The following is a 143,012-nucleotide window of genomic DNA, read 5'->3' as shown; positions in this document are numbered from 1 at the left end:
TGTTAGTGATGCCCACATCTCTGCCCAGCAGTACCCACACCAGGTTCTGATGAGGATTTAAGCCATTACCCCAAACTATGCTGCTTTAACTCTATTTGTCCCCTTCTGCTTTGAGTGAGCAACTCTGGGGTGCTGTGGGCAGCTCTGGGTGCTTATTGCGGGAAAACAACTCTCAAATGTAGTGGTTGTTGGGAAAGCATGGAGTATCTAGCTGAGGTGGAGGAGATGGCATGGGGCAGCACAGACTCAGCGGAGCTGCAGCCAGCTTGGCTGAAAGCACAGCCGTCATTAGACGGTGCTTCCCTCAGTCCTTATTATCCGCAGGGGCACGGCTGGTGCTGGGAGCGGTCACACAGAGATTAGGTCCTTAAAGAGCCCTGCCACAACCAGGCAAAGTTTGAAAACCAGCCCTCAGCTTGTAATCCCAACTATGATGGGCGATCCCACTGACCAGTGCTGCTTCCTTTTGCTGTCAGCTCCTGAAGGATCAGAGCGTGAGTAAAGCATGCTTTCTCGCCATGAAGTGATGCTTGATCCTACTTGATTGGTTTGTGCAGCATTGTGCTGTGTGCAGTGCTTGGGCTCTGCTCCCAGGGTCCCTTCCACGTGGTGCTGCAGATACCAGGCACTGAATAAGTTTGGCAGGAGGAAGTGAGAGCCTCACAGGGTTGGGACATTTTAGTCTATGCAGTAGCACTTGAGTAGCCAGGGCAGCGGGGAGTTGAAAGCTGGACATGTAGATGAGCCTTCAAGGAGGGCTTGGAAGGTCATCCGGATATGACAGAGGTGATGGTGATCGAGGTCAGCTGTAGGAAGGAAAGTGCTTTCCTCCCCACGAGGGAGTCTTGTTTCATAAAGCAGTGGATTTCCAAGACAGTGAGTTGACCTTGGAGGGGATGTCGCTCCTTCCCGAATGCTGTAGGGGAAAGCATTAAAGATGCACGTGGTGCTTTCTGCAGGAGCCCTCCCAAATCTTGCTCCCATGGCACAAGACTTGCAGCCTTATGCCCTGTTTCTCCTTTCTACTCTATTTCCTCCTCCCCTCCAGGCTTATTTGTCCCCAAGCCCTCCTGCAGCTCCCCTGTCCTCTCCGTTCCTGACCAGGCAACCTGGGAAGTCTCTTGCCCTTCTCCTCTCCTGTTGCTTCAGCAGTCATTTTTGTTTCTCGGTGCATCTGGTGCACTTGCAGACAAAGAAGTAATCATCATGGTTACGTCCCCTCAGACTTTGGCTCCCCACAGTGTCAGGCGTATGTCCTGTAAAGTCTCTGTGGTGTGCTGATGGCAGCTCCATCAAGGCAAGCAGGCTGAGTGGTGCAGAGATGCTTGGAGCAGGAGAGCCGTCAGGGTTGATAAAAGCAGGACAGGGATGTCTGAAACTGAGCTGTGAGGGAAGGAGGTGGGAGTGACTCTGAGGAGGAGCAGAGTGGCACCACAGGGCACTCTCCCGTGGATTGGGACAGCTCAGGGATGTGGCAAAGACCCCTGCCACCCATCACCGTCGGCTTTATCAGCACCGTCGGCTTTATCAGAATCTGCTGGCTGGTGCAGTGCAGCGGGGCGCGTATTACCCAGCACAGCCTTCCTGCCAGCTCCGCATCATGCTTCTGTCACCAGAGCCCACTCAAACTGCTCCTGTGCCACGGTTGGGAGAGTTGAGTGGGGGGAAAATGTCCATTGGGGGCTGAGCGGCAAATGGGTAAGATTGCTTTTACCTGGCGATGCAGAGATGGGAAACGCAGGCTGCCTGCTGCTGGGAAGCAGGAGCTCAGAAAGCATCAAGGGCATCACAGCCGCAGCTCTGCAGCTGCAGCAATCCAGCGCCGAGTGGCTGGCATGCAGTCTCTGTGTTGCTGAGGCTTCCCCTAGCCACCTGGGGTTCTTCCACTGAGTCTGATGTATTTAGACTAAAAACTCTTCAGGCTGCAACAGTCTAATTCTATGTTTGGGTAGTAATCAGAGCAGGACCCTGAGCTGTAGCATCGATGAGTAGTTGTATTCCCCCAGCCACAAATCCCCTGCTGTGGCCTTGTGCGATAAAGCACAGATTGAATTAAGAGGATTTTCATTGTTGTTGTTTTGTGTTTCTCTGTGTGGGTTTTTTTAAGAGTTCACGGTAATGTAAAATCTTTAGAAGTCTGTACTCACAATAGAGCCCACATTAGCTACGACAGAAACACCATGAAATTTCTGTTGTTGTTGTTTTGATGGTACTGATGATTTTAAGCATTCTTTCAGAGCTTAGCCCAGCCAGAGAAAAAGTGTTGGCACTTTCCTTAATATTCCTTCTTCTTTGTATCAGAGATACTTGCACAAAAGTTTGTGCAGGGATTTCTGCTGGGGCCCTATCAGAAGTCCATCTATCTCAGTTTAAGCAAGTGAGGGCATTTTTTCCAGCTGGGGTGTGCTGGTGTTCACTGATGGGTGTTTGGTGTTTGCTGACATGGGCACCAGTCCTGCTGCATTCCAAACTCGCTAATGACACCGGAACTTCTTTGCAGCTACTCCTCTGACGTGGCTGGAGAGGCTGAAGACGTCCTCAGGAAAGGTCACTCTTCCTTACAGAAAAAAAAAAAAAATCTATCCTAGCCCGATCCAGCATGGGCCCATCTTGCCTAAAAGCAAATGAGCGTTTGCATCGCAGCTGACTCATCTTGGCTGTACCTGGTCAGGGTAGTTGAAAGGTCTTTTTCTTGTTGCCCTTTTAGCGTTGTGCTGCGTCTGAAGGTATCTCTTGTCAGTGGCAGAAGCAGATGTTTGCCTGCCTGCTAAAGAAGTCGTGTTGTCAAGATTGCTTTCAAATAGAAAACAGCCTTTAAAAGCTATCCTTGCATTCCTCCTCGTCTGCAAAGGGTTGAGCATCAGGTGGTCTGTACTGCGCCAGTGACCGGGACAAGGATAAGCAGCTCAGAGTAGAAGTTGAAGGCAGGAGTTTGGAAAGCAGAGCAGTAATACGGAAAGGGCAGAAAAAGCCCACAGTAATAATCAGTTTGCTTTTTGTGACTGAAGCCTGAATAAGCAAGCGTGTCCACATGAATATGGTTTAGAAGCTTCTAACTCCCCCAGCTTTTCTCTTGTACTCTCAAACCTAAATAGGTGAATCTGGCAGTTATTAAAAACACAAACTCCAAAAACCAAAGCAAATTAAACGAAAGCCCTGATCGGTTCCATTCCCAGTGGTGTGCTGCAGCGAACGGGCGGGCACACATGCGTGCACACACATGACACATTCCTTTCTTAGCTGTTCTGGCACTTAAACCAGTGCCACTCAGAGGAGAATTTAGGTCAGGATTTCTGGCAGTGCAAAAGTTGCAACCCACAGAAGAAAGTGGATACATCCACCCAATAAGGCAGTACAACCTTTCAGGTGTCCCATCCTACACCTCTTGTTACAGGAGAGGGAGCAGATCTAATCAGCAGCTACGTGGAATTAACCTTTCAGTGTCTGAAATCATGGTTTCTACAAAATGCATTATCAGTTAATCCCCCTCCTGGCACTGCGCGGAGAAAATAGACCACTTTTACTAGATTTTGGGGCCTTCAGTCACCATACTGACTCTGAATTCTGGGTCTGTATGTCAGTGTGGAGTATGGGGTGAGAAGAAAGCCTCCTTGAGCAGGCTGTCTTGCTGCCTCCATGTCAGCTTACTGTGTCCTGGGAAGGGTCTGTTACTTGACTGTGCTCTGATAGGGACAAGAGCAGGGATCTGCTTTGGCTGAGCAAGGTGGGGCATGTGGATCTGCACAGACCCTCACGAGACTGGATAACAGACTGAGCAAACAGGGATCTGTGAAGAGTGTTGGAGTTAGGACAGGTAGAAGTTTTGCTCTGGCTGAGGCTATTTCAATAAATCTATCATAAATTAACAGGTTTTCAGATCTTGTCACAGAATTTGGCATCCTGTCCCTTAGGGCTGGCTGCCTGCGTGGTACTTGTGACTAGTGTATGTGAACTGCAGTTAAATAAGTCTCACTGTTTGTAGTTTTACCTCAGAACCACGTTATTGACAAATTCTACTTTTGCTCATAGAGATGGCAGTGCATTACCGTTTGAATTGTGAGCCCATCGTGTTTACCTCCATGGAAAAAGACCTGTCCTGTTGACACCACAGCAACTTTGTGGGCTCAAGTCCTAACAAACATTTATACAGCCTTAACCTCCCTTTCACTTGAGATGGTAGCAAAGATCGGTCACATATCTGCTTTCTAGTGCCAGGCACTTCTTAAAGAGCATTTCTGAAGCTGCCAGACATTTCTTAAAGAGCACTTCTGAAGGTGTTTTCTTAAAAGAAAAACCCCTCAGTGACTTAAATGTGCATATGTTACTGGCTGTAATAAACAATGGGAAATAGATCAGTCTGCAAAGCTAACCAAGGTGGAATATTTGCCTAGGGCAAGGCAGGCTTTTTCTATTTGTTTGTTTGGGTTTTTCCCCCCCTTTATTTTTCTTTCTTCCTTTCTCTTCAAGCCTTGCTGCCTCCTAGATGGAGGGCTGTGATTCAATGTCCCTTAGCCTGAATGCCCTCTTTGGAAGCCAGGGCACGTGTGAGATGTGTGGTCCCAGCCTGCTGTGCTTAGCAGGCTGCAAGAACTCTCTTGAAGGTGCTTTTTGTATCTACACCTTTAATCCTCTGACTATTAGCAAGTTCATTGTACCATGGGCATGAAATCTGAGGCCTGGGCACCAATTGGAAAGATTTGGGGTCCTTGCTCAGAGATGAGTGAGAGCATACGGAGTTGGTGGCACATGGTTAGCCCTTCTGGTGGCCTGGTTGCTTCTCTGCTAAGCTAGAGCGAAGAGGAGGTGGGGTGCTGTGCACAAACCTGTCTGGCTGAAGCAGGAGCATGAGGACCAAGCTTGGTTGTTGGTAAACCTAACTGTAGCCAGAGAGGCACCGCTATGGGAGAAAGTAGCTGGAGGGGCGGGCTTTGCTGTGCAGCAGGGAAGAGATGAATGGGAACAGTGAAGGGAGCCAAGCAATGAGACAGAGAGCAGTGAGAGTAGGAGAGGAGCCGGGGACATCAGTGTGCAGCCATCAGGGTGAGGGGCAGGGGGCTTTGCTTTCTGACTCTCTGCTGTTGGGTATATCTCAGCCAAGAGCAGAAAGGTGTCCTCTGCCTTGAAGCATCAGACCCCTGGGCTCTGATGGACATCTGGGAGCAAATCTGGGCTTGCAGTGGCAACTGAGGGCATCACCTTCTGCTGTATCTGCCTGCTCCCCAGCAGTCACCTCCTTCAGTGGCTTAAGCTAATGCACAGAGGGACTATCATGTCCTGTTCTGACATCTCTTGGTGTTTCAAGCCAAAGGGTGGAATGCCAAGTGGCGGTACCACTCCCAACAGGAGTGATCAGCATGCTTAGCAGAGCCCAGCCAGCATCCTTCCCTGCTCAGGGTGCTGCTGCGTTACCCCTTGGCCGCCCCTCGGTAGCTGAGGCTGAAGCACATACTGCAGAGTTATTTTTTCCGGACTGAAGATTCTCCCTGGGAATTGTCAGCCCAGATGGAAATTTTTTTTTAAGCTTTTTCATTATTTTTTTGAAAACCAGGAATCTGTTTGCCTATTAAGCTGTTGCTTTCTGAGCAAAGCAACAACACAAACAAAAATTGGGCTAATCCCCAGTTGGTAAATTGTTATATTCTGACAACTTCTAAAAAACAAACAAACAAAAAAACCCAAACAAAACAGAAACCAAAACCACCAAACCCAACCACCCACAAATCTTTTATTTGCAGTTTCATTTTGCTGTCTAAAACGCCATGAGAATGAGGTTTTCTGAGCATGGCTTTGCCCTCTGCAGGACAGGAGGGAGAGTTTGGGTCAGTTATCAATCTCTGTGCTTCCGTGTTTGCCTTCTCCCTTGTGTAAACTCAAGGAGCAAAGCTGCCAGAGGTGGTCATGCATCCAATATTTGTATTCATGAACACAGTGCTTTAATATTTATTCTTCTGCGCTTTAATGTACTTTGCTTGGTTCTGTCTGCGTGTGGTTTGCCTGCTGCAATTGTAATATTCAAGAGACAACCGTAGGTAGAGGAAGGTCAGAAGCATCAACTTTCCATATGACCTTGACAGATTCAAATAGCTGGTGAAAGTTGTAGAATTGGATTATGGGATTTGCAATGAAAAAATGGTTAAAGGGCCAAGAGAAATTACACTTGGTATTTCCAAAAGCTGGCCTGGTGTAATAGCATTGGGAGGGACAGAACTGAGAGAGGCAAAAGGTGGAAGCCATATTAGAAGTTTTATTTTGTTTGGTTTTCTGTGGGGCTTTATGGTGGGTTTTTTTAATACAGTACTTGTGCAATATTGTTCCAGAGACTGGCATGGGGTTTTTTTTGTAATTTATTACAGAAGAAAAATCAATGACATGTCAGTGTTTCTATCTTCCAGGTAGAATTGATTTCTTTACTTACAAATAGTCCCACATTGAAACATTCACCCACAGGAATATTAACATTGCAGGATGTCACCTGCTTCGTGTCCTACTCTAAATGCAGTGATCCCAGGGCTAAACGTGCTCCTAAATGCGCTCTCTTTACCAGGCGCTAAATGCCTTCCTTTGTAATTGTTATCGATCAGTTGCTTGAGCCTCTCTGGCCAAGGATGTCTGTAAAAGCTTATTTTGCTTGGAGAGCGCCCATATTTGATACCACATTAAAATAACCTGGAAGTAGTGGAATAATTCTTGGAAGACATTAAAAAATATCTGTTCAGAACTCTAAATTAGTGATACTTCTATTCAATTTTAACCTCATCTCAAATATATGGTGGTGACAGGCTGATACAGTTCACAAAATGTAGCCTAATCAAAATGTATCGGTAGGTACAAAAGAAAAGAGCTCAATGAAGTCCATTCCTCTCTTTTGTGGAATGAGATTGCTGTTCATTGCAAGTAGTAATCTCTCAGATAAACATGTTTTTCTGTTCTATGGCTCTACAGCTCATAAAAGATATACTTTGACAGTGCCGTACTCTTTTTAATATATATTTCTTGGACTTGGTAAACACCGCCCATTGCTTGGAACAAGCAAAAATGTTCCACAAACCAAAAATGTTAAAATCAATACACGTTTTTCATTGAGCATAACAGAGCATACCATTGACCTGAATGAAGAGAGCTTGGCAGGAGAACAGAGCTGGAAAGAGTTGTCAAGATGTAAAAATATAATGAAGGAGCTACAGGGCTTTTCCCCAACAAAATAACTGCTCTGAGTTTGTAAGAACCTTCAAGTATAACAAACAGCTTGGAATTAAAATCCTGCGTGAAAGCAGGAGGACAGCCACGACCTCTTTGTGCTGTCCTGGGGAAATTCAGCAGAACATTGCTGTATTCAGCAATGTGCAGAAGTAAAACTTCACTCACAGCAGCAGCTCTCAGCTTCCCTAATTGCCAAGGTGAATGAGGATTTAGGAGTTTAGGCTGGTGCCTGTGGCTGCTTAGAGTCTCCTGGAATACAGTAGTTTCGCGCGCGTGTGTGTGTCCCCTGTTTCTAATTAAAATTTTAAAAAATGGTGGGGTGATGGCACTTGTTTAAATACTTGAGCTCCATGCTAATGAGCCATCCTTTCTGTTTGGGGCAGGATTTGCCTGCTGAGTTCAGTGGTTTGAAGTTCTTGGCAATAGCTGTGAATTACTGTCACTGGTTAAGGTGATATCAAAAAGGGATATGATGTAGAAATGCTGCTCTGTCTGCTTTGTTTTTCTATCCTGCTCTGGTTTGAGCTGTGTAACAAAACAAGCTTGACAAACATTTTGAGTCTGCAGACTTTGTAAGCAAGTCCTACATAAGCATGTTTGAATCCTAGCAGAGAGCATCTGATCTTGGGAACCCCCCCGTCCAACTGCTTTGCTGTTTTATACACACTGTTTGAAAGGACTGGCATCTGCAGGAGGATTTGTCCATGCTGTGCATCTATTTGTTCCCAGCATTTTGCATCTGATGACTCTCTTACCCTGATGCGAGTGATGCAATGTTATATGCTCAGTCTACTTCTGGGGTTTTTTTTTATATACCGGTGAAATCATCTGCAAAACCATTTGTGCCACACAGTGGGAAGTATGTCCCCTGCTTGGACAAAGTACTGCTGTTCGTCACATTAATGCCTGTTGATGGAGACCTGTCCGGTTGTACGATAGGTAGGTGACCAAAGCCCTGTCAGCTTGGCCACATGCCACAGTGGGTGTGCATCTGGTGGCAACGGGCAGCTTGCTTTCCAGTCCTGCGATGGAGGAGAGCACTTCAGCACAGTGTATTCTGAACCAGTGGCATGCAGGGGCACAGCCTCTTCAGCCCTGGTTTGTGTCTGTGATAGAGGTTGGCTTTCAGACAAAGGCCGGAATGACAGAGAGATGGAGGTGCTACAGGTCTCTAGCAGTGTTTGTTCAGCAGTCCCCTCAGCTGGCTGTTGGCAGCTTCTGTCTGGACCCGAATACGTTTGCAAAAATGATGCTGACATCTTTCTTCCTCCTGTCCTTCCTTCCATCTCCCTGCAAAGCAAAAATATCCCAGCAGAGCAGTCACACAGGTGAGATGGGGAGGCCAAAAATCAGCACCAATGTCCTAGAGCCAGGGATTTTTGTCTCTGCTTCTCATTCCTTCTGCATTTTTCTAACTCGCTGGACATGGAGTTAGACCCTACCTGGACTGAAGTGGCTGTGTTTGTCTGACCTGCTTTTTTTTAAGTTGCAGAGGAATATAACTTTTTTTTTTTTTTAAGCCCAAACAGTTACTTGTTTACCTATTGATTGGCCTCCCAGGGCTCTGCCGTACAGCTGTAGGGGAAGGTGAACTCGTCAGACTGGGACTGTGCAAAATGCACCAGCCTCCCTTCAGCAAGCTGAACACAGCATATCTGCTTGGTTTGCTCCAAGGGCTTTCTAGCTGCCTTACACTTGCACATGCACATGCCACCGAGCTTTGCTTTGAGCTCTCAGTTCAAAAGGACCCAAAACTCTTGTCGTAGCTGCCAAATGTCACCTGCTTTCATTTGAAATCATGCAAAACATCAAGCTTCACTCATTTCAGTCAAAATCAAGTCTAGGCTTGCTCAGAAAGGGCTTGACCTGACATTCATTGAAGCCATGAAATTTAGTTGCTGTTTCAGCAACAAGCTGGGGCTGCCTCAAGAGTGCTGGGAGCGTTGGTAGTCCTGGGAGCTTGCGTTAGATACTCCGGTTTTTCCATTGACACTGTGCGGAAAGGCAGGTCTGACTCTTGTACTCTGTACCCTGACAAAAAACATGTCCCCGTTTGCCTGAGCAGCCCTGGATCAGAGCTGACATGTTGCTGCTGTAGCTCAGAGCATCATTCAGAACAGCATAAAATCTGAAGGGGTTTCTTGAGTGACTGCAGGGGAGCTGAGTTGGGCCAAGGTAACACCTGGGGTGTTTTTAGCCGTTTGCTTCTCAGGCTCAGGTAGCTGGCTCTTTGGACACAGAGGTGGGAAGTTCAAAGAAGTTAGGCAAAGCTCATCCTAGAGACATTGCAAAACCATGGTGTGTGCTTTTTATGGGCTGTTTGAATCCTATTTCCAGCAAATTATGTATTCATGAACCACACTTGTTCTTAGCTAGAATGTGCGTTTCACAGGGTCTGTATCATCTGTCCCTGGAAGCTACCAGATTAACTTCAACTCTAGCATTTTTATCCACATACATTGAAATTGAAAGTTCTGTGTGTTAGGAAGTCTACATTGCTTTGCTTCCCTTCGAGGCTGATTGCCATCTGGTAATGCTAACTGGAAGAGACATATTGCTTTTTCTGTTCAGCTATGATCTGTTCACAGCAGGTTCCACATCATAACAGCAATCTTTGGGCTCTCTGTAAATGGGTGTTACACCTGCATTTGAAAAATGTCAGCAACTAGCCGTGTTGTATTTTTTTTAATTGCTGTTACAAGTAACTTCAGACCACCAGCTTCTTTGTAGCCAACGTTGTGGGCATACTGGGTGGCAAGTAAGAGTGCTGACACAGGAGGGATGTAGAGCACTAACTCTCCAGCATCCCTACAGGTGTCCAGAGAGGAGCAGAAAAAGCAGCAGAACGGGAAAGCATTTGAGATGAGCTGTTTCAGAGAGATAGGGAGGATGGAGTGCTGGCATTAAATTTAGGAGTCTTTATGTGGCACAAATTGGTTTCCAGACAAGACGGGGAACAAAGCATAGGAGGAACTTTTATGTGACAACCCGCAACAGCTTGGAAAATAGTTCAATGGCAGTCTGGAAGGATACGCTTGGGAAGACCATTCACTTTTGTTTTTTTCTGATGACTTGATGGAATAGAGTATGCTTGTTAAATTGGTAGGGTGCTCTGAGCTGGGAGGAACTACAGACACTTTAAGAGAACCAGATGTGGAGTTGCAGATAATCTTGACAGGTTGGAAAAATAGTCCATAGAAAAGGGGTGTGAGTTTAATAAAGGAGTAGAAAATATTGCATTTAAGCAAATCAGCTGCGTGATACAGGATGCAGCATGGCTGGCTAGGCAGTAGTTCTGGAAAAGGCTTGTTGAGAGTGAATCAAAAATGTTGCACTGTTAGAAGGAAAGAAAATATCATGCAGGGATATATAAGCAGCAGTGTCATCTGCAGGACATATGAAAAAAAATTTTTGTAGCTGCACAGCACTGCTAAGGGGTTACCTGGACCACAGTGCCCTGTGCATGCACACACGTCAGCAGGGGTGCAGGCTGACTGGGGGAGCAGCCTAATGAAAGGCTTGGAGATCATGCTTACAAAGTTGAAAGAGCATGCTTTGCATAGTATAGAGAGGTTTGAGGAAGGTAGATTGATGTGACTGTAGCCTTTAAGTATGGGCCCTTCCTCAAAGAGGGAGGGAATAATTCCTGTTCTGGCCCTCTGGGCTAAGACAAGTTTTAGGCTTCGGTTGCAGGAGGAACAAAATTGCAGTTGAGAATCAGGAAGAGCTTTACAGCTGCAGGGAGAATGATGTGTTGGGGTACCTTGTCTGGGAAATATGCAAGTAATAGGTACAAACAAAATAGGTGAAGTTGATCTGTGTAGGCCTAGGGGTGATAAGTCACTTTGCTACATCCTTCTAGACCTGCTTTTTAGGTGGGCTAACAGCCTTCCATGAGAACACATTTGAGGAGTGCTTTGTACACAATTACACTTTAAAACCTTTCTGTAAAAGTGAGCTGCTCCAACATTGTGAGAAGAGCATTGCTATTAAGCAGAAGTTATCTGATGTGCTGTGCCAGGGTCAATGTTCAAGGGAGGTTGCAAGGTTGTACTTCTCACTGACTCAGTTCACAGCATAACTTTTAACATTTCATTAGCCTGTAGAAAGGAATGGTAGATAAGGTATGTACAGAGCTAGGCTTTGAACTGCAGCGAGTGACAGCTTGGCTGCATGAACACCTATCTGTGAGATGTAACACTCGCTAATGATCAGGCTGACATGTGGGCTCCAGCCTCCTTTGTTTTCCAGTTGAAAACATGCTATTTCCATGCTGTTTGATGTCAGCCCAGCAGAAGGTGTTGCTCCAGCAGTGAGATGGACAGCCATCTCCCTCCCTCCCTCCCTCCAGCACAGCTCGCTGCCTGCATGGAGAGAGGAGTGTGATGCAGCATTGGAGGTGGCAGGATGAGCCACGCAATCTAGCCAGCATACCAGTTGCTCAGCCCTAGGGCAGGTTGCTTAGGGAGAAACCATAGCGAGCACGAAGCACTTGAGTTGAGGTGGCGGATCGACAGTGTTCCCAACACACTGGTGGTTTGCTTTCCTGGGAGGGTGACTTTGAAGCTGCAAGTCCCCATAGGGTGAGTGAAGGATTTGGAGCTTGGGCTTTACCAGATACTAAGTCTGTCTCCCAGTGTCTCTCTTTTCTTAGAGAGCAGATGGCAGTAGGGGTAGACCTGGAGCATTGTATGCTGCTCAGAGCTCCCCCCTTTCTGCCTTCCACTGTTGTTTGACAATTCACACTTTGCGGGCAGTTCCACAGCCTGGATTACTGCCTGCCCTCCAGATGCAGGGGCAGACATCATGGTGGTTGAGGTTGTGTTGCATATGTGAAAGCCATGCAAGGCTCTGGCGGGAGTGAGGATCCCTGGCCAGGAGAAGGCCTCTGTGCATGTGCTGAGTATGATGGAAAGCAGAGAGCATTTCATGCCTCAGTGCTGGAGCGACGGGCACTGAGTAAGCTGGGCCAGCGCATCTCTGAGTGTGCTTCCCCACTGAGTTCCTCTTGGGGGTGTGGAAATCTGCTGCTTCATGCAGGGAAAAGTTATGCAGACAAGCTGTGTTTTGGTGCCTGGTTTTGTGCAAAACATGGAAATCCTTTCCCGCCTGGTCTCTTTTCATTCTCTTTGCTGTCAGTCATTGCACATGTCATCAGTGTCTGTGGAAAAGACAGAACAGTCAGGGCACAAGCCTACTGCAGCCTCCCGTGTGTGAAAAGCAACATTAGCTTGAAGATTTTCACATGAGAATGCTGGTGATTGATGGGACATACAGTGCAGTCATTAAAACCAGAAATGTGCGTCTGCTCTGGAACCCCTCACTGGCATCCAGGATTAGAGAGACTGTAACAAACTGCATTACTGGTGCAAACATGAGCAAGCCTTGGGTTTGTGCTGGAAGACTTGTCTCTGCAGCACAGTTTGGCTCACTTCAGTGGCCAGCAAGAAGAGAATTTGTGCAGCATACTTAGGGTAGGTTCATCCAGCCTGGTGCCATACCCAGTGTGGTCTTACTTGCATCCCTGCGAGCTAGGTTGCAGATGATAAGGTGCAGCCCAGTGGACTCCAAACAGCCAGGTGTAATGCAGGTTTTTCTACTGGATTTAAGTGTGCTGCCATCTGTACTGCACTCGAAACAGCTGGCTTTGTTGCACTGCAAGCTGCTGTCATGTTAGCTAGTGTCAGATGCCAGCCATTTGTATGCGCCATCACAGCATGACTTAAGTTGGCAACACAGAGTCAATCACATGCCAGCAGCCTACTGTAAGGGTGGGGGAGTGTGTGGGAAGAAAGGGGGAGAAGATACTCTTATAAAATCTTTTAATGATTTATTTTTAATACCCATTTTTCAAGACTTGGAAAGTGCTGTCCATATGCTTTTCCCTCCTGGCTGTAGTTGGCAAGGAAGCTGACGAATATGGTCCTTCAGACTCCTTCCATTTTGTGAGGAGCCAGAAAATACAGCTATATTTAGCATGTTACCAAGGCCAGCAGCAGAGTCTGTTGCTGGGTGGTGATTCCCTGGCTTGCAGGCTCGAGTGCCACCGGGGACAGGGTGGGAATGCACCTTCCCTGGAGTCAATACTCATGTTAAATTAACAGCAATAAACTCGTCCAGTTAGAACAGGATGGCTGCACTGGTCCCAGCAGGCTCAGCATGCTGCTCACTGACACAGGTCACTCTGAGCACTGTGCCCCTTCCTGACATATGCAGTGACCCACTCCAGGTGCTAGGATGGTGCTTCTTGGTGCAATGCTCATCTTGGAGAGTGTCTCAGCAGGTCTCTGCTGGGCACTGGGACTGTCCTGTGGCCTGTGCTGAACATTTGATGTGCTGGAGCCACAGCAAGTCACTGCAGCAAAACTGCACTTTTTAATAAAGATGCTTACCTGAAACTTAGGGGCCTGACTCCTGTTGTATTTTCTCATATTCCATTCCTAGGCCACTCAGGTATAAAATGGAGTGTCCTTATCTGTCCCCAGCCCAGTATCCATACAGCAGATCTTCTACCAGTTCCCTGTTGTTTTCCCTACTGTGTTGCAGCTGGTACTGAGAGTGAATAATGGCAGTGTCTTTGTCCTTCTGCTGGCTTTTGTAGAGCTGAAATTGGTCTTGAAAGAGTGTATGTGTTGCTGAGAAGTACTGAGAACTGTGGGCATTGTGATGGAAGTGTAGAAGAAGGGATCACCCCTACTAGTGTTGGAGTTCAGAGGATACTAGAGGTGCTTATCACTTTAGAGCGAGACATCTTGGAAGCTGTTTCATAGCTGGATATCTAAACTTGGAACATTTTGTGTCGCTCAGTCACATCACCAGTTTCTAAGATTCATTGTCTGAGAGATGAAGAACCTGCTGTGATGTTGGAGAAGGCAACCCAACTCAACTGTGGCTTCTAACCCGTCCTGGTGAAACACAGTGGTTGATGATGCTCAGGATCAAAATAATGGTGGGGAGGAGCTAGACTAAAGGTGTGGTTTTGAATCTTAGTATAGTGGTGATTCATTTAGTCTTTGTGGAGCCTTAGAAGGCTTGACTGACAGCTGTGCTGCACTTCAGTCTTCGCTCTGCAGCAGCATCTGCACAGATCTCAGTTCCTTGCAAATACACGTCGTCGTTGAAACCAGTAGCACTCTGCGTGGGCACTGGTTTCTGCTCACAGCTCTGTGTGCAGGATCAAGGCCTCTTGCTGTATGGGTTTTTTTTGTTGTTGGTAATAAAAACATTCTGTTTGTAGAACCTCCTGTTGGAATTAAACAAATTATGTTTTGAGAAAAAAGTAGAACAAAGCTTCACACCAAGCTGGGGTGGCTGGTATCAATGACATGCAAAATTTCAGTTGGAATAGCAAAGTCCTTTTCAAGTTGAAGAAGGCCCTATAAGTATTGTTTACAAAAAATAGCAGCTCTTTTTTCATCTTCTCCATTCCTGCAGTGTAGAAACATGTACACAGATTTATTCCAAATTTGTTAGAAATTAGTGTTTTCCCAACCCAAAGCACTTGTGCCAGATTTCAACCAGGAGGAATTTCTAAGGCTGATGTGTAAGCCCTTCAAGGGTGGAGCTTAGAATAGAGTGGATGCTTGGCCATTGACAAGCTGCTGCTCTTCAGGGTCTGTTTCTGGTTTGTAGTGACCTGAGCAGTCCCACAGAAGTTGTGGAGGTGGGGTGCTGCAGACATGCTCTGAGCCTGAATGCTGGACTCTTGTTGGGTCCCAGGTGATGGAAAGGGCTGTGGAGGGACTTGGTCCCTGCAGCTGTAAAGATGCCATGAGAAGAATGACCCAAACCAACCTAGTGCTGATGAGTCTCCTTCTCCTTCCAGATTAATGCAGTTATTTACATTATAGTAGTGCTGGGTTGTCTAAGCACCAGCCAGCTGTGTGGTGCCATTTTACTCACTTTACATAGATCTAAGAAAGTGTCTGGTGATGAAAATTCATATCCTTGGGGCCTGTGAGCAATTAGCTCTCTGCTGGGGATCTGGGGCTGTTGGATGGCTGAGAAGCCAAAACAATAGCATTAAAAAGCCTCTTTCTTTTTGAGTTGGGTTGTTGGGAGCCACTGGGCTCTTCTAGGAGCAGAGCAGAGAGTTTCATTCTGCAAAGGCAAGCTGCTGAAATTTGGGAGTGGGCCTTTTTCCTGTCCCAGCGGGTTTAGTCTATCACTTCTTGGATTTAATTATTTGCTTCTAAATAACAATGGGGAGCCAGGAGTTTTGTTTAACTCTGATCTCCTACTCCATCATACAGCCCCTTTCACACTGCAGTCATGCTCTTCAGCCCTCTCCATAGTGAAGCTGTTCTCCTCACCAGGAAGGGGGGCAGAGGAAAGCACACCTAAATCTGCAAGTCTCAGGCTGCTCTACAGTGACCTGCCCCTCTCCTGGCATGCCGAGGAACCTGACTGGGGGTTCAAGAACAGCCCCTGCAGTGGGTCACAGTGTTGGCTTTGTGCAGTGGTACTTGTACAGTGACTCCACCTGTGTGTTTGTACAAGTCTTAACCATCCCCAGGGTAGCATCCTGGATGCAGGCAGGGGCCCATCCCAGGGGATTTCCACCAGTCTGAGCCCTGGGTGCAGTGGTGTGTAATGAGCATACCCCTGTGGACCTGGTTATGGAGTTACAGCTCTGCTCCAGGCGATCCTGCTAACGGGAGCAGGTATGTGGGGATGTGCCCCATGTTGAAAGCAAACTTAATTATATTGAGGATGAGAACTCAGTGTCCAGCCCTTGATGGGAGTGCCTGGGACAGGCTGAGTAATGGATGGTCCTCCTCCTTTGGTCACTGCAGGAATGATTATTAGTTATCTGTCATATAACAGCTCTGTGGCCTCCGGGTCTGGCCTTATTTAAACAGGCTCTGAATAGCTCCAAAGAATTGCTTCCTCAAAAAAAAATCACTATTTTTGTATAAAAGTTAGTTATAAAACTTAAGCATAAATTTGCATAAAATGTTTCTTGTATTCTGTATGCCTCTCTTTCTTGAGGAGGGACTACACAGAGAAAGAGGGGGGAAAAAAACCCTATTTTTCCAAGAATTATGTCATCTTGGTGACAAAATTTATTAGTAGTTTTCTGTGTTCAGTGGACTATTGTTTTTTATCTTCCTATGTTTACTGCAAACACCATTAAAGCAAGGCACAGTTTATAGATGTTTTTTTAAAAGTGATGGTCTCGGTTGATTTGAGGTGATCTGTAACAGTGATCCTTTGCTTTTTAGGAGCCACTGGCTTCCCCAGTGCTTACATTTATTTGGGGGTGGTGGGGATTAGTCAAGTGCAGCAACATACTGTGGCTTTTGACAAGTGAAAGCATGAAGGGGTAAATTGTTTCAGTTCTTCCTCCTGTGCCTACCAGTTCTCAGCAGCTCAGGGTACATGCATGTTGAAGATCAGAGATGCTGCTTTACAGAGCTGTCATCTTAATGTTTTACCCAGCGCAACTGGGGAAGTGGTGGAGACAGTTTTGTTTCTTGCTGTCTGGTTGTCAGGGCCAATTAAGTGGTCTGGTCTTGGGAGGGAGGGGAAAAACAACCCACACAAGAAAATAGCGAATTTTTGTTGTTGTTTCTAGAACTGTTGCTACTAGCTTCTGAAAATATTGGTATTTCTTAGATTTTTTTTTTTTTTTTTTTTTTTACAACAATCATTTTAACATCAGGAAGCCTAACTTTTGGGTTTAGCTCAATAGTATTTGATTTGTGTTAATGCAGGAGAAGTCATGTTGCTCTTCACCTAAGTATTGCACTGCCATAGAAAAATCACAAAAGAGGCACAGTAGCTATCAAACTGTCTCCGCCTAGATGATTGTGTTGTTACAGTAACCCAAACAATCCTTAATTAAATTTTCTCTGGCTGCCCTGAGTGTTACATTCACTGAAATGCTGTTTCATTATGTTTTTTAGGGCCGGTGTACCCGAGAGAACTGCAAATATCTCCACCCTCCCCCACACTTAAAAACACAACTTGAAATAAATGGACGCAACAACCTGATCCAGCAGAAGACAGCCGCAGCCATGTTTGCTCAGCAAATGCAGTTCATGCTACCAGGCGCGCAACTACAGCCAATTGTAAGTTACAGCAATGAATCGGGTTCACATCGCTCCGCATTTCTTTCCCGTTTGCTCATGGAGGCCCCAGCCCTGTGCTTGAGCTTGGGCAGTTGTCTGCGCTGCATGGAGCTGGGCAGCCTCTTCCAGAGGGATGTCTGATGCTGCCTCTGCATCTTCTTGAAAGCCGTGACTCTCCTTTCCTCTGATGACTAAGGAGCTGCAAGACTCAGGGTATCAAGTGCAAGGGTCTTACCACCAGGTGGATGTTTGACCAGTTAATTCACGTACATCCCAAAAGTTCCGAGTGGCTCGGTTCCAATGGATCCTGTTTTGGATAGCTGTTTTACACTAGGATGAGAATGCTGGAGTCTTTCCATGCTGTGGCAAGAACCAGCTGACTGCCTTGGACTAGATGCATTGTACTGGTAGGCTAAAATTGGGGAAGGTGAATCCTACCCAGGCCTTAATACTTTTTTATGTCTCAGAGCGAGACCCATTGCCCCAGCAGAGAGTTGTGCTAATGTCACAGCCCTGTCACTTGTTTTTCTTAGTAATGCTGTTTTATACTAACAGCAGGAAAGATTTGCTTCTCTTCAGATAGGGAGGGAAGCCTGTGGGAGATGGGTATTTGCAGAGTCGGTAGTTCAGAGGAACCTTCACTGCTTGTCCCTGTTTTTGCCTGTTGATTAAAACGGGTTTTCAGGCTGGAGAACCCTGTTATGCCAGGGAGAGGATGGCTTGTGTCTGCTAGTTGGTGTATCTAGAAGGGGGTGACATTTGTCAACTAAGTTTGAGTCTGTTGCTATGTGTATTTTAAGAAATGTCAGAGGTCTTGAAGCAGCTCTTCAGTGCTGACATAAATAAGCTGCACATTTTTAACTGAGAACTTAATTAGGAGTTCTCCATTTAAAATTGGTGCTGGATATCTTTCCTGGGGCAATATGCACTTGATGTGCAGTTGTTGGGTGATGTTCCTTGTGCTGTGCCACATGGGAGGTCTGGCTGGATCCCTAGCGCAAAATCTTCTACCTTGAAGGTGTACAAGTCTGTGAATCAGCCTGCACATTGTCTCCTGGGCTCTAATCTACAGCACCTGGCTTCTCTGCTCAAATGGGGCTTCAGACTCAGCATCTATCACCCTGGCTTTGAAAAGCTCATGTGTCTCTGGATTATTCTCACAAGAGACTGATGAAGGGTTCTTCCCTGTTGGAGGCTGTTGTGCTGTTTGGCGGGAAAAAAAAAAAAAAAGCAGCTTGTGCTGGAGCTGTATTTCAACAGGGAAGGATAGCCAGTGTCCCATCATGGTGATGCTCTGCTGCCATATGAGGGCATTTTCCCAGTCTGGTGTGTTTCTCTTGTCTTGTGAATGCTCTTCCACATTCACCCTCGCTCTTGTCATACTGTGTGTGTTAGCAGCTTTATCTTCACCTTGCCGTGTAAGCTAGGAAAATGCTGTTTATTCTTCCCATTTTGAAGATGGAAAAGTGAGGCAGAAGAGAAAAAGGGCCACAGAAAAAGCCGTTAGTTGCTCTGCACCTTAAGATCTAATCTTTATAGTCTATGCACCTCTTTTTGTGGAGTTCGAAAGTATGTGCACCTCAGAAGGAAATCCTGAATTCCCACAAAATTGTAGCACTAGTTTCCTAGCCCTGTACCAAAAGCAAACCTTTCCTGTTTGGGGTTTTCCTCTGTGGGGAATTCATAGTGGACACTTTGGCTGGCTATTCAAAACATCTTTGGGATTTCCTCTTTGGAAAGTTCCCATCTTCCCATTTTGCAATCTTGCAGGTCCAGTTCACTCCTGCAATTACACTCCTGCCTTTTAAATTGCCTCTGAGACTGAATCTGTTGGTTTGTCTGGTTAGTGCTCTAATTTTGGAGGTAACCTTATCTGATGACAAAGGTCCCTGATTTCTAAATTGTACCATGAGGGAGACATGGATGAAGGAGAAAAATAAAAATTTGTTCTGCAATGGCTGCTCCCTTCCTGCTTTCCCACACTTTGTTCAGAGTAAACGAGCTCTTGGTCTAATTCCTGCTGCCCGACTTGCTCCACATCAATTTCAGGACAAACAAGAGATTGCTTTTTCAACTGCCTTTGATTTCCCAAAGATGCTGCCAGTGGAAGCAGGCTTTGAGATACTTTTTTTTTTTTCTCTCTAAATGAGAAGGGTGGGGCCTCCTGGCTACACGTGAAATTCTTCAAAGCAGAAAGTATTAGATCAGATGCAGCAGCAGAACAAATCCCATGTGATCAGAAAGCTGATCAACGGGATGCCTGCTTAATTGGGATGACTGCCAGAGATGAGATTTCGAACAGCCTGCTTAATAGCACCAAACAATAGCTGAATGCTTAGACATTTTAAAGTGCATGTAAAAAAAAAAAACAAACCACCAAAAAACAAAAAACCACAAAAACCCAACAAACTACAAAAAACGCACAATCTAATAAAAACCACCACATGAAAAACATAACAGCACTTGACATATAGCAGATTCTTTTCACCATGCTTCCTGAAACAGCATTGAATGTGTCTGTCTATGAGCTTGCATCTAAACGTTCACTGCCAGATCTTCTTGCACCACCACTGACATCCAGCAAGAGCTAATCTTCCCGTTGAGCCAAGAGCCAGGGTCCTGATGATGGTTGTTTAATGAAAGCACTGCTCAGAGAAGAACCTTGTCCCAGGTGGGCTGCCTGCTGCACACTGCTCATGGAAGCCTACTAGGTGTGAATTAATGGCTGCTAGCATGAGCTTATTTCTCTGAAGTCTCTGGTTGCTCTCTGATGTTGCTGCTAACTGTTTGTGCAAAGCTGAGAATCACATGAATGTTTGGTGCTCGTGATGCAGTTTTAAACAGACTGCTTTTTACAGCACTTTAAAACAAGTCAGGCAGGGACACGGAGTCGGGTGTTTGCTCAGCATCATGTATTTGTCTGAGAGGGACCTTGGAGGGACTGTGTAGGTGCCAAGTAGGAGGACTCTAGTAAAGTTTTGACTCTTGGAAGTTCAAATTCACCTTGACTGCTGGTGTTGGTTGAGCTGTGCTGGCAGTTCTGTGGGCTGGATTTGCCTGCCTCTGTTAGATTCTGTAAAAGTCAGGTTGAAGGTGAATAGAGCTGGGTTCTGGCATCGATACAGAGATCCATTTTGGTCAATGCTGTGTCTGGTGTCTCAGACATGGTCACTTTGAGCTGTGTGTGCACCAAAGCAAGACCACCCGAAAAGTGCTGCACTCTGGGCCGGATCCCCACCCTCTCCATTCTGCTTTATTCCTTTGCAGCAGTGTGAGACAAACTTTAGAGCTGGCCATCGAGGTGCTTCAGCACAGACTCTGAATTGACCTGGTGGAGCAGGGCAGTGGGTTGCATGGTGCTGCCCTGCTAGCTGTGTCTGAACAGGCAGTTGGATAGAGCAGAGCATGGCAGTGTTGACACACCTGCCTCCACTCCTGCCCTGCAGCTGCCTCTGCTGCTGCCCTAGGATGTTGTTTCCCCTCTCTTTGTTTTGAAGCTCTTCACCTCTTCTTCCTGTCTTTGTAGCCAGGATTGTCTTGACAGCTCTGAGTCACCCATGCCCCTGAAGAAAACTCAGATTTTAACCCAGCCCTGCATCCCCTGCTGGGGCAGCAGGACCCTGCTGCCACCTCTTGGTGCAGATGAAGGGGTTAAAGCACAGGGTGAGCAACTCACTTTGCCAGCGATGCTTGGAACAAGTGTGGGAGCAGATTTCAACAGGTGTTTCAGGCGTGCATTTGTTCCATGAAGCAAAAACCTGATCTATATCTCAGCATCTAGTCAAAGGCACAGTAGGAATGAATAAACACACATACCCTGGCCCACCCAGGAGCTGGTGTCTGCTAAGAAACAGTGCTGTGAGGCGCTAGCACCTGACTTTTGCACTACAGCAGCCCACAAATGAGATATCCTTTGAGCTAGGAGTGTGTCTTTGTGGTCTGATTGGGGAAATGAGTGTCTGTGGTGGTAGCTGGATGCTTTGGCTGATTGGATTCACTCCAGTGTGCTCAGTCTTCATGTTAGAAAGTTGGTTTTACAATCAGCCCCATGCAGTTGCATTGGAGGGGAACACAGGTTTTTGCTTCTTCTGAACAGCATCGACTATGTTTTCAGTGTTGTGGTCTTCAGCCTTGTCAGTACAAGACCTTTATATTCGAAGTTTCTATCACCGGACTGTAATAAAAGCTGGGTTTTGTGTGCTTTCCATGTGTAGCTGCTTAGCAGCGACCTGTCTCCCCTTCTTCAGGCCATCAACACCTCTGTATTTATACTCGGTCTCTCATTTTCAGGCTTTCCCTTTTTAGGGTCTGAGGTAACTCAGAATCAACACTTACCGGCTGAGATAGTGCTTGTGTTCGACAAAACACCAGCCACTCATTTGCCTTCCTCTTCACACCCACTCTGTATTTCTTCTCTAGCTTTAGCACAATTTCTGCTAGGCAAATTGAATGCAACTTCTAGTTTGTTAAGAAAATCAGCTGTTCCAGGTTCTGTCACCACCAGTGGTGACAAATGCCACTCCCTGGGATGGTCCCTTCCCTCTGCTTACACCTTCAACCCAACAGCTCCCATGCTCGGAGTCTATGAGGTGCTCAGAGCTGTTGAAGTCCTTACTCCTTGGCAGCCTTCTCCCTGAGATGTGTTCTCACAACAGCCTTTTTAGCTGCTTTTTTAAATTTTTTTTTTTTTTTTTTTTTTTTAATTCTTACAAGCATTTTAATACCAGTAAACCAGCCTTGTGAGCTGCTACCAGTCTGAACCCCTCTGCTACTGCACTGTAACCTGTTTCCCTCTGCTCAGGAGTTACTGATACTGTCTGCATATCTACAGTTAATGAAAGTTAGTTTGCCAGGAAAACTGCCCCTGCATTTCTGGAATTTGCAAGTGCTTTAAGGAGGGCAGCAAGGGTAAGTGGTGATACTTTCAATCCCTCTGTTTTGCCCTAGAGCACACCAGCAACTAAGTTGAGACTTCTTTTTTTTTAGTCTACAGTCATAATATTGATCTGTGAGGTCTCCTGGCTGGGTGCAATCACAAGAGGTGGATGGGAGGCATGTTGAGGAGAGCAGTGCTGTTTGGAGTAAAAATTACAGTTGGGTTCTGGCTGCAAGGAAGAAACTCGTTCAAATTCCCTCAGGACAGGCCTGGCACGGGGGACCTGCACAGATGTAAAGGGAGGAGAGATTTGGCTGGCAGCATCTTTATTACTGGTACTGATGCATGGAGCCAGACTGGATTTCCCAATCCAAGACAGGCAGTCAGGGCTGGCAATGAGTACAGCCCATCTTTTCCCCTCATCAGCCACAATAAATACAGAGCTCCCTGCTGCCAGCTTACAAAGGAACAGTTTTCAGTGCACTTACCTCACTTCAGACTTAAAATCCCAGCATGTCTATGTTTAATGTGTTGAGTGAGTTGTGCTCGTTCTCTGGCTGTGCATCTGCTGAAACACCTGTGTGGCTGCCAAATGTCAGTCCCCTGGGCCCGCAGGCAGGGTGTGGAGCAGAGCTGTCACTTTCAATCAGTGGCACCGGGCACATGGTTCAGGAGGGCAGAAGTAAGCGGTTTTGAAACCTTGGGAATGCAGCAGCAGGTGCCAGGGCGTGGAAATGGGTGAACAACCAGCGGCAGTGATAAAAACTCACCCTGCTCCTTCACGCACTCCTCTGCAGGTCTCCAGGGTTGCAAGTAGATCGTGCTCCTCAGTTGTTCCTCATGGATGTCTTTCTTCCCCTTGCTTCAGGTTGGGTTCAGATCTGTTAGCCCTTGCCTATTGCTCCCAGTGAGGAGATGGGCTGCTTTTGAGGAATGGCCTTGGAGATGGAGATTGTGCTTTGGCGAGCAGGACCTGCCTCCCAGTTCGTAGTGGCTTTGGTATATCATCTCTTCATGAATGTTTTGTACCCTTTCCCACCAGTTTCTGGTGAATTCACTCAGTGTGAGGTGTTGCAAGCCCCCAGCCTTCCTCCCTGGCTGCACAAATGCCCTGGCATGCTCTGTTTGAGCAGTGGGAGAAACATCTCCCCTTGGTCTCAGAAACCAGCTAGGTCCTTGGGCTGACTCCTGGTTATGTTCAAGCCCAGGCAGGGGAAGCCTACCTTAAAGGATCTCCTGAAATTTTGGAGCTATGTCTGTGCCACACCTGCTCTGCCAGTGTACCCAGGATTCCTGCTGTATTTGGTGCTTGAAAAACAGGGTAGATTTGCACACACATTTGTGCAAGCCACATGTGCTGCAAGGTTTAGGCTGCTACAGGTACGTAAAACAAGTGCTGACATGTCAGGCCCCAGCATAACCCTGTGCAGACTGGCCAGGCTGGAGAAGCTCCTTAAAATAGCATTTATAGTGCAAATGGTGACAAGTTCATCAGATGCCACTGTAATTACTGGTGCTTGCACAAAAGAGAACAGTCTAATGGATGCTGCCTTCTCACTAAAGTGTTCAGGGAGTCACAGCGTTTGAAGATCCTTAAAGAGCTTTTCTAGCAGCAAAAGGTGTAAAATGTCTGGGAGTCACAGAGAATTGAAAGAGAGAAGAAAATGATTTAATAAAGCGTCACAGACTGAAGGATCTCTGGGTTTAATGGTTAAAGTCTCCCATCACCTGAAGTGGGGCTTGATTTAGGCTCAAAAGAAGGAAAATTGGAAATCCCTTACAGAGGGAGGATTATTTGGTTCTGCTACACTTAAAACACCCAGTACTGCTGATTCAGGAGGCTGTGTCTCTTCGTTGAGGAGAAAGTGGGATGTATGCTGGCAGTGACCTGTCATCCCCTTTCCCATCAGCTCAGGAGCTGCTTGCTGTCACCCTGACCTTAGGAAGAGGGCATCATTAAGCTAAAGATGGGTTAGGACAGCTTGGCTGATGTTACTGTGGGCTAGCTTCTTCTAGATTGCAACAAGCAAAGTGTTCCCTAGTGTATGAAAGTACTGGGATGAGGATGCTGTTGAGAAATGCACTGTCCACGTGTGGTTTCTTTTAGAAGCCCACAGGACTCGAAGTACCAAATTAAAGCAAGGAGGGGATGATGTGTGTGGCCAAAAAAATGTCCCAGGCCATTTTGTGAGCATGCTTGCATTATTGCCAAATAGAGGCTGTAGCTACTCTGGATGGCATCACGTATGCCTGCAAACCTGAGCAGCTTTAGCTATAACCCAGAGTTCACAGTGGAGCAGATGACAGAATGGAAAATAAAAATGGTTGCAAGTCTCAGGCTGCTTCCCCTGGGGGCTGCTCGAGCCCCTGCTACAGAAGCAGGAGTGCTGCCTTGCAGGCTCTGGTCTGCACGGTGGGCAGGGGGGATTTTTCATCAGCTGGAATTGATCTAATTCCAAAGGCACCTCGAATCTGGTGCTTTAAAGTCTTACAAACTCCCTGGCTATAGGGTCTGTTCACAGACTTTAAACTGAGCACCTGCTTAGGAGCTTTGTGTGATCTCGCCTGCCTGGCAGAGCGGCAGCTCCTTTCCCAGACCAGTGCTGCCAGAGCACTTCAAGCTGGGGAGGTGGCTCTGGCCACTGGTGCTGAAGCTCTGCTGCACTTGGAGGGCCTGCCTAACGCAGTTTAGGGATCTGAAGCAATCAAGATCTTATGGCCTGTGTTCTTTCTACTCGTGGGAACATCGCTCCTTACAGCGCAGGTGGGGTCCTGGACCTTGTACTGGCCCACACGAGCCATCTCATCCCATACTCTCTGTCCATGGCTCTTCTGAGCCCATGACCCACCTACTCTTGCCAAAACCATGAGGTCTGGCATGTTGTGACACTAGTGAGTTTGGTGTCCTCTTACTGCCATTCATGTGGAGTGTAGGCTTGGGATACTCCTGCAAAACAGCTTTTGCCCAGAGGCTGTTGGCAGTCTGAAACAAACCCCAGATGTGCAGAATGCTAGACCTTCAAGGCTACTGCAGCAGAGATGCCTTGCCTGACTCTAAATGATCCCTTTTGTCTACCTGAGCCACACTAGCCGTGATAACATGGAGCTCAGTGCAGGTTGATAGTAAATTCAACCACATAGCTAATTGGGTTGCCTGCTTCCAGGTCCTGAAGCTGTAGTTTGCCTGGGGTCTCTGTACAGCATTGCAGTGTAGACATTTAGAAGCCGAGACACTTATTTAGGAATGAGAAGTCTAATTTGGGCCTGCCCTAATTGCTGGCATGAAATCCTTAGTTGTGTCATTAAACTATAAAGATCATCAATATGTTTTAATCTGACAAATAAAGATGCCTTGTGTTCAGGATGAGTCACAAATCTTTGAGTCAGGAGAAGCGAATGGATTGCAAGTAAATGGTGATAAATGAATAGATTGGAAAGCACAGCATTTTGATGTTGCTAATCAAATTGTCTAAAAGGATTGAAGTGATGCAAGGCTTTGATGGGTAATCCAAGACAGAGCTTTTTAACTAATGTTTTTCCTCTTTCTATACACAGACAACATTTCCTGTGACTCCATCGCTTGCAACAAGCCCCACGATGGCTTTTAGTCCCTACCTGAGTCATGTTTCTCCTGGGATGGGCTTGGTTCCTGCAGAGCTTTTACCAAATACTCCTGTCCTGGTTTCCGGAAATCCTACTGTTACAGTACCAGGAGGCTCTGCTGGGCAGAAACTGATGCGTACAGATAAACTGGAGGTATTTGGACGTCTGATACGATACTGCTGATGGGAATGAACAGGACATATGGTCCCAGCTGTTGCTCTCTGCTAGAATGACCTGGTGCAGCACAGTGCAGAGTTTAACTTGCAGCTTTCCTAACACAGGGGTGCTGCTGTCTGCTTGAGCAGACTCTCATGTGGGGCCTGATCCCAAATCCTTGGAAGTCACTGGAAATTTGGGAGCACTCTTCTGATTTCAGTGGGCGTTAGAGCAGGGCTGGGATTGTTGTTTTCTGTGTGTGATCTGCCACACTTAAAAAAAAAAAATGCAAGTCTGCCCTTTCACTGAATTGAATGGGAGACATTTTGGAAGTAACAGACGCTTTCCTTGTCTGGAGATGGACTTACTGAGCTTTTACAGAAAGCTTTAAGCATTACACTATTGGGAGTGGTGAGTATGGGGCATTGAAAAGACATCTTCTCCCCTCCCCCCCCCAGTTGGTTGGGCATGCTGGGACTTAGGGTTGGAGGAGCTGTAAATGTCTTTCAAGCCCTCAGCAGAGACTCTGCAGGAGTTAAGAGCTGAGAACATGAATTCAGAGGCCCCTGCAGGTGTAAATTATAACATAGGAAGGTAGTGGAGAAAGGTGTAATTTCAAAACACGTTGTTTTGGGTTATGTACTTTATATTGCCTTGCTGACATCTCACCTTTCCCCACACTCAGTCTGATAGTGCACTGGTACATGATCTATACCATCAGCTATAGTCCTCAACGATTTCTCTCTGAAACCTTGCAGATCTATTTTTGTGGAACCTTTTTCTCTGCCTTTGATGCTTCAGTGCTCATAACTTGCAAGGATCTGCAAGATCTTTGTAAAGCTAGCAATTTTGGCAAGACCTTATAAGCACATTGTGGTATAACAAATGCACTGTCTTGTAATACCAGGGTCAGAGTTTTATTGTGGAGGGGAGTGAGACTATGTGAAAGAGGCTCCTCATATTTAAGAAAAGGTACTTGTTGCAAATAACAACAGCATGCAACATTTAGAATTAAACATCCTACCCAAGAGTGTGCTCTGTAACAAATACATAATCCAGGTGAGACATAAATGGCAGATTTATGAACATTTAAGCTTTAGAGGCAGGGGAAGAATCCCGAGCTCCAAAAGTTTTGGCAAAACAACATTGGCTTCCTAGGGTCGCTTTCCATTCTGCACAAATTCTGTACTTCACTTGCATTTGGTAATTGGTCTTGGTAACATTGTGGGTTTTTTCATACCCTGAACCAGTTGCGAGTTGCCCTTGTGACTGTTGGTGTATGTGCTACCTAAGATGAGCATGGATTCAGAATACACATATGGCTTAATGTGGCCAACTGAACTGATATTCTATGTTGAAAATACTGAATGAAGAGTAACTTAATGTTCTGCTCAATAATGTGACTTTCTTTTAAGGTTTGTCGAGAGTTTCAGCGTGGAAATTGCACACGTGGTGAGAATGATTGCCGCTATGCTCACCCTATAGATATTGCAATGATAGACACAAATGAAAATACTGTTACAGTTTGCATGGATTACATCAAAGGTCGATGCTCTAGGGAGAAATGCAAGTACTTTCATCCCCCTGCACACCTGCAAGCCAAAATCAAGGCAGCTCAACACCAGGTGAACCAGACAGCTGCAGCTGCAATGGTAAGTAGAGCTCTTCTCAAGCTGTATTTCCATTGCAAAGAGATTTCATTTGTATCTTATGTGTTGTTTGTGGGAAAGTAGACTGCTTTGTAAATGGCTGACTAGAGAGCTGAGAGCATGTGCAATACGAATCCTATCTCTTCATCCTTTCTATGTGCTCACCATAGCATGAAGCCCTGAGTAGCACAGTACGTCTTGCCGGTTAGGGACATGGTGGCGAACCCTGTGATTTTCTGACGTGACATCGTGATGTGACTTGAACACAAGTACAGGAGCACTTGGAACCAACACCTTCCCTGGCCAAGTCATAGGTGTCAGTTTAGCTTCCTCAGTACACAATGAAAGCAAAGACCACCCATCCCATAATACATCCTTTGCAGGGAGAACTGGCCTGTTGGAAGTTGGTAGCAAAATTTTCACTGACTTAAAAGCAGACCAGGTATCAGTTGTTTGAGCTTAGCAAAGTCATGCCTGATACCTTTGCCAAGGCTTAGTGAAATGATGAGACTCAAACCAAGGGTAACTTCCTGACGCGTGTGATACTTTGGACTTGGTAAAGATGGTCCCACCTGCTTTTTAATTTGAATTGTGATTTCTAATACCTACAATTCTAAACGAGTCAAGGAAGACTTACCAGATGAAATTCCTAGCTGGAGTAATGTTTGCTGTTCTGTTGAACTCGGTTTAACAGCACCTATTTATTCCAGAGATGAGAGAGCTGGGATGTTCAGCCTGAGGAGGGAAGAAGAGGCCCAGGGGGATCTTAACTGTGTCTATAAATTCCTGATGGGAGAAGTAAAGAAGACAGAGGCAGACTCTTCGCTGTGGTGCCCAGTGAAAGAACAAGAGGCAGTGGGGACAAATTGAATTCAGGAAATTCCATTTAAGCATAAGAAAAAGCTTATTTACCATGAAGGTGATCAGACACTGCAACAGGTTGCTCCATCCTTGGAGATACTCACAACCTACCTGGATGCAGCCCTGAGCAAGCTGCTGTAGTTGAGCCTGCTTTGAGCAGGTCTAGACAATCTCCAGAGGTCACTTCCAAGCTCATCTGTTCTAATATTTTTATAATTTTTTTTTATAACTAATATTAAAAAGGTTTTTGCCTCCTTTTTGGTGTAGAAGTAAGCCTACTACATTTTTTCTAAATACCTTTTTTTTTTTTTTTTTTTTGCAAAAGAGGTTGTTTTTCATTCATAGTGAAATATAATGCAAAACCAGGACAATTCTAGATCCTTGTGGCATCAGTATTACCTGGAATGTAATCTGAAGAACCAGTTTACACTGCAGTATTTATTTGTCCTGCAGAGTTTATTTATTAGATTTCTTACTATTTTTGTTATTCTTGAAACAAGGGCCCAGGTCTGTTGAAAAAGACCCTCCTGAAATGAAAGTCTTGTGGCTTTTACAATTGAATCTTTACTTTTTCACTAATTATCTAGGACACTGCTGCTTAACCAATGCCAATGCATGTTTTATTCATGCTGCTGGCTTCTCTTAAAAATGTAATTAACCTTATTTGTGTGCTGTTAACTAGAACCTTTAAAATATTTATTGATTGCTTGTTGCATCACCCCTGCTACCAAAACAGCTTACATTATTCGTTGACTTTTCAGGGTTTGATGCATTTACTGTACCTGTTGAGGAATGAGACTTTAGTAAAGGAAAGAATGGTGCCCAGTTTTCTTGGATCAAAAAACATATGCCAGACAAATGGGTGCGCCTTCTAAAATAGAGTTGGAATGACTTCAAATCTAAATTCAGAAGATATTTCTGAGGGACCCAATCCTGCAGTTACTTGATATGCACAAGTAGTAGGTTTATTCACTCCTGCTTGGCTGAAGTCGGTGCAGCACAGTCAGATGGACTGCATCAGGCTCGGTCCCCAGTTCAGGATGGCACTGCACGTGCTTGAACCTCCCTTCACCAGTGGTCCTTCCCTTGGCACAGACAATCCTGCTGACCTCTGCATGGCATGTAGCTGCAGAATTAGGGCTGAAGCCCAGTGCAAGTCCACTTGTAGGTGCTAAATCCCCGAGTGCTTCTGACCCGCTGTGCCAGCCACCATGAAGATGCTCTAAAGCATGTGTCCCTTGATGACATTTCTTTTGCTTTTAAAACTCACTGAGGCAAAACAGCTGACTAGCTGCTAGGCCAGGTAATTACTCAGCCACCCCACGTTGTGCATGCCTCGTCTTTTTAATATATTGTATAATGCATTCACTTTTTTTTTCTTCACCTCCCCAAAATGTTGCTCTCTCTTGACACACCTCTGCTTGCTGTTTTTGTTACTGTGCTTGACCCCCCCTCCCTGGCCCATTGCCATCATGTGCTCGCTGCCTGCTAATTAAGACTCAGCCAGCTGTCAGATCACTGAAGCGACCGCTCGAGGCAACCTTTGACCTGGTACTTGGACCTTTCACCTTCTCGCTTTGCACGTAACCATCTTAGTCTGCATGAAAGCCTTCTGCGCTTGGTCTGTTGTGTTAGTGCCTGGGGAGACTGCCCATCTCAGCCAGAAATGTTGCAGTGTGCGTTCAGACATGCCAATCCTGCGCCCGACACAGCATCCATTAACCCAATGAGCTTTGCCTCCTGAAGCCTGAATGTGTTTTGGAGGCAGTGAATAATCTTGGGGGGAGGCAGCTCAGGGTTTTGAAGTGTTTTTCCAAGCAGCATCAACTTTGGAATCACGAAACACGATGTTTCGGTGAGAATTTAACTCATTAGGTCTGCAGTGTGCTGGATATGCCAGAGGACTGGGTGTGGTGCAGGACAGATCCAGCAACTTTTTGTGGTATGCCCAACAGCACAGCCTTGCCTGGCAGTGTCGTGCTGGTACTGCCCTGCAGAAGGGTGTTCTGTGCAATGTGCTCAACTCAGATTTAGGAGGGAGAGAGCTAAGCAACACCTGTAGAGATCTGTGCTGGGAACTGAAGCAGGTGCAGTGCAGGACTTTGGCTGCATGTTCAGGAAGCTGGGGAGGTGGCTGCCACTACAGCTGGCTCTGTCTCTGATTCCTCCCCCCCATACCTCAGTGGAACAGTGTCAGCAAAGGCACCTCGCTCTGGTGGGTGCCTTTTGCTTCAGTCTCAGGCACAGGATCTGCTCCCCAGGCTTCTGTCTGCAAGCTGCCTTCATATAAGCTACCTTTATTTCCTGAGTCTCAAATATGTTTTACCTGTTTTCGTGCACTCATAGCAAGACAAAGGCTATCCTCCCAGTCTGCTGGCAGTCCTGGCTCCATAGAAGACAACTCCTTTGTGTTCACTCCAAATAATGAGGGATCTATTACATCCTAAAAAAAAAAAAGGGCCCTTGTCACCCACCTATAGAGGGGAATGGAAAGAGTGGACACATAGGAGCCCAGAAACCTTCAAGCTGGTGTTGCTCCTTGTTCTCAGAGCTAAGAAGCAGAGGCTGATCTCTCTTTCCTCTGAAGATTTGTTTCTGGGTTTTTCTTTAAGTAGTCGAGAGGCTTCCTCGTCAGAGTTTTATGCAGCAGCAGTAGGGAACCTTGCTAGGAACCACCTTCCACCAGTAGTTGTGGAATTAGGCTGTAAATGGCATAACAGTCTCTCACTGCTCATGGCTGGCACATACACAGCCCCAAAGCCAGCGCAGGCAGTGACCTGCATGGTGCCTCGCTGCCCTCTCCAAGAGCCACCTCTCTGAGGAGGTGTGGTCTGGCAGAGAATGGGAAAGCCCTTTAACTTCCCTACCCTCCTGACCTCCACCACTGAACAAAACCCCATTAGATAGTTACTTCTAATAGTCTTCCTGCTCTGGACCACCTGAAGGTTTGCAACTGCATGTCACCTCCTCTGAACCCTTCGGGAAGGCTGCACCAGAGAAGGATTCACAGTGGTGATAAGAGCATGTATAAGCTTCAGAGGAAACTGCTCAGGTTGCTTTTGTTGCTTGCCAGGGAATGAGCACTGCCTCTGCTCCCTCTCAAATAATTTTGTGTTTGTCGTGCCTTGGACTGAAGCAGCAAGCCAGATGCAGACCCAGCCCCTCTTTGCTGAGTGCAAAGGGGTGAAAGTGTAATTTGCTCGCAGGAGACAGTGGTTTGAGGGGAACTTTGAGGTGCAATTACATTGTTGCAAAGATTTAATCCAGTTCTTGTCTTGCAAAAAATAACAAGAGAGGGTTGTTAACCAGCACGTGGGAAACTTTGACTGTGGCATGCACGGTTTTTATCTGTTAGTCATGCTGAAAGATTGCTTTCCATGCCATGGAGAAGTGGCACAAACCTCTTTGTTCCAGTAGGAATGTGGATTTCCCAGCCCAAAAATGGGAGGCTGCCTGGCATTTTTGTAGTGGGAATTGTTCATAGGGATCAATGGAGGCTATCACGTGGATGCTGAACTGAATTAACCCCTTCACCAGTGCAGACGGCCTGATCATGTTACTTGGGTTGCATACCCATGTATGCACACAAGCACACGGAGGAAAAAAAACAAAGTCTGAAAAAGTTACTATCAAAGGCTGCTGCTATTTCTGTGACAGTCAGAGCTTGTCCAGAGGGAAATCACAAGCAGCAGGATGAGGTAAACTCACCAAATAAGTTCTTTGCTATAAGGGTTTAGTCTAGCTCCTGTCCTGCAGTAGGGAGGCACTTGCTACAGAATGTGTTGAGGAGTCTCCCGTTGCGTTTTGTACGTGCTGCAGGACACGCTTGGGGGATTCTTTCAGAACCAGGGCATGGTACAAGACAGAAATGTTGTATCGCCACAAGCTGTTGTAATTCCTGCAGGTCCCGAGACAGATAAAAAAATTCTAGCCTATTTCAAATAAGACACGCTTTGTTTGCTCCTGTGTCCCTGCCAGATCCGTGTGCAGGAGCTGTATTGGCCCAACTTCTTCACATGCAGTTTTAGACACCTCTCTCAGTCATTTGTGGGTAGATTTTTCAGTGAGTGTGCTCCAGGCTTGGGGTTCTTACCCTCAACACAAAGGCTGGAAAGTGGTGAAGCCTGATCCTTCTGTCCCGCTGGGCTCTCCTGCACCTTAATATCTAAAATAAGATAGGTTGGCAACAGGAGGACCGCATCTTCAGGGCACGTTCCTTTACGAACGCTTCTCCAGCTGCTGGGGTGGGAGCGGTGACCCAGAAGGCTGTGTCAAACCAGAAGCAGACCGAGACAGAGCTCCTGGCTCCTGTGCCTACAGAGCCCATGTGGCTGAGCCAGCCTTCAGGCTGCACAGCAGCTGCTGCAGTGTGCTTGTTTCTTTGGAAGACTCTGGAAATGTTGTATTTATTTGGGCTTCAGCCACCTGCTGTCTAGGCATTTCCCAAGGCTTCTGTCCAGGGAGGGGCTGCTGTAGCTTCTTTCTCTCCCTTGCTTCCAAGGGCCTGTAGTAGGGTAGGAGGAAGGGTGATGTTAGAGAGATGATGCCTGTTGTGCCTTGACATCCCTGCAGCCTGTTGGTGTTTGTATGCTCCCTCTGACTGCAATGCTGGACTCAGGAATTGTCCTGTAAAGAGCCAGGACATCACAGCACATCTCAAAGCTTTCAGTTGTTCTGCTTTTGGCACTGCCGTTATGGGATAATGGGGTTTTTGGGGTGGTGGCAGCCTTTGGCCGAGAAGCAAGGAGTCAAAAGTCCATTATGTGCCTGGCACAGTTGCTTTGCTATAATTAGTATTTTTTTTCTGAGGCAGATTTTGGAAGCATCTGAAAAAGAATGTTTAGCAATCAGGCACAGTAAGGAGCATGAATTTAAGCAGCAAGTTCTTCAGTCACTGTGAATCTGTAAAACACCTCTGATGTACATGGAGCTACTCTAGTCTCTGCAAGCTGCAGATCTATCCTGTGCCTGGAGGAACATTCATGTAGCTGTCATTAAATAAGCAAGATATAGATACAGTCAGATTTAACATAAATATCAGCGGGGGGTTACCTTGAAATGGAAACTCTTTAGATCTTTACCTAAAAGACCTTATCCTAAAATACAGATCTTAAGCAAAAGATTTTGGTGTCTGTGTCTGAGAACATTGTCCCATTTGACTGCTGTCTTTTGATACTAGTCAGAAGAAATCTGGAAATATTAAGTCCTAATGCTGGCACTGTTAATGTCTGCTAGCATTAGAAGAGGATGCATGCATGTCTGAGGGCAGTTTTGCAAATGCAATTTCTTCTACTTTTCTTTTTTTTTTTTTTTTTAAATATTAAAACCACCCAAAAGCCACCATGTGAATCAAGATAGGATGAAGTAATGTTTTGCCTGGAAGTATCTTGCTTAACATTTCTCAGATGAGCAGTCTCCTGTAGCAAATTAAAGTGAAACCTGTTTCTAGATGCTGACAAGCTGTTGCAAGCTTTCACTTATATTCTGTTGTGTGTTGATCTTCATAATGCTTTAAAATCTCTTTACTTGTGTCCTTTCTTCTGAGCACTGTGTGTTTGTAGCCTTAACCCTTCATTAGCTAAACCTCCTCCATTACCTACCCTTCACTGTCACCTATTCAAAAAAAAAAATAGGAGTGATAACCCTATTTTTCAGTCATTGCTTTGCTACATGATATAGACTAACAGCTAGGCAGAAATGACCTGATTCTGCATGACTTCCACGTGCGTAAATCTCATTGACGTCAATGGGAGTGTTACGTGCAAAAGGACTGCAGGGCATAATTAAAAAGGGCCCTTTTCTATCACAAAGTGGAGAAAAAAAAGTGATTTCTACTTGGGTACAATGAAAAGCTGTAAATCATTAGAAACATTCCTGTCTCCTAAGAACCTGCCATACTACTTTGCTGTTGAGACATGCTTTGGTGACTGATGAGTAACTTGCTGAGAAAAGTTCCTGAGTTGGGTTAATGCTTTTTACCAAGTCTGATCATGAAACAGGTTTGGCTGGCTGGAAGAAGCTCAGTGGTGTGATAAAACAAAAAGAGGGGATTTGCCTGATAGAAAGGCCCACCCAAATCTTGTTCGAACACCAGGTTTGTCAATGGCTTTTTCCACTGTTAATAACGAGCAAGCGGTATTTAACTGTTGGAGGCCACCTCCTAGAAATTGGGAGCAGGTCCAAATCTGCTGGTGGTAGGCTGTGCTGCCGGTGCAAGCAGTGGAGAATCAAATCAGGCCTGTTCTTGACCATGTTGCTCAGCCTCTCCACTAGGAAGTGGAAATGCATTTTACTATGAATGTAACGTTACGCGTGTAATTGGCAACAGCTACCACTTTACCACCTGGACACATGGGTCGACTGCAAACAAGTGTGCACACTTCCACACGTGCACACGTATATGTAGGCAGGTATATGGAACAGACAGAAGCAAGCATCCCTTTTTTTCCATGGCATTTGTTGATTATGCTAATCTTCTTGTTTTTAAATAGTCACCTACTGTAGTTTTATTCCCTGGTATTTTTTTTTTAAAATGCTTCTTGCCTGCAACTGCTCTTCATAGTATCCTGTCCAGGTGATCGCCTCTCCCCTGCCTTCTCCTCATGCTTTTTTTTTCCTGTGTGCCCAAGTCAGTCCTACTGAAAATCTCCCTTAGCATCCCTCCTCCTTCTGGACTCTGCCCATTATCCTGGTGCATTTACTAACTGCTTATCTAGTGAACTTGTGGTTTTGCCTACTACTTCTGCTGTGATTTAGCTGCTCTTCTCTTTCCTGTCTCGCTAAGTTGATAACAGTTGCAGGTGATTTGCAGACAAGACCCCGTATTATTTGTTGCATGCTTGATCTACATCTGGGCCCCTTGTTTTACTCCACTTGTCTTTAATGACTCCCTTATCCACAGGCCCTGCCGCCTGGTGCACTTCAACCTTTACCAAAGAGGCCAGCACTTGAAAAAAACAATGGTGCCACCACAGTCTTTAACCCAAGCGTTTTCCACTACCAACAGGCTCTAGCCAACATGCAGTTGCAACAGCCTACATTCATCCCTACAGGTAAGTGTCTCCTTGCTTTCCCCAGCATCGTAGTTGTCTTTTTTATGACCTAGGCATTGAGCTAATGAGCAGATTTGTAAGAGTCCTTAGCAAAAAAGTATCAGTGTGTAGTTTCATGTTAAAAATGGATGGAAAGTTAATGTGTGTCGTTTGACTTTTTTTTTCCTTCACCTACTACAATTCAGAGCTTTCACTTGTAAAGGTCCCTTCTTAGCCTTTTTTGTTTGGTTTGGGGGTTTTTTAAGTGGTCGAACTAAGAAAAATGTCTGCAAGTTTCTTGATTCATACTTTGTTTCTCCTCTTTATGGTTCAACCAGTTAATCCCAAATTAATTCTTTGACTCTTGTGTAGCACTCTTAACGGACTCATGTTAAAATATCTTGAGGACCTCTATTCCTGCTCACTTGAAGCTGCGGGTATCTTTCTGGGCTTCTGTCTCAATGACCTACATATTCCAGCAGCCATGATGTTTATAGAGGGAACGGTTTGTCTTTAGTAAATACAAATTACATAATCCTCTTTAAAGGCATATATTTCTCCCTTGCTTGTTTTGATCAGTACGATAGCCTAAGCTTTTTAAAAGCAATTTAACTCCCAGCTTTTATTGTACCTTTAAGGTCTCAGAGTAAAATTGAAAGATGCAGTTCAGTAATTCATATAGAACTCGAAATATTGACATGGCAGATGTGACTGCTGACTAGCCAATTAACCTCTATTCACTGCAACCAAATGAAAAACAAAACCTGCTTAGAGTAGTAAGTATTATAAGTGGCTGAATTAGGAATATTCCAGAGCTGATAGCTTGTTTTTTAGTATCATTATTATCATTGTAGAGCATAGTAAGAAAATGAATGCCCAGTGTTTTTAATGTTTAATGCCGTATTCACTTGCCACGTGATATTTGCTAAAACATACAAAGTGTTTCTCTGGGCTGGCTCCTCGAAGTGAACACACAGTGGACTTGGACCTTGGCCTTTCTGTTCCTTGCGGTCAGGGGAGAAGCTTTAGAGAGTCTTACACTGAGACCAAACTGTCTCAAACTGAGCATAGGTCCAGAGAGCTGGGACATAAACCCACTGTTGTGTGGTCTTTCTGATATGAGGGCACTTGGAGACACTCAGAACTCAGCAGCTGCCAAGATGTTCTTCCAGGGAAGTGGAGTCTTGTACGGAGAGACAGAGGGAGGGACTCAAGTAGTAGCCTCCCCCCGTGTGCTCTGCGAAGTGCTCTTGGAGGGGATGGGCTGAACTGACCTTACCGCGACTCTGTCAGGTGCCAAGCAAAATACTTCAGGAGACATTGATATCTTTTTGAGAATGCCGAGTCCCCCAGCTGGCTACACGCTCCTCTTCCTCGAGGTCACAGTTGCCATAGCTGACATAAGGACATGCATTTCTGATGCAAGCGCCATAAATTAGCTTTTACCCAGCGCACTCTCACTGTGCTGTTGTGCCCTGTCTCATGGCAATGAAATTACATGCAGGGCTGATGCATAACAGGTCTATTTGCTGGCACCTGCTCTCATCTGAGGACATTAATGCTGGGCAGAGCAGCAAATTTCCAGTCAGAGGATGGATCTCTGACGAGTTTATGTTGCATATCCCCGTTTTCCCTTATGCATCAGACTGCAGATCTGGTCTCAGCCTTTGCGGTCCTTTGGAAAGCGAAACAAAGAAGTGGCACGTAGCAGCTCACACCGTGGGGAGGGGAAGTGAGCTGTTGCTTTTCTTAATTTCTCCTTTTCAGTTATTGAGAGATCAGCATTGTGTGTTGCCATGGGGGAGAAAGTCAGGATGTCAGTTGAAAATGGCATCATCACTGCAATTGTTTCAAGTCCAGAAAAAAACTGCCTCTTTCAGCTTAAACTAGAGACTTTGAATCCTTGCTTGCAGGATTAAATTGCTTTTGGAAAGTCAGTTTTAACATGAGTGTGATGTTCCTCTAAGGGCAATTTGTTTTCTGCTGACATGGTCAGAAAGAATTCCACATACCTGATTCCAAAACAAAACAAAACACAAAACCAAAAAACCCAAACAACCCTGATTTCTAGGATAGAGCATGTAATTTAATACCAAGGTGGGAGAAGAAACATATTCTTTGCTACCCAAGAATTCAAGAATTAATTTGGTTTGCTATGATCTCTTAAAACTGAGTTTAAACTATTTATGTACCATTATGCAGAATCTGTTTGCATGTGCTTAAATACTGAATGCTGCAAAGAGAATACCTGCTTTTTAGTTAAGGTGATTTCTAACACTGAAGCTTCACTAATGAAATATCCCTTTTGTTCATCTTTCCACGCTTCAATGCATGGTGTGCAGGGTCAGTTCTGTGCATGACACCCACTGCAAGCGTTGGTAGGTTTTTCTACACAAACTTCTCAACTTTTCCTAATCTGAAAAAGACAGCAAGTTAGTATGCATCAGTGAGAACTTGGGTGGCTGAGTGGTGTGACTGTCTATCCACTGTCTTCTTTGAGGCTTAAATGGTTGTATCCCTTTTAATTTCTGTGCAGTGCAGTGTTTTGTGTGACTAATCAGAGAATCCAAGGTGATGTGTTCCCACCCCTATTCCGCTGCAGAGACAAAAATTAGTCACTTGAATGTCTTTACAACCCGTTTAAGTCATCCAACAAAAGGAAATAGCAATGGGAGGATCCTGTTGGTTTATTTTTTTGTATCAGGCATCATGTGGATTAGTGTTTGGATTTTCGGTTGTCCTTCTGAGGACATTTTAGGAGACTGGTTTAATAAAGGTGCTAGGGAGGAACATATCTGGGGTCAGCCCCTCTGCCAGAGCAGGGCACTGATTGTAGAGCGAGAGAAGCAGGGCTTAGACCATGGACTGGCTGAAGATTCATCTCTTTAGTGCAGTGTCAGCTGTGCAGGTACAGGGGACCATAGGGAGGTACCACTGCTGTTGCATGTGGGTTGCAGTGAGGTGGCAAGGCTGAGTACATGCTCATTGCTGCTGCAGGGATCCAGTATGTTCAGGCTCAGCATCTGGGTCTTGCTGGGAACCTGTGCAGGTCTTTGAGGGACATTCCCCTCTGTATACAGCTGCTGGACACAGAAGTTGAGCTTTCATCCTCCAACCAAGGTTATACAAGACTGTCAGCATCCAGGTGTGTGCCTGCTTCAGCCAGAGGGAGAGAGGCGGGAGCAGGAGCCCTGGGGAGGGTGCAAGGCTTTTGGGGAGCAGGTCTGGAAGCTTTAGCAGGAATGGCTAAGCACTCTGCTCTTGAACTTCCCCGTCCCCATAGCGCAGGGAGAACACACATTGCATGACAGGGAGCTGAGCTGTTCAAACACACCTCCCTGTAGGAAACCCCAACCCACACGCTCCAACGTCCAGTGGCTGGAGTGTACCCAGCTCACAGGCACCCACGCTCCCCGCCAGGGCTGTCTGTGTCTGCTGCGGTGGAGGGGAAGGCAAATCTGCTTCCCCAATGCATGTTTGCAGGGACAGCCAGGCCTTCCCGTGGGCTCCCTGGCCCCACAAACCCCCCCGGGTTTGGGGGATGCCCATGTGCACCCTACAGCATCCTCTCCAGCACCATGCTCTGTGGGACATGCAGCTTCAGGAGGCTGCCAAGCTCCCTGCTGCTGTGTTGTCCTTTCGGATGCTCTTTCTGCATTGTAGCTGTTTGGATGCATTCGTGTATTTTTCCCTCTTGGGCCCCTCCCCTCTCCACCCCCCCCCACCCCCCCCCACACCCTTCAAGAGGGGAGTTTTGCCAAATCCTCTAGAATTAGGGTGGAAAGGAAGCATGCTGAACTTGTAGTGAGAGAGCTCGGGCTGCCAGCCGCTCATTTGCTGTGCCTCCAACTCTGTCCTGTGCCGAAACATCAACCCCGCTAGAGAGAGTCAAGAGCACCTGGTGAAAGGGCTGCGGCAGCCACTGCAAAGTGCATCATGTACCTCTGGTTGCTGGCGGGGACGGGGTGGGGAGGGAAGGGGACAAGCTTTCCCAGGTGGGTGGGAGGGTGCGCTTGCCAAAATGTCCCCACCCAAAGGAACGTGCACTGGCTGTGTCTAACTCCCCATGGGTGCAAGCTGACGTGGGCTTTTGCTAGCACACCCGCCCTCTCCCCCCTTTGGAAATTTGGCCCTCAGATGTCTAATACATCATTGTTCTGCTTATAAATGTACTAAGTGTTGAGAATGTTTTGGTTTTTTCCTTAATTATAATTGTAATTGGCTTTTCCCCTTCTCTCTTGTTTATTTTTTTTCCCAACGCTGTCTTGCTTTGCACTGTGATTGCATGCTGCGCCCCGATGTGTCCTTCATGACGATGTCACATGGCTTGTTGCTGTGATTCCTGCCACGCCCCCAAATCCACCACATGTTGCCATGGTTACATTAAAAAAATATATATATATACGCTCCACCCTCCCGTATGTCGCTTCCATGGTTCCCTTCCGAAAGTGCCCATGATGCACGGTGCTACGCCCACCACTGTGTCTGCAGCAACAACTCCTGCCACCAGCGTCCCCTTCGCTGCAACAGCTACCGCCAATCAGGTTTGGCCCTTTCAATGGCTTTCTTTCACGTGTTCAGATCTCGAGGACCGGGCAAGGGCCGGATCCTGCGTGGGGCCGAGCACCTTCCCGACCCGCTCGGCTCAGCGCAGGCTCAGGCATGCAGAGGCAGTGTGTGTGTGTGTGTGTGTGTGTGTGTGTCTGGGGATTGGTGAGGGGGCACCGGCTGGTCCTGCCATGTGCGGGATGGGCGGCAAGCCCGGCTGGAGCGTAGGGATGGGCGATTGGCAGGGTTGCAGGCGCTTCTCCAAAAACAATACCCTCCCCGGGTCCTGAAAAACCAGGCTGTAAAGCTCCCGATGATACTGTCACACAAGACCTGTAGCACTTCTGCTTTCAGTCTCAAGCAGAAATACCACCCTGAACATCCTTCCCTGTGGTATTTTGGCATGTTCTCTCCTGGCTGGAAAGTGGAAGTGAAAGAACAAAGTGACCTCCCCCCACTGCAAGATTGGACTCTAAAAACAACCAAAAAAGCCCAAAAGAAACCCACCACAAAACAATCCCAACCCAAAAGATCGGGGGTGAGCCTATGAAGTCTGAAGCTTATTTACACCAGTCGTGTCACCCATCCCTACAGAAGTTACTCTGGATGTGCAGTACGTGCTGTTGTAGCACTGCCATAAGTGTACAGGATTTCATGCATGTCTGCCGAGCCATAATTCTCTCCAAAACTTTCCTCTGAAGATACTGAGTTGTGATGGCTGCTTCCGCACCAGTCCTGAACTGTATATGCACAACCTGTCCTAGTGATGCTTCCTGATAATTTGGTGTGCCACAACTTTTACCAGTTAGACCAGAGACATTTCAAACTTTTTTTTATTTTTCCCCCAATACTAATTTAGCATTTTTATTTGTCGTGCTCTCAGGTTTAGAGCTATTGCAAAGAAAATGGGGTGTCACTTGTTCTGTAGGAGGCTGTTAGCCATGCTCAATGTCAGTAATATCTCAGGGGTCATCCTCTAGTCTTTTGCTAGTGCAAGGTCACGAGGTTTTCAGTAGAAGTTTTGCCTGCATAAGACCTAGGCAGTGTTTTACTGCTCACAGTAGGAATTGCTAGTCTTTTTGTGTGCTTTGTTGTTGTTTTCAGGTAGAGCAGGTCTTACTCATAGTTGTCATGAGAAAAAAGCAGAAATTCCTGTGCAGCGTTGTTCTGTGGCTGTATGAGTCCTGTTTCAGCCAGATAGTTTCAGGACATTCCTGTCTTACTTGTAGTCTATGGAGTTAAAATCCCAGTACAATCACTGTGTACTCCACGAGGCATCAGTAGTGATGCAGCTATGTAGTACTTAATGGGTGGCAAAATAAAGACATCTTTGGAATGGATCCTGTTTTATAAAACACTGATGTACTTACTAAGCTGATACTGAAGACAAAATGAGCAGCCTGATCTTGAGACAATGTTTTAATCTGTTGTGTTCTTTGTGTTTTTCGCTGTAGATATCCCAGTTATCAGTAGATGAATTGAGTAGCAGCATGTTTGTTTCACAGATGTAGAAGTTTCCGATAGAACAGTAAGTTCCTTTTTGGTATTTCACTTTATGGTGGATTTCTTTGTACAAGGGCACTGCATCCCCCAAAAGGGTGACTGGCTTGGGCAGAGGGACTGAGCCTGTGGGACCCCAGTGGCTTCACCCTCTGCCAACTCAACAGAAACTCAGCAGCTGCAGCACAGATACAGACCAGCCCTATGGTTTATGACAAGCAATGTTTCCTTGTGTCTAAAATACCTGTTTTATGGTGTTGGCAGCCTCCCTTCTTGCATCCCCCTGAGTCTGACGGCTGTGTTTACAGGTTACTCTTGCTCTGCATGGCTCCCAGCTGCCTGCAGGTGCCTCAGGGATTTGCACTATTGATGGCAAAGACTGCTCTGGCAATGAGTCAGCTGAAAAGGTGTAACTTCTCTTTAGCTGTTAGTGGCATGTTTCCTTTCCTGGGGTAAGCAGGATTGGGTCATTGTCAGCTGCTGTGCATCTACAAGGCTGGCTTGGCCCGAGCAGAGATCTGCTGTTCAGCTGCAATGGGGCCCTGGCTCATGGTGGGTTTCTTCAGAGGTGTTGTGTTTATGACCTTGTATGTGTTTAAGACCAAGATAAATGCCACAAGCGACATATCCTTCACCCTACCTGCAGGTCCTGGGCTTTCCTAAGCTGCAAGGTTTCTCTGAGTGGGAATGGTGGAGGAGTTTGTCCTTTTCTTTGACTCACAGAGTATTACTTCACAGCTGTAACAGCAGTGTCATTTTTCCATTGCTTTTCTTTCTGAGTGTTAGCTGATGTTCATGAGAGAAAAATCCTTTGAGGGTTTCTGTTCATCACTGTATTTTTTTACCCCAAGAGAGTAAAGAGCAGTTCAGCCAATTAAACAAGAGGTCACCAGATTTTCCCAGTGCAGGCCCTTTAGTATACACAGATACACAACCTGTTTTATCGTTAGGTCACGTATTACAGGCAAAGAAATTAATTGGGCAAGCAATTCTCTAATGATACCTTTAGCAGAAGTTACTCATCTTGTTGGTGGCCCTTATCTCTGCTGACCTTAATAAAGTAGTACCATATGTATAATTGACCTGCTAACTGTGGCTATGGACCCCTGTTCATGTAGGGGTGAACACCAAGCTATCCCCGTTAGTGAAAATGTTCTGCGTTAACACAGCATACTGCTCTCCCAAACAACCTGACATGTTAACCCATTTCTGTTACACATGCAAAACAGCCTGTTCCACCTGATAAGGAGATGATTTGCATTGTTCTTGAACTCTCTGAATTTGTTTTCAGCATTTATTTCAGGAAACTTCTTTTTCCTAAATTCTTTTCACTTTTACATGTGTGTGCTTAAACTTTCACTGTCAATAGTTAGTGATTTCAGACTAGGCAAAGAACTTCCATGGGTTATATTTCTTTATAAGTAGGGAGCACGACACAGTCTGTCAAACAAAGCATTGGCTGTGCTGTTAAGGACCATGAAAAACCTTTACTTGAAGGAAGTAGGGTCAACATATTGAATTTGATGGGAGTTCTTGGGGATAAGGCTACTGGGCACGGAGAGGGTCTTGGTCAGACAAGGAGCCTGTTCTTCACAAGGGTAGTGTGAGCACGTGTGAGCCACTGCTCTGCTAGAAGCGCTTGTCCTCTTAACACCTTGCAGCTGCAGGACGTAAACGATCTTCAGAGGCTGGTATAAAAGGGCTATGTTCCCCAGCATGCCCAGTGCTCACAGACCCACCAGTGACTGTTTTCATGCAGCAGCAGCAGCGTGCGTGCTTTAATCCCATTCCTGGGTTGTTACCCTCCGTGTCTGTGCATAAACTAAGAGCGAGCACATCTCTCGACACATCGTTTTGTGCTACCACCCAAGCAGGTGAAATTGTGCACGTGCTCAAGTGTTTTGCGAGACAAGAGCCTTGGTTGGCGCCCTGTGGTGCTGAGGGGCACTTCCCAAAGCTGCCCTGAGTGGGAGTTCAGTAATTAAAACACTTGCTGCTCTGGCAGATGTTTTTCTTTTCCTCCATGGTTGACAAGGTCCTGGTAGCCAGGCTGGCTAGCCTGGGTCTGCAGGAGACACGCATTGGGTCCTTGAGGGGAGGATTTTCATGAGTACATCCCAAGAGAGGTACTTTGATACCATGAGCATGGGGTTTCTCTGTCTGTATTTTGTCTCTGGCCTGATTCACCTTTCGCTTGTGGCTCCTTAGGATCGGATTTTAATGTGACCATCTGTGGCACTCTGAAGAAAACAGGAGTTAACAGGGGTCAGGGATTCTTTTGGCCCTCTCCGTAGTCACTCTCTACCTGCCATCCTGTCCCAAAAATAAGACTGTTATTCACCCACCTCCCTCTTTCACTAATTGTCTTGTCAGGTGTGTGAAGCACACTGGAAGTGGAAAACCCTAAGTGCAGGTTAAAGAGGATGCCAGGTGTGCTACTAGCAATTTCATCCAACATCAGAAAATTAAGGGAATAAAATGTTTTCTTTCTGCAAAATACTAATGGCAACCTCCTGAGCAAAACACTGAGGATGTAAATGTATCTAATTAGAATGACTTCTGTTAAAATGTGGATGTATCTCTCTCTAACTTCTCACTCCTTCTTTGTTGTTGTTTTTTCTTTCTCCTGCAGCAGACCATGTTGAAATTCTGAACAGTAAAATTATGGAGCACCAGGACTTCTTGGTGGGAAGCTGCGCATGGCCTTTCTGTATATATCCCCTCTTCCCTCTATTGTTCTCTACCACTTCTACAGTAAGCCTGTTGCAGCCTACATGTTAACCAAAAACTGATCAATGGGAATGTCAAAAAAAAAAAAAAAAAGCACTATAGAAACAATTAACAAACAGCGCTCTGTTATATGAAATATACAAGTAGAAAATTATAATAGACTTTTATAACACATTACTTTAACACACTTAATCATTTTATGACTACCATCCTGGTAAGTGCATCTGCACAGCGGACTGTTGGTTTACTGTATACTATCGATGGATAAATGTTTGTCTTGTTTTTAAAGTGTTATCTTACTGTTTTGTTTACATCATAGTCTATTGATTTGTTTTAAAGTGTACATCATTATCAAGTATACTCAATACCATTTTTTCATTATTGTTATGTCTTAAGTTTTCATATACTGTAGGTTTTATGGGGTTTTGTTTGTTTTTTACTAAAAATGTTATTGTGGGAAACAGGAATTATGTGCTTGAAAAACACGACACAGGAATGTTCTGCCCTTTGCTGGATTTTGCTGTTTAATGTCAGCTAAAGTTGCTTGTGTTAAATGCTCTTTTTATCATTTAAAATTTGCCTTCAGATAGAGTTTCCAAATTTTTCGTACAAGTGATATGAAAGGACAGCTGTCATTTTAGTCCAGTTCAGGGTATTTCTTTCAATACAATGAGCTGATTCTGGAAACTTTGGGGAAAAAAAAAAAAACAAACACAAAAGCCCAGGCTCAGTAAGGAGTCAGGAGTGATTTGCTCAGATGGTGGTAAGCATTAAGGGATTTCTGCAGTTCTGTTGTCCATTGAAGTGCATTCTCAGCTGCAAACAGCGCACAATCTCTCTTGCTGTTCTCATGGTGCAGTCAAAACAACAAAAAAAATAGGTGGTGAAGTGAGGCAGCTTCAGTTGGGCAAAGACTCATTGCGTTGGAGAGGAGCAAATGCCAGCCGTTAGCTGGAGTGGGCCCAGAGCCATGACTTAGCCCAGGCTAGGTAATACCATGCCAGGGGGCTTGTCTCCGCTAAGCATGCCGAAATGTTTCGGCCTAAAATCTTATGTGGATCTTCTTGAAATTTTGTCATCATGCACTGGTTATTTAATCCCCGTTTTCTGTAAGTGGGTGATTTATTTTTTCCCAGTGATCTCTGGCCCCTTCAAGCAAACACAGTAGTAACAAACCAGGAAAAAGCTTAGCATAAACTTTCTACCATAGATAAACATTCATCTTAATGGAGCTTCTGTAGGTCAGTGGATTTATTTTGGCACCTTCTACTTGATCAAGAGCAATGTTTGCCGCACAACAAGGGCTAGTTCTCAATACCTCCGTTTCATATGCACGAATAAAACTATTTCCAGCCCCACCCTGGACAGCCCAGCCTGTTGTTACACTGCGTTGTTGAACAACCTGGCTGCAGAATGCATTTGGTTGAGGATACAGCCAAATTCATCCCTGTCATAGCTCTACAGTATCATTGGCATTATCGAAGAGATGGAGTTGCTGCTGTAGATCCAGAACTCCATAAAAGAAGAAAGAGAATTGTTATTGAAACCAATCATGAGGCCAGCCCCCAGTGTCCAGAGGGCCGGTCACCCAGAGCTCACAGTGGTGCTGTAGGGTGACAGATTCTGACAACCAGGTTTTCTTTCTTTTCCAAGTTCCTTGGCCTTGGTTAGAGGGTTTTCTTGCCCCCTCTCCTCCAGTGTGAGCACAGATAGCTTGCTAGATATGTACCTCCATGGACCACAAGTGATGGAGGGGCATCTAGGGCACAGCTGATGTATCCCAGAGCAGGCTCTGACTATCTGTCCTTGGAGACTCATTCACAGCAAGAATCTTCAGAGAGCCCAGCTCAAAAAGGCCTTGAGCCAGAAGGAATCTCTCCATTCATTTCAACAGACTGAACCAAACCCTGAGACGGGGGGGGGAAAAAAATCCCCTCCCAGGACCCTCCTTTATGAGCCCTGTGTTTTGACAGTTGCTTGTGTCCATAGATGTTCCCCAGCCATCAGTGTTCACAAGCAGCAGTGTTGCCTGAAATCAGTGACTCTCGTTTATATTGGCAACCGCATACCTGTTCTTTTCACCACTGAGTTTCTGTTTCCCAAAACCATAACATTGTTAGTGGAAAAAGTGGATTTGAGTACTTCCTGTTTGAAATTATTTGTGTATCAAAAATGGGTTTTGCACAACCTGTGCCAGTGCCTCAACAAAGAACAGAGCTGATCTTCTTAAGCCAGAAAGGATGCATTCAAGCTTGTATGGCTTTTTGAGTTCAAGGAGGTTGGAATTTTTTCAGTGCTAAATGGATTTTTGTATATCTTGACACTTTGATGTAACCTCCTATTTTATTTATCAACTTAAACATCTGGCATAGATGTGCATAGAATGTAAACCTAGAATACAGCTGTTTTCATGTCACATTTAAAGCACTGAAAAAAAAAAAGCATTTAAGGATTATTTTTTATTAAAAAGGTCCAATGAGGGATGTTCAGGGTAGTTATATTAGGTGCCACAACAGTTTTTATATTGCTGGCAAATTTAGAGTTAATTTGTAAATGAGTTTAAGGAAAGAAAAGCTTGAAGCACTAAACTTCACCAAAATTCAAAACAATCTTGGCAAAAATGCCATTTTGAGGTAGCACTATTTAAACTAGTTGTGCAATGACTTGCTCTAATTTTCTTTGTTCAAGAAAGAAAAGAAAAAAAAAAACAGTCGCCAGACTATAAATTTCCTAAATAGACTATTACAAAGTCACCGAGTTAGTTAGTGACTCTAAACAAATGTCATAAAAGCATGAATATCATCCTTTATTTGACAAGAGATGTATGTAAGTTTGTTTAAATTGATATAATTTTAGTGACATTTTTATAAGCTTCCCACTTTCCATGAACCTATATTTTTTATTTATCCAAAGTTATTTCTCTGTGTCCATTTCTCTCAGCCTTATGCAAACAATATGCAAGAAATGCTGAAACTTGGATAAAACGGGTCATGCAGAGGGAAAATGAAAGCTGAGATTGATCATTTTCACAAAAGAAGGTTGTTAGTAGTTTCAATAAAAAGTACTACTACTAAACTGTAACATAAGCAGACAATAAAAGAGGGATTTAAAATAAAATGGATTCATAAAACTATTAAGATTATTTTTGTTAAATACAGTGGTTTTAGTAATTTGGAACATGATTTCACAATCAGCCGTGTTTTTTAGTTGGAAATTTCTAGCTGATGATTTTTGACTGTATTTTTGCGTCGCGATGTTCTAGAAACCATTGCCTCCCTGGCCAGCCTGTGCCGACCCCCTTCCCGAGCACTCCGAAGCGCTTTTCCTCTCTGCCATCCAGCCTTGCTGTCTCACACCGCGCTCGCAGTGTTCCCGAACGGCGGCGCCACCAGGCTGGCCACCGCCCACAGGCACACCGGAGCTCCAGGTTCCCATGGTGGGGACCTCCCGGCGTGCCGGTGGTGGCGGATGACCTGCTGGAGCTGGGCCGCCACCGTCGAGACGGCGATGGAGATGGGTGTGTGTCGCGGGTGCAGCTGGCCAGAGAAGGAGATGCGTGTGCCTGGCGGGATGTCTTCTCCTTCACCTCGTGGGCTGCTGGCTGGCACGGTAGAGTAGCTCTAGGACACGTGGGTACACAGTGATTGAGAAACTGGAGTCCTCGTTTTGTTTATCCCTTGTACATTTCACAGACATGAAAATTGAAAAAGGTGAAATTTATGAGGAAAATCTAATTTCCCATTCCTGTTGAATGGATTTAGTTTGATATTGACCTGATTTTACCATGTGCCTGTTGAAGGCCTTAGAGTATATACTGTATGTTAAAGACTGTAATAACTTTAAAAAAAAAAAAATAGTTGATAGCCTAATCCAAATGTAAATAGAGCTACAACACATTGTTACTAGGCTACAACGCATTAATTCATGTCATATATTTTCATTTCTCTACCATTAGTTTTTAAGGTTTTCATTATTGCTTTTTTTGATATCTTTAGTAACTAATGAATTTAATTTTGAAGGAGAGTTAGAGAAAGTTTAAAATTTTTAATACATGTATTCAGCCCATTTAGTTATATTCTAAACCAACACTGAAGCATGGTAAGGTATAGAATACAGTCCATAACTAGTTTGTATAGTTTACAGTTTAAGAACAAAATTAACTTTGTATGTAACTCCTACAATGATAGATTCATTGTTAACTAATTATATTAAGTTGTTGTTGCTATGGCAACAAAACTACAACATGGCTACCTTTGTATACATTATTTGTGAAATTTTCACATGTAAATTAAAAGTGATGTGTAACAGTATGAGCTTGTTAAAGGTACAGTTCGATACTGTCAGATAAAGATATGATTGAATATTTTTAAAATCCCAAAGTCCCATGTGAACGCTGAATTTGTGTCTTTAAGGTCACTTTTTCAGTCAAGAAGTTTACAACACATGGATTTAGAGTCAGGTTTTATAGCTTGTAGAAATTGTTGTGTGGCAAGGGTTATTCCACAGTATTTTCACTTCGAAAACATGACAGCCTGTATTTACGACGTAGTGACCGGTCTTGCTTTCATTTCACGTTCATTCACACGGTGGGAATTCAGAATTAATCCGTTTCAGTACTGTAGCTCTGCCTGCAATTTTCTTTTCTCCAGAAATTGAGCACTCACGTGATTACGTTACGATCAGGGCTAAATACTTAAGCATATATAACTATTTTAATACTAATTTATATTAGCAAAAACTGTACATAAGAAAAAAAAATATTGTGGAATGACCCCGTAACAGTGTTGAAGATACAAATATGCTGCAGTTAAACTGATTCAGTTAGTGTACGAATGTGTGAGACACACCTTTTTTGCACTTATGTACATAGTCCACGAAAGAAATCCTTGGAACTTATTTTGAATATAAAAAGTCTGTAATAATACAGGAAAAGTTTGTAAAAGAGATAGGTATTACTAAGGCTTTGAAAAGGAGGAGTTTTTTGCTATAAAACTTATCTGAAAGCATGATGTTGCTTTGCTGTTGTAAAAGCTTTGTAGTTTGCCATAGCTTATTATACAGCAGACTGATACCAGGTCAGCTCCAACCTGCAGCACAGAGAAATGGGAAACAGTGCTTAATTAATTAGTAAGGTCACTAGCAAAGATTTGAATTACTTTTTTTCTTTTTTAATCAGCCTACATTTTCAAACACACCCTGGGTCGTGTTTCTGATCGGCTGTGTTCTCAGTGAATCCTATTAGGACCGATAGGTCCGTGGCGGCATACACACACACGTTTTTCGTAACACCTAATCCTATTTCTAGCTGGAAGTGTTTATCTGTTAGAGGTGACTGTCATTGCAGCGAGTGCTTTAAACCCCAGAGGGAATTTGAAGTGTTGCAACTTAGTGATTTTTTTTTTAAATTATTTTTTTTAACCCTTTTGGGACAAGGTAACAAAATGGAAGGGACTGATGAGCAGTGGATGGACGGGGTGGTTTTGGATTGTCTTGGGCCAGTTTCCTGTGCTGAGAGCGCCCTGTGGCAGTGCTGCCTGCTCAGATGGCACTGCTGAAAGGGTGTTGGGGCGAGGAGGTGGAGGCTGATGGTGACAGCGTGGCCAGCTTGGTGCTTCTGGCTGGGGTTCACAGCCGCCACGGAGCTGCCACCAGAGGAGAGCACAGCTGTTGTCCTCCAGCCTGCTGAGCAGCCTCTTGGTTCCCTTTCCACTGTGTTCGTGGTACTGCCAGGGCTCTGCAGTACCGAGGAGATTTTGGAGAAGCTGAAGCACCTGTGTTTTCCTGTTTATTTTTGATTGGAGCTTTTTTTGGGGTTTTTTCGCAAAACCCAAGCCCCTACTTTGCTTCAGGAAGGTTGTTGGTTTTGCCGCGAGGCTGGTCTCTATTCAAGTGATGAGTTGAGTGCCCCAGAGCAGAACCAGTGGGTGGTGGCACCCAACATCACCATCTCCCTTTCCTGTCCATGCCAGGGTTGGAGCCTGAGGTGTCGCTGCCAAGCACAAGACCTGCTCTTCAGCCACCGCTGCTGGCACCTCAGCGCTTTCCAACTCCTCGCATTGCCAGCAAGTGCCCAGCCAGCCTGCGTTGCACCATGGGGTTTGTTTAGATGGGTGGTTTGCTGAATCGCAGCCATAGCATGGTGTTATTCCAGTGTCTTTAAAACAGGGATGCTGCCTCTCTTCATGGGTGTTACAGTAACCTAGATTTTAATAGGAAATAATCAGCTAACTCTAGCCACCATGCTACTAAGGCTTCCCTTTGCCGTAATCAATTTCTATAATCAAGCTCTTTCTCATTTCTAGGATTATCAAAGAAAAACATTTTGCACTATGAAATGAATCGTAGCTGGTCAGGCTTCTTTTTGTTGGGGTATGAGCATGATCATGACAACACTGCTAAAATCTTTGCTAGTGATCTTTACTGACATCCTCTATCATCAAAAATAACTCTATATGCCTCTCAAATGAGATATTTAAACATGCAAAAATAACACAACTATTAAATAAAATGAAGTTATTTTTCCAAACACACAACAGAGAGAATTACCTGACACCGAATTACAAGGTTCCAGTTCTTTATTACTGTACACAGATGCTATTTGATAGTGGTGGAAGCCAAATGATTTTGTTGCCATGGCTTTTGTATCCTAGCAGATGAGGGGATGATAAGACCATTGTTAGATTGGATTATGGGATATTTTTTTTTTCTTTCTGATTAGCTTTGTTTTAATTCTGTTTTTATTGTAAATCGTTAAAATGAACCAAGACTCCCCACACTCTTTATTATATCACCTGAAAACAGATCACTTTTTTTTTTTTAAGAGAATTGTATTTTAGGCAATCGCTAAAATCAAAGAGAGAATGTTCTCCTAAATTGTCAATTTTTAATTTAAATATATAAAAACATTTATACTGTACTGTGTAAAGTAGATCTTTGAAGCACATTCTTCTTTTCATAGGCATTTCTGGTAAAACAAAGTAAGGGAAACATTAGATATCAATTTAATGGCATAGTTTAGAAAATATATACAAACGATTACAGTTAGCCCTGTGGAATTGTAAGAAATTAAAATATCATTGGATCCAGACAGGCGTAGGCTAATGCAGTATTTCAGTTCCGTAATATGATAGTTCATTCCCTCAACTGCTACCAACAGGGTGTACGCTTTGAATTTTATTTTTTTTTTTGCCATGTTATATTGCTGTAGTGCTTGTACGTGCTTTAGAAATGTGCATAATGCTACTCATTTTAGTATGTTACTTCTATATTGTTATTGTTTATTTTTTGATCTTTTAATAAAGTGTATAAAATTCTTGGTTATGTTTTTTATGGATCCATATCTACACATTAATAGGAGTTTACTTTAAAAACTTTTCAAGTTCCAGTTTATTAGTCCCAGACTTCAAAGGTTCTGATGTAAAAATATTAACTAATGAATTTGATTCAATGTTATATCTAAAGCATAGAACAACAGAATAAATTTCTTTCCAGAAAACACCTTCAGTATTTTGAATTCTGTAGCCAGTGCCTCCTTTTTCTCGGATGCATTCGGCCCATCATATTAAAGTTACTAACACAAGAAAGACATTTGTATTTTAGAAAAATAAAAAGTAAAACTTTCCAGATGCTGCCTTTTGGTTTCTCTTGTGCCTTAGACCTTCTGAGACACATATGATGTGGTATGCTTGGTTTGTATTTTTCCATGCTTCCTTTCTAACCCTACCTGTGATGTGATGAGGGAGGAGATCAGAGCTGTGCATTTGAAGATAACCATGAAGAATAAATTGACTATCATTCAAAGGCCTGCAGCTTTTGTAGCACAGTGATGTGTGTATTCATTTTTCTCTTTCAGCACTTGTGTCAGATACCGTTTTGAACGTCCCAGTGCAATCATACAACAGTAAGCTCCCTTTGGCAGTGGCCTGGATGCCCCAGCTCTCCTCCAAGTGCCCAGCTCATCCCCAGGCTGCACTGCCAGGCTTACGCCTCTGCCCAGCGCAGGCTGGGGATGCCTCTCGCCGCAGCCCGGAGCAACCACGGCTAAGCTTGGTCTAGACCTCTGCAAGAGAAAATGGCTTCTTGCCAAGGTTGTTTGTCCCTTCTGTAACGTTGCATAGATTTAGAGGTAAGAAAACTGCTCAGCAGCATTGCCACCTTGGTCGCCACCTGCATGCCAACAGCATTGCCATAAAAGTGAGCTTTTACCCTTAGACAGGCTTGAGGTCACCACTCACTCCCTAAAAGCTTTAGCTTTTACTGGCCAGTCTCAACATGTGTTGGGTCCAGCTGGAGGCACCAGGTAGGGGAGCATGGCCATGCTGGGCTGCAGCATCACTCATCTCATAGGCGGCAGAAAATGACCATCAGGAAGCCCCTGAAGATGTGAGTAACTATGCTGACCTCTGAGTGGTGGTCTGCCCTCGGCACCCAGGCTGCTGTGACATGGGGGACACCGAGGTGATTGGTGAGCCCAGATGGTGCAACAAGAGGGTTTTGATGCCAACGGGAGGGAGGGGGGCGCAGCGTGGGAGGGATCGTTGGCCATTTTCCCAATGAAGTTCAAGAACCTGACTCAGGGGAAAATGAGAGTTTGAAAATAAGTATTTTGGGGATGCAGGTCTACCAGGGCTGCTTAAGGGGCAGAAGCAGTGCAGCGAGGAGGCACACGGCAGGAGGAGGCTGTGCAGACACCACTCTTCCCCATCACCCTTAGTAGGACAAGCTGTTGACTTTGAGAAAAGACAGACTGTGCCCAAGACAAATTATATAACTTTTTCATCAGCCTGTTCCCCTGACTTCTCCTTGCAGGTTAATTGACTCTTATTTGTGTGTCAAGGCCACTTACAGGTTTTTTCTATAAATGACTCCTGCCTTATCTGATGGCATAATTGAATGTCTGAATTGTTTCTAAAGCCAAAAAATACCAGTGGGAACTGGAACTTTTCTAAGCAGTGGATGTTGTGGAATGATAGGATCCTTCCTGATGTTTTTGCTCATGAGTTTTTATTGCCAGCTTTCCTCTGGTTCACTTTTTCTGCAGGAAGGGGACAGGGGCTTGCAAGGGATGCTTTCCTCGGAGCTGTGGAAAGGGCTGAGCCTTGGCTGCTTGGAGACACCAGCTCCACTCGGGAGAAGCATCCCCGGCAGGGAGGGTTGGGGGTGGGAGTCCCACACTAGCACTGAAATTCAAGGGTAGCACATTAACAAGAGCCTTTAAACTATGTTTCAAGGCCAAACAGCATCCTTGGGCCAAGGATGTAGGATTTTACCTGGGGCCCGTTTGCAGAAGTCACGGGAGGAGCCACCGCAAACTGCTTTATAGGTGAAGTTGGATTAAAGGATCTGAGCAAACTATACCTGATACTGTATTTACAGCATGTGTCTTTCGGAAATATTACAGCACCTAGCCTATCTATCTTCCTCTCCACTGGGGCATGTTTGTGTAGGAAACCCAAGCTTAATGAAAACAACTCTTTGGCTGTTGAAACTTTGGGGGGAAACATGGGGGGGGGGGGAATCTATTTCTCAGGGCTTGCTCCATATTCAGATGGGCCTCTGTGGTCCAAAGCCAGTTTTATTCAACCTGGACTTAGCACTGGATAAATAGATCACTTTGGTCTATTTATTAAGAGAAAAATGGAGACTGGAGAAAGAAACATTTTGCTAATCCCTGATGAGTTGTGGATCTAAAATATCCTCTTCCAACGCAAGCAGCTGGTTAACTCTTCCCAGGAGGGGTTGCATCAGAGCACAGGGCAGCACAACGAACAGCCCGTACCTTCTGCTCTTGCTCCGAGCTGTTATTGCAGATGATGGACCAATGTGCCCCTTCCAGCCCGGGTGGGACCTTGTCTTAAGCACATCTCCAAAATGGCAGCACATCCCAAGAAACGATCCCTGTGAATGGCCTGGGAGGCCTCTGAGGTGACAGTGGGCAGAGGCACCTGCACAGAGATGGAACAAGCCATGGGGATGGGCTTGGAGGGGCAGGTGCCCAGCAAGCCAGCTCTGATGGTGTCACAGCCAGGCTTGCCTCAGCTGGAAGGTATTTGCTGCAAATGCCTTTGCCCTTTCCTCCTCGTTTTGCCTTTTTCAGGGTGGCTCTGCCAGTCTATTTAGCAGCCCTGTGCTCCGTCCTCTCACCAGCTATTCCCACTGCCCTTGCCCTGGATCTGAGGGTGCAAATCCAGCCCCAAGAGGATGGCACTGCGACACCCACTCTGGCTGCCACAGCGAGGATCACCGCAGCTAGGCAGGAGGCCATGGTATGATGCTGCTGCTGCTCTGTTTATCTCCTCGCAGCTGCAGCTGGGTTTCGCAGAGGTATTTCTGCTTTGCTTCACGGTGCATGTAAATTATTTGCTTGTAAATGTTATCTGCGCCTTCCCAAGGGAGCTGCTGCCTTCCTCCCCTCTGCAGCCATCGCGTGCTCGAAGCCTGTGTTTATAATCGATGCAGCTTCCGCTTTAATGCTTTACGCCACCATAATTCAGCTGATCTTCATGGCGGCCTTTCTGCTGCAGCTTCTGTGTGTCCTGCACGCACCGTGGCAGCCAGCGGAGGGCTTTGTGGCCATGTACCCACTCACCCCGCAGCTCCACCAGCCCTCTGTTTTGCCCCGACACCTGCAGTGCCGTGACACCCAGATGCCTAGAAGGGCTCCCACTGGTGAGTAGCTCCTAGTAATCACACTGGGGTGCCAAGGGGCACTGGGTGGTGTTTTGGGATGCACGTGTCTGTACCAAAGCAAAGGTACTTGTGGGTGCTTTGCAAAGCTTTTGGGAAACTGTTGAAGAAAAACATTCTTTGCTTCCCCCTGCAGAAACATAAGCTTGAATCAAAGCTATTGGCCATCTTGCCCTGCAGGGTGAGCCTGCCTGAGGGTGACACTGCCGTGCTGGTAAGGAGAAGCAGAACGTTGCCCCATGAAACCACTGCTGTTCTCAGAGCCAGCATGCAGCAGCGCCAGGGTGGGGGTAACGCAAAGGTAAGTCCGTGTGTTTGCTGGGGTGCTGGTGGCCACCCTAGTCCTGTGACGACGGGGTGTGCGGGATGAGCAGGTGCGGGCTCAGCAGCCGCCCTGCTCTGAGCATCCCTTGGGCTTTGGGAGCTGGGTGTGCCCCGTCCTGCTCCCCTGGCCCCATTGTGCCCCGCAGCAGGGGCTCAGGGTGGGCAGGGGCAGGCAGGACCTCTGCAGCAAGAGGATAGGGGGTGACACAGGGAGAAAGAAATTCATGCGTGGTGATGCTACTTGTGCTACTGCATAAATCGAGGGGATTTTGGAGAGGGTAACGAGGCCAGCTTGGGGCTCTGGGCTGGGCAGGATGAGGCCTTGGAAGACTTTTTAATTCCCCATGTCATGCAGTCCAAGGGTGAGGGCTATGCCAGATTTGGACCAGCAGGGTTGGGCAGAGGGTGGCCTGTACTGGGGAGGGAGGTGGGCTGCAGTTCCCCCCACCAGGCTCTCACCCCTCTGCCAGCTTTGCTCAATTATGGGAAATCCTTTAAGCTTTTGCATTAGTGCTGTATTTAGGTCTGCGCTGTATTAGGGCTTGGCATGGGAAGCAGAGTCAGATTTCTAACTTAATAAAGAATGTTGTAAAGGCATTTCTCATCATGGGCCCGGCACCGTGAGCCAGGACACTGGGGCGAGCAGAGTGGGTGCTGTGGGAGGTGAGGGTGCTGTGCTGGCTCCACGCCCTGCCCCACCTGGCCCCGGCCAGCTCCCATCTCTGCCTGCCTGTCCCCTGCCATGCACTGCCTGCACAGCTCCCACACCCGCAGCCAGCCCTGCACAACCACCCTGAGTTTTGGGGCACTTGCTGCCAGGACAGAGGGACCTGCTCTGCCCCGATTACCCACCCAGCTGGGGGGACACATGGGGTTGCAGGCCCCAGGGCTGCAGCCATTGACTTGCCAGCCCGTCTGCATCGGCACAGCCGCTGGCAGAGCCCAGATGCCCTCTCACGAGGCTCTGGGGCTGCCATGCTGGCAGGAGGCCCATCCTGCTGGCAGTAAATGTGTCATCAGATGGTGATCAGGGATAATGAGTCATGAACGCCCACCACCAGCCAGCCAGCCAGCCCGGCCGGCCCTGGTGCAGGGCTGCAGCACTCAGGCAGGAGCGGGCAGAGATCTGCTCCAGCCCGAGCTGCCCTGCTTCTCCTCTGCCTCTCCCCACCTCCAGCCTCATCGACCTGCATCTTCCACGCGACACCAAATGATGGAGCGTCCCTCCAGCAGTGCTCACCTGGGGCTGGGGTGACAGCTCTGCTCCTCTGGTCCAGTGTGGGGATGTAGTGCTTCCCCCATTCCCCTGCTCACTGGTGCCCAGCACTGCCGCAGCTCTGCCCACTGCTGTCAGACAACTTGCCAAGGATGGGGCTGGGGGTCTGCCTGCCAAAACGTATGTCCACTGGACTGCACACAGCTGAAGCTGGGGCTGGGCCAGCTCAGGGTATGCTGCCAGGAGCAGGATGAGCCTTCAGACTCCACCTTTTGGTGTGGGTTTTTCCTTTAATCTGGGAATCACTGAGTGTTAGATCCAGATTTCGACCTGCCAGTGGTGGTGTCTCTGGCAAACATCCCATGCTTTTGTGGAGGGCAAAGCTCAGCCCTTGGTTTGCATTAGCGGGCAGGCAAGGAGACCTCGAGTGCCTTCTCTCTCTGCTCTGCCCCACAAGCAGCACTTCAGCACTTCGCTCCTCGTCTCCTAACTCTGACCCATGCAGCTGCATGAGGGCCCCGCCTTGGAGAATGCCAGGCTTTGTACCAGGCCGTGGCTGTTGCAAGGACAGGAGAGAAGTTGTGTTGTGGCGCAGGTGACGTCCCCTGGACAAGCCCAGTGCAAGTGCACATGGCAGCCCCAAGGCCAGGGGCTCAGCCAGGAGCCCAGGCAGCCACCCTCCCTCTTCCCCACCCTCTTCCCCCTCCAGACCTGCCAAGTGAACGGGAAAAGCAAAATTTTGTGAGATCCTCATGGATTTGTTGCTGAACCGGCCCCAGGAGCAAAAGCAGCCCCAGGACATCCTCTCCCAAAACCACTGCTGGGATCCCCAGGGAGGGCCCCAACCCCAGGCACAAATCATCCTGACGGGGAAAGCTTTTATTTTTTCTCTGTCTTTGTCTTCTCCAGGGCTGGGCTTGATTATTCCTTTCAGCAACACGAAGTGCTAGAGAGGCTCAGCAGCCAGAGATCAATTTTCTCTGCTCTCAGCACAATGTCTCCGTGCACAGGGAAGCATCTTTTTTCTCCCCCTTCCCATCGTGCTGAGATTTCGTGGGTGACAACAGGGATGGTGGTGGCTGCCTTGCTAGCAGGAGGGTGATGGGGGACCCAGCAGAGCCACGCAGCTCGGCCATGTGCCAGCCCTTGCCTGGTGCAGTGCTGATGGAGGATGTCAAAGCCTTTTGTTCAGAGCCATTGAAGAGCAACTAGATAGTGCTGGGAAAGAAAGCCCAGCTCGGATATCAGTGTTGCTTGGAGCACAGCACAGGGTGGAGACCCTCAGCTGCTGCCTCTGCTCCTGCTGTGTGCTGCCTTCTCATTCACAGCAAAGCACTGGCTAATGGAGGATGATTTTCTTTCTATGGAACATGCAAAAATTTGTGTCAGCAGGCATAATACGCAAAGACCTCACATTTTAAGTGGTTGGAACATAGTGGTGGGACAAGGTATGAAGACTAAACACAGAGGGATTCAAGACACTTTGCAATTACACAGCCAGGCTGAAAAAAAAAATAAATAAGAGACTTGCAGAATTTTAAGAGGATGGGGAAGAATTTGGCAGGGGATTAAATATTGGGGAAAAGATTAGAAAACCAAAAAGCAGGAGATGAGAAAAACCTGAGGGATAAGGCAGATGCAACAGATCAAGGAGAACTGCCAGCCCATGAACAAGGACTAGCCCAGGGATGAGCCTCAGCACTCCCCCCACAGCCTCCAAAGTCCACATCCCCACACTGGAGCTGCCTCCAGGTCTGCCGTGGCATAGGCAAAAGTGAGAGCATCCTCTTCCTGGCACCAGCATAGCGGGGATCACCCAGGGGCTGCTGCACCAAGATGCCCGTGGCTGTGGGTGAATGAGGCAGTGGGCCCTTGGCATGAGTGGCAGCTCCGTTTGTGCCGGCTCATTTGTTTGTCCAGCTGAGCAAGGACAGCAAAGCAGCTGGCTGCCTCGGGGGCCGGGAGGGAGCACCAGCCCTGTCAGAGCCACGCTTGCTTTCACCAGCCACGGATTTGATCCTCTCCAGACTGCGCAAATTCGGAAATTCTTTGAAACGCCAAAGGGCCACTCTGCAATACCGAACCAGCCAAGTGGCCCCTCTCTGCTGAAGGCAGAGATACAGCTAAGCTTTGGATCACCATCTTTTATCCACAAAATGAACTTGAGTAAGTTCATAAACTGGAGAACAAAATGCTGAAGTCTGCAGGCAATTATAGCAGAAACCTCTAGAGTCCTCCCCAGCACAGGGAGCCCCAGCGAGGCTGTCGACGGCCCCCACTGCTTCTGATCCTGGCTGGCAAATATTAATTCTGTTTTTTTCAAGTTGAGAAATTAACTACTTTGCAACCCCATCCAATTTGAATGCTCTAATTAAGCAGTTTCAGTGCTTTTCTTATCCAAACACCTTCCCTGGCCAAGCACTTTAACCCCTCGGCTCCTGTGCCCGGCTCCTGCAGCAGCCGGCCTCTGAGGTATGCTGGTTGGGCTCCCTTGGATGATGATGACGGATGCGGCACATTATCCAGGCTGCAGCTTTCCGGGGTGTTGCGAAGACCCTCACTGGTGCCTGGATTGCCTCCAAGCGGCCAGGTGGTGTTTCCAGGGGAGCTGACAGGCTCTGGCACGGAGGACACACAGCTTTGCAGGGTCGGCCTCCCTTGCCAGGAAGGCTGATAAAGTGTCTTGTAATGAGCTGGCCGTGTTCGCGCTTCGCAGACAGTTTTGTTACTTTTTTGCAAATGCAGTCTGGGAAGAAGCTCGACCGGCTGGCTGCTGCTTGCAGGTCTGCCAGTGCAGCTCCCTGGAAAGCCTTTTCCTCTGGCCTCAGGTTGATCTCCTCCAGAAGCACCTCAGCCCATGACCTGCCTCCACCCTCATGAAAGCCATGTGCAGTGCAGGAGTCTGGGGACACACGCCTGACACATGGACTTGCCAGTGACTTTGCCACGTATGTGTGTCCTCAGCTGCGGTTGGGGAAAAGCGACAGGTGGGAAAGTGAGTGCCGGCAGCAGGCGAGTGAGGCCGTGCCATGTGGATGTGCCATCTCACAGCAGTTGGTGATGGTGGCACTGCCCACCTGGGAAACATAGTCCCCACGTGCCATGAGTGCTGCTAGGACCCGGTTAGTGTGTGTGTGTGTGCATCCAGCCAGGGGGGATGCTCCGCGTCGCCCGGGAAAAGAGGCACCAGTATTTCAGCAGAAACATCCCCACGTCACCGAACTGAGGCACCCAGGTCCTGCCGAGGTGCTCAGCCGTCCCAGCCACACCGCCTGCCCCAGGGCTGGGGGTGAGGCTGTGCAGTGGTTGTAAAGGTCTCAGGTCATCGCACAGCCTGGCGGCTCCTGCACAGGGATTCAGCACGCTTTAATGAGCTCAATGCTGGAGTCTGCATGCAGGAATTAATGATTCAGGATAATACTTGTCACTTTGCTACGAGGAAATTGTCAAGTGAAAAGTAGTTTATCAAAAAGAAGAAAGAAATGCTTTTGCGTATTAAGATCAACATCATATTAAACTATTTTCTCAATACCCTCTTTGGGTTGAGTTTTATGTTTTTCTCTCTTTCTCCCCAAGGGGAGTAAAGCCGAGGGTTTCACTCTAATTAATTGTTGGCTGCGTCATTTTGCTAGTGCATTTCATGCGCAAGTTTGTACATTTCTGTAGCATTTAAATTGCAAATGTTGTGGGAATATGATAAAAAATGGAAAACCCATGGAATTTTAAAAGTGAATGGAACTCTTCTGTTAGATGTCAGCTTAAAATTGCTTTATTTTCACAAATCTTAAAAATATATCTTGACAGCATATTTACCTTTCCCCTTCCTTTCTTTTCATTTGGTGTTTAAAGCAACAGGTTTGGTTTATGCATTCACAGTTGCCTTCTGGCTTTTGAGCCTTAAAGAGCTGTATTTTCAGTTTTACTCTACTACAATGTTGGCTAAAAACTTTAAAACATGTATATGTACGTACAGTTCTAGGGAGAGGCTGTCACATATGTTGGTGATTTGACAAGGTCAAGCCTGAGGACAGCCGTGTCCCCTCAGCTTTGCAGAAATTTGGGGAAGCTGGTACCCAAGGAGAATGTGCCATGCTGGCATCGTGGCGTGCGCGTGGAGGACCAGCCACTTTTTTGGGAGCCATGGAGCTGCGGCTTGGCACAAGCCTTACTCAGATACAGTGAGCGATAGCTGGAGGTGCTTCCCCGGCACTGTGGTATGGATTGTATTAACTCCAACTGTGAAGGGCAACAAGGAGATAGCTCAACGCCTGAAGAAAACTGGAAGAGGAGCAACCTGTGAAACCAGCTTTCTGGCTGCACCACCAGCGTCCTCACATGGAATGGTGACTTGTCGCCACCTGGAGACCCACCTGCCAGCCCCGGTATGGGATGCTGACCTTGCAGGCAGAAGACACAGCATCAGAGGTGATAACCAGGACAGAGGCGAGGGGCTGCAGGCTCTGAGCATGGCAGGGTGTAGCAACAGAATCTTCCCTTGCAGTGCTGCTCATCAGCGACAACCAGCTCTTGGGTTGAGCTTTTCAAATGGCTAGTGATCTGGAACCATGCTTGGGGACCAAAGAGACATGGTTTTCCTCCCAGAAATCCCAGTAACCTCCTTGTGGTATCAATTATAATTCAGTGCAGCCTCACTTCTGCCCCAGAATCAGTAACTGCTTTGGAAAACGTCTTTTACCTTTTTTTAAGTGCCAGCATGCCTTCTGGCACTCGAAGTAATGGCTAAAAGCTGACGGATGGCAGAAAATAAGAAATTTCTGAGAAAGGGCCTCAAAATTTGCCTGTGAGTCATCTCTATGTTGGCAGGAAAAGCTGGCGAAGAAGAAAAGTATCTCTGCAGGTCGTACTGCCTGAAACAGACCCAGAATTAGGAGTCTGGGCCAGGTGAACGCATGCAATACCTAAGACACATTTCTTTGTAATCTGACAGAGCTGAAATCGAAAGCTGTCATTACAGTTACGCGACTGGTATGATGGGACCTCCTCAAAAGAGCCGTATATGGGAGCAGCCCCCAGCGCTCCAGCAGCTGTACAAGCCATGAGGAGGCAGTCCCTCCCCTGCAGCTTACATACTGAACACCATAAGGCACAATAAGTGGATTAGCAAAACTGCTGGAAGAGGCGGGGAAGAAATCACACTAGGTCTTAAGCTGGTTTTGCATATATTTATGCAAATTACGTGCCCAGCTAGATGGTAACTTAGGTGAAATCCAGGCTATCCCTGCTGCCTTTGCTCAGCAGCAGCCTGCTGAGGGCTTCCTGGCAGAGAAGAGCCTCGTTTGTAGCTCAGGCAGACACAGTGAGGCACAGCAGCGAGCCAGTCGATAACGACGGCGTGAACAGCCTGCAAGAGTCAGCAGCAGCAGACGGGCAGTGTCCATGCCATGGCTGGGGTGGCTGGTGGGAGGGTGGTGCAGTCCCATGGTGGCATCTGTAGGAGATGCTCCAGGCTCCTCGCTCCCTCCAGTGCTTGGGGATTCTCCTCTGTCACCTCCTGGGGCTGGCTCTGCAAGGCAGGGTGCTGCCTTCCCTCCCTCCTGTCTCCCCGTCGGACGCAGCACTGGGCAGGATCCATCTCTCACGCTGGCAAGATGGGGATTGCAATTATTCCTGGCCTTGCTTGTGCCATCTGTCCGTTCCCTGAATGTCCCTGCAGGATCCTTGTCTTAGCAGGTTAATTTAATAAGAGCCTGCTTTATTGTTGCTGGCTGTGGGCATGGCATAGAGCAGCTGAGTCCATCAACAGCACAGAGCTGCTCTGGCAGCAATCAAATCCTGCCCAGATGCTCATCTGGGAGGTTTGTTTTGCTGAGGGCAAACCCTGCTGGGGCCGTGCTGAGGGCCAACCCTACGCACTTTTCCTTGGCAGGAGCCAGGGAGAAAGGGGCAGCAGAGATTAAATCAGGCCTTTGACCTGGGATGTGCCGCACCTCACCTGGACGATGATGGTGATAGCAAGGGAGCGGCAGAGCAGCCGTGTCTGCAGGAGGTGTCCTGCGTGGCTGGCTCAGGGCTTGGCCATTTATGGCAGAGGCAGCTATTCCCATCCAGAGTTTCAAAACCTTTTACATCACCAGCTATTTTTGTGGCTCCAAGTACGTGGTAGCATACAGGGCGGTGAAACAGCTGTGCAAACTATTTAATGAAGGGAACGACTCGTCTTATGGATAATGAACCATCAGGCACGCTTTGAGATCAGCCTTTTTTTTTTCAGCTGTAGGCATGTATGGCCAGGTATAAAGTGCTGTGAGTTGGGAAACAGATCTCTGGGAATCCCAATTGATAGTGATTATGCACCTGGAGGAAAAAAAAATTCCAGTTTCCCAATCCCATGCCCACCTGCTTGGGCTGCCCACTCAGCCCAGGTGAGTGAGGTATCGCTGGGTAAGTCAAATTGCACAGAAATGTATTTGTTTTTTCTTCCGCTTGCCCCATTGCTGTGCTTTTTGCCCCGATTCCTCTCCCTTAGTCATTCCTCCACTCATTGAAAACATAATGGACCAGCAGTGCCATAAAGACACGCGCATAATGAACCTAAGTGACCGTGTAATCTCATTATTGTCACCCTCATCCTCCCTTGCCCCTTTTCTCCCTCCCCCCTCATTTGTCACCGTTGCTGATTGTGTCATGATTAAAACTGGACTGGGAAGCTCCATCTTTCCTTTATCCTGAGCACCTTGAGTGCATTAGGCACTTTGCAATTACTCATGACTTATAATAGGGTTGAAGTAGAAGGCAGCCTGTTTTAAACCTCACCTCTTTACATTTTGGACTGATTCACCAGCCACATGACTATCTTCCATCCAGGCATGTCCACCTTATGCCAGCAATTCACCTCACAAAGCAATTTTGGAGGCAACGGCAAAAGAAGAAGAGGGGTTATTATTTCCATGTAATAAAGAAGAGGGACTCAAATTTGGTGTAACTTATGTAGGATTTGCTGGGGTAGCTAAAAGTCCTCACTGAGATTTCCTCGTAATGGACATACACTTTTATGGAAAGAAAGTGAATAAAATAGCGTTATTTGCAAAAACAGCCACACACAGAGCCACCCTTACAGTCCCTTATCTGCATCTTTGGATGGTACTTAGTCTCGACCAGGCACCTCTCTAGGGGCTGCTGGAAGCGCAGGATGGACACAGCGTGGACAGGCGTCGGTGTCTGCCTCAGACTTTCAGTCAAACATGTGACGCACAGCAGAAAGGGACAAATCCTGCGTCTCACACGTGTCTGCTGACATGTTGGAGACTGTGAGGAGCCGCAGTCGGGTGCCCAGAAACAAATTTAATTATATCAGGGGGCAGCTTCTCCTACGGGTGCAAACAATCGTCAGGTTTGAAGAGACTGAGGGATTCTATTTTAGAGAGAAGACAGCTGTTTATCTTCTTGGCTACTTGCTCTTAATAGCGGGGGAAATTAATTGACGGGGGAAACGCCAGGGCTATTTCCAAAAGTGCCCGGGGATGCAGCTGGGTGGGCCGCGAGCACGGCAGCCGCCGCTCCACCGGCGGTCACCCCGGCAGCGTGCGGCTTCTGCCCCGTGTTCGGTCCCTTGCTGACACCTGCTGTCCGGCGGCAAGAGCGATGAAGCCGCTCAAGCCACCGAGCATCCCGGAGCTTGTCTGGGAGTTAGTGCCGGTTCTGGGAAGCTTTTAATGGAAAGGGCTCCGAGGGAAAGAAAACGGGACGAAAAAGCAAAACCTCTGCAAAAGCGCAGTGCGATCTGGTGTCTCTTGCTGCAGCCGGGAAGGTGTAAAGATACAGCACGCAGTTTGTAAGTAGAGGCGACATCTTTTATAAGCCCACTCTACCTATAGCCCGCTTTCAGGCACGTAAAATCACGACGACGGTGTACTTTCTCCCTCCCCTCTCCCTGCCAGCCCCGCTCTGTGCCGCAGGCCACCTCCCCGCACCCCGCCGCGCCGCCAGCCGTTCCTCACGCCAGCGGACCCGGCAGCGAGCTCAGGAAGGAGGTTTTCTCAAGTTAGCGAGTGCCGAGTAGGCGTTAGCCAACGCGCTCAAGAAAACCCCCTTTTCACGGAACTTTTGCCGTGATTAAGAATGACTTGTGTGCCGGAAGGCTCCAATGGGGCGGAGCCCGGCAGCAGCTCGGCCTCACCATAGGCGGCCGCCGGCGGAACCGAGGACGATCGCCCTGCGGGGCCTGCGCTCGCCCCGCGGGGCCATCCGGCCCTCCCGGGCCTGGCGTGAGGGAACACCGAGGCGGCGCGTCCGGCCGGACGGCTCGGGGGCTGCCTGCCCCCGGCCCCGGCCCGGCTCCGCCGCAGCAGCTCGCCACCGCCATGCTGGGGCGGGTCCCCCCCGGGACCAGGCAGAGGGGTCGCCTCGGTGCCGCACGCAAACCCGTCCCCCGCGGCGGGTATCGCCGCGTTAAGCGTCCGGGCCTTGTTCGCGCGAGCGGTGACGCAGCACGTCGCGGGGCGTGCCAAGCATGCGCTGCCGGAGCTCCGCGCCGGAAGTGACCGGGGAGGCGGAGGGGCGGGGCGCGCCTCCGGGTGCCGCAGCATAACCCTTCCGGGCGGGGGCGACCGCTGCCGGGCGGTTCCCGCGGCCGAGGCGCGGCGGGATGGAGTGAGGCGCGGCGGTAAGGAGCGGGGCGGCGGTGGGGCCGGGCCGGGCCGGGCCGAGCCGAGCCGCGCGGGGCTGGGCCCTAACGACTGTCTCTCCTTCTCAGGACGGCGCGGGAGCAGCGGGGCCTCGCCCTTCTCCTCAGGCGGGCCAGGGCTATGCGAGGGCCGCGTTGCCGCCTGCCCTAGGCCCGGGCCGCGGCGGGCCCAGCGGGGGAGCGGCGAGCGGCTGTGGGGCCCGATGCGGGAGTACAAGGTGGTGGTGCTGGGCAGTGGGGGGGTGGGGAAGTCCGCCCTGACGGTGCAGTTCGTCACCGGGACCTTCATCGAGAAGTACGACCCCACCATCGAGGACTTTTACCGCAAGGAGATCGAGGTGGACTCGTCCCCGTCAGTGCTGGAGATCCTTGACACGGCGGGTACCGAGCAGTTCGCCTCCATGCGCGACCTCTACATCAAGAACGGCCAGGGCTTCATCCTCGTCTACAGCCTGGTCAACCAGCAGTCCTTCCAGGTAACCTCGCCCTGGCCCTGGGCGGGGGCGGCAGCTCCGTGGGGCGGGGAGGCGGCTGGCCCCGGCGTTCCCCGGCGGTCCTGCCCTGGGAAAGACGGTGGGCCGAGGAGGAAGTTTTAGGGTTATCCGTGTGTGCGCATAAGCTTTTACTTCCGAAGGGGCAGCAGAGAAAACGCCCCGCTTGAAAATGCATTTACCAGCCCTGCTTCCTGATGGAAAACTGCTTGCTTTGCAGGTACTTATCAGGGTGCCACCATTGTTAAATCCTGTGCAGTGTTGGAGAACAATGACTTGCTTTCATTTCCCCAACAGAAATCTTCTGGCAATCCCCTTTTACGAAGGAATCACTCGATATTAAAATCGAGACTTCCCCACTTCTTTTTTTTTTTTTTTTTCTCCTCCTTCTTAAAAGGCCTGTTTTGTCAGATGGTCTTGAAGAGAGTCTTATTGTTCTGCAGTTGTGACTTGTTAAGCTGCCATTTTTCGCCCCCTCCCCCCCCAAATATGTTCTTGTCCACCATAAGCTCGATGCTTTCACAGCGTAGGTGGTGTACTGGAGAGAAGAAGCAAGCCATATGCTGTAATTTCTGGGTCTGGATTTCATTTCTACTATTAAAACTCTCAAAAAAATGCAGTATCTCAGTCAGTAACTGGTCTAAGCTGCTTCTAGAAATGAGGCTTTATTTGTGGGAAACAGTGGATTTAGCAGCACTGCATGCAGCTCAGGGATTTGCAACTACTGCATTGGCTTCAGTTGCTGAGTTGGGTGTATTCCAGCTGCTTGGCAAAACCTTGCACAGCCCCACTGAAGCAGTGTGCTTGCTTCTGCTGAAGGCTAAACCTTATCTTAGGAGAGGCCTCGAAATAGCCCGAGTACAAGCTGAAGACACGCTTTCTTTGGAAAACAACAGCAATAAGCATTGGGATGCTTCTCCCCTCGTTTTCACTTATTTTGGGGACCAGCGAGTCGCCATTATTCAAGGAATGGCTGTGCAGTTAGTAATCCACCCTGTTAATATTTAATTATTCTTGTCTATCTATAGCATGTTTACTCTGAAGCCTGTAGGTGTAAACTACTCTCTGCAGTTCTTTTGCACAGTGGTGACTTCAGACGCTTAAATTGCTTTGTTTTGGAACTATGCAAGAATTGGTAGAGCTCGGGAGTACTGATGGTAACTTAAAACACTCAGGGGGCAGAGAAGGCAGACTCAGACTTTCAAGTGTGAACTCCCGATGTTAGCTCAGACTTGAATAAATACATCTCTAGGTAATGAAATCTCTTCACAGCATCTAATTTGGTTACTTACATGTGATTAAATGTGTTCACAATGAATTATTCTAAGCATTCCAGAAGTGAGAAGACTTTATTTAAATTACTGGCTTTCTCAAGCTGTAAACTAAACACAAGCTTCCTAAATGATTGTGTAATGGCATGCTGCTGCTAATGTTGCAGGTCCTTAGACCTGAGAGAGTTTCTTCAGAAAACTGAAATCAACTTTCAAAGCAGCTATACTGTATCTTCCTCTAGCTGAACCAAGTCTCTGTTAGAGTATGGTAGTCGCCTTTTGTTTGTATATACACATACACTTTATAAAATGTGTATACATTTATATAAAATAAAAAATAACTTTTATTAAAGATGAATTTAAGAAGGCTTCTGATATGTAGCAATTTCATGTGACTACTTACACCTGCTAACCAGTTGCATTGTTTGATCAGGACATCAAGCCGATGAGGGACCAGATTGTCCGGGTGAAGAGATACGAGAAAGTTCCTCTGATCCTAGTGGGGAATAAAGTGGATCTGGAGTCGGAGAGGGAGGTCTTATCTGCAGAAGGCAGAGCCCTGGCTCAGGAGTGGGGCTGTCCCTTCATGGAGACGTCAGCCAAGAGTAAAACAATGGTGGATGAACTGTTTGCTGAGATCGTCAGGCAAATGAACTATGCCTCCTTGCCTGAAAAACAAGATCAGTGTTGTACAACTTGCATCGTCCAGTGAGAGAAACTAAGAAAAACCTCAATCATGGCCATACAGAGCAGGTTGGTGGAACAGTCGTAAGTAATTGAGATGCATAAGCATGCTGTTTAAGGAAGCAGATAAAGTCTGACAGGGAGTCTGAAATTAAGTAGTCTAACCTGGAGGAAGCCTTCCTCTAAAGGTGATGGAAGCTTGTGCATTCGGTTGCACATGATTACTTGGGTCAAATGGACTTCTTGCGTTACTTCAGTAGGGTTAGTCAGGGAGCGTTGCGTTTACCTGCAGTAATTTTACAATGAGACAAATTATATGATCTCATCCCCACCTGTTTTGACTGTCAGTGCTGTATTTGACATTACATTATCCTTAATAATGTTTTGTGATGCTGCAGTGGGTTTCGTTACTGGTTGTAGTTGGTATCGGGATTATTTTCAATGGGAATTACCTTGGCGTTCAGTGGGATTCTTGTGACCAAGTTTCCCAGCAGTTTTGTTGAGAAGACTTTGAGCTTACTTAAAAAAAATAAATAAATTCTATGGTACAGAAACTGAATGTACTTAACATTTCTGCCTTATCAGTGGAGTAAGTTTTAAAAGAGAACCACCCTGAGTTGTGAGGAGTGGCTTGAAGCCCACGTGTACTAGTCAAGGACGTGTTCAAAGTGCTCTTCATCTAAAATTTCCAGAGCAGAGAACACACTATAAAATGGCTTCCCAATGCAAGACTTTCCTTTCCCAGTGACTCATAAGAGGTGTGGCAAGAGTGCAGTGTTCGGAGGGGCCTCTCTAAAGCTTCCCCTGTCTTGAGTATTGCTCTGGCTTTTGTTTATTTCTGCAAGGATAGCTGCTCTTGGCCTTTCACATGTGTGGTGGTCTTTTTCAGTACCTTTTTCACCTGATTGTGTAAATGGATCTGTTCCTCCCCTGCACACAGCAGCACTGTCGTTCCTGTGCGAGGTGGTTCTGGGCTCCCCCTGCTATTGTTTTTCCTCGTAGCTGTTGCAGGTCTGGTTTCACTATCTGCTTGAACCCATGTTACTGGAAAGGGCTCTCCTACACTGTTGGTATGCTCTGCATGCAGCCAGCTGGTCCATCAGACCTTCAGTTGTGCCTGTCTTGGCAAACAGCTCTATGTGATCTCTGAGAGCAAGTTCAGGGATGAGGGAGGACATGCAGATTCAGGGGAAAGAGCTGCCCCTCTTGATGGCAGCACTGGTTGAGGCTTAGGCTCTGACTGCCGTGTTAGTTGCTCTTGCTTGAGTCAAAGGCACTTTTTGTCTGAGTGACAAGAGGGAAAACAGGTAATTACTGGAAGCTTTGGACTATGTATCCTCTTTAATCTTGAGTGCAAGGTCAGAGAGTGAAATCTCAAAGCTTGTCTTTGAGATTGTCATCAAGTGCTTTGTGAATGTAAAATTTTAGATACTTGTGACCCCAGCACTGTCATGCTAAAGATGATACACGATGTTTTTATCTCCAGTTCTGTGAAGTAAGGAAAGGCTGCTGTCACTGTGGAAGAGGTGTGTTTAAGTTCAAGATTTGCTTGCTGAAGGGTGAGCAAGCTGCTTGTATCGGGGCAGAGAAAAATACAAATAAAGTCTTTCCTTGTGCACTAATCACTAACACCTGCAGAGCCTTGTAGGATTATAGGAAGGAGTAAAGAAAAGGAATTACTGCTCTTTTAACTAAGTGCTTACAGGGTTAGTATCTTGTCACTTACAGTAATGCAGTTTCACCTAGTTCTAAGGCAGCTTTGCAGGTAAGAGTATCTGGACTTAAAGTATCATGCCAAAGGTTGTGGCAGTGCCCTGGGCTACTAGTGTTTTGTCTTGTGCAGGTTGCTGTCTTCAGCTCTGACAAAATCAGGCCCTTTATCCATGAAATCTATACTTCCAGAAGTGGATACTTTTAAGGGAGGCTGGGTTTAGCATTAAATATCAAGTTTCATCTTAAGGTGGAATTGAGGCGGGGGGCAGGGCTGTGTGTATTCCTTTGAATCCTAACTGATGCCTAGATCTGATGAGTTTCCCAAGCAAAGCATGCTCTTGCTTCAGAAGAAACATCCTTATTGTGTCTTTGTGATCTCTTGAGGTAGAGGATCCTAAGCTTCCATAATACAGATTTCCTCTCCATTCTGCCTAGCTCATAACGTCACATCTAGCAGCAGAACACTTCCTTGCTTCTAGGAGATGCTGCTTCTGCCCAGTGTGATCTCATCACCTGTGCCAAACAAGTAAGCCTTTCCTTTCTAAGCAGTTTCCTATTCAGTCCAGATACTACCATGTCTGGAACTTCTGTTACTCGTCCTGGTTCTTCACAGGCTTCATGCTACCTATCTTTCATTTCAGCCTCACACTTCTGGGGTAATCTCTTCTTTCTGGCTCCCACTCTATCCTTGTTCTTTGATTGAGTGGGTGTAGGATCTCATTAACTTTTGGTAAGCCTTTGCTGCCTGATAATTTCTGATGTGCTCTAGTGTAGAAGAGCTGCTGATAGTGTCTTATGATAGCTGTAATCAGCTCTGTAATTCTTCTGCTTATCTGTGATCCAGGGAACGATTGCTGCTTCTCGAGCATCTGCTCTAGCAGTGACCCCTCCTAGGTAGAGTGAAACTGAGGAAGTGGAACCAGCTGTCTGAAAACCTCTATGTAGGAAGTGGGCTTGAACTGTAGCTCTGTCCTAGCATCGTCTTCCATAATCTCAGAGTTCTGAGACCTGTCGGTGTCCAGGAGGAGTCTTAGGTCTGGACCAGTTAGTTCAGACTGAAGTACATAGGAACTGTTTGCGTCTCTACAGTTCTGATGGAGAAACCAATGGGAGGGGTGGGGGGTGGGTTATATGCTGGACCTGGTTTTATCTAAGGCTGTTTCAGTGTCAGTTTTAACTAGCAGGTACCACTTAACCTCTTTTTGGTACTGATAGCTCAGTCTGTCTGTCAAGTACGATGTTTTGTATGTTCTTTTGTGACACTTCTGAGTAGCACTTGCTAAATTACTCAACTGTCTTGAGTGAGACGAAGAATGGAACGTAGCTATGTAATCAGGATAACCCATAGTTCCTTTTAAAAACGTGGTTTGTTCTTGCATCCTGTTTTTCTCCCCCCTTCCCCTTTCCTGCTTCTGCAGTGGTCTGACATCTCATTATTGCATTCAGAGATGTGAGATTTCCAGTAGCTGCTCTCTGTTCCTTGCTCTAGTATTTCTCTTGAATTCTCAGTATAGCAGTGTTTTGTGTTTTAAATCTTTAGAACACAGCACCTGTTGCAGTGCTGGTGTGTTAGGTTTTCTGTAGAGGTGTTAATTGGATTGGGAATGCCTTAATATTGGGATGAAAGACTGATGCTGCCTAGTGATTTCTCTCCCCTCCATACATGAGTAACTGATACTAGCAAGCGCTGAAGGAAGAGTACTCTTCTTTACGGATAAAAACTGAAAGTCTGCTGTCTTCTGGTCGTGTGGCTATGCAGCCCAGACAAATTTATGCTACTAGATTGTCTAACATTCCCTTCTCTCCTGCCTGCTCATAGAAGAGAATAGAGTGCTGTAGAAATTTCATGGGCAAGTGAAGCCAGGTAAGGTCCAATATGGTGCTAATTGTAGTAACTAAGCACAAATTAAATGGAAAGATGACAAATCTGAATTGGGAGGTCCCTGACCTGCAAATACAGGGATGCTGAAAAAGCATGTGGAGGAAAATACCATTACTTGCTTTCTCTGTTCTTATTATCCCTAGCAATTGTTTGTTTGCCGCAGCACTGGATGCTGAATTTAGGTGAAGTTTTGGGATGGTTCTGACTCTGGTAGGATGAGGAGCTACACTGTAAATAGTTTGCCTCTCCTGTGCTCTAAGCAAAGATAAAACACCTAGTAAGCAGGTTTAATCCATCCCCATTAAAAGCTAAATGTTTGTTTGCTGTTTTGACAGTACAGGGACCCTCCCCATCTAACACTATGCAACACTGGGGACACACACACACACGACACAACACGTGCTCACCAGGCTGGGTGAGAATTACTGTTTGTTGGAAAACATACAAGCAAAACCTGGCTGTTTGCTCCTGTCAGCACAGCAGTACTGCTCCTGAACATTGGCAGTGTTGTTAGGCAAGAAGGGGAACCCTGACTCTGTCAGAGCACTCTGTTGTAGCAAACTTAATTGAGAGCAAATCAACAGCTGAAAAGAAACTGTACAGTAGGAGATGTAAGGTCCTAACTCCTATGAAGAAATGACTTCAAGAATAGACTCATCAAAATCCCTGGAAAGCCAAGCATCAAGCTTCAATGAAGCGTGCGCCATGTGCGTATGAAGGACAGGTTTCTATAGACTTTGAGCTTTGACTGAGGCTTTTAGGATATCTGTGCCAGTAAATCTTGTGAAGTGCAAGTTATCAGAAACACAAAGATGTATTGGTCACACTGGTAGTGCTACTTACATTTGTGTGCTGCATTTAGAACAGTGGCATATGATTCTGTTCCTGCTGGGGCTAGGTTTGAATGCTAAGGGGTTTTATAGTGGTAATTTAGAGGATCTGAATGCTGAGAACTTGGATGTCAAAACTGAATTAGTCGTCTCATCTGCCTATTCCCAGAACTTGTGCAAAACACCGTTGCTTCATGTTACTGGGGCATGTAGTGCCTCTTCACCGCCAGTGCAAACCCTGGTGTATGTATCCCTGTAGGGAGGACTTAAATTGTCTAGCTGTTTCAGGTCTTTAGAAGCAATTTAGTATCCCACAGGGGCAGCTGTTATGAAGTTCATAGTGATACGTTGTTACCTGCTTGCCTTGTATCATCAGAATTAGAAGGGGAGAACTTGGAGAGTGCTGCTGTGTAAAGCAGTGCTTTGGAACTCAGTGTGGAAAACAAACTTCCATGCTGTGGGAGAGGTTGAATTCACTTTGAATGTGCATTGAATATGACTTTAGTTATTTTGTTTAAATTGCAGATAAAACTCAGAGGAAACTTGCACAGATGCTGCTTTGGAGAACTTTCAGCCCAGGTTGCAGAGCTGAGCCTTGGTAAACCTGTCTCTATTACAGCACATTGCCATATGTCTAAGTGCATAAGGTTGGTGGCCTCCAGGATCCACACACCTTAATCAGAATGCTTAGCATGTTTACCATAAGTTTAAAAATCTGTTCTTTATCTATCAGTCCTTTTATAGCTTTCTAAGTTCATATAATGGCTAATATGCAAGAGTTCATTTTTAATATTTTAATTGATTTCTTTAATCAATTTCTGAACTTGTATTTATTAAATACTTAAACTCAGTATTACCTACTCAATGCCTTTTAAAAGAAGAGAGTTTTAATGGAGAATAAATTGAGCCTTAAACAAATGGTTACTTCTGTATATTACCTCGCATCAGTGCTTATTTCTATTTGCAAAGTTTTCTCCTACAATGTAGCTGGTCATTCTTTGAGACTTTTTGTTTACGTGTGACAGTGTCACGAAAAGATACTGAAGGCACCTCTGTTGTATGGATGTAGTATCCCTTTTCTTGGCAAATGCAGCTGTGATATTGTGTCTGTAACTGGTCTGATTTGGCAACAGGGATTACTGGGAATGGGTTGTAAAGTCTCCAGCTGATGTTTCTTTTCTTGAAATCGTGGGTTTCTTAAACTCATTTAATCAAAAATTACAATTGTAGCATTGAAAAATGGCAGCAGGCTTTTCCTTCTACTGAGTTTCTGAACTTGCTTGTTTACAAATAGCTTCTTTATGCCTTTGAAAAGGGATAATGTATCCTTCAAAATGGGCTGTATGCCTAGTCAGTCAGCTCAGCTTTGCCTGGCACAGAGACATCTAGTAGACCTCTGCACATGTAAATCTAATGCAAATAAGATCACTTTACATTTTATAGTTCCTAATATTTGTCTTTCTGAATAATATTTTAAAGCAATATTTGTTAACGTTTTTCTTGCACTGTCACAAATTGCTTTTTAGTTGGTTTTTTTCCCAATAAACTAGTTTAATATTAGAGACAAGTTGGTGTAACAAGAGGAAAAGCACCAGGTTTCAGTGATACTAACTGCAAGTGTGCTTTAAACAGCCATTGCCTTCCTTATTGTTTACCTGATCAACACTTTCTCTGAATACTTGAAAATTTTAACAATAACACAGGTATAAAGAGCAGAATGAAAATGTACAAAGAACAGATGAAATCTTTTTGTTCAGTTTTATTAACATGTTGCAGACATGAGAGCTTTTTCTAGCAGTGGTTTAAAATGTGTAATTTTTTTTGCAGAAATTTAATAACTGCAGCTCACCTACTGCACCAAAGTTCTAGGTTTTTAGGAGCCCAGCTTTAGTCATTTGAACATGCTTCTAGAAATGTACATTCTTTCCCTGTAATAGCTAAATAACTTTGAGAAAAGCTCCGGTAAAAGCAGTGATGGATATATGAGGTTAAGCAGTTTAAAACTCACGAATTGTATTGTGGATGATGGCATTTAAAACAATAAAAGATCACCAGTACAGTATCTCAACATTAATGTGTTTTATTGGTAATAATGCAGGCTGACTTTACAGTGTTAACAGAAATAAAGATTCTGAGTCTACATTCAGTGTTGAATTTGAATCCTGAAAAGAAAAGGACACCAGGTTTTCTGCTTGGGTATTGAAACACCTGATTTTTTTGTTTGTTTGTTTTTTCCCTGTGGGGTTACTTGAAAAATTCCCCTGCCCCGCCCTCCCCGTTTGTACAAACTTTATAAACAGGCTGAGGCTAATACTTAGGTTTGCACTTTAATATCGGGATTAAACCAAACCTTGTATTCAAAGTAGATTTTTTTTTTTTTTAAATGGTGGTTGTTGATCTTTTTTGTAGGTTGTAAGGAAGTGATAGGAAATAATTCATACAGATCTTAGTTTTCCTTTCTCTAAGGGGGAAAAGCTGGTTAATATTAATCGGTGGTTCGTTCCTATGGGTAGTTATCAAAGCCGTGTTCATTTTCATTGACCTCAGTGCAAAAAAAAAAAGGAAAAAAGGAAAAAAAAAACACCTTAAAGAAAAACTTGAACTAGCTTAGAGTGACAGGACTGGGAAAACGAGAGATGATTTCTTCAGCACACTTTTGGGGGAAAAAGGGACCAAAAGTTATTTTAGGCTTCCTCAATAGATTGCATGTGAAGTTGCTTATTAGAGTAAGAGGCTGATAATAAATGCAATATGTATTGTCTTTACTATGGCATCTGTTTAGGAGTTGTTCAAATCACTGCAGTAGGGCTCTACAAATAAAATGTAACCTAACATCATGTATCTAATGTACTGTACTGTATCTTTATCAGTGATAGGTGAAATCTGGAATAACGAGTACAAAAATGGAACAATTACCTATAATGCTTTGTAAAAAGTTTTTTCCAGTAGAATTCATTCTTGTCGTTTTGTAAGACAACCCTACAGTCCACCTGTTTGTAACTTTTTTAATAAAATAGATACCTGTATTACCAAACTGGGGTGACTAGTCTGTATCCAATTTCTTCTAAAGCGGGCTGAACTGACAAGCTGCCTTTTTTAATTTTTTTTTTTTAAGTACTGATTATTCTAAACATGGTAACCACATCTGAATTGACATGGATGACTCCTGGCTTGGGAAAACAGGGTGTACAACTGTGTCCAGACTGGGTGTAAAGCTTGCTGTCTTGGGCGCTCTTGAGTAGAGAGGAGGGGGAGCAAGGGCTGTGCATTATCATCCTGTGCAAGGCAGGGACTCCTCTGCGAGCTGGGAAGCTCGTTCAAAGCAGCAATGGTGCCCGTCCTCACAGGCTGGTATGACAAACCTTTAATCAAAACAAGTATTTGTGTTTGTCTTGTCCAAGTCTTTGAAGTTCTTATTTTCCACATAGGCTTTTGTGTGTGTGTGAGGATGGCAATGGCTGTGGGGCTTGATGTCATCTTGCAGCGTCTCTGTAGCTGCTGTCCACTGTAGTAATCCAGAACTGTCATCTTCCCACCCTGCTAGCCGAGTGAGCACTCTTGGAGCTCTGCCACAGTAGAGGCAGAGGATTTTTCTAGAAAACTTTCCAGCTGAGAGTGCCCAAAGCTGTTTGATAACAATTATCTTAAATGCTTCTTAAAAGCCTTGAGTTTGCTAAGTCAATGATTGTCATCTGGGCCCTGTAACAAAAAGGGTGTCTTCCTCAGAACTTACAGCCTTGATGTACTGACATTTAATACTGCATTTGTAGCTAAAGCCATGTATTAATGTAAAATGTGATTTCAAGTTTAGAAAAAACTTGCTGCCTTAGTACCTTCAGTCCTCAGTGATGTGTCAACAGGCAAAACCACCTAGTATGCTTACCACTCCTCCAGCTAAAACCTATCTTGTAGGTGGGTTTCTATGCTGTTTCTTCTTCCTGCTCACACTTCCTTTGCTGAAATGGAGGAGTAGTTTCCATCTCAAGAGGAAAATGACAGAGAAGGGGGGTGGGGGTGAAGCATGCCCTGTTCTGACTAGTGTCTGTGAGTGTGGTAGCTGGCACATCAGGACTGGTCTGCTTTGAGATTTAACATGTGGGCTGATCACCATCGAAGTCTGATTTCTTGTGTGGTTTAAAAGAAGTAATAATTGAGCAATAATATTCCCAATTCCTTATGGTGCTCAGTGTAAGTAAGCAAGCAAGCTCCTTTCTGCTCCTACCCGGAGGCTGGGAAGCAACTGGAAGTACAGCCAGTGAGTCCCTGTGACTTTACACCACTGCTTTATTTCAAAGGGACAGTACAATGAAGTCTGGGTTGGGGGTTTTAAGGAAGCATGTAGATTTATGTTCAAGGCCATTATCTTTCAAAAGTCTTGATGCTGACAAATAGTTCAGCATGTCCTTTTTCAAATAGGTGTGATCGTGTCATCGTGCTTTAAACCTGGGCTGGCTGTTTTCAGGGGCTGTATAGTTAGGGTTTCAGAGGCAGCTTGTTCTTTGGTTCAATGGTTCCTGCTATAAAAGTGCACAGGCCCTGCAGAAAGCTCCCTGGTCTCCCACTTCTCCTGTGCAGCCAGAGGACAAGTGTATCACCCCAGGGGAATGGGACAACTCTGCTCAGGTCAGCAGATTCCAGTGGTCCTCGGTGCCATGCTGGTCCTCCCTGCCACACAGCAAACTCCCCAAAACAACACCTCCCCAAAAAAAAGCAAGCTGAGGCTGACAAAACAGCAGGGTCTCCCACCAGGTAATGCTCAGGTAGCTGGCAGCCCCCCTGCACCCAGAGCTGCACCTGGAGCTTCCCCCCCTGCTGCTTCCCCCCCCTCCCCGTCTTCAACCTGCTCACCCCCCTGCCTGCGCACCTCCTCCTCCTCCCACCCATGTAACGCATACTGGAGACAGGAAAGAGCTCATGGGCATCCCCCGTCCGCCTCTCATGAGACACCGCTCGCTGCACTGCGCAAAGCCCCCACCGATGTCCACGGGCTTTGCGGAGCTCACTGCACAGCGGGGAGGACCGGTGAAATCCGCCAACCCACACAGAGTTGTCCTAGACCCTCGCCCCAGTGTGTTTGGAGAGCAGGAGCTAACCGCCAACTGCTGCACAGGCTGGAGGACTCTCCCCCACCCCGCTCCCAAGTAGCACAGTGACACGTAAATGAACGGCTAACGAGGGCAGAGTTGGGCCTTGCAGCCTGGCTGGCTGTGCTTGGGTATGAACCGCCAACTTGGTGAGCCCTTCGGTGGGGACAGCCGGAGGAGGAAGTACACAAGATACCCTGCGTGGGTGGAGGGTGAACCGCCGGCCACACCTCGTGTCGAGCAGTACGCTGTTATCTGCCCTCATAGGTTTGGCTGTAATTACCGTTTGAAGCTAGGTGGAAGTGTCTAGCCTTAATTAAAATGAGATACAGGTTCTAAAACAGCCTATGGTGACCTGCTTGACTTCTCTCTGCTGGAAAGTCAGCAGCCCTGGTAGCTTGGTTTGCTGGTAGGCGCTTGGGTTTGGTGAGTCACTGCTCACTTGCGCGGCAGCCGGAGGAAGTGCGCGTGCAGCTACCGTAGCTCCAGGCACGCTCTGGCAAGAGATGATGTGGCCTTATGCTCTGCACTCTGTGAAAGTGAAATAATGTGGCTTTTGTTGTCTTTTTTTTTTTGAGTAGCCACTCTTATCTCTGCCTGGTCAATACAGCTGCAAGGAGCAGAGAAGATGGACTTTAAGCTGTGAATCAGCAACAGCGTTCAACGCAAAGGTCATATTGCTCCCTGTAGTAGTTTGTTGGCTCTGCTGAGGGCAGCATTGAGCTTATGACAGCTCGGCCGGCAGCAATGATACAGTTCAATTACAAGATTGTAGGGGATTAAATTTGTTGTTCTCCGTGGAAACAGTGTATTTAGTGTGGATTCAATTTAGTCACCTCTGGTGCTCTCTTTCAAACTGAGGTTCTCTTCAAGTCCCTCCAAAAAGTCTGGAGCAATAATTGCAATAACTGCAATAATTGTTGGGGAAGAGTCTCTCGTGTTGCAGGAACATGCAAAATAGGCAGACTTTGCGGTTGCTTTGGTTTGTGGTGTGTCCATGCACGTTGGTGTTCTGCTGGTTCATCTGAGTGTGCTGTGACAGCTTTCTAACAGTGACTTCTTCCAAATCATATTTCCAGTGATTGGGCTTGCAGGGGATTTGAGACTCCAAGATGCTGTCGGTTACTGGGTGACCTCGATTGTTCTTGCCTCAGAAGAGAAATGGTAATTGTGGCACTTCCCTCCTGGAGGCATAATGTGGAAGTCTGTGTTAAGGATGGGAAGGTGCTTGGACTTACCTGGAATCAGATACACCAGCATTGTAGAATAATTTTCATAGAATCACAGACTGTTAGCGGTTGGAAGGGACCTCAAAAGATCGACTAGTCCAACCCCCCTGCCAGAGCAGGACCACCTAGAGTAGGTCACACAGGAACGTGTCCAGGTGGGTTTTGAATGTCTCCGGAGAAGGAGACTCCACCACCTCTCTGGGCAGCCTGTTCCAGGGCTCTGTCACCCTCACAGTGAAAAAGTTTTTCCATATGTTAATGTGGAACCCCCTATGCTCCAGCTTGCACCCGTTGCCCCTTATCCTGTCATTGGCCATCACCAAGAAGAGCCCGGCTCCATCCTCCTGACACTCGCCCTTTACGTATTTATAAACATTGATGAGGTCACCCCTCAGTCTCCTCTTCTCCAGGCTAAAGAGACCCAGCTCCCTCAGCCTTTCATCATAAGGGAGATGCTCCACCCCCTTCATCATCTTTGTGGCTCTGCACTGGGCTCTTTCAAGCAGTTCCCTGTCCTTCTTGAACTGAGGGGCCCAGAACTGGACACACTATTCCAGATGGGGTCTCACCAGGGCAGAGTAGAGGGGGAGGAGAACCTCTCTCACCTACTGAGCGCACCCCTTCTAATGCACCCCAGGATGCCATTGGCCTTCTTGGCCATAAGGGCACATTGCTGGCTCATGGTCATCCCCCAGGTCCCTTTCCCCTACACTACTCCCTAGCAGCTCGGTCCCCAACCTATACTGGTACATGGGGTTGTTCTTTCCCAGATGCAAGACTCTACACTTGCCCTTGTTGTATTTCATTAGATTTCTCCCTGCCCAGCTCTCCAGCCTGTCCAAGTCTCTCTGAATGGCAGCACAGCCTTCTGCTGTGTCAGCCGCTCCTCCCAGTTTTGTGTCATCAGCAAACTTGCTGACAGTGCACTCTGTTCCCTCGTCCAGGTCATTGATGAACATATTGAATAGTGCTGGTCCCAGGACTGACCCCTGAGGGACTCCACTAGATACAGGCCTCCAACTAGACTCTGTCCCATTGACCACAACTCTCTGACTTCTTTCCTTCAACCAATTTTGGAATTGGACTTCTTGCATGCAAATAAATATGTGGGCAGGAACCTAAAAAACAAAGCTAAAAATTGCTCAGATTTATCAAAAGTGTTAGTATCTTTCATACACTTGTGATGCTGTAAGGTAACTGGTTCAGACTTACACTTGTCATGCTTCTACTAAAAGATATGACTGATAAATGGCTGCATCTCAGTCTCAGTAACCCAAACAGATGATCAGCTTTCTGGGAAATTTCTGGCTCTTTGAGGTTTTGGGGGGGGTTTTGCTGCCGCTAGGCTGGCTAATTCATCCTGTTTTATGTCTTTAGATGATCTGCTTTGACATTAAATTTAAATTATTTGGTCAGCCCAGAAAAGAGAAGATATATTTGATGTTTGTGACATTCCTTAAGGGCTATTTGTCTTTTTGAGAAGGATAGGATGATTAATCATCAGCTTGGGATTCATCCTACTGCTGTAATAGACCTTAGACCCTTTTTCTTAAAAGCAAATTAATAATGATCATGTAATCAGCAACAGCATGGGTGCTGCAGAAAAACAAGAAGAAACAAAATTAATTTTTCAGCAAAGCTGATTTCTGTTGGAAAAGAGAGAAAGCCTCTCGCTGAAGTGCTGGAGCAAGCTGCAGTTATGTGGAGGTGGTGGAGAATTTTCAAAGACAACATCGGATAACCGCTGCTGGAGGAAAGAGCGTGTGGCATGTTCCTGCCTCCATGTATTGGCTTGTCATATGGGATCTCCTGGAGTCCCTTGTAGCCCCGTGTCTCTACGACTGCAGTCACATTACCGATCCTGGCATTGTTTTCCATTTGATGTTCCACAAACTTGCCAAACGCCCTACATCTGATCTCAGTAATGCAGATTTATTTTTCAATAGGTTAGAAGAAAGATTTTAGCTTCAGGGCCTGCCCAGTGTCAGACAGTGGTTAGAAGTACTTTGGAGTCCAGCTGTGTTCCTTTCCTTTTAACTAAGCTGTCTCAGGCCATCTATATTGTTTCATCTCTGGGCTCAAATTAATAATTTAGAAAGGTTTTATGAACGTACCCTTCAAACCGTGGGACAGTCATGATGTAGAAATGTTTCTTGTTCTTTGAAACATGTCTGTCTCATAGCTACCACCATCTGCCAGAAGGTCCTGGAAGAGGAACCATGAGATGGGGATTACCTTTGATCACTACAAAAGTACCAAGCTCTCAGCTTCAGATGAATGCTGCCCTATATTGTCCTCCACTTTCAGTTAAGAAGAATGTCTTTGACACAACTGTAGCTCAGCTTTGAGCTATATGCCTGGAATTTGGCAGGCCTTGGTAGGACTGAAGTGTGGTAAGGGTCTTTTGGGGAGGAATAAAAGGAAAAGACGGGAGTGAGGGAAGAGAGGTTACTTGGGAGGGAAACATGTTAACAAAACTCAGGATCAAGATCCATATGGTGAGATGAGTTTGATCCATTGGCCTGCAGGCACCTGGAAAACATGTACATTTCTTTGCCTAGATGTAATCAAGGCTTGCTCAGCCAGAGCTAGTTGTCTTGAGCCAAGAGGGAAACCACATCTATCATGAAAGTAAGCAATCTAATGCCTTTCCACTAGGATTCAGTCTCTTCACCCAGTACTGCAGACGCAATTTGGCAGCTTCCTCAAACGAAGCCTTTGGCCATAGGATCCTTCCTGATGATACTCAGGAAAGGTTCTCACCATCCTGGCCTTTAATTCCCTTCAGAAGAGCTGCTGTTGCTTCTAGTCTTGTAACTCCGTTGCCAGAGCTGCACGAGCGGAGGAGCAGACTCTGCCCACCCATCAGCCAGCTTTCTGTGGTGTGGTACTCTTTTCCCTTGGGGCATAACCTACGAAAGATCTGCACATGAGTCATGGAGAGCCTTAGGGAGGGGGTTGGTTGGTTGGTTTGACTTCCTGACAGTGCTTGCAAGGACAGAGAGCCTGGGCGGCCAGAGACCTCGTTGGAGGACTGTTGGGTTACAGGTAAGCTCCCAGTACTTTTAGTTTGTGGATGTCAGGATGTGCAAATGGACCAGGAATAGTTCATGCTTGAAACAAATTAAGAACAGCATACACAAGTCCCGTGATTTGTACTACTACGTAGATATATGTAGTGAGCTGCATCTCCCTAGCTAGAAACGACTGAGTGCTAAGAGATGCCCGAGCCTTTGGAGTCATCAGCGCTCCTTTGACTTGATACAGTCATGAGGCTTTCTTTTTCTGTACAAAATCTTTTCTCAGCAATCTGTTTGAATTAAACGTCACTGAGCGCTTCTTGTATAGCTGTGTCAACAACAGAGTGCAACTGGCATATTAAAAATTAATAATGTGTTCTGGATAATACCAGAGTCAGGCTATTACTTGGTTTCTTGTCTAGCTTGTGCTGTCATTTGCATTTGCTTACAGCCAACTGCCCTCTTCGGTGCCTGGTAATACTTTTTACATAGCATATAAAACCTGGAGAAGCAAGAAAAGTCAACGATATACATTGCTGCATGCTAGAATGTGTTACTGCTGTACTGAATTGCTCATCCCTGCAAACCGTCTCCGGGATTTGTCGCTGGGCACAACCACCACCAGAGGGAGGTGGAAGCAAAGAGCTGGTTCGTCGTGGCACTAGTCCTCAGAGTGGGGCTGTGCTGCGGCCCTGGAAATCAAACACGGTTCTGCACAAGTTGAAAAAGGAAAAGAAATGGAAGTAAAGCTGTATTTCAGGACTTTGGTAGCGTGGTGTGAGTATATCTTAATAGGACTTCAAAGAAAGTTTTGCACTTAGGGTCAATTTGTCTGTCGAGTGGCTGGAATTGCAATCGGAGTCTTTCGTGTATAATGGAGGTTATTTGTGTTTTCCTAATCCGTTATTACAAGTAGGTAAAAAGAGCCATTTACTTCAGCTGTTGAAGCTGAAATAAATGTATAATCACAAGAATAAGATTGGATGCGACTCTGCTTCCTTGAGCATCAGAAACTGATACTACACATACACAAAAAAAAAGCAGGGCAAGTCAGGCAATTGACTTTTAATTTGGCTTAGTGCTTAAACTCAGCTGAACATATTTCTTTTATTATTATTGCAACTGGGTCTAACAGCTGAAACGGCACCATACTTCTCACCACATATGTGCCTGCAAGTGGTACTGACTCGAGTCTGCTGGTTTTGCTGGGATGCCTGCCTGCAGGACAGCTGCCTGCACAGCAACCAAACCCCTCCCAAACCCCCTGTACCTGTTCATCTTGTAATCCTTACCATCTGAACACCGATGCAAATCATTCGTATAGCTAGCGTGTAATCGTGTTATCATCTGCACAGGACCCACCTGGTGTGAGACTGTCAGACGAAGTAATTCTTCTTTAAACTTGTCTTAATTTTCGGTCTAATGCTAGGGGTGTTCAGCCACCCTCCTGTCAGTGTTCACACACAGAAGCTCTCCCCTCCTGTCAGTCTCACCCACTTTTGCAGACAAGTTATTAATGCTGATGAACACCAGGGTGTCTGCGGAGCTGCTTCCAGTGAATAATATTTGTGATGCGGATCGGTACAAACTGGAGAGGAAAATGCTGCTGCATAATGTCACCTTTTGGTATCAAAACGAAATGCTGGTCAGAGAAGTCTTATCCTGCAGTTGGAAGCTAATGGGCAAAACCCACCTAAACACAAAACAAAAAAATGCAACAGTTTCCATTTTCCCAGCAATTCCTTACAAGTAGTGAGTTTCAGCACAGTGTTTGGCAAGCAAAAATTGATGGAAATGCAAAGGTGTCATTGTTTATTCAATAAATAGAACAGTTCTGGGACATAAGTTTTTAGAAGGGCAGGACATGGTGAGTCAAATATAACTTGAGATATGCTCAAGATATAATGTGGCTTGTGAAATCAATGAAAAATTATAGTCACTGTTAAAGGGTTAAAGGCAGGACCGAGTGTGCCTGGACCATCCCTAACAGATATGTGTCTGAGCCATCCCTGGCTGCTTCAGTATTTCTCCGGCCTCACAGTTTAAGGGTCTTTCCTAGGACCTAACTCAGATCTTCCCTGCAACTTTCAGTGATTTCTTTGTTTTCCCTACAGCTTGGGAATAGAGCTGATCTGTCCTCCCAGAATGGCCCTGCAAGTATCAGGAGACTATTGTTGTTCCCTTTTTCTTCTCTTTTTAAGCCAAACAAACTAGGTTCTTTCAGGCTGTGTTTTTTGAAAATACCTTTTTTGAGGGCATATTTTATAAAAAAAATTTAAAGCTACTAGTAATTAAGCCAGGACCCTAGCTCAGAGTGAAGCTATTCCTTTTGGTGTGGCAACAGTAATGTTGTAGGTACCCTACTCTGGAAAGAAATACTGGTTTGCAGTATTGGTGTCATGCCTTGGATTTATTAACCAGCTGATGATCTTCTAATGTGCTTAGAGCTGTTCAGAAGGACTTTGGCTGTGCCTAAGCCTGCTCCCAGTGACTGCAGGCAAGCAGCCGTGTTGCTTGCTGGCCCTGCAGTTGGAAGGGTTATGGCTAAGTGAGAACTGAATGCAGATGTTCTCCTGGCAGCTCCAGCTGAGGAAGAGGATGTCTAACAGAAACATATGAAAGGCCACCATGGCCCCAAGTCCACCCAGGTGAGTCCCTATCTCCAGCAGCTGCCAACAGATAATGTTTTGAGCATGGAAAACAGGGTGAGTGCTTCTCCTTCTCAGCAATGAGCCAGGTGCGGGTTCTTGCCTTTTGGACTATGGTGTTTAAAAATCCCCTGAAGAATCTCTCTTCCATGACTTTATCTAACTGTCTTCTTTCCCTTTCCTCTAAACGAAATTGGAAGGTAAGCATGTCAAAGCACATGGTACAGCACCATGCAGGGCCCCAGCAGCAGTGATGCAGGGGGAGCATGTTTGCCAGAGTTTGCTGTCTCAGAGCCTGCTTCTCTCTCAGGATTGAACTGGGGAGGGACTGGGGAGGTTTGAGGCATTTCCTTGCCTGTCCCCAGGGCCCAAAGTGAGCCGTTTTGGAGGATGGTGCCTGAACTCACTCACTGCCCAGTGCCAGTGGCTCATCATTTCAGGAGGCTCCATGGAGTGTAACCACAGTGACTCAGATCCCCATCAGATGTCCTGCATGATACCGCTTCTGGGGCCAACAGGGAAACAAACGAGCAAACCCTAAAGACCAGCATGAAAATTCACCTTGGAACCGGGGCAACAGGGTTTGGGAGGAAGGAGACTTCTTGTTTCTTGCTCTGCTCTGTCTGTCCTGGCAAACACCACAGTGTTTGAGAGGCTGAAGAAGAACCTGATTCAAGGCCTAATAGGGGTTGGATGCACTTGATGGACTGAAGTCCTTCCCAGGAGAGCTGATGCAATGCAGGATGGTGGCAGCAGGGCCCAGAGTATTAAAAATCAAGGGATGAGCTGGCTGAGCAAACAGACCTGAAGCAGTACTCACTCCAACACGCTGCTGCTCAGACCCTGCTGTGCTGCAGTGCTGCTGCTCGGGGTGCCCTCCCTGCCTGCCAGTAAGGCTGTGGTCACCCTTCACCTCTTTGGTGCTTTCACGCACCATTTTCACGTTATTCCTTGCCCCCGTAGATGAGAAGAACACATGTGCCGGGCTGGAGGTCAGCACTGACTCAGACCAAGAGCCAGGACTGCTCCTCCTGGGTCAGTGGTGCTCCCCATGTGTGCTGCTTCAGCTAGCCCCAAAGTCACCTCCAGAAGAAGGAAGGAGATGGGTGTAAGTAAGATAGGTCTCTTGTCTGCTGAGGCAGTGGATTTCCTCTGCTCCCAGCAGTACTTCTCACATCCCAAGTGGGGTTTGCTTGTCCCACATCTCTTCTGGCTGTCCCTTATTCTCCTACCCCCAAAAAAGTTCTTGTTTACCTTGTTTGCCTCTGCTGGCTCCACACTGTCTGCATGAATGCCTCTATAGGGTGGCTAGAGGCTTTGATAAACCCAACACAGTCCCCTTCTCTCATGCCACAGTAGCAAAACAAACCCTTTGCTTCCACTCACAAACCGTCTGGCCGGTGCTCAGTTTCTGATAACATCCATGGAGCCCAGGGTCAGTTCTCCTGTCTCGCCAGGAAAGCCTGTAGCAGGGAGGCTTGGCTTCTGGGGTTTGGGGGCTTCTCCATCACACCCCCGTGCATCCTTCCTGATGGTCCAGTGCTCCTGCTGTGGTCCCAGTGCTGCTGTGTCAGAGGCGTGCCTGTGACATGGGAGCTGCTCACAGGAGTGCTGCTCTTCTCCTCGGTGCCCATAATATTTGACAGCAAGAACATTTAAAACTGCAGAGGGAAAGTGCACTCAGCCCCCTGAGATGGTTTGTAAGTGACACTGTCCTTCTGCGACACAAAGAGCTCAGACCCTGGGGCCAAGGACAGCACTGGAAATTTGGTCCTCGGATGCAGTGCCTGCACACTCGATACAGCCAGCCCCTCCCGGCCACTGACAGTCAATGAGCTCAGCTGCTTTGTGGAGCAGATTCACACAGAAAAGGAGATTGGCTTTAAGTTTTAGGCTTTTTTTTTTCCTGGTTAGCAGAAGACTAATAAGTTTTTCTGTAGCTAAAATGCTCTACATTTTTCCTCTCTGCATCCCAGATAACAAGCTGTGTGTATGCCCTGACAGGCTCTGTCCTGACATCCCCAGGAATATTTGGGAAGTGTACAAGGGACCACAGCAAATGACCTGGAGTGACTTACAGTGGATGTTTTAGTGGAAATCAGGAAGGAAGCAACAAGCAAAGTCTCCACAGCACTTAAAGTGGCTTTTTCAGTTTGCTGAGATAGATTTCTATCAGTGTGGTTGTGACTTTTTTCTCGCAGCAGCAGCAGCAATAACGATCCTCTATGACAGTCCAGTGCCTGCCTTTTGGCACTACTCAGTGCATTTATTTCTGCAAGCGGGCACTCCTGCCCGAACACTACCTTCATCCAAATGCTCAGTGAGGGTGGGCTTTTCTGGATGAGAGTGGCCAGAGAGGTCAGGTGGCTCATCACGGCCCCGCAATAGCTGGAGTAGAGAAGCAGCACGAGTGCAAGCCCCAGGTGCCCACCATGCTGCAGGGAGGCTGCACCCAGCTGAGTCCTGGGGGGTTTCGAGGGTGGGCAGCTGGCTCTGGCACTTGGAGGATGAGCTAGTATGTGGGGACATGGGCTTTTCAGGTGTGAAATGGGAAGCAGGTTGTCTCAAAGGCTTATGAGCTGCCAAACCAGGGTGCCAGCTGGGAATTAGCAGCTGGTCCTCTTCTGCCTCCACAGGAAGGACTCCCACCTGGTTTCAAGTTCAGCTGGAAACATTTCCCAGTCTCTGGCGAAGTACATCAGCCTGTCTGCCCAGCCCACACACATCTTCTCACCAGATAGAACCTTGTCTGCCCACCTCATAGGACAAGCATAGCTGCCAGCCAGCTGGTCTTTTAGTGCACCTTAACCAGACCAGAGAAAAGACGCTGCTCGGTGACTTTGTCAGGAGAGTCGCTCAGCTCTTCTTCCCTGACCCCGCAGCACGAAGTGTGGGCTCACTTTGCCCTACCATCGCTTGCCTGCAGCCGTAAAAGCTCAGTGTTTATCTCAGCCCTAGCAGTGCCACTCTTGCAGAGTGGCTGCACAGCCTTTCCCCTATTAATACACCCATAATTCACAGGGGGAAATTATCCTTTAATGCAGTGGTGATATTTAAACCGGGGGAGGTATCAATTGTGGTTTTTTCTAACTTGTTTTTAGGGATTCAGTTCCTTTGCTCTAGCCTCCTCTCCACATCTGTGACTGCAGACTTCTCCATCCAGCTGAGAGGGAAATTATGTGTGCAAGAGGAGTCAAGGCTCCCTTCCCGGCACACTGCTCACATCGCTAGGACTTCTGTGCCTGACACACGCTCAGCCACATGCTCGAGGATGCTGCACCTGAAAGTCCAGTTTCTGGATGACTCCCAGAAGATCTTTGTAGTTGATGTAAGTGAGTATTACATTCTCATTGGGGTTTTTGTGCCAGTTGTTGAAGTCATTGCTGCTCTGAAGGATTGCCTTGTCCCTGATAGCTTCTGGTTTTCAGCTTTAAAAAAACCCAATACCAAACCCAAAACCTAAACCAAACAAAACTACAGCAAAAAAACCCCTCAAATCCCAAACAAGAGGTTATAGTGCTGCTTGCTAAGTGTCTTTCAGCACTGACACGCTCCTGCTCTGCTCTCTTATTGGCATTATTGTGAGAGAATGGCTTTTACTTATCTGGTGCCATCTTTCAGAAATCAGCTAATATGAAGTGATGTTCTTGACAAGTGTTGAGTTCTTTTCTCATTTGTCTGGCTGCCAGTATGAGTATTCAACAAGGAAGAAAAATCTGGGAACAGAATAAAACCAGGATATTTAACCAAATTACCCCTGGTGAGGAACATCTGCATACATCTGTTCCTGGGCATTCAGCTGAAAAAGAAAACCGGGTGGGTTTGAGGATAGCTGAGGAAAAGCTGAGGAATCACTATGTCTTATTTTCTGCATGACAGTGTCCCACAACACATCATGTTTAATAAATGCTAGTTCTGAATACTGACTGCTGAAATAGATTTTAAATGCTAAGTATTAACATCTGTGGTGTTAGAGATACATGTATGTATATAGATAAATGAAACTAGATGTAAATTAGATCTTAACTATGTGTTAGAAACACATCTTTTTACAAGTATGTTTGAGCATTTACTGTTGGTTAGGATTTGATATTCAGAGTAGCTAATTGAATTAAATAATTCAAATAGATCTGTTCTAGCACTTACCTGTATCTCCTCCAGGACCAAAGTGTTTCATAGAAATTGTTTTGTTTCAAGTTCTGTTACATTACTCAGACAGTTCTGTCCTCTGGTTTTATAGCATAGCCTGAGAACTGCGCTGTCTCTGACACACTGCTTGGTTTCTTTGCAATAGCAATTTTGCACAGAAGAGGACTGTAAAGCCATTCCATCACTTGCCACAGTACGGAAGTTGGTTTATTTAGTTTAATTACTGTGTCCTAGACTTAGATTCAGCTTAAAAATGAGACTAGTCTTTTAAAAATGCTTTTTCCCCCCCCATATTTATTAGATCAGGGCACAGTGAGAGACGATTTGAAAGATGCTGATACAATATTGCTGCAATTTTTTTTTTCCATCTCTGCTTTCTTATTTGCCCCAAACACTTACAGCACTATAGCTCTGCACAACACGTTATTGCAGCAAATATCTTCCATTAGAGGAACTCCTGGTCATTTCCTTTTTTAGCATGGAATGGTATTTGAAACCCCTTTCAGGCATATCATGCATTTGATGCTGTATGAGTACGATAAATGAGTAGTTGAATTAGTGACTTCTCTATTATAAAAGGACTGCTTTGGGCTAAGTTTTGAGCAGATATTTCAAGCAACTCTTGCTAAACCCCTCCTGACTTTGGAAAGCTCTTTTGAATGTGTTATGCTTCAGTATAATGGGAGAAAAAAGGACAAAAGAGAGAAAACACAGAGGACCTGATTCCCCCTCCACCTCTCTCTCGGCACATGTGTCTGTACCTGCCTCACGTGGGTACCACAGCTGCTGGCACGTGCAGCGAGGGCTCATTTCCAGTCCGGCTTTGCACAGGAATGAATTCCTCTCCTGGCACTGGGTGCTAGCCTGGGAAGGCTTCTGCCTCTATCCTCATCCTCGCCAACAGCCGGGACCTGGCACCCTGAGCTCTCAAGGCTTCCTTCAGCTGGGCGCTGGAGGTGGTTCCCAGCATGGCACCAACAAGCCACATCTGAGCCCCCAGGGCAGGGACAGGCAAGGGCCTGGCACATCTCCAAATGTCCCCTGTTATGTCCTCCCTGCTGAACACCTCAGGGTCGAGCCGTGGGGTGGACGGGACCCTGCTGGGATGCTGCCAGCCATGCCGGTGAGCTCTGCGCCTCACACTGGGACGGCAGCAGGATCCCCTGCCCCAGTGCCCAGTCACAGATCAGCCTTTAATGGGTTTCTTTCACTGAGAGGAGATACTGCAAAACTGCCTCCCTTCTTCCTTGCCCCCCACCACTGGATACCTAGAGCTGTGACCTGGCAAGTGCTCTCACTGACAAAGTCACTCCTCTTCTCTCTGGAAAGGATTTAAACAAAGCATCTCTGAGCCTAGGCAGCCTCGGGAGCCCTCTCAGAGCAGCACAGAAAGAACGAACCACTTTGCAGCCTGGGCAGACAAAGCCTGGGCATCTCTGCTAGTGGAATTTGCTACAGGGTAAGATTCAGCAGCAAGGAAAAAAAGAAAGAAAAGACAAACCAAACAAGCTCAGAGTAACTAATTGCTGGGGCCGCGTGGAAGACAAAGTCTTCCATGGTCTTGTGTCTCTAATGATGAACAAAGGTGGGAATCCATTGACAGCAGATGTGCAGAACTGGCTGCACACAAGCTGGTCTGGCAAGGGCACAAGGAGCGCTGAGGCTGGTGGCTTTTGGTGCATGGCATTGCATGCCAGCTGTGGCCATGCAGAAGACACCAACCAGAGGACACCTCCCGAGGTGGTGGGGAAAGATCACACCAAATCCCATGGGCTGTTGGTCCCCCATAAACCACAGACTTGGGTGCAGCAGCCCGTGCTGTAGACAACACTGCAGAAATGTGACTTTGCCGTTGGACCTCAAGTGCTGCCAGGATGTCCTTTGGGGATGGGTGTACATGCCCCCATTGTCACAGACGTTGCTGTCTGCCTCTGGACGTGCCTCTTGCTTTCTTACCCTGCTCACAGTCCAAGCTGCTTCCAGCATGGAGAGGAGAGTGAGTGCAGCCTCTCCTTTCCGCTGTCCTCACCACTGGGCTTTCTACCTGTGGGTGCTAACCTGGCCCTGCAACATCATCAAAGGCACATTTAGGGTCAGACATGGGGTGTCCAGACCCACATGTCACACTCTTGCCTCGCACAGTGCTCCTGTGGCACATCCCCACTGCTCTTGCCTGATGCTGTCCTGAGCACAACTGTACCTCAGTGCTTGCAGCAGTGCTGGTCAGGGCCTAGGTACTTCACAAATCCAGGGTGGGGCACCTGCAAGCACTGCTCTGCAGGAGGAAAGCGTCTGCTTTTAAATCGTTCCCTGCATCACAGGTCTGCGTCTCCCCAGTAAGCAGTTTTTTGTGGGGACAGGGCTGCTCATCTCCTGCAGTCCCTGCCCTGGGCGGTGCTGGGATTGGAGGAGAGTGGGTCACTCCCAGCAGACATGTGGTGGCTAATAACCTGTTAAGAAATGCTTGTCTTTCCTGGCTGCCTGACAAAGGCCAAGGCCTTTCATGCTAGAAAATTCTAGCTTAGAAATCAACATTTATAATTGTTTTAATTACCCTTGTGATGTAGTAATTTCGAGGAGAACCAGGAGTGCTGCAGAGCAAATGCTGTTATTACGCTATCACTTTTCAGCAGCCTTTCAGCACGGATCCAGCAATTTCATCCCAGGAGAAGCTGTGAAAGGTGGTTATTAGCAAGCATCACTGCCAGCAGCCGGGGTCCCTCCCGTCCCTGTCAGGAGCAGCCACTGGCATGAGGCGCTGCAGCCTGCCTTCACCTCCATCACCCAAAATGCTGTAATTTAGCAGCTGTCTAACCCAGCCTCTCCACTCTGGCTTGCTTTTGCACTAACCCACGCTCATTTTTGGTCTGCTTTTCATGAGTTGAAAAAGGAGTAGAATGGTTTTTGCTGGGGTGAGTCACTGCCAGGTTCATTTCTGGTGCTTCCTGGAGCATTTTCCAAAGTTGGGGGCCTCCCGGGTTGTTCCTCAGCCATGTCACACAGCACAGCGACAAGTCAAGCAAAACACTGTAACACTGTCCAAGTGTTTCTGTTTACTGGAAATAACTACAGCCCAGCCTCCCTTATCAGAATGTAGTGCCACTTAATTAATATTGCTAAAGTGCACAGGTGACCCAGGGTGTCCGCAGGGTCCTGTTGCTGTTAATTACCATTAACCATAATAGCAGCTTGTCCCTGGCAATCCAGTTGCTGACTGTCAGGGCACAGGGGCTTGCTGCACAGGTTTGAGGTGTGCTCCCGTTTGCTCTCAATTGAGCACGTTTGCCATGGCTGTCCCTGAACCAGGCAGACGTGTGTCCTGGGGATTGCTCACTGCTTGCCAGGGATAGAGCTGTCCAGACAGCGATGGTTGCAAAAGGTGAGCCAAAAGTAAGCTTTCTTTCCTTTTCCTTCGCTTTTCTTTCTGGTTTACATTCCTTAATAAAGCAGGGAAGTGATGAGAAGGAATCTGATCTCCAAGAGCAGAGGTAAAGGGCGCACAGTGTGCAGGTCATCCTGTCCCACATGCCAAACCCAGTAACATTTATTGAGTAAGGTTTTGGAAATTGAGAATCAGGAAAATTCCACAGCTCCTCTCAGGGTGAAGGCAGGGGGTTAGAACTTCTCCCCCATCGCACTGAAATCCCGTCACTGCTGCTGTCAGCATATTGCCTAACATGCTGCTTCTGTGGTGTGTTTTTTTTGCTAGCAAAAATCCTGCGGAAAAGGGCTGTTCAACCTCACCTGCAGCCACCTCAACCTTCTGGAGAAAGAATACTTCGGGCTGGAGTTTCGCAGCCAGGCTGGGAACCACGTGAGTGTGGGTCATGGCGCAGGGCCCCAGTGCTGCATGGTGCTGCGTCCTCACAGCAACCGCCCACGGAACTGGGGTCTTGCTAGCACCTCCCTGGAATACCAGGTGGAAAATTTCAATGGAAATGTTTGCCATGATGCCAAAAACCCCTTGAAAATGGGAGTTACAAGGTGAGCCACAAGCTGGTTGGCAAAGCCCATGGGGTTTATCCATAGCCACCCATGCTAGGCTGCCCAGTGGGATGGCTTGTGCAGCAGCCGAGCTAGCCAACATTTTTGTGTTGCATTCTGGCAGGATCATGCTGCTTTTATTGCCCCTGCCTCCTGTGCTGTTTATTCACCCAGTTCTTCGTTGCCTTATTTCAGGTCTGGTTGGAACCACTAAAACCCATAACAAAGCAAGTCAAAAGTAAGTATTTTGAGAATAAAATTCTTCTGAATCACTACCAGTGACAGACTAGTGCAGACTCATTTGTGCAGTGTTATTATTTGGGGATGGGGACTCTGGTTTCCAACATTTACCTGAGCTCGTTTCATAGCATGAGGCTGGGCAAGATTGTTTGCAAAGCCACCACAGTACACGTAAAATCTTGTAGAAATATGGCCGCTTTTGCAGTCTGGTGTCTGCATCATTTTAGGCTTGAGCTGTTAATAACCTGACAGGTTGGCGGAGGAGCAGGGGCAGCTGCGTGCGCACTGCTGTGCTGGCAGAGCGGCAGGCATCGCTCTCCGCGTGCCCTCCTGTCCCCTTTGCAGCTCTGAGCAGCCCAGACGCCTGCGCAGCACGAGCCCTGCGTGAAGCAGGGTTAGCCATGTGCCTCGCAGGCTCTGCTGCTCCTCTCCAGCCCCCAGCCCCCCCGTGCCCTGTACAGAGATGCTGTGGAGCCTGACCTTAAATCAGGCTCAGCATCCCCTGCTGTGGCCGTGACCAATGTTAACACAGTGCCCCTTTCAGCCTCTGCTTGTTCCCACCCCCACAATGAACCAAACAATATTTTCCCCAAATATGTGATGACTAGGAGGTGGTCGAGAGCATGAGACCGCAACCCCGTATTTGACACAAGGAGGCTGCAGTACAGTGTTTGCATGCATTTCCCTGTAAGGGGAAAGCCCAATAGAGGGCCTTCCCTTTCTGGGTGCACCAGAAGTGGGATAATTTCAGGCACAAATTTCTTTTTCAATGTCCCTTCTGGCCTGTCTCTCCAGGATCACCTAAGCCATTCCACGGTGTCCTGGGACAGTTGGTGCCTACAACATTGCCTCCCTCCCTCCATGCTCTTTGCCTTGGGCTTGGCTGCTTGCTCTCACTCATCCAATGAAAAAGCTTTGTCCAAACAGCCTCCTATGGAGCTGTTGCACCGCACGTGCTTGGAAGGCTGAGTTTAATGTACAGCCCTGCTGATGGCAATCACACGGGGGCTCTGGCCATGCTCTAGGCAAGCACCCCTGGCAAAGCTCCATGGAAGCCCTCCTCCTGACAGGAGTCTTTGCAATTTAAAGAGTTGCTGGGACGTCCTTTAGGTGTCTAAATCCCTGTTCGCTTCTATTAGTAACACCGGGGATGTGAGGAGGCTGGTTTTTGGGGGCAGGTTGGAGTCCCTGATGTTCAGGGTTTCCAGTCCTGATTTGTAAGGGACCAGAGCAATTTGCTCTGTAAGGAAACAGCATGTGTGAAGAGAGTTGTAAATGTTCTCAATAGACACGTAAAAGAAAACTTATGAAGATGTTGTGTTTTAAGATCCTAAGGAGGTTCTTTTCAAATTTATGGTGAAATTTTTCCCAGTGGACCCCGGCCATCTGAGAGAAGAGCTGACCAGGTACAGTACTTGTTCCATTACTTTTTTACCACACAATTCCATACTTTTGCAATTATGAAGCATGCGTTTAATTCCTCATCTTCATCCACCTGAACCCGTCTGTGAACAGTAGTTATCCTAAGTATTGAAAGATCTCTGTACTTTATACAACAAAACCCGAGAGAGTATATTTTCTTAATCCTCTGGTTTTAAACAAAATCCACTTGAAGGATCAGCTGTCTTAAGAGGCTGCAATTTGTTTACTGCAAAACGCTTTAGCAGATGGGGACCAAGTCTGACTTTGCTCAGTCTAGCTCCTGCCTCACACTGTGTTCTGGAAGAATTTTAATTTTATTTTTAAAAATGACATTGTTAGTGCTTATGTTTTAGAGAAAACATTGCAAACAGGAGCTAAGAAAAAAAAAAAAACAACCTAAGACAGTGCTTCTGCAGAACATTAGCCCCAAGAGATGCAAGTGCCCTTCAAACTTAAAATGAATGTTAACTCTGAAACCTACTAATGGGCATTTCAATGGAAGGGATGTACTGGTCATGGTGGTGCCCAGCTGAAGCCTTCTGCAGGGGCTGCACACTCCTCCAGTGATCCCTTGGACCTGCACCCCTCAGGTTGAACCATGGGTGAGCGCAGGGAGAGGCCTGGGGACAGCCAGCCCCCCGTCAGCAGAGCCTTCATGGCTCAGCCTGGTGCCCAGCTCCCTGCTGAAGCTGGCTCCCCTCCAGGGCATGCTCCTGTCCCCCTCCACAGGTACCTCTTCACCCTCCAGATCAAGAAGGACCTGGCACTGGGGCGGCTGCCCTGCAGCGACAAAAGCGCAGCACTGCTCGTCTCCCACCTGCTGCAGTGTAAGGGCAGGCGAGTGCCCGCAGAGATGATGCCCCTTCCCCAGGGACAGGGTGCTCAGCAGGGCTTTGGCTTCATAGCCAGGGGTTCCCCCTGCAGTGACCTGTCACAGCTAACCCATGCTCTCCTCATGTCCCTCACAGCTGAGCTGGGCGACTTCCACGAGGAGATGGACCAGCAGCACTTGGCAACCCACAGGTACCTGCCCAACCAGGAGTATCTGGACAACAAGATCATGCACTACCACCGGAGACACAGGTAAGGGCTGCTCCATGCTACAGCTGCCCACACAAAGCACCTGATGAGTGCCTGCCAGTGGGGCCATTCTCATCCGCAGGCAGGGCCGGCAGCAGGGTTGATGTTATGCCAGCAGGTGCACATTCAAAATAGCATTTTTTCAGCCCATTTCAGCAGCTGCCTTCTCACTCTTGTTGCTTCCTGACATGTTTGTGTCTCCAGCGGGAAGACGCCGGCCGAGTCGGACGTTCAGCTGCTGGACGTGGCCAGGAAGCTGGAGATGTATGGGATTCGCCCGCACCCTGCCAGCGACGGCGAGGGGATGCAGATCAACCTGGCTGTGACGCACATGGGGGTGCTGGTCCTACGGGTGAGCCCGGGGATTGGGGTGGGCTGTCAGCACCCAGGCTGAGTGGTCTTTCCCCAGAGACACCACATCCAGTTGGAGGGGGATCCTCCTCTCCTTTGCATGCTCCAAACCCTCCTGAATTCTAGAGGAGGGACCGTGCCCCAGCAGACCTGGGGCGCAGAGGTCATGGTCTGGGGCATAGCTGTGAGGCTCAGCCCCACCGCCTCCACCAGCGCCGTCTGCATGCCGCTGTGCCTGCCTCGGCTCTGTTGGCTCTTGTCACAGTGAGAGCAGCCGTGTAAGCGCCACAGGTTACACAGCTGTGTCACATGTGTTCACCATATAATCTTCCAGCGAAAATAGCCACCTCACGCCTGTGCAATTACATAACGCTGTAATCACGGCATAGCTGCAGAATAAATACAGACTTCTCACAGCCGGCGTGAAGCAATGCTTGCCTCCCACACCGACTAATTTCAACCTGGGAACATCTTGCCAGAGCCGAAAAAAAAAAATACTAACTGTGGGTCTGCTGCTCGTAATTAGCACTGCCAGACCTGCTTATTTATTCAGCGCCATAAACACCCCTCACACATGATCAGAGCATCTGTGAGCCAATTAAAATCTGGGCTCTCCCAGAAAGCTGAGAGGGTCTCTGTGCCACAGCATGGAGTAATGCAATTTCACCTGGTCCTGCTGTGACACCAGTGCTGTGCAGCTGCATCTAATTGATGCCTAATGATAATGAGGGGTAAGGTATGCTTGCAGCCTGCATAAGCTGGGACTAAAGGCATGCGGGTGAGCTGAGCGCCACTACACTTCCCAACAAAGGAGAGGAGAGTCTTACTTCTTTTGGGGGGCTGATTCTGCATTAACTCATGTGACGTTTGAGCTGGGATGGATGGGACTCCCTGTCTTGACCTCTGTGAGGTTTGTCTTGGGATCCTGGAGTTTTACAAGTAGCTTCAGTAGGCAGAGTCAAGCCCTGAGCCTCAAACCCGCTTTTGGGACCAACTAATGGTCAACCACCAAATCCCAGCACCCCTTCCCCAGACCTTGGCAGCAGTCAAAGCCATGTTGGGATGTTGTGTAGTGTCCTACAAGCTCAGGTCTTGGCCCATTGTATTTCTGCAGTTCTCACTTGCCCCATCCTGCTGTAACTGCCGTGTCTGTCCTTGTAGGGCAATACAAAGATCAACACATTCAACTGGTCCAAAATCCGCAAACTGAGTTTCAAGAGGAAGCATTTTCTCATCAAGCTCCATGCAAACATCTCTGTAAGTACTGCGCTGCAGGCAGCTGCCAGGCTCAGGAGTGGACAGAGGATCGGACATACAAGGTCCCCAGTTTTGAATAAATTCTGTTTCTACTGCTCATGCGTGATTCTTCTTCCCCCTCCTCGAGCACGGTATGTGCCACCCCAATGTCCCCAGAGGCCGGACCAACAGGCAGCCCAGTGTGATCCCTTAGGGGGTCAGGAAGGCAAATGGCAGAGCCTGGCCCTGTGCCCCTGACTCCAGCTCACTTGTCTCTGTCTGTGCAGGCACTGTGCAAGGACACGCTGGAGTTCACCATGGCAAGCCGAGACAACTGCAAGGCTTTCTGGAAGACGTGTGTGGAGTACCATGCCTTCTTCAGGCTGTCTGAAGAGCCCAAGTCAAAGCCCAAAGCCCTTCTGTGCAGCAAGGGCTCCAGTTTCCGCTACAGGTAAAGTCCTGGGGCAAAATGAAACACATGAGGCCAGGAAGGCCGAGGCCGTGGGGATGGCTCAGAGCCTCCCTTTTATGTTGGACCTGGCTGGATGCAAGGGGTTGATGCCCAGCAGCTGCTTTTCCTGGAGAGACTACTGCCTCGGTCTTGCCCCATCCCCTTGCCTCTGCTGGGATGTGGGGATGCCCGGGGCTGGGGCTGATGGTGCCGCTTACACCTCTCCCTGCTTGCTGCAGTGGGAGGACACAGCGGCAGCTGCTGGAGCATGGGAGGAAGGCAAAGATGAAGAGCCTGCCCTTTGAGAGGTACCGGGGGACATGGAGTGGGGGCAGTGCCCAGGCAGGGGGGACAACCTATTGGCCATGCACCCACCCATGCTCTTGGCCTTGCAGGAAGCATTACACATCCCGTTATGACGAGAGGCAGTGCCGCTCCTCCCCAGACCTCCTGACGGATGTCTCCAAGCAGGTATTTCCCCTCAGCATCAGTGAGAGGTAGCATTGGGGCTGGGGGCATGTCTTGACATTGTGACCCCCAGCTGGTGGAGCTCAGCTGGAGGCCAAGCCAGACCCTGGGCTCTGTGGGTTCACTGCTGCTCCTACTTGCCCAGCTCCACCCCCTGCCCAGCCAGGAGACTGGGCACCCACCCACACTCTGCCCCTGTTCAGGTGGAGGAGCTGCGCCTGGCTTATGGTGGCCGGGGGTCCTACCACGCCAACGGGGTGCATGCCTCCGAGCCCACGCTGGACAGCCGGCGCCGGAGCTCCACCGTGGAGGTGACATTTGCTGCAGAGCTGGAGCGCTCCAAGCCTGAAGCGTCCCCCGCCTTCCTGCCCCACTCCAAAAGCTCATCCGCCTTCCCGCTGCTCTACACTGAGCTGGAGCTGGAGCGAGCATGGGAGCCTGCCGACCTCTTCAGCAGCAGGAACCCCTTGACCTCCTTTCGGCCCCACCACCAGTTCGCCGGGAACAGTAAAAGCACCTCGGTGGGCAACATGAGGGAAGTGAGCGCCCGGCCGCTGGTGTACATGGATGTGCCATGCCCCCTGCCCACCCCGGCTCCGCAGGTCCTCTTCTACCTAGACAGGCCCCCACAGACCCCATGCCAGGCACTGGCGCCCAGCGAGGACACAGCCACTGGATGCAGCCTCGCGGCTGCTAAACCCCTCAGGAGGAGCCCGAGCAGGACGCAGGCCGGAGAGTTTCATCATGAGGCTACGTGCACAGCAGTGGGCACAAATGTGGCCCCAGCAGGGCAGAACAGGTTGCTTGCTCGCTCCTTCGATTATGGCCTTCAGGAGCAGCCTCCCAAGCGGTCTTGGAGCCAGTCAGACATGAAAACCATCCGCTTCCCCTACGGCTCCGAGTTCAGGCCACTAGGGCCATGCCCCGCGCTGAGCAGCAGGAAAGCAGGCGTTTTTCGGCACATGCCAGCCCAGCAAGGGCTGGCGCTGGGGCCGCGGCGCTCTGCTGAGCGCTACGTGGGCAGCAGCACTGAGTCCAGTGACTCCGACTCCGACCTCCTGGCCACCGATTACTGCTCCCTGTACGGCCGGGTGCTGCGGTCGCCCATGGCGCGGGTGCGGTTGTCCTCCGGCAGCCTCCAGCTGGATGAAGAAGATGAGGAGGTGTCCTTTGCCACCAGCGCCGCTGAAGAGAGGACTTCCAGGGGGGCCTCCAGGTATTTCACCTAGGTGCTTGACACTGGCCAGAGGGAGCAGAGTTGGCTGGGGGCCACAGAAGGGTGACACTCTTACTTGCAGGGCTGCTTACTGCTTGTGAAACATTGATGGGCTTGTGTTGTGTGAGTGCTCTTAGCTGTAGAGGATGTGTTAATGGACAACAAGGCAGCGTTCAGAAGTAGTACCTAGCACCTGCACCACGCTTGGAAGCTGGTGCATTTCTGCCACCACACACGGGAGGTCCTGCTCCAGCCAGAGGGCCAGGGCTCTTCTAAAGCCCTGCAAAGAACCCATGTCCTGCCCAGGCTGGTGGGGCTGCTGGTCATGCTTGGAGCTCAGATATTGGAGTCTTCATTCGGAGGGAGGGAGAAAATAGAAAAAAAATCTGTTTTTTTTCACAGCTGCAGGGAAGCACACTGGTGGGGAGGGGTTTTGAGGCCTGTTTGGAGAGGAGCAGCACGGCCAGGGGATGCTGCTCCTGGAGCTGACCCCCATGGACACGACCACTATCCCAGCACAGAGCCCATCTCTTCCATCCTGCCTCTCCTCCCTCCAATGCTGTGGGGAGCGCTTGGCCCTCGAGAACAAGGTTTTATGTATGGGGTGCTCCTTGCAATGCTTGGAGCCATGGAGGAAGCAAAATGCTTTGTCTTCTCCCTGGCCAGTTTAGAGCATTCTTCTTCACCAAGGAACATCTCAGCAGCGCTTGTATATCATTCAGCAGCATCCCACAGTGAGCTCTGGGAAGTGGGCTAATGAGCGATACTGTAGAGCTCTGCTTTTCTTAGGCCCATTGGCTGTTATTTTCTGGCAGCACTTCCACAGCCCTAGTACCTCAGTGCCCTGCTTAAATCTGGGGGAGCAAAGCATGTAAGGGGGTCCTTTGCTCCCCCAAATCAGGCCTCATTTAAGCAGCATAGGGAAAAAGATCTCAGGAGGGGGTAGGAAAGAAACAGGCAGCTGGTGCTCACCTGCAGCATTAGGAAGTCTGCTGTAACCATGGTGCTCTGAAACTTTCCTGTTAGCTACACACGTGCAATGTTATTTTATCAGGACTGTTTCTAGCTATAAAGATGGAGCAGGAGACAGGACTGCTCACCATCCATGGAGCAGCAGGAGGCGGATTCCTGAATTATCCATTGCTCCCTCAAAAGGAAATGGTGTAAAGATACTTCTTGGAAGTATTTTTATTACAAAAACTGATTATTACCCTAAACCTACACAAAATCTACTCAGAAAACTGCAGAGTGATGACACCCCTGTAAGATTTTAGGGGAGAATCTTGTTACTTTTTAAAAAAAACCCATTAAGTATCTGTAGGATGTGACTGTAAGGAGAGAGACAGCCCAGTAAATCCACAGTTGAGAAACCACTTCAACCCACTAGGATGGATTTCAGAAACATAGAAACAGGGACAAACACAGAAAATAGGTTAAAACGTAAAAAGAACTGGACTTATGCTCACCCTGTGCATTGCTGTCCTTTGTTTTAGAAGCTGGACAATAAAAATCAGTTGTTCACACCAGTTTTGGGTTCTTCCTTCTGCCCTGTGAAATCCACGCAGTTACCCCCAGCCCACCTTCCCCTGCGCTTCCCAGCTCTCAGGCAGCCCTCATTGCTCTGTGGATCTGCCAGGCTGGTTTCCCTGTCCCACAGTTGCTTGCTGGCTCCCTCTGTGCCTTCACTGTCTCAGTAACTGGGGAGACTTGTCGAGAGCCCTGAATGCTCCTGGAAACAACCACATTCTTGGTTGGTTGCCCAAAGAAATGCATTAGGTCAACAAGAGAGCACACCGTAAGGTTTGCTTTTGCTCCTGGTTGCCCTGTGCTGAAGAAGCTGTCAACTACAGGGACCACACAAGCTGCTCTGACACATGTCCTATTAAAAAGAGGGATAATCTTTCTCATTACAGAGAGTCGTTTCTTCTCTTTCCCAAAGCTCTGCACCTTGGAAAGAGCAAGAACCAAAACTCAATACAGCACTGAAGTAGGGCAGTCTATATGCATGTCTTGGTAGAGGGGGGAGAAAAAAAAGCAGCAGTGCTTCAGACTGCACACACAGTCCTCAGCGAAAGTCCCTTAAAGGGTTATACCTGAAGCACACAGGCAAACCTACAACCGTCGTTAGCATCTGAAAGCACATGGAGACACAAGTAAAGGCTGGCCCAGGTCAGCTTTACCTTGACCATGTCCCAGAAGAGACAGCACCCAGGCTACCAAAATCTCCAAGAGCTGCCAGCTCTGGCATTCAGGACCCTGCAGGGAAAACAGCACTGAGAAGGAGAAACAAGGACTTGGGCACTATTGTTGGATTTTTCCATTGACTGGAGAGCACTGGGACACAGCGTGCGCACTGTGCCTCAGCACATCCTACATGATGGTCAACAACAGCAGAGGAACAAAGCAGCTTGTAAGTGACAGAAATTAACACCTTCAAGCTAAGTGCATTGCACAAACTAGCTGTCTTGGGACTGACTGAAAGACAGGAACAATCCCAGTAAGCAGTTGCTCACATGTCAAGGAACAGCTGAAATAACACTTGAGTAAGTCCTTCCCCATGGTCTCTGCTCAGCCGCAGAGGTAAGAACATCTATTTAAGTGACTGTTTCACTAGGGAAGAAACCAAGGATGGAGAGAGGACATGGAGTGATTTGGTCTGCTGACAGTGACAGACAGACAGCAGTAACGTGAAAATGTAAATGTTTATTGCCCTCAGACAAGCAAGGATTATTAAAAGAGGGTAAGGCAGAGCAGAATTAGTGTCAAAACCTTAAGCTACTTGGTGCATTCGGACTGAAGGAACTGGGGTTCATATAAAATACATCACTTGTAGATAAAGCTGATCTTGAAATTCAGATGCAAATGTTCAGCAACTTTTTCCATAGAGATGTTTATGTTATGATATAAAAAGCAGCAAAATGTACACAGCATACAAAGAACTTCAGTTTGGAGAAGCACTAAGACAGATTTCAGCGTACTGACCTCATCTCTGTGCAAGTGCTACTTCATTTATTGGAAAAATGTGAAATAAGACAAGCCAACATACATACCACTAAACTCTGCAAAGAGGAAAATAATTTTATTCCAGTGTTAAGTCATAAAACAGTGTGATAAAAATCAGGCCTTTAACAATTGCTAAACTTTGTGCAATCACATGAAGAACCTATGTACTTTCTATTCAGCTACAGACATTCGATTGAAGGCAAGCACAGGTGTTTACCATACTACATGCTTACTGTACAGCAGCACACTAGGAGTCAGAGACCGAGGGGTTTAAGAACGGTTACACTGATAAAGACTCATCTACCCAAGAATAAATACATTTCTCCATTCTGCAATTCAGACTACTTTGATACCAATTCTTCTCAATCTACAGTGGGAAGTCTAGCAAACCAAACAAGCAAGAAGATGGCTCCTGCATGAATATTTTGATATATTTTTCCATTAGCTATCGGCCAGCAACAGAATACCGCTGATTAAATTACACAGTTCATCAATAACTAACACAGGGTGGGGAAAAAAGACAACTGTTCTCTGGAAACCAGTAACACAGACATCCATTCTTAAATTAGATTATAGTTTTATGACACACAGAGACTTTAGGCCATATGCAGTACAACTTAAAAACCAAAAACTTCTTGGACTGTGCTGTAAGAGAACGAGGCTGTATCGTACACACACGGATGAGTTTTTCCCCACACTGTCCCATGAGGTAGGTATACATCCCACCCATTTCACAGGGAAAGAAGAGGCACCATCGTTCAGCAACTTGTTACGGTCACATCACAAACAGGACAGGTTCAACTTGCCAAACAATTCACTGACCCTACCTCCCCAGAATCGTTTATAGAATTGCATAGATTAAAGACCCTGTGCCAACAGCATAGAGCCACCAGTTACAAAATCTGTAAGGAATTCCCATCACCTCTCCCCTCGGTCTCCCTCATAAAAATAACACCTTAAGGGAAGGGACATGGAAGCAAATACCCATTTTTAATTCTGAGGAATTTGTATGGAGCTCTTTAAAATGAGATTTGGGTCGAGACTGACAAAGTGAAAGCCGAGGCAAGTGTGGCACAGGCCTTTTTGTACCTTCACTCCACAATGCTGAGTTCCCAACGAAGTCAGAATGTTCTGACACCTCTACCATGCTGTCACCAGCCGTGCACGTTCATCTGAGCACATAGATCCTGAAGACTCCTCTTCAGGAACGGAATCAAACTGAACCCTGGGGCTGCTCCATCCATTCCCTGTGGCATAGCAGCTGGCAGGTGTCCTCCGGACAAGAAGAGCACAGGGGGGACCCAAACCTTTCCAAAGCAACCATGCAACTCTGTGCAAGCAACACCTTTCCTGAACTAGAACACAAGTTTGTAAGTCTATCCACACCTCTGCACAGCTACTAAAATCCAGAACAAAACGCACAACAGAACAAGCTCAGGAAAGTTTACCGAACTTAAATATTTATTTTTAAACCATTTAAAACCCCCCAAAACATCGAAATAAGCTTCATCTATAAACAGATTTACAAGACTAACAACTACAGAAGCTAGAGGAGCACTACAATCTGTTTCTGTGATGCAGTTATTTTGTAAAGCTTCAGATCAACTGTATTTACAACTTTTGCTGCTTTTACATTTATAAAAATATTTATTTAATCCATAACATTATTGTTTTCAAAAACTATTTCCAGACTTTTTTCTCAGATATAAATTCTAATTGAATTTCAGTTATATAGCAGATGAAAGTTTTAAACAGAAACATTTTTTTAAAATTAAAACAAGGAGTTAAAAGTAATTTTTTTTACAGTGTAGGCACCATTGAAAATAATTGTCCTTGGCATATCTAACCACCATCTCTCACAAGTGTCCTTTATATAAAAACAATGTAATGGCAACATTTGACTAAAAATGCAGTATTTACTTGCACACCATTACTTTTTCAATATTTGGCAGATATATTTCAGATTCTTTAAAATGACTTTTGTGCAAAAACAAAATGTGCAGGTCTGAACCATAAAATAAACACACCCAGCCTTTATCAAAAATAAATTTACACCAACAGTTCCACAGCTAAGTACTGAAAAACAATCCCAGTTCAAAACTTCAGCATAATATACATACTGGGTTGAAAAAGGGAAAAAAAAAAAACCAGAAGAGATTACCCATCTAGCAGTACCATAAATATATAACTGAAAGCAACTTTATAGTCTTAGCTACTTTTTAATGAAAAAAAAAATAATAAAAAAAAAATCACTCCGTACTGCACAGTACTACCTTTTTGTGAAAGAATATCTATAACTCAGTTATTTGCATATTAACTGGTAAATACATATTTAAAATACACTTTCAGAAAATTATAAACAAATTATGCTGATGTACTGTATTCAATGTATTTAAGAACAAAAACGTGTATAAATATCTTACAGGAGAAACAACACCACCACACAGAACGCTGGTGTTACACTTATACCTGCTTGTGAGGTATGTATCATGCGACGCTCGGCTTCTCTGGCTCCCTTCCACCCAGGCATGTATACTCAGAGGAAAAAAATTAAGTTAAGTTAAACTGGACTTCAGGTTCTGTCCATTATTGCCAAAAGCCCCAACCCCTCAACTGTATTGCTTTAAATTTTCCTACCATGATGATATAAGATTGAATTACTACTTCAAAACCTGTTCTAAAAGGTAATACATATACTGTACATCAGGATATACCTGTTGCTACATATCACCCGCAAACTATTGACATATTGCTCTCAAATATATTTAATCATAGAGCTGCCTAAAATACTGTACCAATTTAGAATTATAATAGATACTGTTGCAGGTTTATTTTTCAGGGCACGATAACTATATGCTGGTCAAAGCGGGTGCTACAGCAATACCCTTGCCACTATGTTACATGTTTTGAATACGCTTGTGAAAAAGCTGTTTTCTCTGAAGCTCGTTAGTGATTTACAAAAGTTTAACTCATGAATACAAAAACACCCGTACATTCCCATGTACGGGAACAAAATAGCATCAAAACATACTGTACTTGCACTTTCTATTAACTAAAGTAATGGTTATTTCTAAAAGCAAAACTGCACCTCAACATTTATCAGATTAAACAGGTGAAACTACAATATTAAAAGTTGTTCTTTACAAAATAATTTCCTGAAAATATAAAACCATGTGCACTGCCACAAAATAGTTGAGTAGGTTCTTTCAAATCCTCAATCACCATCAATGTGTTGCAAAGATCCAAAAGGCACAAGGAGCTCATGAGCTAAGCACTGCCAAGCTTGAAGTAGTTTTGGTGGGTTTCACTGGGTCCATATGAAACAGCAGTCAATTATGTGAAGTTTCTTAGGACGAGTCATTAACAGAAAACCTATGGATAAAAAAATGCAAGTAAGAATTTTGTTAATTATATTGTTTCAGCTTGGCAAACAGCACATAACTACTTTGGCATCACTAAACTAGTACATGCCTTCATCTCAACAGCTCACAGGAAAAAACCACCAGAAGCGACATTCTCAAGAACATATTCACTAAAAAGAAAAGTTCAAGATCCTCCTGCTTCCTTACCAGCTATAAATATGCTTAAGACACAAGTGAGAGGAAGCAAGGTATAACAGCTATAGTAAAATTGTAGCACTAGAAGACCAAACAGACATAGCAATTCTTACTGTTAGTTTCAGCCTCAAACAGAAGTGTTAAGTCTAACTATGAAAGCTAAAAGTTTAAAGTACTGGACATGGCAGATCTTTCACTTTATTGCTAAACTACTCAAATTTACCCAACGTACAAAGTTTAGTATCAACTAACCTTTCCTGTACATAAGCACTTACTTCAAAACTTTTCTTTCAAAATAAAACTTTTTTTTTTTTGAAACATTGCATACAAAAAATTCCTTAACTTACTTCTGAAACTTCTCCATAAGTTTCTTCACCATCTTATCTGTGATTCCTGGACATGTTGCTTCTGCCATATTGATGCTTTTCTCAAGTTCCTCAATTGCTTTCTTTCTGCTAGCATTATTTGTGTCCTGCTGTTTGAGCTGAGTAGCAAACCAGAACAGACAAGAACTTATAAAAGTTATCAGACACTTGGGTAATACTTTCAAAGAAGTTTTTTTAAGTCAAGACTTACCTCGGCAAACACAGGGGTGATTATCATTGTTAAACAACTCAGGGTTTTAACAAGATCCTGATCCTAAAAGTTAGCAAGTAAGGATTACATTAGTGTATTCCTATATAACCTATGCACTGCATTTAACACAGCACATGTGATTTTGAAAGTTCAGTGAAATTCAACACAGCATTTGAAATACAGTGTAAAAAACAATGGAAGCATCATCAAATGTTACATGATGTGGCAAGAGCTACATGACAACACATCTGAAACAATGTCATATTGTCAGAAAAGCAGTTCAGTTTTTTCTCTCTGAGTCTTTAAAATTTACATCTCTGTGAACTATCTACTGCATTTAAGGCTGACTGGCATAGGAAACACCACTAACAAGTGTCGTCTCTTGAACTACAAAAAGATAGTCAGTTCCTATGAAAAGTGAATAATTACTAAGTTTTATCACTATTTTCCTTAAATTGGCTTAGAAACCAGCACTTAGAAAGAACTCTTCAGACTGTACATACTGTCCCATTCTGTAGCTTCTTTGCATCTGGCTTCTTTCGAACTGTAGTAAAGCTCCACTCAGGATGAGAGTTATTTTCTTTGTTACTGGACTCCCTGGGGAAAAAGGATACGATGTACATAACACTAGCCACCATGTAATGCTACGCAAGCACCCAAATACATAATAAATCTATATTGATTGGTTCTGTATTCCTTAAAATAAGGAGAAAAATGTGTATTAAAACATTAACTGAACTTTAGAAAAAACAACTTGAGAGGCCGAATAAACTGAAATATGATCAAAGCAAACAGAAGAAGTTATCTACCCATAAAGCTTACCTTCTCCCATGGCATTCCATTTAAAACAGTTATCTGATATCCAGAAAAGCAAGAGACTTACAGAATGTATGTTGTTCCACAGGCATTGTGCAAACTTCTTCATACACCTCAACCTTGCTCTGCAATATTTCTAATTGTGATTCATTGCTTTTGGTATAAACACTAGCCTCAGACACATGAATGAATTCTTTAAAATACACAGCACTTAAACAGAACTGAAATTGAGTTCAGAGAGAGAAAGTTTAAAGAGATAATGAGGGCACAGTTTCACTTATGCATTAGTCTTCAGGCTCATACAAGGGGTTTTCTTGAAAGAAGCCAATGAAAAAGACAGGGAACAAAGACAGACATACAGAAGAGGAGTTAATTACACAGAGAAACCACAACAAACCTAGTTTAGTAACATCATTAAAAAAAAAGAGCCCAAAAGAGACTAAACTGAAAATAAACTTACGAATCTGAACCATCGGAATCACTTTCATCACTACTATGTCCCTCTGCTTTCCATCTCTTAAACCTATCAATCAGTTCTGTCAGATACGAAGTCTTCTTTGCATTTTTCATAATGAATTTGTGCTTCAGAAGTTCTTTTGCAGTAGGGCGCTGTAAGAAACACTTTAAATATTTAATGTCATGCTAACATTTCAGGACTTTAAATGTTAATAGGGGAGATGTAGTAAGAGAACTGACTTCTAGAGCCAACTCAAAGCATCAGGAAATTTGTGAAACAGGAAGTCAACAAAAGCCAGTAATCCACATTTACAAGCACTCTAAAAATATGATCAAGTCACACACAGGCTATACTGCTTATCCATCTATGCTAGAAGGTACACGCCCAGGAAAATGACTAATCAAAATTCTCCAATGCAACGTTTCCTTGTAAGCAGAATTCAGACAGACAGCAGAAGTTCTGCTGGAGAAAAAGATCCAAGATTCTCTCCTCTGTTAAAGCTTCTCTCCTGTCATTATCACAGGTCTGAGTGCATTTTAGGAAGCTGCCTCTGCCACCATCATTTTTTTCAGCATTTTCCCTCCTCCTCTCAGTATTTTAAATAAAAGTCTAGGATGGAGATCCAGCTATTTAAAAAGCACTACTACCAGTGGAAAGTATAGTCTCTAAAATTATTTCAATCAACTATGATGCATTACACCAGCAAAATACTTCAGAAGCATGAGAGAGCAGAAAACAAAGCCAAAACATCTATATATATATACACACACACACATCTACTCACAAATGTTGGGTCCTTATTCAGACATGCATCAATGAATTCTTTAAAAGGTTTACTGAATTCTCCTAATAAAGTTGGAGGATTGTTTTTCGGAATGAGAAACAAAACTCTCATCGGATGCATGTCAGAGTTGGGAGGCTCCCCTTTGGCTAATTCAATAGCAGTGATTCCCAATGACCAGATGTCAGCCTGCGAAAGGGAAAAGTTACTTTCAGTACAAAATTAAGGGCTATGGTGACCAAGTATTATTAAATAACTGAAATCTTCACATGTACTGCATCTACATAATAAAATAAATTTTGGTCTAAGCAGATAATGCACAAAGACTCCTTTCTAATACTTGAAGGCTATAATTCCTGAAGACCTGGCTGACTTAATCAGTGTTTAATGACAAACATCTACAACGTCACTTTTGTTGCACACTGTCCCTGTTCTAACACTGTTGGCAAGTTAAACGTGCACCTAAATATGCATGCTTTTGGAAAACGCTTCAGAAACGTTAATCTTACTTTGATTTTTTTTTTCTATATAATGAACTACCAACTGCCACAAATTTCCTACGTCTAATTCAGATTTTGTTTAGATAGCAAAACTGCACACTGACGCTACTTTTTAAACTGTAGATGCACTGAGGTACCCAACCTTGTTTGGCACCTCACTCTAAAGAAGGAAGGCAGAGAGGTGAACCAAGACCAGCAGGTGATTACTTAGTTTCTTTCCTATCAGACTGCTTAATGAATTTAACTAGAAAATTATCAACAACTAGTTAGACCTGAACCACCAAGTTCACAGTGTAAGTTTCCGAGGAACAATGGAGTAGTATTTATTTTAGCTACAGGTAAGCACTATAAAGAAATTCTGTCTTTGTATCAAAATATCTTATGTACTATAAAATCCTTTTCCAATTTAGAGACTTTTCCCAAGTGAAATATACATTACTTGCATCTTTCTAGATGAGCTACACCACCTATTAAGGTTACTAAAGGTGTTTCTCATTAAAAAGTGGCTGGCAATGGTTGACTACACTTGGCACAGAAGTCATAAAACGAAACTGCCCATAGAGTAAACACGGGTTACAATCTGCATCGTTCCAATATTCCTTTCCTATTTATAAGAATTAAAATATCCGTCCTTAATACTGTAGAATTAAACTAGCTCACTGTTTATTATTGAAATATCATAACCAACAAATGTATATTGGAGCAAAGCGTTTTGAAAGAGAAGACTGGACTTGTAAATCTCTACCACTACAAAAATGTATGAATTTCTATTTTATTTTCTGTTATTTTGAAACTGGGACAGAAGGAGAAAGGTTAAAATTCAGTCCAGATGCCAGAATATTCATGAGTCCTAAGTCTAGAAATTGAAGAGTATCCTGTCCAAAATCCTTCATCTGTCCTACCAAAGTTTTCCATCTCCTATGATTTCCCACCAGACTTTTGACATATAAAGAAAAGGGAGAGGGCACTGCTCTTGCAACATACTGAGGAGATACGGAAGGCAAAAAATTAGGTTGCTGGGAGAATGTAAATGAAGGGGTGGTACAGTTGATTTACACACTGGGCAAGCAGAAGAGGAATTATTCTCACTTTGACTGGACAATACGCATTTTTAAAGTGGGATAGAGCGTTTTTCCAAAATGCCCGAGGGAGCACATTACAGTTGCACCACTGAAACCCTAAACATGAGAAATACAACATACTCCTCCTTATCCGCAAGAACTCTTGTGACATGTACACAAATTCCTTTCAGTCTGAATGATCCTGGGAAAGTCTCCTGGAGTGTGACTATCTTCAGGACATCTCAAATATTCAACAGTCGTTTCTTTATGAGCACATTGCAAGCACAGTTACATATTTCCTATTTAAGAAAACCCAGTATGAAACTACTACTTTGCATATACCAAGATTTTTACATTTCTTACTCCTATTTATGGTTGCGTCTATAGAGCGTAGAAAGTCCAGTGCCAGCACCGAAGTACACTGCCATTTCACTAACCACACGCTCCAAGGTCGTCTTGTGGGTATACACATGGGAGAAGAGGGGACTGTTCCCTCCCTACTGCCATTTCTAGCAGCAGTTCCCAATCCTCAGAAAAACATGGAGGAAGTCTGCTTTCCTACTGCTAGTTCACACAGGGAAACTCTCCTTGCAATTAGTCATCCAACAATAGCTCCCAAGACAAAGAAACATACAAGGTACCATGATGTTACCACAGCTACCCATCCTGTAGTTCAAGGCACTTTTTTCCTTCTCAAGATCAGTCACCTGTGCTAAGATCTTCAGCATTACACAGGTCCTCAGAAATACCATTAAAGAAATTACATCCAGAGCTGTTTATAAAAATCTAAGACAGTAAAATTTCAGCCACCATCTTGGCTTTAAAAAAGCGGATAAGTTCTGGTGGCATTCTAATTTGTGAGAGCTTTATTACTGTTTTAATTGAAAGTGAAACATTGAATTGAAATCAAAAACAAACCAAACAACCAACAACACCGAAAGCATCCAGGGAGTTTCTCTGAAAGAATCTTAATGTGAAAGCATTAGTTTGAGTTTGCGTGGGTCTTCCATGCGAGTACAGTGACATGTAACTACTGCATAAAAACAATTTAATTGCACTTTTAATTTTATTATTTGAAACCCCGTTATTTGAAATTACTTTTTTTTCCTCCATACTGAGAGAGCTAAAACCACAAAAACTAAAGTAATTTCTGTTGGATCTGCAGATACCAAAAAAAAGGTATTCTACTTCCATACTTACTTTTGAATCATATGCTGACTGCTGAATAACTTCAGGGGCCATCCAGAATGGAGTTCCAACAAAGGTATTCCTCTTAATTTGTGTGTCTGTCAGCTGCCCAGCAACTCCAAAATCTGCAAGCTTAACATCGCCTTGTTCTGATAACAAGACATTGGCAGCTGCCAAGGGGAAATAATATCTAAATTAGAATACTGCTCTTATGATTTTTAATGGCTTTAACAAAGCAACATTTAAAGTGTTATGCACCTTTTATATCCCTGTGAATTTTCTTCTCTGAGTGCAGGTAGTCAAGACCTTTCAAGATTTCCTTTAGCATGGTAGCAATCTGGAACTCATCAAATGGGCCAGCACGCAGCTTTAGAGAAAAGACACATTAAAATAATTTTAGTCTTGTATCTAATTTCAGCCTTGTTATTGATCGAATTAAATCTTAAACTGAAAGTTTTAAAATAAAGAACTAACAGAATTTATTAAATAGTCAATGAAGTACGACAACATTCTGTCAGAAACAGGTGCCATTGGAATGATCTTCACATCTCCTCTACTGACAATACATTGAAAATGCTGTTACTATTCTAACATACACAGTATGTACCTCTCTCAGCATGCAACACACATGGAAAGTGAGAACTAAATTTCCACAAAGTTATAGTTTCCTATAGAGACAGCAAACACAGCAGACCGAATTTTGCATTTTAGATTAAGTGAATTAAGAAACTCAGTTTATTTCAAAATAAGTTAGTCTATTGACTGTGGGTTTTTAATTTAATTATGCTTTTTTTCCCTGTTCCAGCATTTTCTTCTTCCATGTTTGCTTTTGCATCGAGAACATAACGTGCCTCTGTAAAGCTGCTAGTATGGAATAAACTTTGCACATTAGAAAGGTATGTAAATAAAACAGAAGCAATTAAGGTGGGTGACTCAAAAATACCACTCAATAAGGTGGGTGCTACAATAAAAATACCAACAACACAGCACTGAAACAAAGAACACCATGAAATTATGGTATGGCAAAGGGAGGCAAATGAGGCAAGACTTTTTTCTTTTACTCTTCTGAAGGTTCAGTGGTTTCAAGTCACTACTAAAAGCTGCTTCACTCTTTCTGACACTCCACAGAAGGCTATCAATTACTCAAAAGCATTAAAGACTAAGAATCTCACAGCCCCTTTCTCAAAAAGACTAAGTTCCAGAGTTATGAACTACTAAATGCTACACATAATTACTAGGCTTTTGCATTCCTGTAGCTGAGCTGATGTGATGTAATTTCATAAAGAAGTTTAAATAGATTTGAGAAGTTAAGCTCATACTCTTAGCAAATATATAATTAACACCATTCTGTAATACTGAAGACATGATATTTTTCCTTCAGAATCACACAAAGACAGACCGAGTTATATTATCTTACACAGGAAAGGGTGGGTCTCTAAGGTTTACAGCTGAGGCAGAGCTGTACTGAAAGTATGGGGAAACCACATCCACATACAGTGGACTCTGCTCTCGTACTCTCTAAGCTACATCCTTCACGAATGCTACGCTATCTCAAGTAAAATGCACTTTCACGCTTAACTGAAAATACCTGAACATGGAAAACCCAACACCTTTTAACCAGTTTTAATTTTAACTGTACTCTGTGGGCACACACTTCATTCACTTCTGACACCTAATCCCACAGGAAACATTATTTTATTCACATGTAATGAATTCTACTGGGGGGAGGGGACAGGGGGAACACAGACGATCCAAAACTCAAAAACCCACCACATACGGTAAGAACAGTACCTCTCATACTAAAAAATAAATTGCCTTACATTTGACTGAAAACAAATAGATTCTTCCTAATGCTTAGAGACAAACAGTAAAAACAACAACAAAACCCAACATCAGTTCAATGTAACAGAACTACCATTCAAATTCACACTTTTTGGAGCATTCCAATGTAGCAGTGACGTAGTATCAGCTGCCTCCAGGGACTAGATTTTATAAAGAGATAGGAAAACCCAATGAAATAAGGTTCACTAGTACTTATAACGCAAAAAATCATATACTTACAAGATCCAAAGCTGACCCTCCACCCAAGTATTCCATTATTATCCATAGTTTTGTGCCCTGTAAAGGAAGGCATGAGTTGTTAGAAGTCCAAGGCTGCATTAAAAAAAAAAAAAAAAAAAATCATATATTTCAATACACTACCAGCATACTGTTAAGAGAATGCTAAGGCAGTTACATTCATCACCAAGTTACAAGTAATTACTTCTTGTAGAATGGTCACAAAGCTCCTGTGCAAGACGTCTAAATATCAATTAAAGTTTGACTTCTGTATTTTAAAAAGCAATAACAAAAAAAAAAAAACAACACCAAAAAACAACCAAACCACCCCCACCAGTCCTGCCCTTACTAATAATTTTCTGCTAACTGGTATCTAAAATGATTCCACGTAAAGGAATGGAACTTAGAGAGATAAAAGTGATTTGGTGATTAAGTTTAAACTAAGGGTTTTAACCTAAGGCTGCAGTTCTTACAAAAGACTGTCATTGCTTTATAATTATTAATTCCAGGAAACTTCCCTGTAACATCACCACACCTCTCGTCTGAGGAAAATACTCAGAACTTAAAATTAATTTTGAGTGAGAAAGTAGGCGAGAGCGTTCAAAGACAACAGAAATTTAAAGCCTAGTGGAGGCAGCTGCTAGGTGCCTCTTCACCTACGCGGTAAATGTGCAAGCATGTATCCAACACATCCACAAGCTCCAGCTTAAGTTGTCACATCCAGCAGAAAGTGAAAATTGACAGCCCTTGAACATGCCTGCACCTAAGGAGTTGCATCCTACCACAAAACATGCCCGCTACCATATGGGCAGCTCTGATTTTAAGATACAAAGCAGCATTACAACCACCAGCCAGGCGAAATTGCACTGCTGGACCTGGTACTCTACAGAAATGTTCAGGTTTCTGGAGTTTTCAGATCAGAGGTCTGAAATCAGCCATTAAAAAGTCAAAGATAAGAACAATACAGTTCAATAAAAAGTATGACTTCAGGCACCTATCTTAGAAAATTTTTTTATTATTATTTCTAGTAATACTGCAACGTTCACATACCCCTTCACTACATACTACTTGAATCTGAAGCCCTGTGAATATATGAGTTTCTGCGCTTTCTTTGTGGAGACATATCAAGTACTAGAACACTAGAGCCAACAAATTCTTCTAACACTGGTATACAGATGCTGAATTTGCCCTTGGTATGTAGCTGCAAAGGATGGCTGGTTCATATAAACAAAACCAGAAAGACTTGGTATCAGATGTACAGACTATGTTTCAAAACTGGGATCTTCTGCTATTTTATCTGGATATCTTGCCAGAATCCCCTCACATTTCAGTAGAAACCCAAATATTAATCTATGGGCTACAACTCTAAGAAATTCTGTGAATGAAAACATTTCTTTATTTAAAATAAAAACCAGTTACTAAAAGTACTGAACTGAACCACAGCTGGTGAAGTACCATGCACGCTGTTTTAAGTGTCCAGCAAATATTTACCAGTGTTAGTTCCTTGCAATAGAGCACAAACTTATAGAAGTACTTTTTAAAGCCTCTTGCATTCTACATTGTATGCTTTCCCACCCCATTGCCTGACTAGTGACAGAAATGTAAAGAAAACTCAACAAGCAAATAAAGGTGCAGTTTCTGAAAGCACCACATCCAATTATCTTAACAAAGCGTGTTTTATTAAATTTATACTGCATTTAAAAAGCACGCCATTTATGAGAATCTATTCCAATATTATGAGATCAGCAGGGAAGGGCTAGCTAATTTTAGCAGGTTTTATAAAGCCCAACTTTGTCAGCTGAGAAGACCCGCAAGGAACTCCAGTTTAAGGCAAACATTGTGGTTACCAGACATGTTTGGAGGATTTGTCTATTACTTGAAAACAGTATAGGTTGAAAATGAGCAAGTTTTTGAAATAATGTCTCAAAGAAATTGCTACTATCCACGGTAACTGGGTGTGGATATTTTCTAGCCAGGCATGAACCACTTTTTTCCTAGCTATTTTAGTCAACTAAGTATAAATAGACAATGTAGAACAAACATGTGGCTGTAATAGTTACAAGGATAGATATTTAAACTCCTCTGCTAGATGGCACAAATAGGGAAAACAAGGGTAACAAGAAAAACTTATATGTCTGTCCATGATAAAAGAAAGACTAGGGAAGCTGTGGACCCTCTCCAGAAGGGAACAGGACAACTGGTCACGAGCCATATGGAGAAGGCTGAGGTTCTCAATGACTTCTTTGCCTCAGTCTTCACCAGTAAGGGCTCTAGCCACACTGTCCAAGTTGCAGAAGCCGAAAGCAGGGACTGGGAGAAGGAAGATCCGCTCACTGTAAGTGAAGAGCAGGTTCGTGACCATCTAAAGAACCTGAAGGTGTACAAGTCCATGGGGCCTGATGAGATCCATCCCAGGTCCTCAGAGAACTGTTAGACCAAGTTGCTAGGCCACTTTCCATCATATTTGAGAACTCATGGCAGTCTGGTGAAGTGCCCACTGACTGGAAAAGGGGAAACATCACCCCCATTTTCAAAAAGGAGAAAAAGGAAGACCCCAACAACTACAGGCCGGTCAGTCTCACCTCTGTGCCTGGCAAGATCATGGAGCAGATCCTCCTGAAGGCTCTGCTATGGCACATGGAAAACATGGAGGTGATTGGTGGCAAACAACATGGCTTCACCAAGGGGAAATCCTGCCTGACAAATCTGGTGGCCTTTTATGATGGAGTAACAGCATCAGTTGACAGGGGAAGAGCAACAGGTGTCATCTAGCTGGACTTGTGCAAAGCCTTCAACGCTGTCCCGCATGACATCCTGGTCTCCAAATTGGAAAGACGTGGATTTGATGGATGGACCACTCAGTGGATAAGGAATTGGCTGGAAGGTCGCACTCAAAGCGTTGTGATCAACGGCTCAATGTCTGAGTGCAGACCAGCAACAAGTGGTGTTCCTCATGGATCAGTACTGGGACCAGTGCTATTCAACATCTTTGTTGGCGACACGGATAGTGGCATCGAGTGCACCCCCAGCAAGTTTGCCAACAACACCAAGCTGTGTGGTGAGGTCAACACGCTGGAGGGAAGGGAGGCCATCCAGAGGGACCTCAACAGCCTGGACAGGTGGGCCCGTGCAAACCTCATGAAGTTCAACAAGGCCAAGTGTAAGGTTCTGCACCTGGGTTGGGGCAATCCCAAGCACAGATACAGGCTGGGTGATGAGTGGATTGAGAGCAGTCCTGGGGGGAAGGACTTGGGCATGCCGGTGGATGGTTAGATGAACATGAGCCAACAGTGTGTGCTCACAGCCCAGAAAGCCAACCGTATCCTGGGCTGCATCAAGAGAAGTGTGGCCAGCAGACTAAAGGAAGGGATTCTGCCCCTCTGCTCTGCCCTTGTGAGACCCCACCCCGAACACCGAATCCAGCTCTGGAGCCCCCAACACAAGGAAGACATGGAGCTGTTGGAGCAAGTCCAGAGGAGGGCTACCAAGATGGTCAGAGGGTTGGAACACCTTTCCTACGAGGACAGGCTGAGAGAGTTGGGCTTGTTCAGCCTGGAAAAGAGAAGGCTCTGGGGACACCTTAGAGAGGCCTTCCAGTACCTGAAGGAGGCCTACAAGAAGGTTGGGGAGGGACTTTTTACAAGGGCCTGCAGTGATAGGACGAGGGGTAACAGTTGGAATCTGGGAGAGGGCAGGTTTAGACCAGATACACGAAAGAAGTTCTTCACTCTGAGGGTGGTGAGACATTGGGAACAGGTTGCCTAAGGAAGCTGTTGATGCTCCAATCCCTGGCAGTGCTCAAGACCAGGTTGGATGGAGCCTTGAGCAACCTGGTGTAGTGGGAGGTGTCCCTGCCATGGCACGGGGGTTGGAACTAGATGGTCTTTGAGGTCCCTTCCAACCCAAACCAGTCTGACTCTATGAACAATCATGACATTTCAGTCATCAAGAGAAGATCTATCTCTATGGGATCTGATGGAAAGTACAGCTCAAGTATTTTATCAAGCTTCAAAAACTGGCGTAACCAAAACAGGCCAGAACTAGGTTAACTTTTAAAACCTTTAATCCTTGTCTTGCCTGAACTGATAAGTAGCAATACATTTTGACAAGCCATTAGGCTTGAGGAAAACACCCATTTTAGTTATCCAACATAACTTACAGTGCTGCATTGCAATGGACTATCATTTTCATGGGTGCCCTCCACAACCAATGTTTTATTTACTGAAATGTGATGTTAATTGCAATCAAAGTACAATACGGGATGAGGAAATAAATTTAGATCCTGACCTTCCACAAATATTAACATCTACATCGGGATTTAAGTTATCTTACAGCTACAGAAATTGCATTAATACAGTTGTAAGCTTGTACAATTCTACAGGCATTTGTGAAAGACATAATATACAGCTAAAATATTTTACTATTGTACACACATGGTGCATTCTTTGACTATATGTTTGTACGTATGTTTAGAAAATACTACTGATCTTGCCAGATACCCAATGAAAATTTAAGAAAAAAAATTACTAATACCTAAGCTCTAAGATGAATTAAATGGGAAACTCCCATTCAAACTCCAAAATTCAAGATATACAGGTACCTGAAATTACAAAGATATGGGGGTTTTGCACCTTTTTGTGTCACGATAACTGAAAACTGGCATCAGCTTTATCCCGAGAACCTCAAGGAAGCAGACCTTGCCATCTTGTACCAATGATAAGGTTTCAAAAGAGTAAAATATCTGATTACAGCCAAATAACATTGCACTGCTAGGTAAAAATATTAAGGTCCATATTTTTAAAATCACATTTGCAAGTCAGATGTACAAGCTGCAGCTAATGAGCAGCTAGGCTGCAGAACATAAGAGTATCTTACATGGCATCAGCTGAGCTAAGTTACAAATTAGTAAGTCAAGCAATTGAAATAAAGACACTCTTCCCTTCCCCCTTTCAGCAGCAGCAGCAGCATCTGGAAGAGCCTGCATGTAGCCGGTAAGCCCCAGGCTCCCCGAGACTGGGCCACTCCATCCCAATCAGCCACAAGGCTGGCTTTGCTTCTTAAAGTACAAGGAAACTGTAAAGCTGCAGAATATGTAGAACAGACATATTTCAGAATCTCTCATCTGAAATGCCTGCAATTAGAAAACCCTCACAGTTAACATCTCTTCTTTCATGTTTCAGGCACAAACAACTTTCATTTATCAAATATGATATCTTACCAGAGGAAAAAATTTAAACTGACTGCATATTGGTAACGAGAACAATCTGCTTATTCAAAGCTTACTTAACATTGGTTAAAAAACTAAGAAACTACGTTACAAGAGAAGATGTTCCATTACAGTTCAATTGGATGAACTGAAGCACACATGAAAAACCTGAAGCCAACACATGGACTCAGCTGCAGTTTCTTCAAAGCAAAAACTATGAAATTTAAAGATTTAAACCAGATCTAGATTACTCAACTAAGAATATCGGTAAGCATTGTAGGCAACCCGAATGCCTTAGTACTAAGGGTTTGCTTTGGTATAGTCAGGAAAAAACTAAGTCTCTTTGATTTAAAGAGTGCAAAACTCAAAAACATTTCTAATGGCATTTACAGAGCTTCAGAGAAAGCTACATGTATGATTAATGTATTTTAGTAAACTATTTTATTCCATAAGCATGATCTGAAAGAGGGTAGACTGGCTTAACTGTTTTGTTTTCCCATAAACAAAGAAAGGTGCAAAGTAAAAAAGAAAACTCTTAAATCTTGAAATACCTTCTATTTACTTTATGCTAGTGCTCTTTTTTAGGCACTATCTTAAAAGGTGTTTCTAGGAATATTTTCAGTGATCTTTATATATAAAACTAAACATTCACCAACAAACTTATGGGGCCACTTTGAATGTGATCTTCATACCAGTCACACCTATAGCAAACTGCTATTAATGTCTGCAGCCTAGGACTTCACTTTAAGAAATGAGATGTGTTAATTTTGAGATTTTAACCTCGATGAACTTTAACTTCTAATTATACAGTCATTTGGTACACAACTGTACCTATTTCATTGTTCAAGAGTTGTCCACAGTATATAGAGAAATCAAATTCTGAATGAAATACTAAACAGCTAAATACTTTGTCTGACAGCCAGAGTAATAGCTAATAAAAAGCTAAAAGCTATAGCAATTAAGTAGAAAAAAGTAGACAGATACAACTCTCAAAATACGTGTTACTACTAAAACGGACAGACAGCATAAAAGATTCTTTGCACATTTAACAAAGCTAATATACTCTTTCCCCTGAGGAATCTGAAGCTGAAAGATTTGGTATTAGTAACCAAGGATAAATCTAGCCTAAGAATAATTTAGAGCCAAGATACTACTTCAAGAGCCATTTTATTTATTTTGAATTGCAGAACTAAAAGTACTCCTTTATTTGTCAACATTTTTATTCACTTACTTGGGGAACAGCAAGCAGTAGAACTATTTATCATGCTTGTCTGGGACGAAAAACATTCCTGTGAACCATTTTGGGGGGGGTTGCTGCTGCTGTTTTGGGGGTGTGGGGGTTTTTTTTGTTTGTTTGTTTTTGTTTGTTTGTTTTTTTGTTTTTGTTTTGTTTTGTTTTTTGGTGTTTTTTTTTTTTTTTTTTTTTTAAGAAGAATTTCTTAAAGGAATAAGAAAGTAACCAAAATTCCACAAACACCTCCCCAAGCTTCACACACAGAAATTTTTCTTCCCCAAAAACATTAGAAGTGTGAAAAGTAAACAGGAAACCAAAATTAATGTTTCAGAATTTATCCATTTAGATCAGCAATGAAAAAACTCAAACAGTGGTGAGGAAAGTACTGCAGCATTAACGTGATCCTATATTCACCGGGAATTTAAAACAAAACAAAACAAAACCCCATCAAAACCCTAACCTAGCTGATGGTTTTATAGCACTGATAGAATATACTTACATACCTAAGAAAAGGGGTAGAAGTGAAAGACTGGTGTAAGAAGGCTTTCTCTATTCAATCCATGACTTACAAAGCTTTTTCCACCCACCACCCCCCAAAAACCTCCAAAATAAACAAAACCAAACAAAACAACCCCCCATCAAATCAAAGTTTCATTTCTCCATTTAGAGCTGCTGAAATCACCGTTTAATTCTGAAATTTAACAAAACACTTTTCCAAGCAAAAACACTTTCCAAGATTTACCTTGACCTGTTCATACTTCAGGGCAAACAATTGGGCTCTTACAACAGAAAGTTAAAATGACGGATACACAGGAGGATAACATTTAGGACTTAGCTCACTGCAAAAAATAAAGGACTGTAAAAAAGACCGATCATATCTGGAACTGCAGGCACCAGGGTGCTGCTCCAGGGCAACACTGCTAGCTGAATTCAAAGTGATCTTGAGAAGAACCAGCTTGTTCTAATATACTATGATGCGAGAAAGTAAATTCTACTACATCTCAGAGGTCTATCATGTTAATAACAAACAAAACAAAAATCCCACTGATTGAGCCCAGTAAAGAGAAGAAAAGCTGGGACATCAGTGACAACTTGTATGTTCACTTCAGCATGAAGAACCCACGGAATACTGAGCAACTAAGAAAACAGAAAAGCCACCATAGGTGTCTTAGCTTGGTCAAAATGAGAATTTAGTATTTGAAGTACAGAAAATTAGATTAGCCACTTAGCTTAAAATATTAAAAATTGAATACTTTTGGCAATTTAAAGAGGAAAAAAGCCAGATCTAAAAAGAACACTACTAAATAAAATTCTGCAAAATACTTTTATAGTAGCACTGAAAGACACAGCACAAGTGTGATACACTCAAGTTTCTCAGACATCTGTCTTTAGAATAATGTCCAAAAACCCACCATACCTTAAGGAGCCCAAAGTGCCTGGGGAGGAAGAAAAAAAACAACCAAAACCACACAAACCTCCCAAAACAAAAACTCACAAAAAAATCAAATGCAGGCAAACAAACCAAAACTAACCAACCAAAAACCCAACAAAAAAAGTAAGCAAATAAAAAACCTCAGACATTTAAGATAGCTCTAACTATGGTTAACGCTTTAGCTTTTATTAAATGCTTTTATTTTTTTTTTTTTTTGTAAATCATCTAAAACGTGTGCACTGCAGATTGTTTAAGTGTTGTTTAAGGTGATTATACCTGGACAGTTTTGCAAGTTAAAAAGACTAACTTGACCTTTTGGATTTCTGTAGGGGTTTATTTTTGTTTGTTTTTAAATTACGCCTTAGACAACATTTTACACAGTGATTACATAACTCTGCTGATGTCAGTTTTACTTCATCTCAGGCCTACTATGCTGCATAATTACCAACACAACTCTACACAGTGCAGGGTTTCCTTCCATGTCAGAGAATGGGTTTTGTTTCTATAACTATGAAGATATTTTTTTCCCTCCAGAAAGGCCACAAACTTGTGCTACAGATTGTGGAGGGAGGAGGGAAAACCAAAGTCCAAAAGCAACAGCAATGGCAAGAGGAATCCTCTGTCAACTCTGTTCATTCTCTAGCCGTTTTATGCAAATTCCATCCTCAAAGAGCAAGCAGCAAAACAAGCAAAACAAAGTGAAAAAGCTCTGTTCAAAGAAAAACATAAACCTACTAAAAAAAAGTCAAGCTGGTACGTATGACAACTCTTCCTCAATTTTAGAATTTTTTCCTAGCTGCATTCAAAACAACTGGGTGCTAGCAAACCTTTGGGCAATACAATACATTACCTTTAAATATGATCCGTAGTATTTTGTTACATAAGGACTATCACACTGACTTAAAACAGTTATCTCTTGCTGTATATCTTCTATTTCATCTTCTGCTTCCTCAAGGTCTATGATTTTTATAGCAACCACTTGCTGTGTCCGATTATCAATTCCTTTAAAGACTTCACCAAAGGAGCCTTTCCCAATGCGTTCCAGTTTCGTGAATAGTTCTTCTGGGTCTGCTCTATGATTCTAGAAAAAGAAGAAAAATGGGGGAAAAAAAGGATATAATTTACTTCTAAGTTATTAGCCCTCATTACTTCCCAAGAAGCACATCAACCAGATTTATCATCACTAGAAGGCTCACATCAGATAAATTTATTTCCTGCATGCTAACTTCTAATTCAGCTATTAGTTACAGAATATACATTATGCAATTACATCAAAGGTAAATGAACCTCACCAGGGAGGGAGTCAGGTACAAACCTCATTTTGCTTCCCCACATAACAGCCCTTTAAAACAAAAGAACAGAGCCGTTCTTAATATTAATCCTATCTGTGCAGTAATTCAGAAGACTGGGGAATGCAATTACTGGCACAGAAGCACTAACATCATCACCCAGGCAGAAAAGGCTGGGCTTTCCACCTGGCCAACAGCTTTGGGCACACCAAGCATCCTATCAAGTAATACAGGGTGCAGCCCATTCCGAGAGGATTCACTGGCAGATTCTGAGATCTGGTAAGCCCAGGTGGTTTCAGGGCAGCCAAAAGTGCTCACAGGAAGTAGAGCAAAAGGGACTGAGAGATGTTCAAAAAAGGAATAAGAAGGCTGGAGCAGTACTGAAACTGGGGTACTGATCAGAACTGGCTGGTATCATCCAAGCATGCCTTAAAAGGTGGAACAGAGCACCAGGCAGCAAAGCACAGCTGAGGACGCCTGGCCTGGAATCTCTTGTTTCATAAATATCTGTTGATAAACTACTCTTAAGATCAGCAGACTGATTATTATACAAATATTTCAAATTTTTCAGCTCCATTCAAGTAGTCACAAGGGAAACAAAGAGGAAGCAAATCCTCATTTTCCCTTCAAGATAAAGGGGCTGCTTAGAGAACCTTGTGTATCCAAAACCACAGCAGTGACTTCTAAGGATATGGATGACTTGCTCCACAGTGTAAGAACACAAAACTTCAGACCACAGTAAAAGTTTGCAGAAAAGGGTTTTTAAGAAGACGGACAGACATGCTAAGAGAACAGCCCATGCTTTGCAGAGCAACAGAATTAAACACATTACTGCTATCAGAACCGGGCAACTCATTGCACAAACCAATTTTTTATAAAGAAACATCTACCCAAAAAAGCCCTCTGTTTCAACAGCAACATCTGAAAATATGAAAGAGATGCCTTGCTTTAGATCTTTCACACACTCCAAGACTCAGAACCAGCGAAAGAAGTGACAGTTTTGGCAAAAGGACACATTCGACCCAAGGCACAGATTACCCTACATAACAAGCATCAACATTAAACTCCAGAAAACATCTTTACACTGATGTTCTTGGAAATGGATGTGAAAAATCTTTACTGGAGAAAAACGCCAAAACAAAACACAAAAAACACCCCACCACATAACCTAGTCCAAAATGGACAGTCTCATTTCCTTACTGGGTCCTTACCATTACTTCTTTCCTTCTACCAGAACCAGAATTTATCCCACAATTATGGCGAGATGAATCAGGAAACGGATTTAGCTAAGAGTTAACCATATGATTTGTCTCGTTTATTTTCAGCGGAATCAGTTCACTGCTCATATATATCAAGCTGCCATTTGTGCTATCACAAGAGGAGGGAACATGAAGTAGTATGGCAGATTCATGCTGATCTGTGGAGTTAAGATTTTTAGATTCTGCAGATACACAAGACACACTGCTGCTCCTGAGCAGCACATTAAAGCAATAATGAGGAATTGCCTCTTTGTCTACAATGTGCTCATTGCTACTCTGCTCCATTAAAAGAAAACAAGACAAAAACACCTACCTTCAGGGAAATAATCAAGCAAAAAATTTTGTATTTTCTTCTCTTGATAGATCCAGTGAAAGACTCAAAAGACGAACAAATATATAATCAAAGCAAATGAAAAAAAAGAGAGGATGAGTACTATTTGGTCTGAAATCTGGGACAATTAATATTATACTGGGAAAGAAAATGACTGAAGGCTTCAGTTGCTCATAAAGCATTCAGTTCAACACAAAAACCAGCAAATCTTCAAACTGCCCAAAGACAGCCATATTGCCATACACTACTGCATCAGCTCCTGCCATCTTTTCATCGATAAGGCTAAAAAAATTTTTTTTATTTTTTTTTTAAATCAGAATTTAAAATTATTTTCAGATAGGTTTCAAAAAATTATTGTAGGGACAGGTGTGGCAAAGGCAGCAGTGACTGCCACCCAGTCTTCCCCTGCTGCTAGTCAAGCTGCCTAATTGCCATTTAGCTAGCAATCTAGTGTGTTCCTAAACTACACTAGGTGCAATGAGAAATAATTAACTGATAGTTCTCCACTTACAATAAACAGAGACATACACCTCTAAGAAACAACAGAGTTTTAAGAGAGGACTGGCAAAACTTTTCATTAGCCCTAAAATACTTATCTTCACAAAAACTTCCTTCATTTTGATACTCACTTGGAGCCTGGGATTCCAGGACTCATCCATGCTAACTAATAGCTATTGTTGATTTGAGATGAAACCTGTTAAACACTTCCAGAGAGACAGAAGAAAAGCAATTTAATCACAGACATAGTCCACTAATCCAACCCTTCACAAATGTTTGATGGACTCAAAAGGCAACAATCAGGTTTTGCTTGCGGAGAAACTTTAAACAGAATATTCCTCTGGGCTCCTCAGTGGAAACGCACATTGCTATCTTATACACCCACTTAACAGTCATCAACAAAACAAGCTAGGCCTCCCAACTCCCCCAAGCTACTTCAGGTGAATCAGAGCTTTAAAGGCCATTTTAACTTCCAACAACTCTTAACACCATGACATGGGAGTGCTGGAGTATGGGGAGAGATCGGGCATGGCTGGACTTCGCAACACCATAGAACTCCGTGTACATCCCTGGGAGGAAGAGGTGGAACAGAGGGGCACCAGAGGAGAACAAACTGTGCAGGATCACTAGAGGGAAGAGTCACATCTTTCTATTCTAAGAAAATCCTCTCACAGCAAGCAAAGACAGCTTTACAGCTTCTGCGATTCACCAAGACTGACAAGGGACTGTAGGACACTCCAGGATAAGGGCAAATATTTCTGACCAACTATGGCTAATATTGAGATAATGTCCTTTGGAAAGGCTTCAAACTTAGAATACTACATAACTTACAACATGGCCTTAGAACAAAGACTGCATTTTGAAACAGATTTGCTTTTACCTTTATTAATTTCCCTGTCTTTCCATCTACTGTTCTACAGGAATGTTTTCTACAACTAATTAAAAAAAACCCCAGAACTTTCAAAGACTACTTTTTAAACAAAGGTAAATTTTTATATCCTCCTCCTCCTGGTACCGAAAAGGATGGAGATGTATTTCACATAAACAGAAGTGTGTACACATGTATACACACCACCAATATATACCAATAAATTTTTGCAGCACAGCTGCCAGCTAACCTTCTAATATTGTAGAAATTAAGGTTTCTAACCCTATCAACACTCCGGAGCAAAACAACCAACTGTTAGTCCCTGTTCTTTCACAGATCTTTCACTGAATGGGAAAAGGGTTTAGAAGCTTTGAAAGCTGCCTGCATGAATAATTGCTGGGGGGGGGGGGGTTAAACAAATACTGATTTCTATGGGGAGTCATGTCTGTTGCTCAGCAGATGGTAAAACACAATAGACACCGTATGGATTCCATCATCACCTCTCTGAAGGTAACACCTATAAGTGGACAAATCAGGAAAAAAATCTATTGCTCTTCCCCTCCCTAAGCCGGTTTCCACAGACTAAAGCAGCAACAAGTATGACAAGCACAGGCACATACGCATGCCAACTTGAATCTCATCAGCATGAGTAACAGCACGAGCACAGAGCGTGACAATACAAGCCCTCTCCATAGCTTAGAAGTCCACCATTTCACCAGTCCAGCACAACTATACAGCCTGCACTAGTGTTCAGTAAAATCTCTCCTCCTCTCTTATACAACCATGTGCCACTACTGTATGTGTTTATACACATATGTATGTACACCTATAAAGTCACAGGATCATAGCATAATTCGGCTTGGAAGGGACCTCAGGAGGTCATCTAGTCCAACTGCCTGCTTCAGAGCCCTAAATAAAAAACACTGTAGCATAATTTTTGCCACCATACCTGTAGTAGTTGCATCAAGTATTCTAACAATACAGGTTATTTAAGCATTTTCTTTTGATTCCAATAAACACAGCTACACAGCAATGTCCTGGCTGCATTCTGCTACAAAACTGACCGGCTGACTCACCTTCCCACCTCTGACCCCTTCACATACCTGTTCTCCAAATTCTGCATTCTTCCTTTGAAACAAAATTAAAGCACACTGAATATCTAACTTCCAAGATTATACAGATATCTAATAACACACACCAAGTTAGAAGAAACAGTATGTTAGACAGCTTCAGGATCTGTCAGTGCAGTACAGCTGTTTTATAGAAACAGGTCTTCTACAAAGGTTTATTAATGAATTTCATTAAAGAGTATAGGGTACAACTGGATGAAAAATCAAAGCTTCAAAGAATCTTGGATAGAGACTGAACTAATGCCTTGTATCTTAACAAAATTAAAACCAGGATCCTCTACGTCTCCCAAAGCAAATAATTTAACAGTCTTGTGAGATTTCTTCTAAGTTGTCTGTGAGAATCTATAGCCCATTGTCCTAACAGTATTTCTAAAACCTGACCTAGAAATTCTATCAAGCATCTCTCAGGCTTTATTTGGAACAGAAGTTCCCTTAAAATTGTAGCAGTACTACAGAATAGCTCACCTACGTTGATTGGGAGACATTACTCAAATATGCATCAGATAAAGATGCAATAATTAGCTCAGAAGATTTTATAAAAGTTTGGTAAGGGAAGACTAGAGTATCTACTCCTATGTTTTTCAAGTATCCATTATTATGGCAGCCTAACACATACTGGTATCTTTGGAAGCCATCGGAATTACCTGTGTATTTAAAAGATTGCCATTTCAAGCAACTGCTCACTAATATAAAAACTTGATCTTCATAGCCAGGGAGAAGTCAAAGGTAAACTATAATGAAAAGAGCTATCTTACAGAAAGGTTGAGGAAAAGAAGGTGGTTACCTTATGGCAAAATACTTCAAACCAAAGCAAACACAACCCACCACCAAAAAGAACACCCTAGTAATTAATTTGTTGCGCAGCCTCACAGTTACATGAGCATTAAAGTGCCAGATCAGAAATGTATGCCAACTCTGTTGCTGAAGCCAGCATGCACTGCACCATTTCTCTTAAGTCCCACTGTCTGAATTATGGCTAACAATAACATTAAATAGCAATTATGAGGCCTGTTTATTATCTGTAAAATCTCCAAGGTACCTTTTATTGTCTTTAGAATGAATACCTGAAATACAATGAGTAAAAAAGACACTTAAAAGTCAGTAAAAGAAAAACAGATTAAAAATTTCATCTATTCTCAGCATTCATCTGACTCTTACAAAATACTGAATCTGGGTTGAACACATTAAAATCCTAGCTAACTAGTCCATTCACAGATATTTATCTATTCTCAGATAATAAAGTACCTCTAAGGTTTTTTTTCTGTTCAGACCCTCCAAAAAACTGAAATTAAGAGGGAGTAAGATCAGTAAACCTGATAGGCTACAGAGTAATGTCTTAACAGATACATTCTTCTTACTTGACTATCTTTCCATACACTATCTGCACGTAGTTTCAGGTATTTTTTATATATATATATACACACATTAATTACACACCATGCATATTCAACTATATAACAATATACATATTTCCATATTTTACCTGCATAAGGAACATTTTACTTCTTTAGAATAAAGCCACCACAGGTAAAATTTTAATTCCTGGAGCTCCTCCTCACCTCCCCCAGCCAATTTTATTTTAAAATCCTATTACAATTCAAGTTACTCACACAAACAGTGCCACGGGGCAGGGGGGGTGGGGTGCGTGTGCGTATACACATAAAATTTTAAATAGTTCAAAGTTAATGAAGACACAGGTGCAGTCCATTATTACTTACAAAGAATCAGAAAAAAATGAACCTGCAGACATCGAAAACAAGGGTGGAGCCTGTAGACATCTTTTTTCTCCATCTTGTACATACACTCTTGCTTCTCAGCAACTTTTGCATGTACCTAAACTAATGCTACCCTGCAATCCTGTTCGAGACTCAAGTATCAGGATAACAGATACTCCATTATATTTACTGGAACTGTAGGACACATACTGAAGGAGAAAATTATTTTAACACAAAACAATTTGATTCTATAAAGTATCAAACTTTCATATTACCAAGCTTTTTTACACAGTAGGTAGCAAAAACTAGATCTGAGCTTTCCTGTCCTTAAACAGGACCTGACCTCTGTTACAGCCTTTATGAAACATCTCCCTTATCTGTCAAGGCCAAGACTCGTTGCCATTTTTAGTGAGAAGCTAGAGAAGTTCAATATAAAACAAAATCAAAAATAAGCAAGCAAAAACCCCATGTGGCTTTGTTTTCATCAAGTCAGCCATAAGGTGAGCTGCTTGAATATTTATATGACTATCAAAACTTTAAACCATCCATTCTCAGATTTTTAAGGGAAGAATTACCTTCATCTTCAAACCACCTCTGACCCGTGGCAGATGCAAGTTGTCAATTGTACGTTGGGCTGAAAATGGAAACCACTGAACTCACTTCCTCTATTCTTACCCATTCTTTCACTTTGGTAACAACATGAAGCATCTTAGGAAACAGCATAAATAAGCAAAGAGAAAGAATAACAACACATCTCCCAAAGATCAGCTCTTTGACACAGCCAATTAAAAAAATTTACACCAATTATTTATGAAGAGCATTCTTCATCGAGGAAAGGAAACACAAAAGAGAAGTTTCTTAGGCCAGTGAGCTTCTCTGTAACTGAACATCCTTACATTTCAAATGCAGTCCCATTGACTTCCATTCCATGTATCAATACCTTTTAACCACCTAGTATCTTTAAAAAAAATTCCTCAAATCACTGCATACATCTGCCTCATTCTGCTCACATCTCCGAGGAGCATGGCCTACTAAAACGAGTCAGAGGCATTAAGGAGGCAGGGGGCACAAATTATGTGACTACGTCTTTACCATGATTTGAAAAAGGTAAGTGTCTGAACACTATAGCTAGAAGGATGGACAGCCTTAGATGGAGACAGCAGTCAGTTCAAGAAATCAACAGGTTCTGGTATCCCAAAGTGTTGAAACTCCATTTATTAGAGTTCAACAAGCTTTCACAACAAATTTAACCTCCTTTGCTGAACAGTGCAGGACAGGTGATTGCTGAACGGGTAGTTAACCCACCTCAATGAACTAACTGCCTGTACACCCGAATTAAAAGTCAGAAGACAGGACTACTGCAATTTCTCATTGCTAAAGAACATTTGTAATCTCTCCAGTTTATGAACTGCTTTGAAAAATCTAATCTGCAGAGAGATTACAAAACCCACATCTAATAAGAATAAGGAAAAACAACCATTTGTGGGCTGCAGCCTACTTTCAGCAGTATGCCTTTCCTTTCAGCAAGCAGCCTGCTTATCAGTACACAAACAATTTTTTTTTTTTTTTTTTGGCCACACCCACTTAAAGGAACAACTACGTCAAAACTCTGCCAGCAATAAACAGTATCATTACAGCATTTGGAACATTTTCTTAACATTTAGAGGTTTGGTATCTACAGCTAAACGGCAACTGCTACATAAATTTTACAGGCCTCCTCAACACTATCTTAGAAGCCATTTTATCATTTTTCCTGTGTAAGCTAGAACTTGATACACAGATTTTCCTCCCGTAAAAAAAGATTAAACTCATACTATAATCCAGCCAGAACAAAAATAACAACAAAATCCAGCTTTTTAACTTGACAGTTCATCAACTAGAAAGCACAAACAAGACCTCAAGTTTAACACACATGTAAGTACCTTTGTTCAATTTCTCTACTGAAGTGGTCAATACTTATTTACAGGCTTAAAAAAAAAATAAAGCAAGGAAGAAAAACACTAGTTGGAAAAAAAGACGGCTCCAAAACACAACATGGGTTAAAGAGCAGCCCACAAGTTTATTTACCACAGATAAGTCTCCAGGCACAATCACTGCCTGCAATAAGCCCCAAGTGGGAAGCCACAGTTAGAGGGTATCACACCATTCCTCTAGCTTTGGTAGGGACCATTTTGAGAAAGGAAGGCAAACACGACAGTCTACTAGAATCCTAGATTTCTGTTCTCTCCCCAAGGCTAGACGACCCCAAGCTTGAAAGCTGTACCTTCCTCTTGGCCCTTGATCATATCAATCATACTGGACCTGAAGCTACAAGAAGTACACAGCGAAAAACCAGAAATACAACTCCAAAACGAGCTACAAAGGAAGAAACCTACCCTGCCAGAACCAACCTGCCCGTTTCAGGAAACTCCTTTTTCAATTACTTTGCAGCTCATTCATAGCATGGCAAAGCATCTCCTTACATAAAAGGCGAGGGGAAGGGGGAGGGGAGGAAGAGAAACACCCTGAAAAAAAATGCAGATTCTTCTTGCCAACTAGGCTAGAATAAAGCTGTGCAGGAATGTAAAAATGTTCTTGCCATGACCGGCTGCCAGATGACACTTTCCTAGGTGAGAGATCAACAGCAAGATCATCTTGCTGCCCTCATAATTCTCTGTTTGTTTTTAATTGATTTACATCAGGAGAAATTCAATCTTTTTCACTTAGTGTTTTACATTTAGGCACTTCACAACACTCACGCTCACTTGAAGCTGTACAGTGTTTTATTATTCTGCATTCAGCTCTCAATACAGAAGCCTGCATTGAAATACAACTTGACATCTAGCAAAGCATAGATACCCTCTGATCCCCCCCAGTCAACGTTATTCAAATATTCAGAACATAACAGTACCCAGTTGAAAGGAAAGCCTGCAAAACATCGGGGAGCGGGGCGGGGGAAACAGAAAAAACCCCACATTCTTCAGGATCTGGTTCTTGACTTCTGATTCATTAAAACAGTGAAGCCACCCTGCGCTCTCAGATTCCCCCCCTTCCACAGCTCAAGTGTGAAACCTGCAGATAACTAACGTTCCTTATTCCTTGTTCTCGAACTTCATCTATGCATATAGAATTCATGCAGAACCAAGACAGATCATGCCACAAAGCCTTTCCAGGTATACTGCCTCAATCAAGACCATTGAAACCCAGATTTTGGCAAGACAAACTTGGCTTCACGCTCCTAAGAGTCAACTACGCAGTTCTTCAAAGCTTTCTTCATGAAGATCTAAGCGGAAGCCGTGCTCTTTCCCAAGCTATGGACCTAATCAGTATCGCCTATCTCTGCAAAACCACATGCACAAGAAAAATGAGATCGGCAAGCTACTGTTACCTTGTCAGGCCCTTTATTAAGAGTTTCTCTGAGTTCTTTTTGCCAGATTTATTTGGCTAGCAATCCCTCTGGCAGAACGGATTTCAGTGAATATCACTAGATGGGCACCCTTCCCATGAGATTTAAGTCTCTCCTTCAGAGCTAAGGAGTGTGCTCAGTGATCCTCATCTAATCAGCAGAACAGACTCCTTCTAGAAGAACTGCTAGAAGTTTAAATTTAAAGAACAAATGACAGTTCTCAAATAGAGTAAAAACTGGTGAAGTGGTATTAGGAAGGAATTTGATTTTCAATTACAGTTAGAAAGAACTAGCAGGATTTGGAATAGTAACTCCTGACATGACAGATACCTCAGCAATTCTTTTTCTTCAAAGACAACAGACATGTAGCCACTAATTACAGCATGCCAGAAAATTACATTACAGAAGAATTTCAAAGCCAACGATGTACTGTTCATCTCCAACCCCATCCCCCCAAAACCCACCCCTGAACTCTTCTATCAGTTATTAAATTCAGTCCCTAAGAATAAATGAAAGACAAAACAGCAGTCTCATCACTTTTCAGAGTTCATGACTCTTTCTTAAATCTGAAGATAACCACCAAAGAACAAACAAGCGGTACTTTTACTAACAGGTTTAAAATTCATCCTTTCACTTTTAGAGACGACTGAAAACCATATTTTCAGAAACCTGAAAACAACAAAAACTGAGGCAATACACTGTCTTCACTAAGATGTTTCATAGGTCTCATACAACAAATACTGCTGCAGAGGCACATTCAGTCATATATACTCTTTGTGTGCTACAAGGTTTAAATATATAAAGAAAAAAAGTCCTCCCCTCAAACTAAGCATCCAAATAAAAAAAAAATTAATTTCTTAACAACACATTGCAATATACTATTGAGTTATTACTTGCTATATCTTCTCCTTTTTAAGAAAAAGGAGAAAAGAAAAATAAAACTTTCATCAGGCCTTGTAAAGCTGAGACACTGGAGTTCAAAAACAGCCAGTGTAAATCTTTTCAATGTTAAATTCAACAGGGAAAAAACCCACTACAGAACAAAGTAACAATGACATATTTTTAAGAGTTAAGTCTGATTTCAGGTGTAACGTTACTACCTTTTGGAGGAAATTGCCCTCTACCCAAAACTGACAGTATACAATGATACAGAACAGCAGAGAGATTAAGGTGAGAAGAGTTGAGTTTGTTTTATGTGCTCTCTGCAGCTTCAGCAGATATGCCTCCAAATTCCAGGTCAGTGCACTTAACGTGTGTATAAAACTATAAAGTCTGCACAAAAAAATACCAGTAAAAAAGATTGCTGTGGATTTTCTTCTAAGCCTGATAAAAGTGTCTGTTGAATCCCAAGTGATTATACCTACACAGTTCCATGTATCACTTTCCAGAGCTTGCTCTATCCTCCTGCTTTGGTAACAGTTAAGACAGTAGAAGTATGAGACAAAGAAAAGTAGGGCTCAGTCAGAGTAACTTACCACACTGCAAGAGACAGAAGAACCAAGCTCAGCTAATAAAGCCCAAGCTGAGTTAGCAGACTACTATTAGATATGATACAGCTTGTACATTAAGCACGACCAGGAAAGGAGCCACCACAGTGTTGAATTCCGCAAATATTTTAATGCATATCTGCTTCAAGCAGCAAAGAGGCATATTCTCCACAGGTCTTAAAATACCATCTTCCTGTAGTCTGCCTGCACTGTGGCTCAAAGTACAAGCCAAGGAACTGAAACCGGGCAAGGTATTCATCACCAAAACACTGGAGTCCATCCTAGCTTAATCATAAGAAATTCCTGTTTTCAAGGCATTGTGGAAATCTCTGGGAGTCCTGCAAGGGCTAAACTTTCCAGTTTCCTTTAAGTCAGGTCTCTAAACCATAAAAGTTTAAAGCCATTTCAAAGTCACTGTAGAAGCATCTGGATACAGCTCAGTTCCCAGGAGAAGAAATTAACAGATCCTTGAATGGCTCTTTCTTCAAACCTTGAAGTTCCTCTAATGCCCACCCTCTAAACATTTAAGTACTTGACAGTAATAGACTGCTTGTTCTTAACAGGAGTCATATTCTTCTAACTAAAATATATAAGGTTTACTAGAAACCTGATGCATTTCCAGACTAGCTTTAGGCACCACACATAAAGAGCCCATTTCTAGAGGTTGCACTAATTTAAGAGAAAACATAGAGGTTTTTTCTAGGTCTATGAAAAACACCACTTCCAAAATTAAACGCCACCTCTCCTTTAATCTTTCTATGCCCATCCAATAACTAGATGTTAACCGATCTGCCTCTGAGCATCCTGCAGGGAGAGACTCTCCAGCTGCCAGGCTCAGGTTGTTCAGCCAGCAGCGCCCTACAGCTGGTCTGTTAACCGGCAGCACAGACAGCAAAGCTCACCTTTATGTCCAAGTCCGTATTTAATCAAGCACTCCTTCAATTGTGAATCGGAGTACACCAGCTGACAGGTCATACGCTTCTGGCTGCTCTGCTTTTAGAGGAAGTTAGACTCTTTATTGCAAGATAGCCTGAATGCCAATTAAAACAGATGGAGATCAGGTCTGAACAACCTTCCTGGCTGCACTCAAGACTACTGCCATACAGGATCAGGAGATACCAACAAAGCCATGAGAAAGGAAACAAAAAGTGTTCAGATGAGTAGGATAGCAGAGATAAAGCCCCAAACCAGGTTCCAAAGACATGCATACTGACAAGAAGAAATGCTAATGAGCAGAATCAACATTTCCATCAGATAACAAATGAGTATTTTGCAGACTTAAGATTCTGTGCAACAAATTAGAATATAAAAAAAAGGAAAGTTTATACATAAAAACTCTAGAAGCTAAAAAAGGCCTTTATTACTTGAGTGATGCTCCATTGCTGAAGTTTACAGACTAGTTTGGAAATTTAGGCTGCTGACAGAAAAATTTCCACACTGTCCACCTTAGAAAGGTTAACTGTTACTCACTTGTAAGTTAAGTTTCCAGCCTCTTATTTGCAAAGAAGTTTTGGAGTACTGTATGAGATGCTGCCAATAACATAAGTTCATCAGAAATGCACCAATCTGAAATGAATCTCATAGTTTAAACTTTCTGATCACTTGAAACACATCATCCTCTGAACTATACATCCTGCCTGCTGGGAAAGAGAAAAGCAGTAGTGCAGGACTACTACCAAGACATCCAACACCTTCACTCCAGCTGGTTTCAGTACAGGCCCTGGGTTCATAAGACATAGGTAGGCTCTAACATAGCTCTTGCAAGCCATATCTAGAAATGCTCTGTACAAGTTCAACTGGATTCCTTGAAGATAGTGCCAGTGAACAAGGTTCTCGCTGTGAGATCTCAAAGCATTCCAGACTAAGAACTAGTTTGAATATTTTTATCCCAAGGAACAAAGTTACAGTGACATTACTCAATAAACACTCCAAGCTGACATTTAAACTCATTGCAAACGAGGACACCTTAACTGTGCTCACACAGCTCCATCAATCTTCCATTTTTTCCCTCTCATCTTGGATTCTGTGTAAAATGCCATAATTTGGGGTATCACGCTCAGCTTCAGAGCACTCATTTTATATATTCACCGAGTACTTTGATTTTATTGAATGGGCTTAGAAGTTTGGCAGACGGGCATCGTACAATGGGATCAAGTGGAGGCTTTCCAAAGGAGCGAGGAAAATGAATGTGTTTAGTAAGTTGTTTGCACAAGCAAGAATTGTTAGGTATAAAATTTGGTTTTGTTAGGGACACAAGACAGGTTAAACAGAATGCAACCGCTACATAAACAGATGGTGCTGTAACTACTCGTAAGAGCAACAGATAATACTACCTCTGGGTCTCCCATTGTTGCCAGGGTACAGAAAGTCAGACTCCGAGTTCACTAAAATAACTCTAAGTGACTTTCTGTAATTTTCCATGTTTGGATTTTTTTTTTTTCTTTTTTTTTTTTTAAAAAAAAAAGGAACCTGACTCTTCATAAGATGAAAGATCTTAAATCAGTCAAAAAAGCTTCTGTTATACTTTGGTGACAAACCGTCAAAGTATTCTTTTTGGTGTATGGGCATTATCTAATACGTTATTCCTGGATTTTTGTTGATACTTTTTTTTTTTTTAATATAATGAAATGGAAGGGAAAGTATAAGATTACAATAAAACTGAAACTTTAAACCTGTAACACATTCTCTGGCAAACTCAGTTCCAAACTGTTATATTCAATAAAATGCCTCCCTCAACACAGCCTACAAAACAAGGCATTTTCCCACAGTGATAGTGTTAATGTAACTATTAGATCTTCTTCCCTCACAGAAGAACCTGTTTATTCCTTTTTGGTTGATCACCATACATTTACTTCAACACTGAGCAGAAGCAAGGATGCTTTTATCATCCACTTGGATGATTCCGACTGAATAGTTCAGACAAGTCAAAAGAACCCCAAAAGCAGCAACTCTTATACCTCAGACTACCACACCCTTCTAGAACAGTTTTCTTTTTTTTTTTTCTAAATTAAAAAAAAAAACAACACTGTATTATGACTCTTCTAAAAGAAGAATGAGCAGAAAAATTTTGCATCAAATTCTATTTCTTTGTATTCTAAGACCTTCAGGACTTATATAACAATCTTCATTAAAAAAGTCACCACAGGAAAAATGTATTTTAATCCTATGCATCTGTACATATCTAATAGTTTTAAACATACAGATATATGTTAAGGGGTCTGGGTTAAACTACTAATGCAACTAAGTATGCTATTACATAAAGTTTATTGGTATAACAATGGAAAACAGGACCTTAAATAACTTCAAGGTCCTTTTGTAATGACAGAGCAGCTATGGAAAATAGGACAGCAATACATTAAGCAGATATAAAAATAAGAAATTGACAAACTGAGATTTTGAAATAGAAGTCTCCCAAATATAAACACACAAAAACCCCCAGAGGATATAAATAAAGCAGCTCAGGCTAAATTCTCTAAATCTTTTATCACAGAATTTCTTTAGGTTGTACCAATACAACAGTAAACCTGATGTATTAATGGAACTGAGAAGGCTGAGAAAATGTTTATGTCCTCTTATATCAACAGAAAGTCAGTGGCTGGAATTTAACTGATTTCAGAAACCCTGCAAATCATTAGAAATCAGAAAGGCAAAGCAAACCTTGGTATTGTAACAGGCCTACATTAATATACAAATACTGTTTATACATCAATTCTACACTTCCTAAAAGTAATGAAGCTACCTGACCATGAGAAATTTTAACTTTCTGTTCTGAAACCACCTGAACTCTTTACTGTCTGTGTCTTGCGTACGTACAGATGTATCACAAAGGCTTCTATGTTATCTGAACTGAAAAAGCCTCCAACATTATACAGGTATGACTATCACAAAAGCTAAGAGAAAGCTCAAAACACTGACTGGGCTGCCAGTATCTGACAAGCAAAACCCAACACTTAAATTAGTCTGGTGCTCAGCTCCTTTACGTTTGATAAAGGTCTCTGGCCAAACGTGTATCAGTTTGCCCAGCAGAGTAAGGACAAAGAGGTATTCCACCTTTCCTACGAAAATCAGCAACACACGAGCTTGTTTGCTTTCTAAGCAGATACCACAAACATATAGAAATGACACCAGGTCTCCTTCCCAGCCGAAGAGGTGTAAGTTTCTGACAGATGACGGCTCCCCACAACAAGCTCGCCGCTGTGCTGTATCAACACCACCGGACCTCGCGTTTATCACCTTTCCATTGATCGCAAGGTCCTTGGAGAAGCTGTGCTACAGGCCCAGAACCAAGTGCACGCTGGTGGCGAAGTCCCGCAGGAGGTACGTTTGCCAGCGAGCCTGACATGTCATTTACAGCACACCCACATACCCTGCGATTAACTTCATTTCGCCTTTAATCAGTTTTAGAAGCTCCTACGTGCTCCTGGATGCGGGACGGCCAACCCTGAACAAAGGGGGAAGGGAAGGAGGGGAAACCCTTCGTCTCCGAGGGGCTGGCTGCAGGTACGCGGCCCCCCCGGGGCACGCTGAAGGAGAGGGGGCCCCCCCCAGGGCCTCCCGTCACCTCAGAGCACCCCTCCCTCGCTCGGCGAGGGCTCTGGCCCGCGCTCCTCCCTAGGCCGAACGAGGCCTCTCCGCGGCCAGGCCGCGCCGCCCGCCCAGCCTCGCCCACCCGTGGTCCCCCGGACCCTGCGCCCCAGCAGCGGCCTCCGCCCGGTGGGGCCGCAAGCGCCGCTTCCGGAGCCGGGGCCGAGGCCGGGCCCTTCGCCTCCATTTTGGGGCCGGTGCGGCGCGGAGCTCACCTGCATGCCGGGCACTTGCACCGCCACGGGCGAGTGGGCCATGGCGGGCTGTGGCGGCCGGGCGCCGCCCGCTGCTCCCCTCTCTCAGCCTCCCTTCTCCTGGGCGGCGGCGGCGGGGCCTGGAAGGACAAAGCGGCGGGGCGGCGGCTTCAGCGCGGGCCGCACTCGCTCCTTCCCACCCCGCGGCCCGCCCTGCCCGGCAGCCCCCGCCCGCCGCCGGCTCACCTCGCGGCCGCGGGGCTGGGGCCGAGCTGCGCGACGCGGGCCGGAAGGGAGTCCCTAGCGCCGCTCTGCCATGCCCGCCGGGCTCCTAGCAGCGGCCCTGCCGGCTGGCGCCGCTCGCCCTGCCCATGCCCCCCTCCCCGGTCCCGGCGCGGGGGTGGCTGCCCGGAGCCCCCCGGAGAGGCGCGCGGGGTGGCGGCTCTCGGCACGACCGGGACTGGGCTCAGAGCGCCATGTCGGGCTCCGGCAGGAGGCGGCGACGGCTGCTGTGCGGCGGCGGCGGCTTCTTCCGTCTCAGCTCTGGCCTCGTGAGGCGGAGCTGCCGCCGCTGCACGGGCCTTGGCGTCAGCTGCCCCCGCCTCCTCGGCCGCCTCGGGCCGCCCGCGCCGGGCGGGCAGGGACCGGGGGGCGGAGGGAGGGGCGGTGGCGGCGGCAGCCCCTCAGCGCCGGCCCGGGCCGAGCGCGGGCACGGGGCCGCCTGCGGCGTTGCGCGGCGCCCTGGGCCGGTCGGGTGCTGTCGCACCGGCCCGACCCGCCCCAAGCGCTGTCACAGCGCCTGTACCCTGGTCACATGGCCTCAGCCCCTTGTACCCCCAAACGCCCTGCCACCACCACGCCTGTCCCTGCCTCCTGCGCTCCAGGAACACATAGGTGCAAACAATTGTGTGGGTATTTTATGGGGTTTATTTGCTTTTGTGACACAAAGAGGTGGTGTCTTCTTGTCTCCTGGCAGCTAGCCGTGGCAGAGGTAGTGTGGGCAAGTCCGATGGAGCTGTGGAGTTTCAGCTACCGGTTGGGGGAGGGTCAGTTTCCTTGCTTCCCCGGGAGCACTTATCACCCAGTCCGGCTCTCCCCCAGCCGTGCCCCAGCTGCTGCAGGACTCTCCCAACGCCCACTTGGTTCCTCACCATCACCTTCTTCTCTGGCAGGGTGTGCTGCCCCCGTGTTCTGCTGAGGCCTGGAGAGGAGAAAATAGCAGTGGGTTTGGGTGACATTTTTCCTGTTCATACATGAGTCACCTATTCGTGTGTGTGATTCACATTCTTACACATGAAAGTTTTGCCAGTTACTCAGGCAAAGCTAAAAACGACATCTTTTATGACACTGGTCTTTCCCTCACCCCTATGAGCAAGAATATAGAAATCACATGGGCCTGTCACAAATATCCTTGTGCATATGCGAGCACTTCCCTCAAATTCACAGGTTTATAGGTCCAAAAGCCAAGAAAACATAAGGTAAGCTGGAGATGTTGGGTTGCTGGCTGTACCAGAGCTACCCCATTCAGAGGGTGGGTCTCTTTGGAAGGGATGTGATGGAAGGTGGTCTCCCTCCCTTATGACTTGGAGAAATATTGCACCATGGCAAGGAACACAAACCACCTCTGTTTAAGGTAAGGTTGTGTTCAAACAGGCTGAAGCCAAGAATTTCAAAGTTAGGCAGTGTTTCCGTCCTTAACTCACTGTGGTTTGAACCGAAAAACAAACTAACTCACTGTGATGTTAGTTAAGGACAGGCTTGTGGCTCATGCTGGAATATTTTTTTTTCCAACTTGCCAGTTTGTTAAGCTCTTACTGTTATTAAAATATTTACTTTCTTGTGCACCTTTTAAAAAATAACATGACTTTAAAAGGCTTCTACGTGACAGTTATATGTCTAAGTTACCTAGAAGCCTATATGGAGTTCATTTTAACGGGTGGAATATTTAAGGTATGCATTTTCTGAAAGTTTATACCATATAATTAAATTTTTAAAATGTTTTTGATTAATAAACCTTTGGGAAGAAAGGGGGTTTCTACTGACAAAAATCTTTCTTAATTACATACAGTGGTTAAGTAAATAAATGAATGAACATCCATCCACTCATGGAGCTTCTGAGTGCTGTCTGATTCATTCTGTTCAAGCATACTTAAATCACTTCTCCTTTTACCTTTTGATGATCTTTAGAATATGACCCCTGAAAAAATCCTGACAAATTAAATATGAGGATTTTTGTTTCACACTGCTAATGCATTACCACCCCTCTGTGCCTCTTCTTCCTCTGAGGCTCTGCTTTTCTTTTTCTATCCATTTGTTACTTTGATTTTTCTCCCCAGAATCCCGCTGTTTATCTCAGCCTTGTCTGGACTTTATACTCTCCCTCACATATTTCCTCTTGAAGGCATCTGTTTACTTTGTATCAGAGGGAGTACTAATTGCCAAGGCACTCTTCCTTGTTTTGGGGCCATGTAGTGGGACTTTCGGCCTTTCATGCATTTCTGACTTGCATGCAGCTTAATGTGACATGAAAGGGGCTGTAAGGAGTTTATTTGACAGAGTAAGAGCAGGACAATCACTATGCATGTGATAAGGTATTCTCCCTAGTAATTGTATCTGTAGTTATCTCCCACCCATGCCAGATTGGCCGAGAGAATTGCAGTAACAAAAACACAAGGCAAAATGTTCTGTGAAAAGGCCATGCTTATTTATGCCCTACTCATTCAGAAAGCTCCAGGATGGTGAGTGAAGGCAGGGAGGAAAATCCATCAGGGAATCTTAAGTAACCAGCTGGTCACGTAACAACTGAATCATTGAGCCAGGCTGTGAAGTGAGGTAGGCTGGCACCATAACATCTAAGAAAAGGGTTGTAATACTGTATGCCACTCTGTTATTAGCAAGTTCTAATTTGTGCATTAAGTCAGAACGTCAGTTGCTGATATTGCTATATGAAAGACCTTCCCTGCCCTCTCCCAGCCCACCCTGTAAATACCTGTTGCTGCTGTTTTCCAAGACTTCGAATGTGTCTATAATTCACTTAGGACAACTCGCAGGGCCTCACGGTAGCAATGTGACCCAAGTCAGACCTTCTACTGTTTCATGCATTTAACTACTATTTTTGTGTTGCTGGTGTGAAAGTGTAATTATTTTTACATCAGAAGACTGCAGGGAGCTAGTAACAACACTGGGCTCTTAGAGAGTGCCTGCACCACGTTAGCTGGTTTAGACTTGCCACAAAAAGTGGTAGAAATTTCTCTCAAACTTCTGAACGTAGATGAATAAAATGAAATTACTTACACTGCTAAATAGAAAAATACTTCATCTTCTAGCTGTGGACTTCAGGAGCTCCTCACAGTGATTTGCTGGGGTGAGGGAGGGAGCGGACGTCTGATCTGGTTGCAGCAGAGCTGATGCAAACTCACCGTTAGGAAAGACCCCATCAGACTCACTCATCTGTCTAGGAAATGTGATGCCCAGTTTCTACATATCAGGGTGGATCTGAGCATTTTAAACTCTTTAGTGCCTTTGCAAAGTTCGGCTGGCTGATCAGTGCTGACCCAGGCTCATGGTGACAGTGCCACATGAGGCAGCTCCACAATTCTCCCACTTGCACCTTTCTCTCCATGCCCATGCAAGCAGCACGGCTAATGGATCATCACATAAAAGTGGAACACAGCATCCCAAACTGGTAAAATTCAATGGCTCTCATGTTTTTACATTTGAAACACCTTGCCAAAGATGTTGTGGAGGTTAAAAGTTGACTGGGATCGGGAAAAAAGGACTGCATATTGGTTTTATTAATGAAAATATCAGAGATATAAAAGGAAGAATGAAAACATTTTTTGCAAGGATATAATTTCTCCATTCTTTGACATAAGTCAGTCTCTGATTCACAGGCATTAGGGAAAAATCACTTTGTCTTAGAGGTAACTTATTCAGCAGCTGCAGAGTTTCCAGCACTGCCACTAGAAACTGATACTCACTAACATGGGAGATAGACAGAGCTCTCATCAATCCCATATTACAACTTTGGTATTCTGTATCCAGTTAATAATTTAAAATTATAAAGCCTTGCAGCTGGACTAGAAACAGTACCATAGCACATCCACTTCTGCCCACCACTTTCCTTCCCAGGCTCTGTATCCATCCTCTTTGCCTCTCCTCCTTCTCCAGCTCCTGCAGCATGCGACCTTCCATGTTGCCTCTGCACTCTGGCACAGCTGTTTCCAGCCTCCTGCAGCCTGGGTGCAAGCAGAGGTTCCCCTTCTACCCAGCGTGGTGACAGCAGCCCGATGCCACCAGGTGTATTGGCTGGCAAAAGCCTTCTCCAGCTCTGGCTTCCCTCAGAGGAGCCAGCTCAGTCATTTTGTGGGGCAGCGGGTGCAAGGAGATCCTTGCAGAGATGGATTATTTAGCGAATTCAGCTGCCGAAGTCTGCCAGTGTAAACTGAGTGTTCATAAATGGAGATTTTCCCATAATGTGGCAAACTTGTGCATTTTCTCCAGGAAGCAATAATGGCACATCCTTGACACAAGGATGATGGCTTTACCGCATTCCATGTCCTCCCTTAAAAGCAAGGGGGCAAACCAATATTTCTTAGCAGGGCAAAATGATACATCCTCCTGCAATCTTCTTCTTAGAAATGGCTGAACTATTTTTTTAATTGACACTTCCTGTGCTTTTAAGGAAAATAATCAGTCTCAGGTAAATTCCTAGGATGCAAAAGGTGGGCAAGGGATGCTGGTTCACCATCTCCTTCAATGCAAGGATGAAGGATCATTAAATCAAACAAGCAGGTGCCAAGTTCAAAATAAACAAAAGTAGTCACTGCTTCACACAGGGTATAGTTAAGCTGGTGAATTCCTTGCTACAGGCCAAAAGTGACCGGACAATTTAATGGAAGAAAAAAAAAAACCATCATTGGTAAATAGTGTTTATAAAACTAGCACCGCTGGTTGAAGAAGAATGTGAGCTGCAAATCCCTGCAGGCAAGTGCAAGCATTGGCCCTGCTCACTCCATTCCCACACACTTCCCTAAGCCCCTGCCACTGGCTCCAGACAGAGGTGAGCTACTGAGGTAGAGGGGCTTTGTTCTCGCATGATAAGCCTGTTCCCATGTTGAAGTTTCAACCTGGAGGGTTAACGTTTGGCCAAATAGCACCCAGCTGAGATGGGAGGAACTGCCCTGCAATGGTAGGCAGAGCTACTTGCTACAAGGACAAGTAGACATGGTGCCCATGGTACTAGACGAGTCTGTAACACAGTTTATTTTCTTTCCTGGGAGTTCTTCATTGACATAATCTTTAATTTTCCGTAACAGGAAAAAAAATCAGTAATTGTCTTCATGCAGGTACTAAGCTAATAGTGAATGTGTACGGTGTGGTGAATGCTGAGTCACTATGTGACAGACATTATGATAAACTGAATGGACTGTTCACAAGTTCAAGGGCAAACTTTCCACCTTTGTCACAAAAAGATCCTTGTACTGGTGAACTTTTTATTTTGATATATTGAAAGTATTTGGCTCAGAGAAGCCAGTCACCTGTAGGATAGTCCTGTGCTTCTAAGATTGCAGTGTAAGTGAGATGGGGTTAGTGGTGTTTTTCTGACCTTTTTATCACAAATATACTCTACTTACACTTTCATCTGTAAAATAAACCATACACATGTATGAACACATACACACACACGTGTATTTATAAGTAATTATATCCAATTCAGTAGTTTAACACCACAGAACATTGATCTTCTCAAATTAATATTCTCATATATTCTCCTTCCTGCTTGCAAATATATTTTATTCTTTTAAATAACTCTTCCCAGCTCTATTTTTCCCCTTAGCAGGAAACCAACATTTCA

At 45.0% G+C, this 143,012-nt stretch overlaps 4 protein-coding genes across 5 annotated transcripts in view; 3 read left to right on the top strand and 1 right to left on the bottom strand.

The window, feature by feature from the left end:
* Window positions 1–44,195, top strand: part of MBNL3 (muscleblind like splicing regulator 3) — a 54,975-nt gene extending 10,780 nt beyond the window's left edge. The window contains exons 2-10 of one of the 2 annotated variants that reach the window (XM_086469874.1): window positions 17,109–17,273; window positions 25,705–25,905; window positions 27,324–27,560; window positions 29,916–29,969; window positions 35,320–35,470; window positions 37,792–37,827; window positions 39,899–39,993; window positions 41,452–41,525; window positions 44,130–44,195. In XM_086469874.1, coding sequence (XP_086326000.1) covers window positions 17,109–17,273; window positions 25,705–25,905; window positions 27,324–27,560; window positions 29,916–29,969; window positions 35,320–35,470; window positions 37,792–37,827; window positions 39,899–39,993; window positions 41,452–41,508 — 996 coding nt within the window. In that variant the 3' untranslated portion in view covers window positions 41,509–41,525; window positions 44,130–44,195. Of the gene's footprint in view, window positions 1–17,108; window positions 17,274–25,704; window positions 25,906–27,323; window positions 27,561–29,915; window positions 29,970–35,319; window positions 35,471–37,791; window positions 37,828–39,898; window positions 39,994–41,451; window positions 41,526–44,129 lie in introns of those variants that run through there. The other variant, XM_086469875.1, reaches the window with a different exon arrangement.
* A 21,105-nt stretch (window positions 44,196–65,300) lies between these two features.
* On the top strand, window positions 65,301–75,002 carry RAP2C (RAP2C, member of RAS oncogene family). Its single transcript, XM_009961239.2, has 3 exons — window positions 65,301–65,573; window positions 67,293–67,612; window positions 72,494–75,002. The coding sequence occupies exons 1-2, from the start codon at window positions 65,301–65,303 to the stop codon at window positions 67,569–67,571; spliced, it is 552 nt and encodes a 183-aa protein (XP_009959541.2). The 3' UTR covers window positions 67,572–67,612; window positions 72,494–75,002.
* Window positions 75,003–87,220: 12,218 nt separating this feature from the next.
* FRMD7 (FERM domain containing 7) lies at window positions 87,221–98,559 on the top strand. The gene is made up of 11 exons (XM_086470346.1): window positions 87,221–87,277; window positions 91,808–91,912; window positions 92,278–92,320; window positions 93,650–93,728; window positions 94,474–94,827; window positions 95,029–95,176; window positions 96,337–96,432; window positions 96,699–96,862; window positions 97,102–97,170; window positions 97,258–97,333; window positions 97,534–98,559. The coding sequence occupies exons 1-11, from the start codon at window positions 87,221–87,223 to the stop codon at window positions 98,557–98,559; spliced, it is 2,217 nt and encodes a 738-aa protein (XP_086326472.1).
* A 4,429-nt stretch (window positions 98,560–102,988) lies between these two features.
* STK26 (serine/threonine kinase 26) lies at window positions 102,989–137,232 on the bottom strand. Its single transcript, XM_086470716.1, has 11 exons — window positions 137,177–137,232; window positions 121,266–121,496; window positions 112,547–112,603; window positions 110,744–110,852; window positions 110,498–110,655; window positions 107,740–107,925; window positions 106,959–107,107; window positions 106,186–106,279; window positions 105,683–105,745; window positions 105,454–105,590; window positions 102,989–104,921 (listed from the first exon to the last, which is right to left on the bottom strand). Exons 1-11 carry the CDS (start codon window positions 137,216–137,218, stop codon window positions 104,897–104,899), a joined length of 1,251 nt encoding a protein of 416 aa, XP_086326842.1. The 5' UTR covers window positions 137,219–137,232; the 3' UTR covers window positions 102,989–104,896.
* Between the last annotated feature and the right edge of the window lie 5,780 nt (window positions 137,233–143,012).

The sequence above is a fragment of the Leptosomus discolor genome, chromosome 9 (assembly GCF_034619465.1).
Source record: "Leptosomus discolor isolate bLepDis1 chromosome 9, bLepDis1.hap2, whole genome shotgun sequence".
Classification (NCBI taxonomy): Eukaryota; Metazoa; Chordata; class Aves; order Leptosomiformes; family Leptosomidae; genus Leptosomus; species Leptosomus discolor.
The sequence above is the reverse complement of the archived record's forward strand: the minus strand, read 5'-3'. Positions and strand labels throughout refer to the sequence as shown.

Coding starts and splice junctions, on each gene's coding strand:
- RAP2C (XM_009961239.2), top strand. CDS start 65,301: ATGCGGGAGTACAAGGTGGTGGTGCTGGGCAGTGGGGGGGTGGGGAAG. Junction 65,574..67,292: donor TCAACCAGCAGTCCTTCCAG/GTAACCTCGCCC, acceptor TTGTTTGATCAG/GACATCAAGCCGATGAGGGA.
- FRMD7 (XM_086470346.1), top strand. CDS start 87,221: ATGCTGCACCTGAAAGTCCAGTTTCTGGATGACTCCCAGAAGATCTTT. Junction 94,828..95,028: donor CACTACCACCGGAGACACAG/GTAAGGGCTGCT, acceptor TTGTGTCTCCAG/CGGGAAGACGCCGGCCGAGT. Junction 96,863..97,101: donor GGCTCCAGTTTCCGCTACAG/GTAAAGTCCTGG, acceptor TGCTTGCTGCAG/TGGGAGGACACAGCGGCAGC.
- STK26 (XM_086470716.1), bottom strand. CDS start 137,218: ATGGCCCACTCGCCCGTGGCGGTGCAAGTGCCCGGCATGCAG. Junction 121,497..137,176: donor TGCAAGTGCCCGGCATGCAG/GTGAGCTCCGCG, acceptor TTCTTTTTCTAG/AATCATAGAGCAGACCCAGA. Junction 107,926..110,497: donor AGTCAGCATATGATTCAAAA/GTAAGTATGGAA, acceptor TCCCTTTCGCAG/GCTGACATCTGGTCATTGGG.